Source organism: Saccostrea echinata, unplaced genomic scaffold (genome assembly GCF_033153115.1).
Source record: "Saccostrea echinata isolate AGI-Se365-2 ecotype Australia unplaced genomic scaffold, CSIRO_AGI_Sech_v1 ptg000058l, whole genome shotgun sequence".
NCBI classification, from domain to species: Eukaryota; Metazoa; Mollusca; class Bivalvia; order Ostreida; family Ostreidae; genus Saccostrea; species Saccostrea echinata.
In genome coordinates this window covers 3688894-3833072 of record NW_026889807.1, presented here as the reverse complement: position 1 = coordinate 3833072, position 144179 = coordinate 3688894, and the positions used below count along the sequence as shown (strand labels likewise).

Below are 144179 nucleotides of genomic sequence, written 5' to 3'. Positions count from 1 at the left end.
GGAGGAAATAAGCACCTCCTTCTAATTTACCTGGTCTGTGAACCCCTGTCAATCATCTGAAATTAAGTCTGGGATTGGATACTTGGATTTGATTGACATTTAGTTTTCTGCCATTGTGTATATCTTGTGTACATTGTCTGGAGATCGTACCAACCATCGAATTTGCATTCAGGCTTTTGATGCTTACCGCAAATAATAACGTGATAAAGAAGCAATGAAAACATTTTTTAATTTAATTCATAAGAATATGCCATAAATATAATAATTCTGTTAAATAATTTTAAAAAATGGTAAGAAAAATTATGCTTATATATTAAAATTGTAATTTAAAAGGGGGGATTTCATTTCACGATTACAATCGATAACTATAATTTGTCAAAACATAGTTTAACTGAGTGACGTACATTTATTCTACCTTAACAACATATACTGGCCCGCATTTGAAGTATCATGGAAGTAAATAAAATTATTTTTTTAAACAAGTATGACAACATTGTAATATTGCTCAAGTGAAATTTTATATAAGGCAATTGTGTTACGTGTCGCTTTTCATCGAGACAAGGTGGCGAAGTTACGATATAATAACCATGCAGTTTTAGAAGAGAAATCATTCGGATTATAACGTCTTGCTTTGCATATAATATTTGAAATTATGAATCCCGAAGGCAAAAAAAAGTACGATGCAGCACAGGAGTTCGCAATTTTAGGATTCGCTATGCTAACGCATAGCACATGGCTTGGTCAATCGAGTGATTTTTATTGACTTTATTGATAAAATTGCGAACTCCTGTGGATGCAGGTGATTCCATTCCCGTTTCACCGGGTAATAGCTACCTGTCGGGAAACCACCCCCGGTCCGAAGCCCTGGCCATTTTATACAGATCATGCGTCCTGGAAAAATCACGTAGGAATTATCTTCAAAAATATTGAATATTTAGTTTATTGTATTTCTACAAAATGTAGCCTCCAAACAGCGTTTCTAAGTTTTATTTTTACTGAGAGACTTATTTATGACCCACTTTCTGCTTTCGTTTTGCATACACGACGTGCAATTTGAATTACTTCCCTTTGTGTCGCCAGCTTACAACGACAGATTTTGGCCCTATATTCGTTATAACATTTGATATTAATAAACAAACACACAGTTTAATTGAAATTGTCAATTTTTTTTAAAAACATTAATTTCAAAAGAAAGAATTTAAGTAGGAATCTGTTCGCAACAAAAATATTTCGCATGCTTTATTTCAGAATTTTACGGTCAACATTTCTACACAAGAAAAACAATGACATTGTTTTACCATGTCGTAGGAAAACGTATACAGGTAATACAGGTAACATTCTGTGTATAAAGGTAGGTATACACAAGCCAGCGTCGTTCCCTCGGGGCTTCTCACCCACTTCGATTAAGCTCCACCCCACACCAAACTTACCTGAGGAAAACCGACCGGTTGAAAACCTCGGCCTTTAAAGTTCATGACTCAGCTGAGCGTCTTCGTTCACGTGCCCCGTCACGTCATTGGATTGAGACTGCCCCTCATTGGATTGATGTTGATATGTTTGTCTTTTCTTTGGAGGTTTATGTACGTTTGCAAATTGAGAGTCACAAAGACTTGTCAACTGACGCGAAATGTTAATTGAAAGAAATTTTGAACTTTGTTTGTCCATGACATGATGTATCAGACAGTTATATAATTGGCCTTTATATGCACTGAATTTTGAGTATTAAAAGGGATGAGAAGACAATATAATATGCCTCTAAAGAATAAAGGACACATCATCACCATTTAGAATGAATACTGTCGCAGTACTGTTAGGTACGTTGCTGTTTCCGTCGTCTGCTTTTGGACAAGTACGAAGCCCTGGAAAATGCCCCGATATTCCGACCGTGCGTCCATTTAAGCTCCACAAGGTAATTTTTTATGTATAGCCCAGATTATCACTGACAACTAGATTCTATATGGTTTAATATCTTTTTTTAAAATCTCTATATAATCAACTTAGGGATGAAATTGCAACATTATGTGGAATGCATGAAATCATAAATATGTAAAGTTAAATGTTCTTGGAATCTAATCCTCTCACCATTTAACCTTGCGTTTTTTTTTTATTTTAATTTTCTGTTAACATTTATATAATATGTTTGATACGTCTTTTGGGGGTCTTCTTTCCTTTTTCTATTAGTACACAGTCATCCGTAAATTAATTACGATTCCGTGTTCTAAATTGTCCTTTCTCTAACATAATTTCATTGTTTTTTTTAAAGCACACTTACATGTATTATGTTCAAAGTTTCTTCTGAAAAGTAAACTTATGGTGAACAAAATAAAAATAATAGGTTGTTGTCTTCTTAAATTCTCCAGAAAAAGATTTCAAGGTTCCTTAATTATGAATTTTAGGTATTACATTTATTTGATTCTTTAAAGGGATTGTCAGTTTCATTCAATGAGTTCGAGGGTATCTACTTAATATTTTGCTGATAATCTGCTACATGATGCTTTAAAAATTATCAGTGATATTTCCGCCCTCCGAGTAAAAATGTACCAATAATAATAATAATAATAATAATAATAATAATAATAATAATAATAATTCATTGATGTTCTTAACGAAAGTTTTTATTTCTGTCTACTTTTTTCTCCCTTTCTTAGCAGTGCTTCGACTATCTATTTTTTTTTATTTGATAAAGTCATTATTATATAAAATATTAAATATTAAACGTTTAAAGTTTCAGATCTGTATGTATTTTGTCCTTTATTGATTGCTCAAACATCGTTTAAAGGCCAGGAATATACTAATTAATAATGAATATATGTTTATTTTCTTCTTATTTAGGATTTCTTTCGATTAATTAATTCGTTTTACTGAAAAGTGATTGACTTATATGTACAGAAAATTAACTTTCGCTATTTCATTATAATTATACACATCTTTTAGATAACCTCAATTTATATTAATGTATTCTAGTTTCAACTGTTTTTTTTTTTAAGATCAAGGTGATTTGTAACTTGATAATTTATACAATTTTGTTAAATTATGAATATAATTTAGCAAAAGTGTGTCACAAGGTTAAAAAAAACCCTCTAAATGCATTTATCAAAAATTCTATTTTACACTATTATATTGATATTTATCAATAATAAAATACGGTTATTAACCTAATGCTTGATTAAAAATATGTAAATACAACTAAAATATTGAAACATATTGATGTGATTTGGTACAAAAATGTTTTCTCTTTGATTCAAGTTAAAAAAAAAAAAAAAAACATTCCAGCTATCACACCTGGATGTCGCATTGGCATGTTTTAAATTTCATAGATATATGAATATATTTCTGATTTCTGATAATTAAACTAGGGTCGTTCTTAACTATGTTTCTAACGATGTCGCCTTGTTAAATATTTCATTTAGTTTTGTACATTTCTTCGAAATATGAGATATTAACTAAAGTCGAATAATTATATGTGCAACATAAATGGAATAAATTTTTCCTATTCAAGAAGAAAAAAATATACCGGTAACATTTTTTTCTGTATCATTCACACCTTAAAAATGTTTACAAAAGAAAGCAATATTAAACCTTACATTACCTTTTCTTGTTTTTCCCGTTATGTATACAGTGAACCTCGCAAATAAAGTGGTCACTTGGATCTCGTATATTGCACCCTTATAACAGAGATTCTTTATATTCATATCAGAAAAAATTTATGAGATTTGTAAAAAAGATTCTTAATTATAACCGAGATTTCCTTATAAGCAATTACTTTATAACCGAGTTTTCCTGTATTTATGAATAATTTAATTTTGTTTGTGTTCTAGCCTCTGATTGGTTAATATCCAAAAAGGAACACAAATTATTTCTGTATAACCTGGTTTGGTATGGGGACACACCCCCCTGACAACCAGCTGAATCATCTGTATCCATACAAACCTCTCATTTCCAGTCCTCGGGATTCATGGAAAATTCCAGATTTAATGAATGTACGTTTAATTTCAAACAACAATTCGATCTTACCACATGTAAACAACCAACATGGCTGCTAGGCCTATGTATCAGTTTTTACCTCCCCTCGATTCCCATCACTTCCGTTACTACGGTTGTATTATTGAGCGGCAAATTTGAACTAATAAAAAGTAACGAAATTTTACACCCATAGTTATTTAATGATTTTAAAATTAAATTATAAGGACTGACTCTAATTCTTGGCCAAATTATTAGCGTATAACCTGGTTTGAGTCAGTTTACGCTGTTTTATAATCCGCTTCTTCCTAAAATAAATGGATTTTTAAAGTGTCTCGACTTTTGATTAGCAAAAAACTTGAAAGATATCTATGATGTAATGCTCTTCATTTTTGTTCATCTACTGACCGTAATGCCAGAAAATCCTTCATTTTAACAAATTATATGGATGCTTCAATACATTGAGGTATGTTATGGACAGGTATTTCGGAGTCTTGTTTTTTTTTTCCTGATATACGTATATTTCACTTTGCTTTTAGTATCTTGGCACTTGGTATGGATTTGAACGATTCTTTTCAAAAGGAGCGGCCGGAACCACGTGTTCGAGTCCCATATACACCTTGAACGACGATGGGTCAATCCATGTTCTCAACAGGGGAATAAGAAAAAGGTAATAAAAAGAAATGGTAAAAAAAGAACCACAAAAGATACAGTCTTAAGAACCCTCTCTACACAGCACACTAAAGAGTTCTGATTCTATGATATTTTTCTGCAATTAGAGTGATCTGCCCTTAGACCTCAATTCCAATAAATGGAAATTTACAGTATATTTCTCAATTTGTAATCAAAACAAGTATTCTCAACATTTTAAAAGGCCAAGATAAATTAATTTAACACGTTATTGACATGTATTTTCTTCATGGAAGTATTACTAAACAACTGTGATTTCTGTTCACTGATACTGTGTTGTGCCTAGGGGTAAATGCCACGTACCATATATTAGAAATTAAATAGATAAGCCCAATATTTACACCTTGACTCAATATAATTTTCTCGATGTCCCAAAAACATGTTGCACTGGTGTAGAGAGGGTCATTAAATATTATTTCGCCTAAGGAAACACTAAAATACCACTTATCTTATTCATATATGCATTGACAAAACGCCCATGAGCCTTGAGGGCGGAATGATAATTGCTATGTGACCAACAATGTCTTACCTAGGGTTGAATTGACCTGAGTTTTACAAGTTGTTGAGAACTCAACCAGTGTAAAATTTACGGTGTTTTCTTGTAGTTGTAAAGCGTAATCAATGTATAATTGACATAATTCTGGTCTTTGGCCTGTGTCTTAGGAACATTCAATTCAAATTTGGTAAATTGGTCATGTATTTTTGTCATAATGCTTGCAGTATACATGCTAAATGTTTTTGAATAATATGACATTCAAAGGGTCCACTGTTTAGCAAATATTTTATAAGATTAACTTTATCCAATCCCGGGATGTGAATCCTATGAAGCAGAAGCTTGGTAGACGTTATTCCGACGAAAAACATTAATGAAGACACACGACTGAGGCAGGGAGCAATGAATCTCACGAGTTACCTAAGTGACCTAAGTATTGTTTGGCATTGAAAATGAAAAGAAATCTTATATTCATGTATGACACACAACATATACTTTGACTTTTTAAAATATTGATCTTATAATTTTAATACCGTTTACAGTAGCTCAGTCGGTAGAGCGCTCGCTCTGTGATCGGGAGGTCTTGAGTTCGAATCTCAGCCGCGACTGATCCAAGTCGATAAAAAAATGGGTAGCAACTGTTCCTTCCCAATGCGCTCGGCATTTTGAAGAGAAAGTTGAGGGTTCTTCGGATGAGACCTTAAAAACCGAGGCCCCGTTGGTTCGATAAAGAGCCCTCACTGCTCAATGGCCCAGAGTGCCGAGTGAAGGTCAAAATTTGAAGCCCTTCACCGGTATATGGTGACGTCTCTATATGAGTGAAAAATTTTCGAATGGGATGTTAAACAACATACAATCAATCAATCAATCTTTTAATTCTTGATTCCATAAGTATAGACAGAGTGTATGTGTAACTTCTTCATTCTTTGTGACATTCTTAAGAACAGAGAATGTTGACCGTGATTTCTTCTTTGATGATCGCCATATTAATTTATATTTGCATTTGTGGTATCTCTGTATTATATAAACATACATAGAGTAAATATCTTCTTATCTGTATGAAGTTTCTCGAAGGTCATAGGTCATTATGTGACCTAATCACACAGCGCGGTAATATCTACATAAAAATACTTACTCTACTTAGCAATATAGCATGTTTTTCATGCATAGAAATGTACAAAATACGCAAGTAAAATAATAATCATTTTATTTACAATGTTAACGAGTATTTAATACAATTCTTGATCGATTTTAAATAGAGAATAGAAAACTACGTGTTATAAGCTTCATGTCTAAGCTGCATACCCATGGCAAAGTCTCAACGTTTACCCTTATTTTTCTTGCAGACGTCAGAATGCTATAGTATTTTTTTTTTCATTAAACTTTAATCACAATAAATTTGAAAATTTGTTGGAAAATATCAATGTAATGCAATCACGCCACAAAAAGCTGACAAACACTGCTGCACTTCGAAAGTTCGGTAGGCACCCCTCCATCATCGAGATCGTTGTCCTAACAATATAAGCTGTCGCCAGTGTCACCGTGTCAATATCATAATAAATATGCCTTACTGAAATCGTAGATTTTATGTTTCTGAACAAATTTTATACCTGATTTCAAATCAACTGGTCCGAACAAGTGTCTCTAGCCATCCCTTTCCGACCGAAATTACTCCAACTTTTTATTATCAGACATCGGGCGTGTTTCTTGTTTTTCTTTTTTAAACATCGAATACAACGGTTCCCAGGAATACAAATATTCCAAGACGCCAATGATCACTATAATTGATCGCAAGTAGCCTTTCACAGAATATTCTCTTCAAAACAGAATCCTTTGCTAGATGAATTTGAAGCGTAACCGCTTTTCAAGCCGATTCACACCTTGCGTAATTTCTCAAAATCTACGACGAACAGGTAGTGCAATATTTATGTTCAACTATATTCGATTGTCCATCTCAAATGTATACATAAGTAATGAATAACAATTTTAAAAACTTAACTGGGAAATGGAGTGGTCGGTACCTGATCAAATCTTCTGAGAAGGCCTTCGGCCTTCACAGGAATTTGATCACGTGACCGACCCACTTCATTTTCCAGAGAAGTTTTTAAGCCTGTTATTTATTTCTTTATTAAATTCCCTGCAGACTTCTAATAAATTCATATATGGTTATCCAATTGTGTGTTCATTGCAGAACGGGAGAACCTACAAGCATAGAGGGTGTTGGAGTAGCCCTAGATCCAAGTGATCCTGCAAGGCTCTCTGTGAGATTCAATAATAGTGAGCTCAACATTTTTCATTCGCCTAATTATAATGTGCTTTAGATCCTGTTTGTTGAATTATTATTAAATTCTAAGCAGGATAAAAATCCAAGTGAAAGTACAAAGTAAAGCCATTTTATTCTCTTTCATTTCCCTCACATTTGTGCATTTGTAAAATTATACATGTACGTGTATTTTTAGCGGTACCTTTTGACCCCGATGGAAATTACCTAATAGTTAAAACAGATTATGTCAACTTTGCTGTGGTGTATTCTTGTGATCAAAAAGGACCTTACAAGTCTGGTAAGTTGTCCACTCGGAAACACGCATAGCATCCTATGAACAAAATCGAACACTCTATAGATTCCCTCACTTTTGTGATATATAATCATTAAGTTTCTTCAATATGATTTTATCAGGTTATCATTTTTTTGAGAATTCAACATACAGTTTGTTAATAACCAGTAAGGAGGGCTTAAATGAAATAGTGTTGAAGCACCCGTTGCAAAAAAAAAAAATAAATAAATAAATAAATAAAAATAAATGTTATGAAATTTTATTTTACAGAAAGCGTCTTTATCATTCAAAGAAAACCAAGGAATCCCAGAAAAAGAAGACTACGACAAATATATAATTTTCTGAAGTGCTATGGCGTAAACCCAAAGAATTTCATACGAACAAACCTTCGACAATGTCGAGCGTCTTCCGCCTACAAGCGCTTGAAACTACTTACAATTTACTAATAGACTCACAATTAACTACTAAAATTCTACCCTAAATTTACTTTCATACGCCTATATTACAAAACTTTTTTTTTTCATTTCATTTTGCAGTAAATGTGCATCAATTTTGATAATTTTGAAACAATATCTCAGCTGCAACCTCTGTTTTAGGTAATTTGCAATTGATGGAATTTCCGGTTCCGGTTCTAGTGTTAATGACTATTCATGAAGAGTAGGTTTGATCTGTTTTAAAAAGAGTTGCACCTTATTTGTAGATGAGTAACTTGCCTTATATTTTCAATTTCCTGCGTATATTATACATTTTTTTCATATATTCTCTCTTCTAAATAAAATGTAAAATATACCTTACCTCAACTTCACCCTTTTTTTTCATTATATGATCATACTACAAACTATCAATTGATTTCACTTTAAAGGCGCCCTTTCGACAATTTCATTTGCAATCATATCGGCTGCAATTACGGAAATTTTAAGTTAACAGGGCAGACTCAGTTTGACCTGGAGAAAGGATCGAAGAATAACTTTTTTTGCGAAACATATGCCCGATTTTTATCACATGTTTACTCCTTCATAGAGTGGATATTGGTCGTATGATATTGTTTTCATTTCAACAATTGTGATGTCAAGTACATTTTTCTTTCTTTTCCTTTTGAAAGTTTTAGAGTCAAATAAAGTGGATTTATTTGTAGAAAAAAAAAACAGCATAAAACGCATTAGCTATGTAAAATATGTGATAATGAGGAACCTGTGATTTTTGCTGGATATACTGGGCCGGTAGAGAGCAAACAAATTAAGACTTTAAAGTGGCCTGATACACATTTCAAAATTGGTGAACAAACAGGTACCGCTGTTCCAAGAAAAGTGTTGAGAAATCGAGTCTTGCTATATTTTTGAGTGATTAATTTTACAATTTCCTCCTAGTAAAATTTTTGTTCGAGACTCATTGATTTGAACTACATGTATACATTTTAAGATTACATCCTGATTTTGAACAATTCTCGAGTCGAAAACACTCATATTTCCATAAAGGAATCCGTTGCCGATCATATAAACTTTTAGTCAAATTATTATCGATATAATTTTAGCAATTTTAAAATAGGCCAAACTCTGAGAAAAAAAGAAAGGGAAATCTGGCGTTTGTATGAGATTCCCCTTGGGGGGGGGGGGGGGGATTCTACTCTAGAGTACAGATCCGGGGGGAAATCGATAGAAGACATGCATTGCTTGTTCAATTCTCTTAAAATACTAGTTAAGTGTATAACTATTACTTCTAAAAAATGTATTTTAAAAAATATGAAATCTATATTTTTTTCCCTTAAAGATCACAAACACACCAGTTAAATGAACATTTCTTCATACAAATTGAATTCATCTGTTAGAAAATTATTTTTAAAGGTTAATGTGGTCTTGTTCTCACTAGATCAAGGGTATTTATGATGTGAAAGGTTATACATAAGTTTGGTGAATCACCAATATCACATGAAAATTATGTGTCAAGCTAGAACGTAACAAAAAAATGCAATTATCATAAAATATTTCACTTTGATAATAGCTTTATGATAAAAAAAAATTAAAAACTGCTTAATTATTGCATAATAAATTGTATAACATGAAAGTAATATCCTGTAAACTTATTGAGATGCGCTTTATTTTGAAACAAATATTACAATTGTCTTTGGTTTAAATGTGGAATATAATTGATGTTTGTTGAAAGAAGGTATTTCTGAAATACCTCAAAAAACTCACTCAGTATTTCGTTGGGTGTCAAAAGTATTCTAGAACATTCTTACCAAAATATTTCGAATAACAAACTCTGAACAGGCCCTACATGCTTTATTACGCTTTAAATGTCGAGATCGTAGGTTTAAAATGTTAGGGATACTAGAATATATTTCTGTAAATTATCCATAGCTGTACTCTATTACAAAGAATCAAATTTAGTGTTTTCGTATTAAACATATCATAAAACTTTTCAGTATATAATAATAAACGAGACAGTAGTATAATAGTTTTCCCCCAAAATATATACATGTATGTATAAACTATTATTATAAACTCCGATTATAAAGATTTGTAAGTGAACATCTGAACGATGTTTTTATAATCAATTATATTACTAAGTATACTGTGTATAAAATATGAGTAACCCTTGTTTCAGTAATTTATGGGAAAAAAAGCGAAGTTAACTCGTTCAAATAAAATACAAATCGGTGAACAGTTTATAAAACACGGACCTCTGAAAATTCCTGAAGTCTGCATATTTAGTGCCCATCAAAATTTCAATAGTTTTTTGGAAGACCTGGTCTCCAAAGATGACATATATGCTGTCAATGAGTAACTCCAGCATCCATTTAATGTCAATTTTGAAGCATCTCTGTGTAGAATGATGTGATTTCTGACAAAGTAAATTTGTTGACGACCAATCACAAGTTAAGAAAATTTTCGAGTTCAATTTTATTGAAGAAGCAGTTGTCTTTGATATCAAAAATCCTAATTTTTAATTTGTGATTTTGAGGAATGATTATTTAAATTAAAGAAAATCCATACGTTTTGATGTTGATAACTTAAAAAAATAATGAATTTAAATTTTCTAAACTTTAAGATTTTTTTTGGAAGCTAGAAAATCCACATCTGATTTACTCCACTTCTAGAATATGCTATAACACAGTAGGTCTGATGTTTCTCCTTTTCAGCAGTTAATATTTATATGAGGCGTAAAGAAAGAACTTTGTAGAACACTTGCTAGACATCGCAATATATATTTGATTGTAAGGATTTTATGAAGCTTAAGAATCCAGTATAGGTAAGATAGATCGAACTCGTCTTCGTTGGCTGGAATAATAAAAGTATTAACGACTGGAATGTAGGAACATAGACGATTTTGTTACAAGCCTTTTCTGCTGGAACCATAACAAATTGTTCCTGAAGTCATTCTTATTCTTTTATCTTTATTTATTTCTGTCTTTTTTGACTATTAGATTTATAATCTATTTTTATTGCATTAATTTGCGGCATTCATCAATACCGTATCTACATAAAGATAGCTATCGGTTCATGGAGAATCGTTATACTACCTTTTGTCAGGCATTATGTTTAATCAGAATCTTATTTTTGTATTTCCTCTTCATAGTAATTCTGTTTATTTTTATATCGAAATTCATGTGAAAAATACAATGATATTAAATAATCCTAGTCTAGTTAAAATTATAACTATTAATCTTCTGTTTTAAATAGATACACCGATTCCCTTATTTTGTGTGACATTACTCAGAACAAAGGATTCTGACACATATTTCTTGCATCCTAATCCTGAATGAACAATGTAATGAGTCAAAGCAATCTTTTTAATACATTCGCCTCATTTATTGATTTATTTTTTGTCGATAATGAAAAAGAATCCCTATATAATCCGTTCTTTAACAGAAAAATCTCTATAAATTGAAGGAGAGGGAGTGGCCTTAGATAAACGTGACCCTGCAAGGCTATCTGTCAGATTTAATAATAGAGTGAGTTCAACTTCTTTTTCATGCACCTAAAGTTCTCAAGTTCCTGTTTGTTTAAATAATTTGAAATTATAACGAGAAAAAAATGATGTTAAATCCAAGTTCAAGAGCATGGTACAGCTATTTTTCCCTTTTTCATTTCTCACACAATTGTGAATATTGTAAATTAATATATACATGTTCATATTTTTCTGTGAGTAAAACTCCTTAACATTGTGTTTATTGGATTTGGTTATCTCAAACAAAAAATTCATAATAAATAAATAATTGGAATTAACAGACGACTTTCACATTTACAATAGTTATTTCCCTTTGTGTTGTCCATCTGGGATTAACCGACGTAACCCACTGGGTTTTTTTCTATAATATTACTAAATTTATGGGGCAAGGTCTTGCAAATTAAATCTGTATGTATATGTTCATCATCATGTTTTCAATCATGCCCCATGCTATGGCAAGACAGGAACGTTACAAAATAGTCAGAAAGCGTTTGATAATTTAAAATATTTACAGGTATGCTGTAAAGAATGAGCAACAACTAGAGATGATGTGAAAGTCGTCTATTAGTTTAGAAAAGGGATGGATACTCGATCTTTATCTTCTACACCCATAAACCGAGGCCAATGTTTTGGGACAAGCATTGGAACGATAAATACGTCTCATTGCTCAAAGGCCCTGAGTGCAGAGTATAGGTCTAAATTGAAGCCCTTCCCTGGTGTATGGTGACATCTATATATGAGTGGGAAAAATATCGCATGGGGCGTAAAACAAGCAATCAATCAATCTTCAATCATACAGTCGCATTTTTCGTAATTTATAAGTAAATAATATTTGAACTACGCCCTAACCCTGAAACCCTAATATAGGGAAGCTTTAATATCAACAAAGTGGTGGTAGATATACATTAATGCATATATAACCATCTGTTGCAGTGATAAGCATGTACGTTTTTTAAATGATATATTGCAACTTTTTGACACCCTAAGGTATACCAGCCCTAGATATCTCTTCATGCTGTCCGGCAATGATCTGAATGAGTTAAGGTGGTTAAGAGAAACTATGGAGAATTTACCTGATATATGTCTTGTCTTTGCTTACAAATTTGAATGAAATCTTGTTATTAAAAAAAATAAGTTCTAATTCATTTAGTCTCATGTCATTATTTAAAAGGCCTAAAAGACCAAAGGACATATGAAAACCCCTGAAGCTCTTGCAGAGGAATAAACACAATACTCAGGGCTAAATGAAATCATAGTTGCTATTGAGAAAAAGGCTTTATGCAATGAATTGGGCCTATCTAAACTGAGGTATTTGTTTTTCATCTTATTTCCCTAGTGCGATGATTTCTTTTCTAGATCTTTTATGTTTAGTTTATTAAACACTATTTCTGTGGGGAAGGGGGGGGGGGACTCCATTTCGAAATCAACGATATATTTTTTTTTGCTAATAATTTAATCTTCAATAACAGTGTAAGTACATTTCATTTTTTTAAAATCATTTCTCCAAGTGTTCAAAAGATCTAAAAATTGCGTCATTGTCTCAATGAATATCATTAAAGTAAAAGTTTATTTTGTCTTTCCATTCTAACACCACGAAATGGCTACATTCCCCGAGGGCTTGTTGGTGAATATACAACAAAAGTTATCATGTTTCAGCAATGATTTAAGTTCTGCTTTTCCGCAATGATATTCAGTTTAATCTAGAAATTGTCAAATAATTGCATTTTTAAAACTTTAGGAGCTTGCCATGCTAGCCATTCATTCATGGTATCACAAAATTCAGCAAGGTTGTTCCTTGAAGAGGTTTGTATGATATTCAAATTTTCGAGGAAAATTGTGATCATGCAAATGACAGTATTTGAAAATAAGGAAAATATTATTTCTTATTCGCAATTTATTTACAACACATGCGTAGTTTACAGAATTCATACAATGTAGAATTTTACAACAAATATAATTTCTGTACTTTTTAAAAAGCAGAACCTTAACAAAAATAATTATTATAACAGTGCATCTTTTTATTTACAAGGCCGTAACGACCATTGAGGCAAGTGAGGTAAATGCCTTACTTAAATTTTAGAGTTTTCTGAAAAGCATAAAAGATTTACTTTGTATGTAATTATCTTTCAGCTAAGTTAATACTTCCAATTTTTTTTCAATTGATGTAAATCGATCATGGTATCAGATTCTTCATTATTGTTTATAGCGCATGAAAAAACATAATTCAGAACATGTGAAAGAATGTCTAACATAATTAAACCCAGGTGCCCCCTTCCCCCCTTTCCCATCAGGACACTTAACCCTAGACTAGCTTGGGATGGTGAACCCTTGGGACTCGGGTGACCCTCATAACCCTTGCCTCACTAAAACTTTGAGCCTAGTTACGGCCTTGATTTAAAAACTTCATACTAAAAGAATCTGTCACAGTAGCCTAATGTTAGGGAGCTCCCTTCAAGTTCGAGAGGCCGGGGTTCCAGTCTCTTACATTCTCAAACCTAAGAGGTAAATATTGGTAGTAACTGTTCCTTTGCCAAGCACCCGGTACTAGAAGCAAAAATCATGGGTCTTTTGGATGAGACCTTAAAACTGAGGTCCCGTGTCACGGCAAGCATTGGCACGATAAAGAACCTAACTGCTCAATGTCCCTCAGTGCCAAGTTTAGGTCTAAATTTAAAGTATTCACCGGCTTACGCACGTGAAAAAATCTTAAGTGGGACGATAAAAAACATACAATCAATCAATCAAATCTAAAACAATACAGATTAGAGTGTCTGCTTTATTAGAATGTTATCGTAAGTGTGACAAGTTCCAAAGCCTTCTATAGAGACGACAGTCCTTTTTTTCCCTAGTCAATTCTCATCTGTTAAGCATAAAAGACAAAAATATGCAGTTCAAAATAAGGAGTGAATTCCTTGTATCATTTTTTTTTTAATTTTTAAATGGGAAAAAATCAAGATGTTACGAATCAAAAGTTTGACAAGTCTGTTTACAGTTTATGGTGTTAGGGCCAGAACTTTCTGATATACTAGTATACTGTATCTTCAATATGAATGATGTATATGTACAGTGTGCTACCACTCAGCAGAGTGATGGAAACGTAGAGGGATGAGTCCTTTCTCCTTGTTAACTGATGAATAATGTCATTTCCTGATAAAATATTTTGATATCAATTTCTAAGTGTACTAAAGTACAATTATATCTAGATAGATAATTTACCTATTGGGAAGAAGGAAATTATTTTATAAATCTATAGACAATATTTGTAGCTCTGTTGATATTTCCATGAACTATTGTCATAATGGAAGATCTTCCAAGTATTGCCATTGCCTTTAATTTAATTTTTTTCTTTTCCCTACTTTTGTCCAGTTATCTTAATTTTCATTTCATCTTCATTTTGTTCAAATGTATTTTATTCATGTATATGAATTTAGTAACATACAGTAAACAATCAAATCGAGATAAATAGAATGCTTTACATATTACAGAGTCTTGAAATAAAATCTTTGATTCGCTTCCATATTTGACATGTCGTTAAGAATATAATTCCTAATAAGGAGCGGATCAAAGATATGATTTTCATCAATTTTATACATGTATTTACCGATCCAAAAATCCCCTCCAAAAGAACCGAAACCATTCTTATACTCTGTCCAATTTCTGTCAAAACTGAAGGATTCGTCCATGCGTTTTTTAATAACCTTTGAAAGATATACAAGCAGATTTCTCCAATGATAATTTGCATCCATGGAGCATCTGCACATGTATGATGTACATGTATGATTAGTTTGGAAAAGTATTGTTTTCTGCCTTTAACAACAAAATCACAAATTTTGAATTATATCATATGTTTGGAGAATGTTACCCGTTGAATAAAGCTAAGCTAGAGGCTTTACTTTTATTCTTTAACTACTTGAGACAGAGTCACAAGCTACAAATCTGGAAATATGAATGGTTTTTAAATTTAAACTTTAATTATTAAAGGTGCTTAGCTGCGACACGAATTAGAACAAATTTATGTAATTTATTTAATGTGTCTAATTTAATTTTCAAGTTCTTGATATCAATCTACAATGTTTTCACATCCTCCTATCTTTATTTGTAGTAAGACTCTAAAAGAATTTCAAAGTCAATAAAGAACGCACAAATACAAACAGATATTAGTCTAGAGTATTTTTAAAATTCTGACTCGAAATTACTGATTGAAATATCGAGAATGGTGAAATAGTGTATATTCGCACAATTTTTAAAGCGTTTCATTTTGTAGAAAGGAAATAAAATTATAATTCGTAAGCAAATCCTCGATATGGACATATAAAAAAATAAGACAATAAAGAATAGTAATAATAATCTACAGTTGACCTTCGGTGTCTTAAACAATATAGGTCCTAAAGAGTGTACAGTCCCAAACGTATTTTCTTTAACACCAAAATCTTTAATTCTCGGAAATCTGAACTGTTTTTCTTTAGTTCGAGATAACGAGATTTGACTGTATATACCGTCCATCCCCCGCCCATTGTTTCCATATCGCAGTACACTCAGGCAGGACAGGTCCCGTAGGGATAAATTTCATACACCCCTGAATTAGTCTGACTATCGTCCTGGAGTTCCTTACAATCTCTGGGAAGAACTGAGAAGAAATACAGAATTTTCGTTTTGGAACATATGAACAAAAATCTTTTTGCTGAAACGAAGACTCAGGCATGCGCAATTTACTAGTATATGTATATCAGTTTTAACATAAAGAAATATATGAACGATTCTATATAACAGGGTTTTTGCAACTAATATATACAACCAATGAATATTGTCTCCTTACTCCTTTATTTCTTATTAAATAAATACATAAAAATATATAAACCGCGTAATACATACAGTCATACGCGTAATATCTCCACCCGTCTTCCTCCGATATTTCAGATGTGCAGAACTTCTTGTGGGTACGGCATTTGTGCATCTTAGGGTGATTTTATCCGAAAAAGCTGCAGTTGTTTTGACAAATCGAGGAGCACAGGCACAGCAAGTGAGTGTCGTATTCTCCTAGAAAGTCGCTCGTAGTCTTTTTATTATCGAATTGCAATTTTGCGCTATATTTCATCGAAAACTCGCTAGCTTGAGATCCGGTAAAGAAGAAAATTATGAAACAGATAATACAGCGACTGTTCATATTGCTCCGTGTGTTGAAATAACAGACAACGTTCCTATATCTTTTAGCTGCCAAGTTTAAATATAAGAGTCTTGATCTATAAAGCGAAAGTGATTGGTTACATGTAGCTATTACGTATCTATTTTGTATATGACAACCATTGGACAACCCTCACACAGTGATGAAAGAAATTCAGTTTTTAGTACAAAGTGCGCGGAATTTTAATCCCCACTGCAACTGCCTTGGAAGCATATGCATGTAATGCCACTTGCTAGGACAACCATTCAGATTGATGAAAACTGTACAGAACCGGCGTTGTGGAACGAATCTTCTCCCATAGCAAAGAATTGTACTGGATGAATTCAATATAGCATATTTTCTCCAATGGAGACGTTCTGCTGAATGAAGCAAAGATTCTGCATAGCAGATCTTCCTACCTCCTGTAACCGATTCTAAATTGACATGAACAATTAAAGGGGATAGCCACGGTTGGTTTATCCCACAATTTAATGATATATTTTCTTAACTCTTTATTGATATTTTCATTGTTCACGATGCATGGTATTGGTATTTTCAACATTCAAAAATTTAAATGTTTCGTGTAGTTGTCAGTTAACATGTGTCTCAAAGATCTTGCAATTTTTTGCTATGCCACATTAAACTAGGTCTACTGCTTTTTTTTTGTTTACAAATTAAAAATGTAAGCATTAAATAGAAATAGCTTAGTAGAATTTGGTCGTAAATCACTATTTAGAACCTGAATAATTATCCGGGGACCATTATAATAAGAGGAAATATCTACTATATCGCAAATATTCGGGGGAAGAAATATTGTAAAGGGGGGATTTATAGTAATCATTCCTATTGGAAAAACTTGCAATACAGCATTTATCCATGGGGGGAAGCTTTGCTATGTTGCAAATTATCCGGGGAAAGTGTTGCTTTATTGAAAACCTCCCTGGGGAAATTTTGTAAGGGGAAAGCTTTGCTATAGAAAATCGGTTGTTATTTACCTGTAATCTATTTTATTAAACATTTCCTAAAGCTTTGTAAGATAAAAATAAGAAATTCGAAAATTAAGTAAGAATATTCCATATTAATATTGAGTAGAAGTATGTGTATCATTGGTTTTGTTTGGCAAGGCATATCGGTCACACAATCACAAAACATACGACGCAAATAAGACTAACAAGGAACACATCTCTTGGTATGTTTTTTGAATTGCAAAGAGCAATGTTGCAGTGGATACTATTTAAAATGGAAAATTGTGTGACGCCACTCTTATCCCCTACATAATTTTGTGTAAGGATTAAAGAGGGTTAAACTTAGTTTTATGTTCCTATTGCTATCACACAAAACTGCGGAATTTTTTTACTGGGCCTATTTATTAATTGGTGTTCCAGTTCTGAGAGCCAATTTACTCAGGGGTGTATTCAGACAATCAGATACATGAACGTGAATACTCCGAAGAAAATGTTACATTATATATTGAACTTTTTTATAGGACATTTTTAAAAAAAAAAAATGGGTTTGAAAGAAAAAAAAAAGGATTGTTTCACATTAATTCTAATTATTTTTGTTAAGCTTGTGTAAATGAGTCAAATAATTTGTTTTAGCTTAATAAAACCACATTTGGCTTTTTTCTTCTTTTTTTGTGAACTAGTCTTACCAATTCCAAAAGACATAAAGCCTGTACCTTTGTGTTAGAGACATTCATGGTTGATTGCTTGAAAAACCCAAAATAGGGCAATAAAAGGCAATAAAAGGCAACAAAAAGAAACCTGTGAAACCTGTGATTAGCTCACCATCTAGAACTCTGCATTATTTATCGCAGCCATTACATGCGCTCACCTAAAAGGCTAGCTGAAATTAACCTGCATGTGGATAAATATTCATTATCACCGTGACAGCAGAAGCAGATCGGTAATTATTTAACAGATATACTGTACATACATCAAGCATTTACAAATGTTCCTAAAGATATGGGGCCCGTTTTACAAAAAGTTTTACAAAAGTCGTTTTATGACTAATACCAAAATTTAATTCAGCTTATATCTGTTTAATTTACAATATATTGAAAATGGAGAAGGGAATGTAGTAAAATATTTTTACGTTTGTAATTTTAAAGAGAATCTTTAGTTTTGCAAAATTTTACAATCAACTAAGTTTTTGGTCTTAGTCGTAAGTTTGTTTTTAAAATGAGCCCATGGTTTTAGTCTAAATGAGATGTAAAAAACAAACAAACAAACAAACAAAAAAAAAAAACAACAAACAAACAAACAAAAACATACAAACAAACAAACAAAAACACACTAACAGATCGATGAAAAAAAAGACAAACCATTAATTACATTGACTTCTTATTGTTATAATTTTTATATTTGTATTTTCAATTATTTCAAAAATAATTATTTGAATGAACAAGTCGCTTAAAATTCCATTAACTGCAGAAACGATAGTTAGATTGTCTTTTTTCAATTTAATTATTTTTTTCCTATTATATGCCCTTATTTGCACATTCTCTTTCTCTTATCTTACTTCCAGAATGATGCACTTCGCTGTACAGTTTTTTTTAAAAATATATCTTCAAAAATTCCAACTGCACTCGTGAGCTTTTTCGTGTAAGATCTCGCAAATAATAATTTCATTCACATTTCAACCTTGTTAAAAATACCATGTTTGATTTAAACCTTACGGTTTCAAATTAACGTAAAAACTATCTAATGCGGAAACGATATGTTCCATAGAAATATACCAGATTAAGCAAAATTTTGAAAAAGGCAAAGTTTTCAGCAAGAAAATTTCTTTAAGTTTTCATTATTGTTTACGACTTTGAATTACACAGTATCCTAGTTAGCTAAGTGTAAGGGTTTAAGTTTTATTTAATTTTCAATTTTCGGTATTCCATTCTGAAGTAGAAAATGTTGTTTTTTTTTCTTTAATCATCAGTAATTATTCTATCGATAAACCATAGATTTTGTCTTTTGCACTTATATATATATATAATCAGAAGCATAATATTGTCACAACTAATTGGTGTGAGGTATGAAACAAATTATCTTTATCTTAAATCATAATTGTGTGTCTTATTTGCTATCCGGAAAGAGAATGAATACGCATCAAGTAAGCATACAACTCTCTTCGAGTATATTAGATGTCCTTGTGAGCAATTAGACATAATTAATATTAGATTTGAAAAGGCCACATAACCGTAACCATTTCTTTATGGAATAAAATAAGAAAAAATGTTACCTTAACAATGAGAATATTTCATAAAAGAAAACAAAAATACATTTTCAGCCTACGTTTCTTTAATGTGCATTAAGAAGTCATGTTTAAATAGAAGTATTTAATTATAAAAAAATGGATTTTTTTTCTTTTCAAATTGCTTCTTTTAGAAAACAAATAAAAAAAAAAAATAAAAAAAACAAAAAGACACAAAATTTCTTCCTTTCTTAGGACAAAACTTGCTGCAATTACAGGACGATTCTCTGTAAGGTCATTTACCGGCCTTCGATAAAATCATTTTAAAATTTTATATAATTTTGATCATTTTATTTTATGATTTTGATGATTGTTTTTCAACATCGATCACGTGTTTTAGAGAACACAAATGTCGGTCAAATAAAGAAAAATTGGGATAGATCTATTTACATCAGGTGTCTATGATTCCACCTAAATATAATTCATCAAATAATGTTTATTTATGTCGGAAACATATCAAACTTAATTAATACAAAGATTGTTTCATTTAAGGGTTGATATTTTTGTGGCCTGAATTTTGATGCATTCACATTTTGCATATTTTGAATGTAAATCTTTTAAAATTCTACACTGTATGATGTTGAAAAATGTTCAATTATAATTTAGTTAAGAGTAAATAATTCCTGTCATGGATTTGATAAAAGACCTATCCACATGCAGAATAAGTGTATTTTAGAAAGGACCTAAATAAACGTATCTCTCATTTAAATAATAATATATGTAACTTTAAGAACATGCAAAATCTACAGAATCTTTACAATGCATCAGTCTCTTTGTTAACACTGTTACATCATGAAGACATCTATATAAATTCTGTAACGCAGCATTCATTACATTGGATATCATTTATTGAAGGTCTTTACTTGTGTGTTAGTATTAATTTGTTACATGAAATAAAACAAAGAATTTCTTACATGGAGTAACAAGGAAATACATTTTTGAATTTAAACAAAAATCGCAAGTGAAAGTTCTGAGACTATTATTTGTGTTTTCAGCCAGTTTAATGGGATAAAAATTCTAGCGTTTCGATTTCAAACAAAAAAAAAGTACGACAATTATATTGTTTGTGTTATGTAAAATATTCATGATCACAACAAACAAAAATAGAGATGAGTGTTTACTTGTGTTATGAACCTTCGAAGAACATATACAAGATATTAATCTTAATTGATGTAACTACCTTAGCCATTTATAAGAATATCTGTTGATAGACACATAAAGACGCAATATTTAACAGTAGAATGTCATACATATCCATGAAGAAATGAGGGAAATTCCTTGATAGAGTTCAATTTAAACTGAATTTTACCTTATGAAATTATTAAAGAAACGTGAGCTAGCAGGAAAAAAACACGCTCGTTCTGTTACATTACTACTGCTGCTCCGTACCATTTACAAACTGTTGGTGCGTGGGGAATATTTTTATAAACAGTTAATAAATGTTACATTATTCACATTTTGAAACTGATCATAAAGATATTTGTTTATAAAGTCATTTTTTGGGACTTCAGTGACACATTCTTATCAATATTTTAATTTCTATTCTTTGACGAGTTATATCCATACATGTAACATTGTCGTGTGGATTCCTTGATTGGTCTTTTTGGTTGGTTTCTTCTATTTCAAGAAAAGGCACCGCTAATTGGACTGACTGTCCTCTGTTTATATTAACTTCGTTCCTCAGGATATATAGAACACTACGATTTTTAGTAATCATAAGCAACTGCATCTTCAATAAAAAAAGGAACTCAGTAATTTTCATTTCTTGTGATTGATCATATACGAAATTGATTTGTTGAAGATCAGTGGGATTCTATACACAAGTGTTATGATTTTAACATAAGGATGCTTTCCTTTTTGTCGACCAGTCCTTCCAAAAATCTGTTAGAATTTCGAATGGCACAATTGTGCTTCATTATGTATTAGTACTTCCAGGACTTTGATTATTTCTGTGATTTGAAATAGATGCTGTAATGGTTATGTCCGTGTCATAATTTTCATGCTTGAAAGAGAAATGCAATTTTAATTCCATTTTACACTTCAGCCCTATGAAATTGGATTTATCCGTTATTTCCCGATCATGACAAGGAGCATTCAGCGGGTAGGACAGGTCGGCAGGGGATGCTCACTCCTACAATGCACCTGATCCGACCTCTGATGTGTTTGAGGTCGGTGTTTGCTCTGCTCTTATTTTGTATTGTTTAATGGACTTCTGAGCTTGAATACTGTTCGTTATTTCCATATATTTCATTCACGACAAATATTTGGGTCTCTGAAGTAATATATCGGTTGTGGTCATCTTTTTAATTGAATTATCATTAAATTCTTTAAAATGCATTGATATAAACTAAACGCAGATGTTAATGGTTTGCTAAGTTCATTGAATTAATGCTGAAACTTAGAAAATTAAGATAAATGTATAAATTATTAAACAATCCTTTTCAATACTCTACTAATTTAATTTTCAAATAAAGCGTTATTTTTTGCATATTCTCTCCGTGAAATGTTCAGGTAATTGAATATTTTTTGTATTTTTGTAGTAAATTTCAAAATTAATTTAGAACTAACAAACTCAGAGTTATCTGTACGAAATTGTTATATGCTGTGTCAGGTGTGCTTAAATAAACAATAAAGTGAAATAGGAACCTGAAATTTAATCAAAGTGGACTGTTCTGATTGAAGGTCAAGGCGTCATCCACATTGAACTGCAACACCTAAATAGATATTTGTCCCATGTACTTTTAAAATCTAAGCAATTAATCCATCGAATCAAACACATTTTTCAATTTAACATTTTAGCCTTTGTATATTAAAAATCAACAAAAAGACAATTATATATAATGATCCAATTTATGCTACATCTTTTCGTCAAACTGGAGAAAGAAATATGCTGCATTAGCCGAAAAACAAAATTCATTTAACTGACGAGTCATTTCATATTTTTCAAATAGGGTTCGATTGCATGATACATGTATTAAAGCTCAATGAGCTCAGCATTTATTTGAATAAAAGAGAATGTTTGTCTGGTGCATGTACATGTATGTGTCTGAGATTTTTTTTCAATGATACCGAAACGATTCAGGGTAACGATATTTTCTACAGTTAATTTCTTCTATTGCTGTATAATTTCCGCTATTATTTTGTTCAGCCGCTTTTTCCATCGTTCAAATGAACAAAGGATGTATTCACAAGAAAATTACATAGCTTTTATTCCGCAAGTACTGTTAGTACTTGTCGGGGTTATTACGCTAAAACGTATACGTACTGCTTGTGTTATCTGAGCTCAAATATTTATATATGCATATCATATATGTACTGAATCAATGTTTTAATTCAGATCTCAAGTTTCAAACAGAGGGTTTACATATCAGTATCTGCTCTCCCTTTGATTTTATTGAATATAATTTGGATTCATTTATAGCATGTTTTTATCAAATCCCCGCATATGTTTTGTAATTTAAACACACATTGAGGAACAAAATAGAATAGGCTTTAGACATTACCTTTATTTACAATGAAAAGTTAAGATAAAATCTAATAACATTTAGAAAAAACTACCTTGACAATCACATGCATGCTTCATGGTTAATAGCTATAGAAAAATGCTACCCATCCCTACATTTTGAAATAAAATGATTTATGAAAAACGAATTAGTACATGCATGTAGCCTAAAGTCATAATCGACAAACTTATTGTGAAGACAAAAAACAATCCCGTCCCTACTGGTCCAAGTTCTATTTATGAAGAACTATTCCGTTGTCCCTTCCCTTCATAAAACTTTACTTATTTACAAGAAGAGAGAGAGAAATAGATCGAAGATAACTTTATTGACATTTACATGGAAAGCCATGCCACTCATTCTATTTCGATGCAAAATTCAACAAGAAGAACAACTCCAACAGCAGCATCCCATCAAAAAATATTTCCCATGATATATTTCGATAATGAACAAGGTACCAATCCAGAAATTATAGTAACAGACAATTTTATGCCTACAACTGTAATTGTCAAACTAAATCATGGAAAAACGGTAATATGTTTTGTTTTTTTAAATTAGTTTAGTTATTCAAACTGTTTCTGTAACGGAAAATCCGAAAGTACAGAAAGATTGTTTTTTACACCAATACATCAGTGGCAATGAGGGAAGGTAGAAAGCCACGATATAAGTTGAAAATGAACAAGGTACTTATCCAGAAATTATTGTAACAGACAATTTACGCCTACAACTTTAATTGTCAAACTATGTCATGGAAATACGGTAATATGTTGTATTTTTTTTTTTATTGTTTTAGTTATTCAAACTGTTTCTGTAACGGACAATTCGAAAGCACAGAAAGATTTTTTTTTCACACCAATACATCTGTGGCAATTGAGGGAAGGTAGAAAGCCACTATTGTCTCCAAACCTCATTCAGGAAAAAAATAGTTCTTGTTTTGATAGAATAAAGAGAAAAGTAAAAATAAATTAGGATTAATGAGTAACATGTGTAAAATAATATCAAATTAAACTTATTTTTTAATGAAAAATACATGTACATGTATATAGATTTTTTATGAATATCCACATTCCTTGCAAAAACACAGAACAGCTAAGGAATAGGAAAATGCAGGAAATACATATATCCTTAGGAATGCTAATTTTTCTAATTCTATTTTGAAAGAAAAGTTACATTCATGTATTCACTAGTAACCATTTAAAACCATTTAAAATTACTGACACCTTACATTGATAAAACTCTCGTATGTATTTAAAACTGTAGTTATTCAAGATTGTTATATGAAAACATTCGATGCGGAGTAGCTTATCAAATTGTCAGTTGTTAACTACTTTATATCATGCAGTTCAAAATGTTTGTAACCTAATATTCATGTATAGGTTATATATATGATACTAGTTGAATTGTATTTTTATTGTGAATAAAAGCTTTAAATTTCCTTTTAAGGTTTTTTTTTTTGGTAAAGTAAGTGACACACCATGTCCATTGCATTGCACAAGTTCATATATCAACAATCAGTGGCTTTATGTTAAATTTTTCAATGGAAAACAAGAGGCCCATGGCAAACTTGCATCTACACTATTTTACGATGCTTCCATATCAATATGACGAAACATGGTTTTTTGTTCTTGAGAGGAAAATTTTCGAGGATTTTCCTATATATTTCTATGTAAACATTTGATCTCCAACTGTGGCCCCTCGCAGCCCCTGGAGTTAAGATTTGAACAAATTTGAATCTACACTATCTGAGGATGCTCCATATCAATATGACTAAATATGACTTGACTGTTCTTGAGATAAATATTCACAAGATGAAACACTTCCTTTCAACTTGGCTTAATGGTGGCTTATAGGTCCTAAATGATGGCTTAATGGATGTCTTTAAGTCACCATTAAGCACCATTAAGCTATCTTTAAGTAATAAATACACCACCATTAAGTTACCATTAAGCCATTTCAAAGTCTTTTATGGGTGCTTAAAGGTAGCTTAAAGGTAGCTTAATGTTGGCTTAATGGTGGCTTATAGCTGCTTAATGGTAGCTTCTAGACAATCTTTAAGTCACCATTAAGCCAAACTCCAAACTTCATTAAGCTACCATTAAACCACCTTTAAGCCACCATTAAGTCACGCAGTCGATGAAACTGCTTTTATAGGTAAAATATTATGTTTGTAATGATTTACTCTCACAAATTATAAATGTCGAGTTTACACATTTATTAATTTGGCAAAAAATAATGTAAAAGAAAGAAAAGTTTAAAAAAAAAATTAAACCACCTTTAAGCCACCATTAAGTCACCATTACGCAGTCGATGAAACTGCTTTCATAGGTAAAATATTATGTTTATAATGATTTACTCTCACAAATTATAAATGTCGAGTTTACACATTTATTAATTTGGCAAAAAATAATGTAAAAGAAAGAAAAGTTTAAAAAAAAAATTTAAAAAAAATGAAAATAAAAAAAAAACGGTCTAGTCAGGATTCGATCCCGCGACCTTTGGATTATGGGGCGAACGCGTTAACCACTAGGTTATCGTGGCAGTTGAAATTTAACGGAAATTATAACACCTTTACCTTTAACAAAATTTGTATGGACTGGAACGTGTATATTTTAATGTTTTTACTTATATCTTTATAATCAATAATATAAATATTTATATTTATATATGTTTAAAAACAACTTTTATATTATGTTCATATGTCCTACCGTGGAGTTCGGTGTAAAGCAATTTCTTGATTTATGGTTATGATTTCTTCGCCCTGTTATTCGCAGTTTTATTAGCATGAAAAGATTGAAATTCAACAGATATAACACAATTTTGTTATTAAAAAAGGAATATATCCTAGAAAGCAAACGAAGGGAAAACCAGATTATAGTTCATACATGTATGCTGTGGATAATTACGGTTTTTTTTTTTTTTTGTATCTAAATAATTGACAATCTTTTCGTAACACTTACGCTTATAAAATATTTTTTTAACATACCAACTTCAGTTTTAATTCTATTTATTTCACAATGGGTATCAAAGTAATTCTCTTTTTGCCTAGAATCATAATGTTTAATTTGTTATATGCTTGCGTTTAATTTTAAGCTTTGTAAAAATAATTGATCATCAAAATCTGTCACTGTACGTTGTGTATAGTTTCCTGTTAGCAGACCGGGGACTGATGGGGACACCTAATTAAGGTCTACTGTTTAACCAGTCGATATACTGTACACTGTTTATTATATCCCGCTTCCCAATGTGTATAAATCTGGTCGGATTTCATGTTTAATCTGATCGACTGTTCTTCTGAAAATCGATTTTGAAATAACAATCATTGAAGATCGACTATATTTTGATAGATTCTTACTTCTGCATTATTTTAAATGGAAAAAAAAATAATGGCATTTAACCACGGATTAATTCAAATTATTCATGATAGAATTCCATGATTGGCAATGTAAACTATACCTATATATATTTTTTTATATCTTAAATATTTCCCTACCCACCTCCCTCCCCACCCCACCCCCACCCCCCAAAAACTAAGACACATAGAGATAATACATCTTTTTTTCCCAGAAGAAAATGACTCTATATTACAATATTTGCTATAAATTCGGCAGCGGTACGTGGCTCTCTAGAAACAAAAGAAAAATACAGCGTGATTTTTTTTTTTAAAAATTAATATTTATTGTGTGTATATGGATAAAAATAATTTTAAAACAAGCTTTAAACAAACTGATTTTTGGTAGCGAAAATTTCAAGGCATTTGCTGAAGCTGTTTTCAGTACCGAATTTATACGCATTGACAAAGATGTTAGAAATAGCGAGACAAAATTATGAATTGAATAAGATTTTGCGTAAATCATTTATTGAAACAACTTTAAACTTAGCAAGTTAGTTTAAAGACTTGATAAAGGATGTGTTAAGGTGGTTTAATGAAGTTTGGACATTAAGCCACCATTAAGCTGCAGCTTTAAGGTGGCTTAATGGTAGCTTAATGAAGTTTGGACATTAAGCACCTAGAAGCTGTAGCTTAATGGTGGTTTAATATTGGCTTAAAAGAATTAACTTTTATACGCCACCATTAAGCTATCATTAAGCCACCATTAAGCGATGTAGCAACCTCTAATGATAAAACGCCGCTTAATGATACAAATATCATTAAGCGTTGCAATTGCAACGCTTAATGCCATAAATTATTGCATTAATAGCTGACATTCTCAACCGCTAATGCTAAATCGCCGCTTAATGATAGAATTATATCATTAAGCGTCACAAATGCAGAGCAACACTGACGCTTAATGAAACAAACAAATATCGACATAATCGACGACTAATGATACACACTAGTGTATCATTAAGCGTTGCAGTTGCAACCTTTAATGATATAAAATTTAGAAATGGCTTGCAATATCTAAGAGGAACACAGGTCCACCTTTCCTGAACAATGAGATATCACGTGCCAAAACATTTATATATGCCCTTGTGCTATATAAATGGTAATTATTGGAGTTTTACTGTTTTCTAGCTAGTCAAGGGAACTTTTTTAAGCTCCGTATGTTTAAAAGACAGACAGTCAGATAGCTGAGAGAAAGAGATACAGACAAAGAGATAAATGAAATGATATTCAAATCCTTTTAAAAGAACCATTTCTTTTTTTATTGAAAATACAGAAACAAGCAAATTCCTTTTAATTTGATACAACGATTTGAATAGTCAACCTAAAATATATATAATAGATTTGAATATTTTTTATCGAAACTTTGTATTTTAGATTTGATACAGCCTTACACATGTCACTGTTAACATTTCAGATATACATATCGAGAGATGAATTTATAATTTTCACCATTGTATTTTTAATCCGCTCCATTTCTCCAAATTTCGAAAAAGAGAGACATCAATATTGACAACTTATGTTTAAGGATACATAACACAAAAAATACAATGTTATACATTGAATAATATATATTGCTTTGAGAAAAAAGGTTCATTTATGCTTTATTCGTTAATTAAATAGCACTATGAACAAGAGGCCCAAGGGCCTTAACGGTCACCCGAGTATTACACAACAATTTAGAGGATCCATAGAGTATAAAATGAACTGAAAGGTGAAGCTCTGTTGCCCGAAAGCAAGAAATATAGGGTGATCAGGATCAACAAAATAATTAATCTAGTATTCATTGACAGTTTATAAATTAGGTTCTAATCTAATCCCCATTTATCACTATCACTATACAGTATATTAAAAACCAATCAGTGCTTCTGTACTATTTTAATTTCTTGTTGAAATCTCTTACATTGGCCTCTCTTGGTCTATGATGAACATTTAAAAAGACAAGTTATTTTTGTTCCATTTTTATTTATCTATTACTTACAAGTTTACCTGATCATTAAAACTATGAAAATAGTTTTTTTTTTATTATTATTATATTATACAATTAAAATTCTTGCATAATTCTCTTATTCTATTAACCTTTCAAGTACATTGTTTACAGTGATTAATTATCAAAAGTAAATGGGAATAACTCCTCTCAGTAGAATACAAATTAATAGAGCCCTGGCCAGGACCAAAACACTTGACCAAATGGTCCAGATGTTAAAAAGTCTGGTAAAAATACCCTTCCTTATTAAAACTTTTAATCTTTTTGCCTCTGATATGCCCAAGTGCAGAGAAAATTTTTAAAGAAATAATGCATTTTTACTACAGATTCAATATATTATCAATAGAGCCCCCACCCTCTCCACCTAGCTAGTCTCTCACCCTGGGACCAGAAGTTTGCTCATCATAAGTAATCACTTTGCTTATCTGCTTAACACTAAGGAGCAGACAGGATTATTTAATAGAATTAATGCATTTTCAATATATTATCCAGAGCCCCAACCTTACACCAGCACATCTGACCCGGGGTCATGCAATTCACTACTCTGGAAAAAGCACTCTTGCTCATCATAACTATATACTTAGCATCTTTGCTTTTTAACCAGAAGCAGAAAAGCATATTTTGAAAGAAATTTTGCTTTTTCACTATATAATCAATAGAGCCCCCCCCCCCAACCTTTTCACTAGAACCCTTGACAATGTTTGTTTAAATAGTACCCAGGGGCAGAGAAGAAGATTTTCAAAGAAAGAATTCACTTTCACTATAGGATCTATATAGCCCAAACCCTAGAACCAGAACCCCTGCCCCTGGGGCCATGAATTTAAAATTTTGGAAGAGGCATCATTGCTTATCATAACAATGTATTTAGTTTGTTTCAAAAATACCCAGGAGCAGAGAAGAAGATTTTTAAAGCATTAATGCATTTTCACTATGTGATAAATAGAGCCCGGCCCTAACATCAGAACCCCTAATCCAGGGGTCATGAAAATCACTATTTTGGAAGAGTCACCCTTGCTTATCATAACTATGTATTTAATTTGTTTCAATAATAACCAGGAGTAGAGAAGAAGATTTTCAAAGAAATAATGCACATTCAATATATGATCTATATAGCCCCCACCCCCCACCCCCCAGCAACAGAACCCCTGACCCTGGGGCTATGAATTTCACAATTTTGGTAGAGTCACTCTTGCTTATCATAACTATGTATTTAATTTGTTTCAATAATACTCAGGAGTAGAGAAGATTTTCAAAGAAATAATGCACTTTCACTATATGATCTAAATAGCCCCGCCCTAACACCAGAACCCCTGACCCTGGGGCCATGAATTTCACAATTTTGGTAGAGTCACCCTTGCTTATCATAACAATGCTTTCAATTTGTTTCAATAATACCCAGGTGTAGAGAAGAAGATTTTCAAAGAAATGATGCACTTTCACTATATGATCTATTTAGCCCCCCCACCCACCCAGCACCACCAGAACCCCTGACCCTGGAGCTATGAATTTCACAATTTCGGTAGAGTCACTTTTACTTAACATAACTATGTAATTAATTTGTTTCAATAATACCCAGGAGTAGAGAAGAAGGTTTTCAAAGAAATAATGCACATTCACTATATGATCTATATAGCCCCGCCCTAGCACGGGAACCCCTGATCCTGGGGCCATGAATTTCACAATTTTGGTAGAGGGCTCAATGCTTATTACAATCATGCCAACAGTTTGACTGCTTGATGTCCAGGAGTAAAGAAGAAGATTTTTAAAGATTGCATTAATTTTGGTGGTTTTAGCCCCACCCCTCAGGCCCCAGGGGGGTGGGGGGGGGGCAGGGACCATGAAATTCACAATGTTTGTTCCCCTTTACCAATAGATGCTATATACCAAATTTGGTTGAAATTGGTTGAGCTGTTCTGGAGAAGAAGTTAAAAATGTTCGCACGACGGACGACAACGGACGAAAACGGATAGCAATAGGTCACCTGAGTGACTCAGGTGACCTAAAAATGCGGGAATAACTCATGTCATTTGGAATAATATACTTTGGTTGAAATCAATCTTAGAAGAAAATATTGTTTAAATCTCAAGATGAAAGAATTTCAGAACAGAAAGAAATTATTTAACCCCCTCCCCCCGGGCAAAAGCTTTAAAAAAAAGCATGTCCGCTATTTGACGTCAGTCGTAAAAAAAACTGTCTAAATTTCAGTTTGTCGTCCAATGTAAGATCACCGACTTTCTCAACAAAATTAAAAAAAAAAATAATGCCGATCAGACTACGCTGTAGTTTATTGGAAGCGTTCAATTTTAGGAGAAGTAATGAGACGAAGTATGTGTGTATGTGTCGGGATGGGGTGGGGGGTTATTATTTAAAATGTTATCTTCGAAATATTTTATATAGTGTTGGTTAAGTTAAATATTTCTTTAGGGTCTTGGGGAAGATTAGGGATTTTTTATTCTCCCTTTTTGGTGCCCCCCTTTACTTTGTAAATTTTGCCACAGACTTGCCTTATATGCAACCTAGGTAATTTTTTTTATCATCCAAATTTACATGTGCTACCCAGGGTCCTAAAGTAAGTATTTCCATGCGAGGTATTGTTTATTGATATCGATAAAAAAAAAAAATGAAAATTAAATAAATGTCATTGCGATAAGAACTCTAACTCGTGCTTATTTTTGCCAACTAGACAGTACACAGAAAATGTTCAAACACATCTGTGTTTCTTTCTTTACTTGCATTTGTGCTACTTTATATGTATTGAATCAGATGAGCTAGTGATCAAGGGGAATCGATCTAGGATCTAATTATGTAGCGCCGAGAATGGCACGCCTTATATACCGAAAGTCCAAGCATATCAAAGAATTGTACTATTCAAACGTGGTTAATTCTATTCGTAACTAGAAAGATTTCAGTCTGTCTCTACTGCAATTGTCAGTAAATAACGATCCATTGCGGTATACCATTTATACTCGCCTGTAAGTCGAATCCGCTTATAAGTCGGTTGTATTTTTTCAGGTAAATTCGGAAGAATTAGTCATTGACCCGCTTATAAGTCGGTGGTATTTTGCTAGAATCTGTAGCCAATTTCAGATAAACAATCTACTATATTTATGAGCGTTTCAAAGTATATTTTGGGGGCATTTTAACAAGTACAAGATCATTTAATTCTCTAAATACTAGTGTTTTAATTGTGGTAACCTTAGATCTTCATTTCCTGCATCAGATTAAGTTCCAACCTTTATAAACGAGTTGTTACAATACTAATAAATTTCTTCTTTAAGAAAAAAAATTAAAATTTTCTAGGACTCGCCTATAAGTCGGACCTAGACTTTTGTTCAAAATTCAACTCCCAAAAAGCCTACTTATAGGCGAGTATAATAAATTATGCATCATCTTAGCATATGTATTTAAATTTCAGTATTTGTGGTATCTGCAGAACTGTAGCGTTATGCTTTAATATTGTAGTCTTTAACCATGACGGTACAGATCCTTTTATGAAAATAATGCGCAATTTACGGCGCAAGATTTTCTGCGCACGGTTGTGGAGAATTTCGCCACTTTCCAGCATTGGTCTATCAAATACCTTACACTTCCTAATTCTAGACACATTTTTAACCAATCTGTATATTTTATCCACCTCCTTACCCTTTATAGTCGTCTCTACAGACCAGTAAACTCGCTTGTTTTGATTTTTACTGCCATCCGACAATATATATATATATATATATATATATATATATATATATATATATATATATATATATATATATATATATATATATATATACTAGTATATCATGCAAATCTAAGCATGCTACATTCGAAAAGAGTATGATTGTTCGATAGTTTTCTGAAAGGCGTTAAATTATTTCCCTTCCAATTTTATAATACAAAAGAAGACATTAAATGAAGGGTTTTTTTTTTTACTTATACAAAACAAATGTCTGAAAATCTTTTTTTAACTTGATTTGAATTGCAAAATTTGAAAAAAATTCTAAGGTTCAAGTTTGCACTAATCTCGAATGAAATTAACCCGATAAAATCAACTCAAAATCAGCAAGTTTGTCATTCTGATGCAGTCAACAAGGAGAAATCAACTTGCTTAATGAGTAAAAATTGTTTGTAAATATATTTCAACCAAACAGTCTTTTTTATTGTGAAATTGAAATTGTTGAATGTATTTCCAGTTGGGATCATTAATTTACATCGGGTTAGGCTCGATTACAGCGATTTCTTTCAATCGAATCTTCTCGGGTCTTTCCGTCAGAGGTCGGAAAAACAATCGAATCTTCTCGGGTCTTTCCGTTAGAGATCGGAAAAACAATCTCGAATGTATTAACATCACCGGATGTTAAAATTTTATACATTTTCCTGTTTATTCTGTGGTATATTTTAGGTAATATCTTTACATTCAATGAAGTTAAACTCCACCACAGATAAGAAATCTTCCAACATTTATTTCAAAGTTTGTGAAAATGGAGGTTGTCATGGCGTCTACATAATACATTCGAGATCGTTTTTTCCGCTAGTCGGAAAGGCCCGGGAAGTTGCTATCGCCATTTCTTTTTAAATCCTTTCTCTGACATGTTAATTTTAAATTTACCGTTTGGGAGTACATGTTTGTTTGTTTGTATGTTGTTTAACGTCCCTCTCGAGAATTTTTCACTCATATGGAGACGCCACCACTTGCCGGTGGAGAGCTACAAATTTTGACCCATACTCGGCACTTACGGCCATTGAGCAGTGAGGGATCTTTTTCGTGCCAACACCTCCTGCGACACGGGACCTCGGTTTATATGGTCTCACCCGAAGGACCGGTTTCCACGTCCCACAGTGGGATTCGAACCCCGCGATGTAAGGATCAACTCCTTCCTTCGCGACTCTAGAGCAGACGCTCTAACCACTGCGCCACGCGGGCGACTGGAAGTACATGTAAATATAAAATTTAGAACACGACAGCTGTTGTCAGGTTGTAATGTTGTATTTACTCCCACGTAGTAAATTCAAGATTTAGAACATGACATCTTTATAAAATATGATTGTAAACTATTTCTTTTATGTTTCTTGAACACTTTTTACACAGATTAAAAAAGTAAATATTATTAAATTATTGTTTTCATACTCATTCATTATTTTGCGATAAAGTAAAAAGTCTCTCATGGTACTGATTCTATGCATTTAAATTAATTCATTTATCTTGGGAAATTATCAGTGGAAAAGGTATAGTGTAAAGTATATGTCCATGTGCATTGCCTATGTTCTTTTAAATAAAAAAAAGTATTTTGCATATACTTTTTGTTCACCTGACCACTGCACCGTGACCTGTCACCACTGTAGGATCGATCCCGATGTTCATTCTTCTTAGCACATTAAACATACGTACCCTTGATGCAGAGTATTTGTTGATTCAGTGGTATATTTTTCATTTTACGATCTTGTCCTGAGAGTACATTTCTTAATTTAAACTCCTTTCTCAGCAGTAAATTATATTAATTATACAGGTAACTCTTGATGGCTCGAACTTCGATCTCTCGAAGTCCTTGATCGCTCGAAGTGAGTCTCCGGTCCCGAACTTTTCCCTATATAACTAAGCAAATTTACTCTTGATTTCTCGAACTCTTGATCTCTCGAAACCCTTGATCCCTCGAAGTCAAAATGCAGTCCCGCCATGTATTTTCTATTGAAATTTACCCTCGATACCTCGAAGTGGCTATGTGTACACAAGGTTACATAATTAACCCCTTTACCTGGACATTTAAATGGCTCTAGGCAGAAGACACGGTACTCAAGGAACGGGGTGTTTTTTCAGGTGACACTTATACTGCAAGGTGATAATTGATTATAAATAATTATATTTTGCCTATCTGCTATAAAAATAATTAACATCGACTGTCTTACGATAATTTAGAGACACAGCGAAAAGTGGAAATTGATTACAAAACAAGACACTAATTTTTATTACGAGTCAGTGAAGTTAGATGAAAAATGAAAGTAGGAAACTCTGCATAACAGCCTCAATCTCAATATTAGGACTATTGCTGGACAAAAACTTACAGGTCATGTTTGGTATCAACATATACAAAAAGTCAATGCTATGTACGACGCTGTAAAATGCGTAGTATAATGTTCGTATTACATAGAATAAATAATATACATGAAATGACGATATTCATTTTTTGCCTTACTTAGTTAAATAAAATATTCACCTAAAATACGAAAAAACATCGTTGTTTTATAAAAACCATGTGTAAAAGGTTAGCACTGCATGGATAATTTTCGGAAATGAAGGAAAATCATTACATCCGGTAAGACTAATTTTAAAACCTGTTAACCAACCCTGAAAATTCCGGACTCTTGAAAACTCGAACTCTTGATCTCTCGAAGTTTTTCCTCAGTCCCATCGACTTCTAGGTATCGAGAGTTACCTGTACTTTCCAAAACTGTACATTCCAAACATACTCGAAGTATTTAAACTGTAAATTTTATTTTGAAAATACATTAGATATGCCAAAGAGAGAGGAAAATTACAAGAAAATTCACTAGAATTGAAATGTATAAGATCCAAAGTATCCAGTTTTATCAGAAGGGGGAGGGGGTGCTGATAAAATATCTCACCAGTAAAGATCTGTTAGAAATGAAAAATATAGGGAAATATATAATAATTAAAAAAATCACATATTCACACAAAAAACAATGCATGACAAGATCCCGGATTGGGGGGTGGGGGTGATTTTTTTTCTATCATTAAAGGTTGCAACTGCAACGCTTAATGATACACTAGTGTGTATCATTAGTCGTCGATTATGTCGATATTTGCTTGTTTCATTAAGCGTCAGTGTTGCTCTGCATTTGTGACGCTTAGTGATATAATTCTATCATTAAGCGGCGATTTAGCATTAGCAGTTGAGAATGTCAGCTATTAATGCAATAATTTATGGAATTAAGCGTTGCATTGGCAACGCTTAATGATATTTGTATCATTAAGCGGCGTTTTATCATTAGAGGTTGCTACAAAGCGATTACTTAAAGACGGTCTTTCGTCCTGTGATTTTTAAAGATTTTTTTCCTATATATTCCTGGGTAAAACTTTGATCCCCCATTGTGGCCCCACCCTACTCCCAGGGGTCATGATTTAAACAAAATTGAATCTACACTACCTGAGGATGCTTTCATATCAATATGATTAATAATGGCTTTGCTTTTCTATGTAAAATTTTGATCCCCTATTGTGGCTCCACCCTACCCCCGGGGGTAATGATTTGAACAGATTTGAATCTAACACAATCCAAATCAAAAAGAGAAAATCAAAATTCCTTTTTTTTACCCAGTTTTTACAATCTGAAGTCATTTTGGTCTGAAAAACCTTATATGTGTCTAGACAAGTTCACTTTTTGGTGATTTTTTTTAGGTTTTTGAGGAACGTTCCTCTCTATACATTTCAAATTATTTGTTACAATAAGGCATTTGAGGAACGTTCCTCTCTCTTATAAACTCGTATTTTTAAATACCACGAATCTTACCACATCAGGCAGAGAGAGGAACGTTCCTCACTCTTATAAACTTGTATTTTTAAATACCTCATGAATCTTAACACATCCGGCATTTGAGGAACGTTCCTCTCTTAAGTTCACATATCTGTACACATCTAATGAATGATCAAACATAAGGCATTCAAGGAACGTTCCTCTCTGAAATTTACCTATATCTTTAAACATCTTATAGACATTCACATGCGAGGAACATTCCTCTCTCAGATTTCTATCTGTTGTTACCTTCTTCATAAAGTTTATTACAGCAGGCATTTGAGGAACGTTCCTCTCACAAATGGTTGCATTGCTGTTGAGTACTATATCTTGTGAAGCTTAAGACTTGCATTTGAGGAACGTTCCTCTCTCAAGTTCAAAAATCTGTAGACAACTCATGCATGATCAACATCAGGCATTTGAGGAACGTTCCTCTCTCAAATTTTCCTATATCTTTAAGCATCTTACACTGCATGTTTACGTATGACACATTGGAGGAACGTTCCTCTCTATGCATGCATAAAGCATTGAAGGAACGTTCCTCTTTAGTACATGAAATGCAGTTCATATTTGTAGAAACTTTTTTTTTAATCCGCAAACACTATAAAAATATATATATATGAAAAGTCATTTTGACATTTTAAAAAAGTATATTTTAATAAAGTTATGTTTAAGCAGTATATCAATCATGCACAAAGAAATATTTGACTTAAGTATAAGTATGTGCAATGTACAGTATACATGTATCAACACGAATTCAAGGGACTTGGATGACATATGATGCATTTAAGATTAGTTCTAGGAAAATTAATTGCAGAACAAATGAAAGGGCTTCCATATTTAATATATTCAAACTCCAAAATCCCCAAAATAATCTTCCTCTCTGAATAATTGTTCTGTCATTGCACACATTTTCAAGAACATTTAAAATTCAACATGATGTTAAAACTTATTACAAAAATTCCAATGTTTTGTTGTACTTGATTTTATTGTGTGTTTAAACTATTCAATGTTGTAACAAAAACTCTTGCCTAGTACATACTAGTATATTACGAAGTTTAAAGTGCCATAGTTACAAAATACAATTCAGGAATTTTAAAATTTTCATTACTACTTCTAGAAAGCATTTCAAACAATATACTACCCTTTTCACTGAATGGCATTCACATTACTTTCTACAATGTCTACCCGGGTTAACACCCATGGTTTTTTAATTTTAAACCACGAAACTAAACAATATCATTGAGGATCACCATGGTTCTTTCTCAGTCACATCTTCCTTTATATCGGTAATAGGGAGAAAACCTGTATCCAATTCCTTGGTCTCCAAAGGTTCATAACTGCTTTTTTCGTCAACAAATTCTTTAGTGTCATCATCTGTTGGAAAAATGTCACATTCAGTATCACATTTTAAAATTTAAATAAAGTACATGTAATAACTTAAGGGCCCTCCAGATTTTCAAAATTGTGATTTAAAGATAAAGTAGCAGAGATAGAATATTAGAAAATATTTGTATAGTGGTAATAAGATTATGTATGATGTCTCATCTAAAATGAGATTTAAAAAAAAACAGTGAAAAATGGAGAACTTGGATTAAAATTTTGAAATTTTATTTGCTATGAATTATGAAAATACGAGGGGTTATCAAAAAGTTCGTGGACTGACGCGATAAAATTAATAATATGTAGTCTTTGCTTACAAAATTTATGCGGAACATAAAACAACAAAAGTTTAAGAAATGTTGAAAATTTTAGCTTGATACGTTGATAATTTGCCAAATTATTCTAAAATTAAAAAGACTTTATGTGATCATCCGGCGCTGTCGCCGTTTAGTGTCATGACGTCCGTTTAACGTCATTGTTTCTTAATGTCCGCTCTCTCTACCTCATACACTTACATGTATCTTGATGAGATTACCTGGAGTTAAGTAAGGACTTAAACCCGTCTTATTTATATGAATTTACAATGTCATGAGCAGTTGTTTTCAATGCATATAATATTGTAAACGGATCTTTATGTGGGGAAAGATCCTCACTTGATTATGCCAGAATACTTAGCTTGTTGGAGTTCAATTTCTACCATACATGATCAACGTCACTTTTCGACGTGACTGACTTTTGACACCCTGACTACAAATCGACACTAACTGTGCATATTTCATCTCTCTGAATCTTTTTGGGCATTAAAAAACGTACTCTTAAAAAAAGTACTCTGGATGCATTTTATTTTTCTGTAGCCAGTTTAAACATTCCTTAGGTCAATACCAGTTTTTCCAGGAGCGAAACTCTATAGAGTGTTTGAAAAAGAAACCTCTCACCCTTTTTGACGTTATTTTCAAGCCCATAATTGTTTGAACACTCCATATAAAATTTACGATAAAATTTCATAGAAATTACAGAATGGGGTAAAAATTGTAAATTTTACTGAACAAATGTGTCGTACCACATGCCTGAATTAACGAGATTATTTGATGACAAATACTCATATCTAAAGAGTTTTTCTCAGTTACACTCAGGTAGAAAAAACGTCATATTAGAGGTTGCGCCGCCTGGACATACCTTTGCTTACAAAAACACTAACAATTTATTAAAAAATAAAAATTATGATTTATGGTTTATTCTATAGATAGAAAAGATGATGCTTACTAAATGTGTAAAAATTCATTGGTGTACCTAAAGCGGTTTTAATTTTATGACGCTAGTCCACGAACTTTTTGATAACCCCTCGTACATGTATAATCTTGAAAAACAAAAGGTAATGTTCTCAGAGAAGTGTTTATTTTGTGAGGTCTTAATTGAGACCCATACTCCTCACACAAATTATCTTTATTCATCCTTTCTTTGAAATAGATATTGTATCTTAGACATCACATTAGAATCTCTCTCACAAGTTTTAATTTGTTATCTGTTATATTTGATAATAATTATAAGGTCATAATTTGGAAAAGTTTCATTTATCCTTTTCCAAAGAAAAATGCAGCTGTCAAATTTGATTTCATGAGTTTTATACTAGTATATCTATTCTACTTTAATTTACTAGAACTTACTTTAATTCTGATTCTCATTTTTACTTTGCATTAGTAACCTTTCAGATAAACTTCAAAAACTGAAATCTGTGTCTTTATAAAAATGAAGTATTGACTCTATAGTGATTTGTCTATTAACACCCCCCCCCCCCCTCCAGATCATTCTTTATACAAATGATTTTGACATATTGCTCGTGCCCTGTTCACAGATTACTTGATATCAATCACTGCCAATCATACATGCTGGGGAAACATTATGAGATTTGCCTTAAACCGGCTCTTGCAACTATATCCCCTATCTATCCCCTGAGACTGCAGGGGGACAGGCTTCATGGACAGTGAAGACCAGTGCTGATAATATGATGATATCTGATTACTTGCTGAAAGTTTATATCAGTCAGGGTCTAATAATAGATAAAGATCTGCAGTTAGAAGATCGAAGCAGTTAATTAAGAGAATTTAACATTCTGTAATTGAACTGATTAGACAATTTCAATTCCAACTCCTTAAAAATTAGGATAATGTCAATATATTTAAAAAGACAAAAGGAATGTGGGTAATGTAGCTTACAATTGCAAGTCATTAAGGCAGAATTTAATTCTTTTTAATTAACTAAGAGTTGTTGGGTTTTTTTTGAAAATTATTTTTCCCACTTAAATTCTTAATCAGAAACTATATTTCCACACTGCTGTTTTAATTGTCCTTTGACACGAAGCAATCATAGTATACTATATTGTATCGCTAGTAAAACATTTTAAAAAATAACCTACTAAGCACAGATAATATATATTAAGGCCCATAGGTGGCAGTTATCCTACAACACAAAATCTAATTGCCAACTGGTGACAAAAATTAGAGCACTGCAGCTATTCTTAGCTATGCTTAGCACTTTAAAAAATTGAAGTATTCCTAGATAGCAAATCAAACAGCATTCTATGGTCAATGTATAGAAGTATATATTCCCAGTCCCTTAGGTTAATAATGCTCTTATTGGTAAAACATTACACAATTCAGAGCAATCTTTAAAAATAAGATAGATATAAAATTCATAGATAGCATAAAAATACTTAACATAGGACTCAAAAAAGTGTTTTACATTTTACATTATCTTAACATTGTAAGTGTGGTAGATGTAAATGTTAATGACTTGGTCTTGACCTCAAATCAAGTTGGCTGGATTGGGAGAGGGTATCAAGTTTTGACATTTATTGCTGAGTTTCAGAACAGGATAAATATCGGAATAAATTGACAATGTTCACTGCCAGTTATTAGAAGTCAGCAAGTTGGGCAGTTCCAATACTGAGTGCAGAATTTTATGTTCAATGAATAGTTTCTAAGTCACGTCCTTTATGTAAACTGTTACATGGTAATACAAAATTAAACTTTGTAAGAAACTTTGGACATCATTTTTGTGTCGCCTGCAGAGCAGAGCGGCACTTAGGGATCACTTTACCCGGCGTCTGTTTGTCTGTCCATCCGTCCGTCAGTCTGTCACACCTTATATCTCGAGAACTGTAAAAGGTATGTATTTCATATTTTGCACATGTATAGCTTTGAACAATGGCTTTTGTATTTTACAATGGTTACCAACCTCCTGACCTTTGAACTTGACCTTTGACCGACTTTTTAAAATAGTTCACAGTGCCAATATTCAACTTACTTTTGACATTTAAGAGCTAAGTCTAGGCTATATAGCATAAGCACTGTTTGTAATAAAATATTTTGAAAAAAGTCCACTTGACCTTGACCTTTGACTTTCTTTGCAAAATATACTGCAGACGGTTTAAATTAACTTATGTCTTTTGAATTTAGAGAGGCAGGGATTTGATAATTAGCATTTATACATGTTGACAGTGTACTTTGACACTGTATGATATACACTAACCATAAAAACTGAAATTTTTAAAGTACTATGAAAAACATTGGGATCGGTATTCCAAAATGGATGATGTAGACTGACAACTGCAGTAATGACAGACTGAAGTCTCTTTTGAAGGACACGGTGTTGTTTGAGATAACTAATGATAAATAATTATTTCTAATAATTTAAATTTTTCTAATGTTCATTTTAGCTTTGAGGGGTTGGAGATTTATATTTCTATTTGATTGTTGGACTCCATGGCAATCCGGCTTTCTATCCATGGATTTTTTTCCTTGCCACCAAAAATATGTGAACTATAATCGCGGCTATAGTAGCAAATAAAGAGCTGACCACTCTTGCATTTATTAACATCTTCAATGAAGCTAAAAGCAGGCGACACATGCCTTCCTTGGAACACTCTAGTTTAAAAAAAAAAAACAAAAACATGTATATCAGTCATTTGTATATGACTAAATAATGATTATTTAAAAAAAAAATAAGGGCCATTTAAGTAACTTTAGATGTTACATATATACTAACTATCATCACTAAAATCATCACAAAAAAATAGCAAGAGGAGAATGATATATGGTCTACATGTTTGTTCGTATTTTGTTTAACATTCCCTCTCAATAATTTTTCACTCATATAAGAATGCCTGTACTAAATACACATGCAAAGCAACATGAGAAATTAATATTTGTAAAACATGAAAACAACATCGCCTGATCCAGAGGGGGAAGAAAAAAAATCCATATTTCCACTGGAATACTTTAAAAAATATGTATTGATGTAGAAGAGTCTATAAAATTAACATTTAAAGGATATTTTGTACTGAGTAATACAATCATTCAGTTTTATTAACTTGATATCGATCTAGCCCCCCCCCCTCTCACCTATTTCCCCTTTTCCAAACTGCTAGATCCGATTCTGTCTCTTTGATTTATTGGCAAGTTTGCAGAAACAAACAAAATTAGAATTTCACAGTTACACTGTATCTAGGATTGCAGAGTGGGTCATTTGGGATTGATAATCTAGTGATCAGCTACAGCAAGATTAACAGCCCATGTTATCTGTAAAATTACAGGTCAATTTATATAGCCTTTGTCTTATCAGCTTTCATCTGGAGAAATAATATTGGAAGATATTCTTTAACTCTTTTAAATCATCAAGAAATCTCTTTATGGCTTGACAAGTGCTATAAGAATAAATTAAGATATTCAATCAATGGTCATAAGAACCTTTGTATGCATATCAAGCATGTGATGTAAGCATGAGCCTCTTCAATTATTTTTTTTTTTTTACTCCGTTTTTACATAATGAATAAATATATAAATACAGAATCGTGGTTAAGCATCGAATGATGTGAGTATCGATTAGTGAAACTGTTACTCAGAATTGAGTATTCAATTAGAAACAACATTATTGTTATTTTTATTACCCCGATACTGGTAACACGTTTTTAATTTTTTTTTTATTTTTCAATTGTGATTTTTTTAGCATTTATTATGTCTCTCAAACATATAATATACTTAGTTGAGAATTATGATGTTGTTAGTGTGAGTGATGAAAACAATTATTTTACACAATCTTGTGAAGTATCCCTTATGTATGCTACCTGCAGCAGACTTTTTTCAAAGAGTACATTATTGAAGATTTAATTGGATTTGTCTTTTTTCCAAAACATTTCAAGTAAACAGTTAGCAAAACTATCAAGAACAAGTTTCTATATGGCTGAGTAAGATCTTTGACAAGGTCACTGTTGCTGGTATTTAAAGAACAACACTTGATTCCAATCTAAGTACTAATTCATAAACAGATAAGCTTAATTAATTACAAAATTGCAGATTTATATGTAATGATATCTGGGGAAAGTATAAAATATTGACCAGTGAACACAATGTGAAGCCGTTTAGTATCGGGGATGTATAAACAAACTACAGGGCTCTGTTTAGTTTAAACACATTACTTCTGTGACATTATTCCCCTGAGCCTGGGTGAATTGGCATGCTCTGCTCTCTAACGCCATTGAAATTAACAGTACTGACCACCTAGCGAAGCACGGATGACATATGGATGGAACTGGGTGAATCAGAGCTTTAGCATTTTCTTTATCAAATCAATGTTTGATAAAAGAAAGCAAATACAGCTTTACTTTAAAAATACTGGGTCTTTCCAAATAATTCAAAATGCAAGAAAAAAAAAATTGAAAAATCTTTTGGAGATAATGTACCTCTTCAATATATACATGTACATGTCAAGTCATTCCATTTTACAAAAAATATTATACGAAGAAAAAACTCTACTATATATATGTTTATTATAAATATTATTAAAATGTTATATAGGAGTTCAGTGTTTTTAATGGGAGATGGGCAATTTTTTTAAGGAGAAAAAATATCAATAAGAATTATTATCAATTTTACTTTTGGAAAACAAATGTCAAAAGTGGTGTCCCAACACAAAAAACTCCTACTAATTTACATGAGTTAGGTATTTTGACTGCATAACAGTATCATGAACAACATGAACAAGGAATGTTATTTCCCAAAAACTTTTATTGTTTAGGCATCAGTTTTCTTATTAAAAATATTTGTGTGTTTGTGATGTCTTTTTTACGTGTATGTGTTTTTTAGGGCTGTATCAATATATCGAATAATCAATACGTATCAATATTTTAAGAATATATCGTATCGAAAAAAGAACTTCCAATACATATCGGACAGGAAGATTTTCTTTTAATTCTGTGAAAAAGTTGGGAATTTCAATCACCAAAGGTTATATTTTTCACTGTTTTGAATTAGAATTGATCAATAATGATATAATCATTCAGGAAATAGCACATCTTAGATAAATATATTACAAAATACATAGACAACTTTATTTTTTTTCACATTCATTTAATGTTTGAATTTGAAGTGTAATTTGTTATGACAGTGAGACAAGAACTTTGAAATGGGATATAAAGCAATTAGTTTATATAAAATTCATGCATTAAATGAATTATAAGACTTTTTGATAGACTTGTTAAAGAATCCAATATATCGGAAAGCGCATAATAAAATATCGTATGGTATCAATTTTTTTTTTTGCTCAATACTAGTGTTTTTCTTAAATCATGGACATGGACCCCCCTCCACCCCAACGAAATAAATAAATAAAATAAAAACAAGCAGTCTCATTGCTGCTATGCACAACATTTGAAAACATGCACTGGATGTCATAGATTTCTAATTCTCAATGATAATTATGACTACATACTTGATTTGTTTAGGATCCTTCTCTCAGTAATGAACTGCTGCTGCAACAGGTGTCATGACCGGATAGATTACACTGAAACCAAAGGCACATTAGCTAGTTTATTTATCAAAACAATAAATTTCTCATTCATAATTTAATGTTATTTAGAAGTGTCTAATCTAGCATTTCAATAGGCTACAATAACCTTTGACAAAGTTATTGTAATGATTAAATCTTATTTCCATTTTTTTATGCGAACAATACATGGTATACATAAAGATATATCATACATTTATATAAATAAATATTTGCATATGTACCTTGATACATCCTTAATAGTGAGGGACTGCAACATCCTGTTTTTATCCAGCAAAGTAGTTTTTCTGTTTCATGACTATACTCAAAGTTGACATCGAGAACATGGGTTTGCTATGTTTGAGAGATCCACATGCCCAAAGTCTGATAACACACCCACAATCATTTCAGTGTGGAGTGTCTTGATTGACATTTCTTCAAATAGTGGCACCGTGTTTCCATTCAGTAGGTCAATTGCACATGAAAAGCTTGCTTTTATTGACTAGCAGGAATAGTATTCATCAGAAGACAATTTACTGTAGTTTGATTGAATGGGGAATTAAGAAATGGAGAAATTGACAATGATATACCTGTGTATTATAATGTACGTGATACGGACAAATAATTATTCTTGTTCAAGCACTTGATGTATGCGATGAAGATTTGTATGAACAAACCGGGCCGGGATACGTATCAGTAGAGACACATCTTTGTAATATTATTTCATTTTCCATTAAATGAGTGGATGTTCAACCGAATAGAATTGATTGGTCATTTACATTTGAATCTCGGATGAAATAAACTAGAAAAGCTAAGGGTAAGGATACTTAGTTTCAATTTTTATCATTTCATATAGATAATAAATACAATTTTAAATATTTAAGAAAATTGCCATTGTTACATTTCTTTTTATAATTTCTACGTGTATGTTTTATACGGCAGCTTTATATCAAATCGGTGGTATTTATATGTGTTCAGGAGAATACAGTATAACTTTTTGATTGATTGATTGTTGTAGTTCTGTGTGTCTCTTGGAGGAAAATGTCACTTGTATGAGAGGTCACCTGATGCTGGTGAAGGCTTCAAATTTAGACCTTTACTTATTCGCATGATACTCAGGGCAATTGAGCAGTGAAGGTTTTCTGGCATGCAAACACCTCAGACATGGCGCGCCCGTTCGAGGTCTCACTGAATGACCTGCAACTTAAACTTCAAAGTACCAAACATTTTGTGAAGGAACAGTTTCTACCTATATTACTTTTACCGGTATCATTTTTGCAGCCAGGGCACAAACCCGAGATCACAGAGAGACTTATCGAGCTACATGACAGTACTTTACACACACTGTATTCTCCCCCAGTTCCCTTTACCATATGAAATTAAGGCTCATAAATCATGAACGCATTTTGTTTTACTCAAGTTGCAGGTTTGCATCTTTAAAATGATAAATGATATTTATATTTACAAGCAATATGTGCAAATCCAGGATTTTTTTTCAAGGGGGGGGGGGGTTTCCACACCTTTACACAAGAATGTACATGTAGGCCTAAACATAGCTTTTTTTCAGTGTTCCCTTTCCTACAAACATATCTATTAATTCATAAGTTAACGGGAATCTTTATTGATAGATGGAAACGAATCATATGATTGACACATCACTCAAATAATGATATACATTTAAAAATATTTCTCTATACTTAATCCAGAAGAATTACCAAATGAATGGTGAACCATGAATGAAACATGTCATGCTGTACAGGAAATGCAAATTGATTATGAATCTTTGCACTCTGTTGCTTTAAAATTATTGTGGTTGAAATGCATAAAAACCACCATATTTACAAAAAGGGTTACAAACAGGAGAGGAACGTTCCTCTTATGAAGCCAGTGTCAACAGTTAGGAGAGGAACGTTCCTCTTATGAAGCCAGTGTCAATAGGAGAGGAACGTTCCTCTTATGAAGCCAGTGTCAATAGGAGAGGAACGTTCCTCTTATGAATTAAGCCATTGCCAACAGTTAGGAGAGGAACGTTCCTCAGATTCATTGGATTCAGATTCATGTATATATTGTTAATATTTTAAAATGGGAAGAGGAACGTTCCTCAAATGTTCAGTGTATTTAGATTGATGTTTGTTGTACCACCGATTAGAATTGGTAGAGGAACGTTCCTCAAATATAATCTGTATTAGGGTTCATGGATATAGTATGTATTATCAGTTGAAATTGATAGAGGAACGTTCCTCGTATAGCATTGTATATACAAACACACATATTTATTATAAACAATCTGAACTATAAGAGGAACGTTCCTCAAATACAGTTTTTGTGCATAGAACTAAGGAGACAACGAGGAAGATTTCTGATGAAGAGGAACGTTCCTCTCTTAAATTGCACTTAAAGTGGTGAATTTCTCAAAAAGCTCCCCTCCCTTGTTGACTTTTAGACCATTTTCGACTTCAGATTTGAAAAATCAGGTTTAAAAAAGGAATTTTGATTTTCTCTTTTTGATTTGGATTGTGTTATCTACATTAAGCAAAGAAGGTTTCATATAAGTTTCAACTTTTTTGGCCCAGTGGTTCTTGAGGAGAAGATTTTTAAAAGATACAACCAAATTTCACTAATTCTTAATTATCTCCCCTTGCAAGAGGGTGTGGCTCAATTAAAATCCCCTCAACCCAAGGATACTTTGTGGCAAATTTGGTTGAAAATGGTCCAGTGGCTCTGGAGAAGAAGTTGAAAATGTGAAAGGTTTACAGACGGACAGTCAGCTAGACGGACTACAGACAAAATGTGATCAGAAGAGCTCACTTGAGCTTTCAGCTCAGGTGATCTACAAATCGTATGCTCTTTGTGCCTTGATATTCGAGATAGTATTTTATTCAGCAGTTAAAAATGACACTAACGATGTGCTTATTAATTTAACACTCATGTGTTTAGAGCTTAAACACTTGTGTTTAGGTGCTTATTCATGTTTAATTTCTAAGCACACAAGTATTTGCACACTTTCTCAAGTATATTTAGAAATTTTACGTTTTTAGGATATAAAGATATAAAAAAAAAAATAGAAGTGACAAGGAAAAGTATTCGGATTCTGAAGACTTAGTTTTACAGTGTACAAATTAAACTTTTTCCAGACTGTTGTATGAAAGTAATCGGCTGAGAATTATTCCCCTTACTCATGTAGATGTGCTAAATACACTAATATCCAACTATTCTTATGCAAATATTTCGATACAAAAATTTCACAATATATAAAATATATTAAATAAAAAGTTAAATCCATTACTTCTACAATTCTTCTCCGTATTTTCTGCTTTTTCTTTTCTCACAAGCCTTAAATAAAGAAATTAAAATTTTTAAAATTTTTGAAATATGAATATACATGCAGCTTCAATCAATATTTTTAAATTAAACATATCTCTGAGAGAAAAAAAAACTAACCTCTTTTATATGAAATATATCCTGATGAACAAAATCACATACAGTATTAGATTTTAAAATATTGTGACATCTCTTTGACTAAATTTAGTACAGTGAAAAAAAGTGAAGTAAAAGAACAGTGATTGATCCAATAAAAAACTACAAAAGATACAAATATGTGAACATGCAGGTCATAAACACGGGCCCCTAGAAATTGCAGAGATGGAATCAGGTGCCTAGGAGGAGTAAGCACCCCCTGTTGACCGGTTACAGAAGAGGAAACAAAACACTTACTTAATGACGTTTAATCATCATGATCGTCTCCTGAACATTTGTCCCATCCATAACCACTGGCCACCATGGATATGTCCAATCTTCAGATGACCAAGGTCCATTTAGGAAGGCGGTATGGCAGAAATTAAACCACCAGCTTCCGTTATACCTAGCAGACGACATTATAAACAATTGAATTCATCGAAAAGGACTTTAAGTTTACATTGTATTACATGTATATAGGCATGATTTCGGAATAAACAACAAGTTTAACTGTACTTAGCAGCACAGCTCCCCGTGGTCCAACCATCATTATCCATGTCAGGGGTACTGAACGCCATTCCAGCAGCATCATAGTAAGGAGGATAATATGAGTTTAACATACTGTTGCCTGTAGAGTAAAAACATGTGTATCAAAAGGTCAAAAGGGAATGCTTACTCCTCCTAGGCACCTGATCGCACCTCTGGAATTTTCAGACGTCTGTGTTTTATGCCCTCTTTACAGTTTTGTATCGTGTTATAGATTTTTTTTTAGATCGATAACTGTTCGTTATCGTCATCTTTTTTTCATTTGAGTAACATTGATGCCCCGTATGGGAGCTCATTGTGAAAATTTACCTTTCTCAAATGCAAGTCAAACTCAAAGGTCAAGCAGGTGAAAAGATAAAAAATGTATCCAAAAACGACTTTCACAAAGAATATATATGGATATATGAAAGCCCTAGCACCAACCAATCAACAGTTATAACCAAGGTTTAAGGATTCTTCTTCAAATGTAAATCAAACTTAAAGATCAAGGACAAATGATCAAAGCTGTTCGTACCTATGGTACGTTCTTTTCAAAACTAATGTACCTATGAATTTTAAAAGCCTTAGATCTAAAAATTCAAAAGATATGACCAAAATTCAGGTTTTTCAAAGAGGGGTCAAACTCAAAAGTCAATGCCAAAATGTCAAAATTGTTTGTAGCTGCAGAACTGTAGCTCTCTAGTTGAGAAACCTCGAACAGACATGACAAATCAAAGAGGTACAGACCCAAGCTTTGTGAAAGCCTTCGGCAACGATTTTTATCAAACGCGTCGGGTATTATTTCTTGTGTTATAAGTGTTCCTTTGCCAAAATGCATGGTATACATTTATTAACAATATATCTAATTCATTATCAACCTTGATACTTCATTTACGTTTCAACGGTCCCAAAAAGCATGCCCCCATCATCGATGTCGGAATGTGATTTTTTTGAAACTGATAATTCAAGGCAATATAGGGCTATCTCGTATTATTGAAAGGTAAATTAAGTAGCAAGATTAGGAGTAAAATATATTTTTAATTAACGGATACAATGCTTTTGGCGAAAGAACGCCTACCATACAATAAATGAATACTCTTACCCGAAGCGTGCGACAAAATAGCGTCACCATAAATCGAAGGTTTTTATAAGGCTTAGATCTAAAGCTCTCTGTCTGTTTCTCCAAATTTCCTCAAACAGAGAGCTACAGTTCTGCAGCTAAATACTGTTCGTTATCTCCACATTTCATACAATACCTATGATGATGATTTACACTATTTTAATGCATGACTTTTTTTCCTACATATATGATGATTGTGTATATCACTATCAGGTTAATTCATATACTGATGATGTACACAACTTTAACCAAATGTTCATGTGACAAATAGACTACACTACTACATTGTATTACATATAATCCATGATTATAGTGGACACTACAAATATAGAAGTCGTCCGCGTGGCGCAGTGGTTAGAGCGTCTGCTCTAGAGTTGCGGACTTAGGAGCTGATCCTTACTTTGCGGGTTCGAATCCACTGCGGGACATGGAGACCGGTCCTTTGGATGAGACCGTATAAGCTGGGGTCCCGTGTCGCAGTAGGTGTTGGCTCGAAAAAGATCCCTCACTGCCCAATGGCCCTGAGTGCCGAGTATATGTATAAATTTGCAACCCTCAACCGGCAAGTGGCGGCGTCTCCATATGAGTAAAGAATTCCCGAGTAGGGACGTTAAACAACAAACAAACAAAACCAATACAAAAAAATTACCAATTGTTCCTATGTCAAATGGACTACAAAATTTTACCTAAAGTTCCGCTGATGGGTCCGGCTAGATTCAGTCGATACTTTGCTGTCTCGTCTGAGATCGAGAATTGGTGGTAGTATTTATATAACGTTGTACCATTTGTCAATGTTATGGAAAGATACAATGAATGGTTTTCGTCCATCGTCAAGTAGTGGATCAACTCATTACCTATTTTTTTTATTAATTAGTTATTAATTATTATATTCTAATTTATTTTTTAATTAGAGAGCTTAATTTTCTATACAGTAAAAATAGGCCTAATTAATAAAGTTGATTTTTAACCTTTTTTCATTGGGTATACTCCTAAAATTATCCATATTTAAAATCATTATTTATTTCTTGTCATCTCTCGAGAGAGATAACACATTATGTTTGAAACCCGGATGTGAAGTCCCAGTGTAAACTGGCATTGATCAATCGGCGATCATCAGCTGACTCCGGTACGCTCCATACAGAAAGTGCAGAGGCACGAGCCACCCGAGGAGCTCCGAATAGCCATTGATAAGGTGGTGGTTCTGGCAAATGTAATTTGATGATGACGCGATTTCTAAATATAGAGATGTAAACAAAACTGCTAAAAGAATGAGCAAGCAGTCTTTTCATGAAACAGAAAAGGCCATTTTAAAGAAAATCTTCACAGGAATCATAAAGGGGGGTCAGACAGACAGGATAGATTGAGTGGTGGTGGGTCTTCAGTTTAAATACACGTAGTCATCTACACTTCTGCGTATGGTCAGCGCGTATGCATCAACATGTACTAGACATGGCATTAAATAGATTAGCCAAGGTTTGTATTCAAGAATGTACAGAGAAACGACATCAAAGTGAAAACATTTACAGAAATACTCGCATGGAATTCCTAAATACAAGTGGTCGCCCGCGTGGCGCAGTGGTTAGAGCGTCTGCTCTAGAGTCGCGAAGTAAGGAGTTGATCCTTACTTCGCGGGTTCGAATCCCACCGTGGGACGTGGAGACCAGTCCTTCGGATGAGACCGTATAAACCGAGGTTCCGTGTCGCAGTAGGTGCTGGCACGAAAAAGATCCCTCACTGCTCAATGGCCGTAAGTGCCGAGTATAGGACAAAATTTGCAGCTCTCCATATGGCGTCTCCATATGAGTGAAAAATTCTCGAGAGGGACGTTAAACAACATACAAACAAACAAACAAAATACAAGTGATATTAATTGATGGCACAAACTTCACTTTTATGTGTAATCAAGTCATTTAATAACTTGCTGCCATTTTTGAATTAAAACAAATCTTAATCAACGAATGTATTTTGAGGCAAGACATTTCTAAAATTAAAAGCACTATAGTTAAACAGAGACATAAATGTCTCTGACTTAAGAAACTACAGTAACAGGCATTGGAAGAAAGGTCATAAACAATCATTGTGAGTATTTTGACGCATGTCTGCACTATTCTTTTGTTTTCTTCAAAAAATAAATATCGAAAATACAATTGTTACCCTTGCATAAAAGACAACATATCCTAAAATGTATACCTGGCTTACATTTCAAGGATTCATAATTAAAGCATTGCAATTATTTTTTGATGTAATTTTAAATTGCATTGTTGCATAGTTAATGGCAAAAATAGTCATCAAACCACTTCTCCTATTCTTGAAATAGAGCCAAATTTATTACAAAATGATTGTTTTCTAGAACAGCCTTAACATAAGGGTTGGTAAATTAGGACTCTTTTTCATGTAATTTGTAAATGCTTAATTCTAGCTGATATTAACGTTGAAATTTTATTACTTACGGTAAATACCTCTATTTCTTTGGATAAGCCATGTGTATAAATGTAATAAGCCCTATGTGCACTACAAGTTACATTGATGACATTTTTTGACCCTTCTATGCTATATTTTTCAGTAGCGTGTGCATGTACATAATAAAGCGTTAAAAATGGAACCTGGACAGTAGAAGGTTCTGGTGTAAGAGTACTTCATTTTCCCCTATATTTCCCAAGGGGCTCGATTGCTAGGTCACCTAGGAGAATAAGATTAAGGAAAATCTTTGAAAATCAATGGAGGGCCGGACTAATTTGAGTTAGCGCTTTAAAACTTCTCTGCTGCTGTCAGAGTAGCGGCCGCTGTGAAATAAAGTCAAAGTCAAAGTTTTACCCATCTTCTTGAATAATTTTTTATTTTACAAATTTTACCAATACTGCTAAGTGGCTACAATTTTTAATACACTGTACAAAAATATTTGAAATTAATGAACATAGATCAAATATTACAAACACATGTCACCAGGAGAACCAGCCTCATCCAATTATTTAAACACAACCTTCTACTGACGCAAATTTTCAATAAAAGACTGCTTATTTTCCGCCTTTCCCAATACTTTTGTTGCAGTAAAGTCATATCCTCCTCAAGTAAATGTGTGTTTCGAAAAAAAAAAAATCAAAGTTTAAATCTTAAATTCCATCTCCATCCACAAAATATGATTTTTTGAGTTTGGTAACTTCCCTTTTTTCTAAGTTAAAGATTGATCGGGTAAATTGCTAGTTTTTTTAACCCCCTTCCTTTTAAATACGATTCTTCTACCTGTAATAGCAGAGAGAAAAATGTTTCATTCGACTGTTTTTCTGTCACATTAATGAAGCCAAAGAGATGACATTTCAGGCTTTCTGGAAAGCCAAACTTATTTTAATTCAGATTGTTTTATCATCCATTTAACTTTTAAAGGAAGATTTGATGTATAGAATCAAAGAATAAATAAATAAAATAGGAACATAAACTATAAGTTGTAATTAAATAACCAATTCTTACTTACATGATGAAATAAAAGGCATAGAATGAAAAGGGCACGCACCGCAACGCGAAAGATCTCCTTGCAAAAGAGCATATCTATTAATCAAGGCAGCCCCTCGATCCTGATGTAAATTACTGGCCGCACACAGGGACACACTTCCGTTACGTATACAAGGACAAACTTCCCCCCCCCACACACACACACACACAAACACACTGGCGCGCTACTTTATCCCCCAAACTTAAAGTTTACGTACATAAAAAAAGTTTAAAATATAAGTGTAAAATAAAAGAGTAAATCTTACCAATCCAGTGGGACCCTTTAGGATTCCCAAAACCTTCCTTGTATACCGCCCACGTTCCGTTAAAATTCACAGATCCGTCCACCCGCCTTTGAATCGCCTTGGAAAGATTTCAGATTTGTCAAAGATGAATGAATGGAAATCTTTGCAGTCCGTGTTTCAATTTACAAATGTGTCTTGTTTACAAATAAAAATTGCTGAATAGTGTTCAGAAATCAGAGATCTCAGAAATATAGACGTTCCATTACCTTGATCAAAATTTCAATTTAGTTTTCGTTATAGTATAAGCATAGCCTTTCCAATGATATATTGTCTTCTACATTACAATCTTTTCTGTTCCTTAGTGATACAATGTAGTTTCACCTGAAGATATTTCCTTTGGCATCACAACAGCCTTATTTAGGAGTAAATTGTATATTTAAATTATATATATTACTTATGTTTATTTGATAAAAGTATAACTTAAATTATTTCAAATACAAATGATTGGTATAATTTAAAATAAGGTATGTCTTATTAAGAGAGAGAGAGAGAGAGACTGAGAGTCCTATTTTTACCGTCCATCCCCCGCCGTTTGTCCTCATATCACAATACACATCAACACTCCTTGGGCTGGAACTCTCAGATGGATAAATTTGATACACACCAGATCGAATATAACCATTTTTATAAAGGTTTTTACAGTCCACGTGAGGAAGAGGCTCTGAAACAGATTGTATTAGATCATTAAACTCATGAGGCTTTATCTTAATGAACAACACAACAACACAAAGTGTAAACAGCGAAACACAATTCTTACCGTCCATAAAGTAATGTCTCCATCCATGATCATTAACTGTTATATCTGAACGGACGCAGGGTATGTGAATTTGGCACTTCTTTACTTTTGAGTTGAATCCAAAGCACAGACAATTTACGCCACACAAAGCTAAACAAAATGGCAGCGACGCTGCATTGTACTCCGATAATTCATTATTTGACTTCCTATTATCAAACCCGAAATGTGCAAGAAAATGACGATACACGGCATTTGTTATTTGAAGTATAACCAAAATAAGGAAAAGATTTCCTAGAAGGCGCCCTCTACTTTTAGACATATCTCTGTGCTAATCGAACTCACTTTCAAAGACTTCAGAAGATTCCATTTGCGTATTAAACTAAATATCTTTTTTAAAATCATCATGATCAAATCGATTGGTTTGTTTTCCTGAATTCTACATATGATTGGTTCGTCAACTTGACAGAGAAATAACAGGGGGTTTATACCTTTTCATGAAGAGGTGAAAATGTTCAATATTGCATATATTTGCTTTAAATTTTACTTAAAAGAGAACATGAATGCTTTTGATATACACAGGCATTCTGAGGGTAATTAATAAGCAATACTTGTCCCTTAAAGGCCAATTGAATTTGGTTCCCCTAGATATAAAAAATCTCAAAATTCAGTCAAAATATTATAAGGAGGAGCACATAAAAAACAGTTATATGCAAACAAATAAATAAAAAAAGGAAACTTTTAAGTAGGATAGATTAACACAAAGTTAGAGGGACAAACGGGAAGGGAACGTTTGGTCCCCACTTGTTTCGTCGGTAGAAACTTATTAATTTGCACCTCCGAACCTATGACGTCATAGATGACTGCATTGCGAAGAGATGAGAAAATACATATTCATAAATATCAATCTCATAAATTAAGACCTGAGAAAACCTAATTGGGAACAAGTGCCCAGAAGGAATAAACATCCCCTCTCGACGGGTCACACACACATTTACCATTTGTATCAATTAAGAAAACAGAGTAATCAATGGGTAAATTGGTCAGTCATAATATATCGAAAGATACATGTTGTCATGGTTATTATATCGACAATAGAATTTGCAAAATGCTGATTTTAAACGAAATAGCTGAAAACATTGTAACATCAATCTATTAACCCAATATGCAAGTGATTTTAGAATTAGAACTATATATAAATAGGGAAAAAACTAATGTCATCATGTCTGTCTTATAGTTTAGCTGTTCTATGGTCGTTATAATGACCTTGTTAGCAAATATAACCTTACTTCGAGTCGTATTGTTTTATACCAATTGTTAGGACTTTGTTTTTATTCTGAATTTGATTACGGAATGTTCTGTCTACCTGATCAACACATATGCTTATAGGACTCACGGCGGGTGTGACCAGTCGACAGGGGATGCTTACTCATCCTAGACACCTGATACAACCTCTGGAATTTCAAAGGGTCCGTATTAATGTCCTCTTTACAGCTTTGTTTTGTTTATAGATTTTTTTTGAGATCAATCTCTCTTCGAATCTTCATCCTTTTCATATTAGTTGGCCATTAAAGTGTTCAGTAAATAAAACATCCAAACATCAATCAGTTGTGTCAGACTCTATAATATCTTGTATTTAGCGTTCACTTTATCAACATTAGATAACTTTTATGTCGAATTAGAATAATTTTGTAGATGACCAATCACAAGATATGAGAAAGTAAAAGTTCCATTAAGTTTGAAGAAGCAGCTGTCTATGATGTCAAAAGCCTAGTAATGATGTTGGGAATGGTTGGGAATGGTTTTATTGATTTGAGGTTTCTTGATATGAAACAGATTATGGAAAATGTTAAGAGTTAATCTGGATTTTTTTCTACCTGACGCATTTTAAGTCGGTTTATATATTTGAATTAAAAAAAATCAAAACGATTAGCATATATATTAGTAGGATAAAAATAAAAAAAATTGTTTACGAAATTATTTCAAATAGAAGGATCTGTTGAAATGACAAGAGCACATACAGAGAGGGGAAGGTTTTTGTAATAAAATAGATATAATGTAAATCTCATACGGTACCGAGTTTGATGCACCAGATGTGCATTTCGACAAATTATATCACTTCATTGGTGCCCTTGCCGAAAGACGGATGTCGAAGACTGGAGCCAAAGGATCAGAGCTATGCATGAGGGAGATAATCCTTGATTTGGTATTATTTTTTTTAAATTTAACCCCAGCAATTAAATATATATCCGTATTTTCAAGCTAATATAGAAGTTCTTAGCTACTGGGTTCTGAAGACCCTCGGGAACTAACAGTCCACCTGCAGAGGCCTCGACCCAGGGATCATAATGTAAATTATATACGGTGGCTATTTTGATGCACCAGATGTGCATGTCGACAAATTATGTCTCTTCTGTGATCTTCATTAGAAAACGTTGGGAATCTGAAATTCTGAGATATTTAAATAAAAAAAAATTTGAAGAGCTGAAAATGGAGAGGGGGGGGGGGGGTTCTCGTAAAGAGCAAATCTATAAATCAAAGCAACATTCGACATCGATCCCGGTGCAAATTACTCTACTTCCGTTTCGCACAAGAACAAACTAACACACACACAAACTAACACACCCACACACAAGCGCATTACCATATCCCCTCCAACAATAACAATAACAATCTCAAGTAAATTTGATTTAGGACTATTATATTCATAACTTAACGAAGGCTGATTTGGCTCATTCTCTATCAAAGTTGTCGTTCCCGCTACGCTCCCACATACACCTCTGTCAACGCTTGTTATACAAAATTCTTGGAAAATTTGTAAAAAGATGACAATTTGTATTAATTGGCGTTTTTAGTTATATTTCTTATCGGTTAACAGGATTCACATAAATTTTTTACCCCTTAAAAGGATTTTTTATATTCAATTTTAAATATTTACTCCGCAAAATAGTTTCCTAAAAACTATGAAAATAAATCGTTTTGAGGGATGATAAATTTAAAATAATTGATAAATTATCACCTGTATCAATAATTACAAAGGTTAATTACAATTTTAATTTCAAATTTTCACCGATTAATACCTGTACAAAAATCTTGTACGATGAGCGTTGACAGAGGTATTGGTAGCTTAGCAGCAGATAACTCTGGTTAGAGAATGGACTTAGCTTAGAAGAAACGAAATTTTAATAGCGATTCTCTGTAACCACTTAAACTTCTTTGCCATGCATGGTCACCGATTTTGATGAAACTTTGCCCATTATTACAACTTGACACCAGATACGTAAATCAAATAAAATTTCGTTGCTATGTGTCTTGGTTGCCATGGTAACAGCCAGAAAAGTTGGAAAAATTGAGATTTTCAGCTATTTTGAATCTTTCTTAAGTCTTAATAAAGACTAAGAAAAACAAACAAACCATTCTCAGAAAAACATGACACCTTGTTGCCGTTTATGCTATAAAGAAACTATTTAGGATTTATCTCGAAGTAAGTGGTAACCATGGGTACATTTGGAATACATTTTCGATGCTGAAAAATGATGAAAAAAGCTCAATATTCACTAATGATAGGTGTTACATGATCAAACTCCATCAAAAACCTAAGAAAAACAATAAAAGTATATGACCATAAGTAAAGAGGAATTGACAATATTATTCTATAAATAACTTTCATGGTTGCGATGGCAATACAGTGTAACCATGCAAAATCTGTTGCTGAGATTGGGTTAATGCTACTATCTTGAGGAAAAAAAATAAAATTCATGACTGGCACATATACATCCTTAGTACCTTGCAACACCAACAACATAAGAAAAATTGGGATTTATTGTTACTTTGCAGTGTAACCATGGAAACAACGTACCAATTGTTTAAAGTGATATATTTTGCTGCCTTAGGAATTTACTTACCTTTTAATCAAGAAACATTACTTGACTCACTTTGAATAGCACCTATCTGGTAGAACTAAAGATGAATATCATATATTGATCAAGTTAAATGAAAAATACAACACTGTTGCTATGGTTACCAAGGAGAAAAATGTTCGATTTTGTTAATTTTTTATCAATATTAAACCCTATGTGCCAGCTATTTGCATCCAGTAAGAGACTGGGTGGTAGCCAAAATTAAAAATCAGGTTAGTTGTCCATAAATATCAATCATAAAAAATTTGGGAATCTACACAAAAGGGTACGTATCCAAGGAAACAGAATATTTTCCAATTTTTATGCATACTTTATCGGCTAATTTCCATAGCAACGCTCTATTTAAAGAATTGAATTTGAATTTTTTGAAATGTGAAAATTATGGTCACACCAATGCCTTTAAAAAATGATCATCAGTTATATAGAAATATGCTTTTTCAAAAGATAGGATAAGATTAAAACTCTAAAAGAGTAAATTTAAAATCCCTTCGTGGTATTAAAACCATGGCAACCATTGCCAACATATAAGAAATATCATATCTCGGCCTTGGTATATGAAACAAGGATCATTTGTCTATTATTTACTTGCATTTCAACCTATAATTGTTTTTTTTCTAAAGTGTATGACTTTATAAAATTAAATGAACAAATTTACTACTTTTGAATACTTTGTTTCCATAGTAACGTATGCAATAGTTGATTTACCAAACATGTTTATTATGCAATTAAGACATCAGGCCTTCAAATTTCAGAAACAGTCACTGCCACTTGTTTGCTTTGCTGCAAACGTTAACTCTGGGACTCTGAACATGTTGAAAAGTGCCATTTTTCAAACTTTAGGACACGTTGCTATGGTAACCATGACACGTAGCAATCAATTTTTGCCTGATTTGAGTTTACGGCATCAAAGGTTTTTATCATAAAGAGTTTGGAGAAATTCTGAGACTATGCGTGCCACAGCTCCAATATAAAAATTCAAGTCATTACAGAGAATGGCTCTAAATATCTATTAAGGACACAGGCGACCTATTTGTGAACTTTATTTTTTTTTATTTTCTGTATTTAAATGTTCAAATAATTTATGGACCGTTAAGCAATTTTTGATACATGTACATGGTTATGTTTTACACCTCCTATGAATCACTTTAACGTTTCTGGGTTCGAGGAGTCGGTTGCTCTGCCTGAACAATTAAAGGAATAAATCATATAATTATAAAACTTCTCAATTAAGGATTTTAATAAGCAATGTTTACAACATCCAATTCTGTCCTGGAACGCGTTCGCTTCCTATCTAAGCAAACAAAAACATTTACCAACTTGCAGAAAAACTCAATCTCAAAAGCCTTATTCAGGCACCTAAGACCTGTTACATGTAAGCAACTTTATGTTTCTCTCCTTATATGGAAACAAACTGACCTATGTCGACTTCAGTCTGGAACTGACTCAGAGCCCTGATGTCTAGACGTATATACCCTTAAGTATCATGGGATTTTTGAGGATCGAAAAGGTGAAATTAACAGGAAGTACCTATCACTAAGCTTCCAAAGAAAAGAATGGGAATATTGACTTTGATTTCGAATTTCTTTTCATCACCTTTGGAGACAATATCAATTGAAATGTTATTTTTGTTATCTTTTCTTAAAATATACAAGAGATTTCATCATTTAATACTCTTCGAAACTTTATGATATATATGATGATTTTTCTTTTGTTTTGGTCAAAGAAAACTGTAGGTAATGTATGACATTAAAATAAAACAGTGCTTTTACATAGAACAGTTTGATTTTATGCCCACGGATCGAAAGATCCCGGGGGTATATTGTTTTTGTCCTGTCTGTATGTTTGTCTGTCTGTCTGTCTGTCTGTTGTCAACTTTAACCTAGCCCATAACTATTGCGCTGTCAAGGGTAAGGCTTTAATATTTGACATGAGTGTTCATTATGACAAGACCTTTTCATTGGTACAGACATTTTTGATCATGTGACCTCAGCTGTGACCTTTGACCTACATTTGAAAAACTTTAACATTGGCCATAACTATTGCACTGTAGTCTACGTCCCACTCCAGAATTGTGTTACCATCGGGGGCATAGTGTTTCACAAACACATCTTGTTTATTTTTAACTTGAGAGTGATTGATTGTATGTTGTTTTAAGTCCCGTTCGAGATTTTTTCACTTATATAGAGACGTCACCATATATCGGTGAAGGGCTTCAAATACAGACCTTTACTCTGCACTCAGGGCCATTGAGCAGTGAGGGATCTTTATCGTACCAACGCCTACCGTGACACGGGGCGTCGGTTTTTAAAGTCTCATCCAAAGGACCTTCATCTTTCACTTCAAAGTGCCAAGCGCTTGGCGAAGGAACAGTTGCTAACTCTTTTTTTATCGACTTCGGTCAGTTGCAGCCGTGATTCGAACACACAACCTTCCGATGACGGAGAGAGCGTTCCATCGACTGCGCTACCGTGACGGTGAATCTACGTTTAGAAAGGCTTGAATATATATGACCTGCTGCGCTATATATTTGTAATGCGTCGTGTGGGAAATATCATTGTGACGTCATTAATGTTTGACAAGTGAGAAAAATTAATTTAACCCTATGATAATACGAAATTTATAACTTATTTTACATTTTTAAAGTGAACGATTTATTGTCCAATTTTTCGGGGATTTGAACTCGGCACCTCTAGCATCAACAGCGAGAATTATACCCCAAGACCAACGAGGCGCTTTATTGATACAATTCAAATGCAAACAGCAGGTCATATATACATGTATATATATCAACTTCGATATTGTCAAAATTTTACACAACACATTGTGTCTAATTTAGCTTCTAAAAAACAGTTCCAAAAGATGTAATTAGAATCTAAAGTCCGCCAAGACTTGTATATGTAACAACGCTACACATGCTCCAATGCAAACAATAGTGCCATTTATTTTTTTAATACAAACGGGGAGTTACTCAAAAACTTTGAGCCTGATTGATGCCAACAGATTTCCAACTGACTTTTGGGAAAAAAATGACCAAAAATGGGCAGGGCAAATTGAGAGGGTCGGGCGGGTAATGGCATTAAATTTGATTGCAAATGCTCAGAAGCTTCTAGAGATATCGCCCGGAAACGAAAGAGTTATACACAGACAGAATGTATGAATTTACGACCTTGACCTTTGACTTCAATATCAACAGGGATCTCCCAAAGGCCTTGTTAGGGTTTGTTATGGAAAACTTTAATGGCTACCCGAGATATCGTGTGGAAACGAAAGTGTTTAAACAGAGAGAATTAATGAATTAATGACCTTGACCTTTGACTTTTTCATGTGAAGATCAATCGGAATCTCCCTTAGCCCATAGGATTTGCTATGTAAAATTTCATTGCGAAAGTTCAAAGGCTTCTCGAGATATCGTGCAGAACCGATAGTGTTACTGTCCGACAGACATACAGACGGAGGAATGGATGGACAGACGGACAGACAGACATACAGACGGAGGGATGAATGGACAGACGGACAGACAGACATACATTCGATATTAATTGGACTATTCATTTTTCTGTAGGATTTTAACATAGAAGATTATTTTCAGATTTCTGCAATTCAGCAATTTTAATTATCAATAATAAAATCAGAGAATGTCCTCTAATTTTAGACTGCAAGTACAGCTGTAATATCTCTTAAAAATACTGTATATTAAAGTTATTGAAAAAAATGTGTACTTTTAATTGTTTTTCATCTCTTTCATACGAAGTCTAAGCCTACCATTTTTTTTTTTATTATTCTATGGCCAAGTTACCAATATAAAAATTTTAAACACGTGCACCATGCACATTAAATATACAGAATTTAATCCGATTATAAATTTTGTTAGAATCACAGTACAAATACACTTATTTTGATGAAATATCATTTTCCACATTAGTGGATACATTGTATTGGATGCTCTCTATGACTACTCTCAGATGACCCCTAATATGAATTATATCTTTTTGCCACCCGCTTTCACTGAAAGTGGGGGATATTAATTTGGGTCTGTTTGTCCGTCCGTCCGACTAGCTGTCCGTACGTCCGTCCGTCTGTATTTCTATCTGTCTGTAACACTTTCCTTTCCTCGCGATATCCCGAGAACCCTTTGAGCTTTCGCAATGAAATTTTGCATAGCAACTCCCTGTCGTCTATAGAAGAAACCTATTGATTTTAAAAGGTCAAAGGTCAAGGTCATAAATTCATAAATTCTGTCTGTTTTAACACTTTCGTTTCCGCGCGATATCTGGAGAATCCTTTGAGCTTTTGCAAAGAAATTTTACATAACAACTCCCTGTGGCCTAAGGAAGACCCCTATTGATTTAGAGGTCAAAAGGTGAAAGTTCAAGGTCGTAAATTCATAAATTCCGCCTGTGTGTAACACCTTCGTTTCCGGGCTATATCTCAAGAAGCTTTTGAGCTTTTGCGGTGAAATTTTATACCATAACTTCTTATGGCCTCTCTTGCTCCTCTCAAAGTGTCCCGCCCCGTTTTTTTTTTTTTTTTTATTATTATTATTATTTATTTATTTTTTATTTATTGTATTAAAAGTCGCTAGGCACTATTTTTAGCACGTGGAGAGTTATTACGTATAAAAGAAGTTGTCGGCGGACTTTATATTCTAATTACATCTATTAGAACTGTTTATTAAAGGCTAAATTAGACACCATGTATTGTGCAAAATTTTGAGAATATCGAACTTGAATATAAACATCATATGTTACGTAAAGTTTGCAATTAATTTGCTGTATAATCAAGTTCCTCCGTGGTCTAGGGGTATGATTCTTTCTTAGCAAGTGAGAGGTACTGGGTTCATATCCCGTAGGATACTTTTTCTGAATTTACTAAATGATAATATTCAACATGTGAAATGAAAAAGTTATGACGTCTGGCGTGTACAAATTCATAAAATCATTATTACAGTGTGATAAATATTCTATATATAAATGAATCTTCTATACAACTATTAAAGAATAAGCAATCAATCATTATATCCATATTGGCATTTTTATTTCCTTCAATATACATGTATACATTTAATAATTCTACAAATCCAGGGGGACACAAATTATCTGAATTAGCTCGTTATCCATTCTAACTGAACGTTTTAAAAATTGCGGTGTAACTCCATATTTATGAAACAACTCCTTAGTCATTTTGCATCGTAGATCAATTAAGAATGATTTGTGTATTTATATAACACAGTGCGACATTTAACTCCGGACACAACATAGTCCGGACTTTTGACTACCATTTCTAATTGAGATATCAAAGAAACATTAACATGAAAAAATTTTATAAAAGAAACATACTAGATTTTCAGTCTATTTGAGGGGTGCTTATAATTCTACACTTGAAGTCGTATTTTAATGAAACTGCTTCTAAGAAACTGAAATTTTTCCTTTCAAAATGTATCTTTCAGCAAAAGAGACTCCAAAATCATTTACTTTCAATATACAGTGTAATTTATTTTAGTCACATTTTCCTTTTCTTTATCAGAAAAAAATAAATGTAGAAATATTGTATTTTTTTCTAGAACAGATCCATAAACAATGATTACATCTCAATGAGATGAAATGAAGATCATTGCCGGTCTTTTTTTCCAAAAAAACAAAAAACAAAAAACAAAACAAAAAACAAACAAACAAACAAAAAAAAAAAAAACCTTAACCATCTTCCTTGAGATTTTTCAATAAAACTTAAGAAAAATTGAGCCTGCTCATCCTGCAGGCGAATGGAAAACTATCTCTAGCTGAAAAAGTTTGTAGTAATATAGTGTTTGTTTGTAAGTCTTATTATTACAGCTGTAGTTCAGAAGAACTTGGTTTTAATTCCACATCTGCTAATTCTACTAATACTCACCGTTCCCTTTCAAAGCATAAAATTCTTCAAAATCATATTTCGTTTGAAATACGTTTAACATCCCAGTGGGTGGAAGTCAGTTGTACTGTACCTATACTGGAATTCAAAACTTGATAAAATCCTTAAAATAAAGATTTATTGCAGGGTCCAGTAAATACTCAACCAAGCCCTTTTCCTTACTGTTTACAAAAATATTAACTGCAGTAAATGAGAAACATCAGACGTATTGTTCTAATGCCCTGTTCACACGGAGAGTTTAATTCGCAGTAAATTAATGCGAAGTAAAATGATGCGAATTAAAATAATGCGAATTAAATTGCGTTCACACGACAGATAATGCGAAGTAAACTAATGCGAATTAAAATTTTATTTCTACAGTAAGGCTTTTCAGTAAGGCTATTATGACGTCATTTTCAAATCACGTCACCTTATGCAGAGCAAATCCATTTGACATAATGTCATAGTGTCTATACACATTTCAGTGATTAACGTAATTTTCCTTTGTTTTGCACTAAAAATGGCATAGGTACCTATAACTGACCACCGTCATGTGCCAGGTGACTTAATTTTGCTCTTGCGCATGCGTAAAATTTAATTCGAATTAGCTTCGCTTAGCGTTCACACGGAGCTAATGCAAAGTAATTTAATGCGCAGTAAACTAATTCGAATTAAACTAATTCGCATTAAATTCTCCGTGTGAACGCGGATCAAATTTAATTCGCAGTAACTTACGTTTAATTCGAATTAAACTCTCCGTGTGAACAGGGCATAAGACAAATTTAAGAAGTAGTGTAAATCAAATGTGGAATCTAAAAAAAAAAAAAACCTCTAAAGAACTTGTGGAAAATTTAAAATCTCAACTTTTTTTAAACGTCAGCACCAAAACATATTATTATCACTTTTCAATAAAAATGAATTATAATATCTTGTAATTGGTAATCTACATACTTACTTTATTAATAATTATTCCGATTCTACATTTAAGTACTCTGAAATTTATATAAAGGGATTGCTGGATTTCTTCATAAACAATGTCTATCTAGTCTTTTGAGACCAGGTTTTTCAACAATCTGTTGAAATTCCGATGGACATTACATTGTGTTTCTCTGTTAGCCGACCCGTTTTTTTTAAATATTTCTACCAACCAGGGGTCCATGTTCTGCCCTTTTCCCTTCGTTTTGTTTACTGGATATATGAGATTGTTCACTGTTCGTTATCTTCATCTTTTACATTTAAGATAAACCTATTACTTCTAGCTTCATCACTATTTGCACAAATTCACTTTTTTCATTATGTTTATGAAAATCATTAATTTTATAGCTCTATACTTGTACTTGTTCATTAGACTAAACTTGTTGCACGGAGTTAAAAGAAAAAAAAAGAATGTTAATAAAAATCACAATTTAAAATTCTTCAAGCATATAAATTGTATTTCAACTAATACAATCGGATTCTACCTTTTCAATTTCGAAGGAAAATAAAGTATGACGATTATGTATGTTCATTAAATATTTATGATCTCAATGGATAAAAATAAAGATGAATGCTTAATTGTGTTATAAATCTAATAAGAACATATATAAGATAATAATCCTGAATGATGCAACTACCTTAGCCATTTATGATGATATCTGTTAAATGACAATAATTTAATTTTGGTTGTAACGCGTCATTTGATTGGATAAGAAAATTAGATTATATCGTATAACCTGGGTTGCCTACGTCACAATGACTTACGTCAAAAACGTGTCAATCCGCTTGACGTTACATTTAAAATACGTACAATTTGAAGGCATTTTTGAAGGAGAAATTGTCTTATTTTTTACACTTAATGATGGAAAATTAAATTATAAGGAATGAATTTAATAGCTACTCAAGTTATACTGGTATAACCTGGGCTGGAACACTTTACGCTTTTTTTATAAACCGCTTCGCGGTTGTACAATTACTTCTATAGTGACATGGATAGGAAAAAAATTCACATGTAGTTAGCAAATAATTTGTGCTTTTTTACACTTGTCATGTACCCACTGTTCCAGTGTCGACATGCCATTCTTATCAGAAACTAATAATCAAAACCTGCTTCACACTTCTGACCTTGAAATGATTTTATTATTTAAAATTCCTTAATAGTTTTTCCTGTAATCCAGTGAATTATTAAGATTACGAACAATAAGCATGCTCAAAAAAACATTGAAACAATACAGATTATGAGCAGAGACAACACGGATTTCTCAAAACATCAGAGGTGAGATCAGGTGCCATGAGAGAGAGGTAATTTCGACATATTTCAGGTATGTAAAATATATTTTTATTTTTTTCCTGCAGATTTGTTGCTACCGTATAATTTTGCCAGAGAATTCATGTCCAACATTTTATTCATACTTTACAAGTTATACCCACAGCTTTGCCCTCTTCCTTACAAGATTGATCCATTTTAGTTGTCACTTTTTTGGGAAAAGGGCGATAAGAAAACGAATTTCCGATGTTCCTTTTATATCATTTTTAAAATATATGCGTTGCCATTTGTACTGCTTGTCTTCTGTATACAGCTGTATATTAACTAATAATTAGTTAATAGAATATTCAAGTCTGAACCTGCTTATTTCATGTTAAGTGTACCTTATAATAAAACATTCTCGGTTTTATAACATATGAATCACTGACATTCAAGAAATTAATCGAGGAATCAGCGTAAATTGTTGTTTTCTTTTTCTTATATCTACATTGACGTAGCCAATAAGTGTTATTATATTAACCATTTCGAAGATACGTAATTATATTTTCTCCCCAAAGAAATGCTTAATAATTCCTCATTAAAGTATCAAATGTATAATTTATTAATGTTTAAAATAACTTAACGCAAGTTCAACTATCATGAAGAACAACAAAATGACGACACCCAAGTCTTTTCAATTAAAAAACAGAATTTGCAATACCAAATGAAACTCATATACTTTGAGACATGTCTCATGTAATTTACTGTTAATTTGCCTAATTTGTCAGATGGCACAACATGGCACAGATATTATGAAACAGTTAATATTTGTGGGGGGAGTAAAGTTATGGGCTTAGACCATCACTTACTGTCCCTTGCAATGTATCTTATTTAAAAGGACATTTATTGTGAAGTCCCTAATTTTGTTAAGGTTTTATTTATTTATTTATTTATTTATTTATTTATTTATTTTTGTTCTTTTCATGGTATGAAGATACAAAATAAATCCATGTCTTCCACGAAAATGTAAAATTTCAAATATTTAAAGAGAAAACATGGAATGAAATGAACACGAAAAAAATTCCTCAATCCTCAAAAAATTCCTCAAAATTTATACTAACACAAATAATCGATCTTACAATATACATTGTATAATGTTTCCAGTAGGGTCCGATAATTCAATTTCATTTCCGTCGACTGGCATATGATAAGTACTTAATATACATGAAACGCGATGCCGTAGAATTTTACCCTTAAGGGAAGTGTGCACGTAGGTTGGATTACCAGATGTTGTAAATTCATCGATGCCGGTATTAAACACCCTAAAGATTTATAATAGACAAGCATATATGTCAACTCTACCGCTTAACGCGGAAGCCTACATCTTTTTTTACTCCACCTCCCGCCTTTCGGTTTCATTAAAAAGATATCGCTTTTCTGGAAGACCCATTTTTAGTTCCCTTGGGAATGAATTTTTAAAACCACTCGGTCACAAAATCTCTTTGATTTTTTAGATACCACACAAAAACGCTTTTTGTTTGTTCAGATGTTTACATGGGTTTCAAGAACATTTTTGATAACGATTTCGACCCACCTGCTGCAAACTCTCTTGATATCCTGCACCTTAATATTAGAAGCATCAGAAATAAGATTGATTCCCTAATGTACATGTATTTAGTTCAAGATTATGATATACTATGTTTTAGTGAGATTCATTTAGACACACATGTTACAAATGAAAGTTTGTTCATAGAAGGTTTTAAGAATATTTTCAGAAAAGATCGCAATTCTTATGGTGGAGGTTTAATGATTTATGTTTCAAATTTAATTAATTCTAGTCGAAGAGAAGATTTAGAACCCATTGACACTGAACTCATTTCGATAGAAATACCACAAGTAAAGGGAAATCTACTTATATGCTGTATTTATCGTCCACCACACACTAATAGTGTCTTTTGGCAAAAACTATCTTGGTCCTTTGAAAAAGCTTGTGATATCTCCAGCAATATTGTAGTACTTGGTGACCTTAACACTGATTTCTTAAAAGTTAACAACTCACATGAGATTCTTACAATTATGAACAGCTGTAGATTAACAAATATCATACATGAACATACAAGAATTACTTACAATACAGAAACCCTTATAGATCCTATCATTATTAGTGACAATATACATGTACATGATTCTGGAACATTAAAAGTTAGTTATACAGTTAGTGATCATAAAGCAACTTATATATATATTCACCAGAATACCAATGTTAATGCGGCATATAAACGTATTTGGAACTATAAGCATGCAGATTTAGAACTTCTTAATGATTTAATCCTACAATGTGACTGGAATAGCCTTATTGATGCAACAGAAAACATTAATACTGCAACAACAGCAAACTTCACGGAAAAATTTAATTCTATTATTCACCAATGCGTACCCGAAAAAACTGTAACCATAAGGCCAAATGATAAACCATGGATGGATTCTCTTCTAAAGAAAACTTTGCGTATTCGCAATAGGCTAAGAAAAATAGCACAAAAAACAAAAAGAGAATCTGATTTGGAAACTTTTCGGAAGGTAAGGAATAAGTTTAATAACATGAAAAAATATGCTATCAAAAACTATTATGACAATATAGATTCTCATCTTAAGGATGCTAGTCTGAACAATCAAAAACTATACTGGAAGTTACTGAAAGACACTTTTCACATTAAACCAACAAATGAAATTCCACCTATTCAGTTTACAGCCAACAATGGCACTGAAAGTTTTGCATTTTCAGACATAGATAAAATTGAACTATTGAACAAATATTTCACATCAATTACAGTCATAGATGACAGTAATCAGGAGCTCCCAAATATAGTGTCTAGATGTAAGGATAATTTTCCGGATATAAAAATACAAGAACAGGAAATTATTGATATAATTTCTATTATTCCTGTTAATAAAGCAGTTGGCCTGATTGCATCAGCCATAAAATGTTAAAATCTTGCAAAGACACTATCTCAAAACCTCTTTGTATACTATTCAACAAATCCCTAACATTAAAAACTTTTCCAGACTGCTGGAAACTAGCACATGTTCTTCCACTATTTAAGAAAGATTACCCTTCCATCATTACAAATTATAGACCAGTTTCCTTGCTGAGCTGCATAAGCAAAATTTTTGAAAGAATCATTTTTAAACATGTATACAATTTTTTGTATTCACATAATATATTTTATAAATATCAAGCAGGTTTTTTACCAGGTCATTCCACAGTATATCAACTTTTAGAAACATACCATTCTATAGTAAAAGATATTGATGAAGGTAAATTCTGTTGTATGGTGTTTTGTGATTTATCCAAGGTATTTGATAGAGTCTGGCATAAAGGCTTAATTTACAAACTAAAAATGTATGGAATCAATGGTGATATGCTAGATTGGTTTGATAGTTATTTAAGCAATAGAACACAACAAGTCATGCATAGAAATCACTTTTTCTCTGTAGGACATGTAAAAGCTGGAGTTCCTCAGGGCTCAGTACTCGGTCCCTTGTTATTTTTATTGTATGTAAATGATGTGGCTGAAAATATGATATCTGTTTGTAGATTATATGCTGATGATAATTCCTTACAACAATGTTCAGATAATATTAATCATATTGAACAAAATCTTAACCATGATCTTAGAATACTAGATGAATGGTAAAAGAAATGGTTATTGAAATTTAAACCACAGAAAACTAAAGCTGTATTTTTTAATTCAAAAAATGTGCAGCAGTTTCCTAAATTATTTTTTGACAATTGCCAATTGGAATATGTTACAGAACACAAACATCTTGGGATACTTCTGTCGTCCAATTTAGGATGGTCTGGTCATATTGATATCATTATAAAGAAATCATACAAAAAACTGGGGCTTCTTAAAAAACTAAAATTTACTGTGTCAAGAGATATTCTATCCCAGATGTATATATCTTTTATTAGACCACAACTTGAATATGCTGTTGAAGTTTGGTCTGGATGCACAAAACAGACATTGAGAATCTTGAAAAAGTACAATTACTTGCTGCAAGAATAGTTACTGGGCTTACAATTATTACTTCAAGAAATTCATTATATTTGGAAACAGGTTGGGAACCGTTGGAATACAGAAGAAACAGAGCAAAACTAATAACAATGTATAAAATGCACAATAATTTAGTAGTTCCTAATTATTTACAAAATTTAGTACCTGATACAAGAGGCAATATTTCAGGATACACTACTAGGAATTCCTTAAATTATTCTTTGCCAAAATACAGATTAGAACTATATAATAAATCATTTATTCCTTATACTGTTAGAAAGTGGAATTCCCTTAGTCTTAAAATAAGGGAGGCAACTTCTATCAAAATCTTTAAAAACTATCTGCACAACAGTATTGTAAAACCTCAGAAATATTTTTCATATGGAAAAAGGTTTTTGAACATAATTCATACAAGATTAAGACATAATTGTATTTTAAATTCAGACTTATATCGCTGTAACCTAATAACCAGTCCTAATTGTTCTTGTGGACTACTAGAAGATGCATATCATTTGTTTTTTGCTTGTAAATATTATGTAAAAGCAAGGAATTCCTTAATGAATAAGCTATTGTCATTTAATTATTTATATGTTATAGATGTACATTTAATGCTATGGGGCGATGATTCTCTTACTATTGAACAAAATGCTGAACTTTTCAAAATTATTCAAACTTTCGTAAATGAATGTGGCCGTTTTTTAAAATAAGCTTACTTTTTTCTTTTTTTTTTCTCTTCTTACCAATTCAAATTATACATGTACACTTAAAGAACTTATTTTTGTTCTTTCTATTACTACGATGTATATGTAGTAGACCATATGTATATATGTTTTTATTTTGGCAATTTTACAAAATGTTGTACCAGGAGAAGACTATCTAAGTTTCTGAACTCGTGTCCGATCCTTTTGACTTTGTCAATAAAATATGTTCAATTCAAAATTCATTCAACGATTTCGACGCATCAATAAAACCAAAAAGCGTCTTGTAAGCTCTTCTTCAGAATGCAAATTTTTGTGTTTTCTGCAGAGATAAATTGACAATTTTAACCACTATATGATCTCAAAAACTATGACAATTTGTCATGTTTAGGATGTCAAATGAACATTCATCATTATCCATTAATTGTTGCCAACTTTATAACTTCCTGAAAAATGTTAATGATTAATTCGGAGATGTTACCGAATTCTAGGGAGTTTCATAAGGATTGTAACCTAAAAATGTAACCAGAATAAATATTAACTATATGATGTCGTAGGTTTCATTTTCTCAAGAAACATTTTCATGGTTTATGAAAGTAAATTAAATTCGGAACTTTTACATTGATTATTCTTAATGGATATAAGAGAGCTATATTATTGACTGTTAGTTTCGTTCATTATGTAAATTTTATTATTATGAAATTTTGTTTTTTATCTGCTAATTATTTTTTTAATTATTTTTGTAATTAAACTTTCTTCTGTTGTATAAATTGAATAGACAATTTAAAACAATTTATACTATCAATGCATAGAAAAAAAACACTAACTCTTGATTGTAAAGTAATAGTAGTAGGGAGGCTTTTTTTAATATGGAAAAAAAGCTGTATTGCGTACTAAAATCCGTACATGTACTGTTCATTAATGTTAAGGATTTAAGCATTGATCATGATATCATCTTGGTTCATATATCAAAGTTTACTTTTCAAAAATAAAATAAGGAAATGTCTTTTAATTTTCAACTTCAGGCAAGAAAATGGCTTACATGCTATTTCTTACATAAATATTACTTATCAAAATTGTTGAAATATGGCGTGCTTTGCCACAGTTAAAATGTCTTTCATCTCTTCAGTTAAATTACCGAAGTCTACATACATGTATATACCTGATAGGCATTGTTGGCGTGGAGATGAAGCGTATGTCTAAGATTTTGAACACCTACATCATTAACTAAATTACGGAATGTAATAAGATTATCAATTCAATTAAAATACAGTTTAAATGCACTTATTTTGATTTTCATTTTGATTTTTATAAGGTCAAGATCTAGTGAATTAGTTTAGATTGTCTTTTTGGTGCTAGATCCATTATGACGTCATAATTAATATAAGATAAATTTTTCCCGTACTTTACGGCTATAATAGAATTTTATAAAAAATGAAGAATTTTCATGGAATTCAATTTGAAATCTTGTCAAAAGTAATCCCGATGCCTACATTCAATTGAATATCATTTTAGAGTAAGGTCAAGAAGATCCGGAAACCCGTTTTTTTTCTTTTTTTTTAATAGAGAGAGAGAGAGAGAGAGAGAGAGAGAGAGAGAGAGAGAGAGAGAGAGAGAGACTGGACAATTCTGATACGTTTCCTTTGTCTGAGATGGATAAAACTCTGAAGTTTATAACTATTTTTCTTCATTCTTCATTGAAAGACAACAGCTTAAAATATGTTTTATCGTTGAGTTAATTACCTAACTAAAATTTCTGTCCCGATACACCTTATTTTACCAACCTGTATTTGTAAAGGATCATTAAGAGAACTCGTTTCTCAAATTTGAGAAATACGTAGGCACCTTTATTTACTAGATCTTGACCCAAATGGACGTATTTTTATGAAATATTGTTTTCGATTTTTCGACAAATGGACGCCTTGTATGATAGAAATGTTCACTATGACATTACTTTCGGATGAACTTTTATATGAATTAGATCTTTTATCTATTTTAAATGAATGATTAAAAAAAATGCGGTGTAGCTTCAGAGTTATGAAACAAGCCATCAGTCACCTTGCATCGTAGATCAATTCAAAATGCCTTATTTAATTATACAACGCCCCTTGTTCTTTCTCTTAAGGTTAATAATTAAATGAAAACATAATTACTCTTTTCATGCCTTTGCACAATGTGTTAAAGGTGGATGAAACGAAACGTAATTAACCTCATAAAAGTTATCATAGTGCACAGGCTGCAAATATTCTTACATTGTATAAATCATGCTTGGACACTTTATTTTTCACTTTAAAGTGGAGTATACACTATTAACTTATTTGTTGTAAAACATAAATAGAGTCCTTATATAGCTATAGTTTAGAAATGTTAATCATTAACCAATGATGTTAACTATAGTTTAAACCCCGTAGACTAGCGTTAAGGATTAATTATCCTAGTTTATTAAACGAAGGTCTCTGTTTCGCTCAATTTTTAGAATGTGATGGCCGAGTCCTCCTTAATTTTGACTTGTGAAAACGGTGGTGGTGGTGGGGGGGGGGGGGGGGGGGAGTGTTACTTTTTAACAGATTCATATTCCTTTCCAGAATATACAAATATTTATCTGTAATCTTCTTGTGGGAGATAGTCTAACCCTCACTCTAAACTTTTAAAGATTTCAAAAGCTATATATTTTATGATAAACTTATATTAATAATAAAATACAATTGTACACTACTGTATAGGTTTCCAAAGGATAAAAAGCCACAAAACTTGATAATCATTGTTTTACGTGTGAGAAACTTACTAGTAGTTAGATAACAATAAATTTGATTTTATATCAGTTACATTTTGGACAGTAATTATATCTACGATGCGAATAGAAATACTTTTTTTTAAAAATCGGTATGCTTGTATTAAAAAGTTTTAAATTTGTATTAATTAGAAAAGAGATGTTCCAAAGTACAGTGTATCACCACAAAATCTTTGGTTTAACTGAATCGCAGAGTCTATTTTGGACCAATCCTAGCATGGAAGCCAGAAATATTCCAGCAAACTATATTAGGCCATGTACTTAGGCGGGAATTAAATTCATCCCTTCGCAACGAAGTGAGAGGGAATATCGTAACGCCCTTGCGTATGTTTGGGTCGGGAACAATATGCTCTTTTGTGAGGCAATTCTCCGCTTTAATGTACCCTTGTTCCTTTTCTGTTTCTGCCTTAAGTCGTATATTATGTACAAATTAATAAATCAAAGAAATCTCCTAATAATTTTCAAAATTTGTATTTTTTTTTTCAATAACCAGACGCCTTGCATTCAAATATTGATTTGGTGCTAAAAAGAGAAACTTCTTTCTAGATGCAATACTTGACTGCGGTATACATCTACACTGACAGGATTTGGCTTTTATTGTTCAAGCTAACAATATACCGTGGTGGGCAGCAGGTTCTAAAAGTTTAAGATACATGTTTGTATTTCATAAGCATACAATAACTCTATAAAGTTTGTTATTGGTATCAAAGTCGGGATTTTAGAGCCAACTTGTATGAAAACTTTATACACCCTGTCTCACCATGTGACTATCTAAAAAATAAAAATGGCAGATTTTCCTTTAACCCTTTTAGAATGAACACAAGGCGGTAAACTGAAACCTTGCAAACTATTTATTCATTCCCTTATTTGTTTATTTATTTGTTTATTTATTTATTTATTTATTTTATTTATTTATTTTATTGCCTTACGAAACCATAGTATTGTATTTGAAAATGATGATTTCCAATTGTAACCTATTGATCAAAGATTCAATGTCAGCTTTTGCCATACATGTATAAATCAAAAGGATTCTGAAAGAGAAGTGACAGAAACAAATCATCTGCTTAAAATAACTGAAAAGGTGAATATTTTGTTCTCAATTGACAATGCAATATGCTTCCTTTGTGCATAAAAATGCTTTAATCACTATTGACAATTGCTTCGGAAGTTAGACCTATTTTTATGTAAAATGCTAATTTATTATATTTTAATGACAAAGTAATTTTTTTTTAGTTTCAAAGAAAGATATTCGCATGTTCAAACATGAATTGATATAAATGATAGGAAATCTTTTTATTGCTCTATTGTTGTATTAAAAAGTTAATGTATTTTTATTTTAAAAAAATAAATGGATTTTGTATAAACACCTGTCTGGGCCCCAACAGGAGAAGTATAAATATAGATCAAAGAGATTCTGGAAAGAAGTGATATTTTCAAATAGTAGACATGAACATAGTACTGGTTCTCTTCGGAATAACTCTGTGTTTTCCTCCAGTTTATGGACAAGTAACAAGCAGGGGGTTTTGTCCCCAAATTCCTACAGTGCGTCCATTTGATATAAGACGCGTAAGTTTAATTATTTTAATTTAATTCAAATTTTAATTTGATGGTTATTTGTTTTCAATTTTTCTCACATTGCAAAGGTCTGGAAAAAAATACATGCTTAAGGTTACGCGACCTACCCTGATTTAATAAGCCGAACCATTGCTTTTTTTTTAATCTGAAAATTGCACTATATGTTTACTTTTAAATGTAACGGTTTATAGATCATAAGGTCGCTTTTTAGTAGACATTTTTAAAGCTATCGAGTAGACTGTAAGGAAAAATAAAGAAAAAAATATATTATAATTTGACAACTTACCTGCAAAAACTTTGACAAGCCAAAAAAGGAGAATTTTCCAGTCGAAAAATCTTATTTTGGGGGGTGGGGGGATCCAACTGTATTTGTGTAGGTCCAAATTAACTTTATTCCACAAACAGTTTCATTAATATATTATTATCATGGGAGGATTTAACTCTACTGCAACAAAGAGTGTGGAAGACCGTGACGATCTTTCAATGAACATTTTCAAGGATAAAAGGTATTGTTTGGGAAAAAAATTGGGGGTGAGGGGAGGGGCTACTCATCCCATTGATAATACGTGCCTGGGCTACTTTTCACATATTCTCTTTTACCCGTTGATCAACTTTTTCGAGGGATTCTGAAATCGGTGTAATATTTATCAGCTATAATGATTTGATTATTATAAATTTATTCTAATTGAATGTATTTTAAGATCAATATTGTATGCTTTGATCGATTTAAAGATGTTTAATGCATCTCATTTGCAAAGGCAATCATCAAAAGGGTTCTGGAAGTTATGCATGTATTTTTTTACGATACTCACGATATTGATTTATATCATCGAACGATGCTGCATCATCACACGATTAATTTATTACATTGTACTCATCAAAAAAATTTTCAGCGCAGGAAAAATAATCTGCGGAGGACCAGCTTCGAAATAAATGATCTGTCCTTCATTGGCATGAAAATAAATAGTCTCACTCTCAGAAAATTGCCAGCCTCCACCCCCCACCCCCCACCCCGTTGAATAAAATTATCGTTCTTTTATACATTTCCTTTTAATTTTAGTATACCGGCACATGGTATGGATTTGAACGTTTCTTTTTAAGAGGAGCGGCTGGAACTACATGTACAAGCCCTGTATACTCACTGAACAGAGACGGATCTGTCCATGTTCTCAACAGGGGTATTGTTATAAGGTAACTAAAAAAAAAAAAGAATGGTAGAAACTCAAATAATGATATAAGGCAAACTTTAAAAATTTGTTTGGTTGCCCTCTCCCGACCGACTGGCTCAAAATGGCCCGACTCAAAACTATTTTTTCCCGTTTTATTCCTGAATTTTTCCATTCGTCAACATATATGTTGAAATTTTCTGAGAAAAAAAGATTTTCCCATCTATCTACCGATCCAATTTTTTACCCTGTGTCGGGAGAGGGCAAGCAAACATTATTTTAAGGATGGCCTAATCTTAAATATTATATGACCTTGACAAACTCTGAGATGCCCCTGACCACCGGATCATGAAACGGACTTAGACTTAAGTCGGATTTTCAGTCATCTCTAAATTTGAAGAAAACAGCATTTTGGTGCAATTTTGATAAATGTATTTGGACTGTTTGATTTTTAAAACCTTTTAAAACCTTTCAATACAAAATTAATACTTTGACTTATGCTTAAGAAGTTTCATGACACCGGGGCCTGATCTTCTTCCTAAATTGGAAAAGAGGCCAACCGGTCTTAATAAGCAAAATGAATCTTATTCTTAGGCCAAGACAAACTCAGTTCAACATAGGACTGGAATTTTGTGGTGCCAAGTGACATTCAATTCACAGTGTTACAGGGGTTACGTTCATAGTCACATTATATAAAGTTTGCCTCTTAAAAACAAAGATTTTTTTTTAATTGAACTATATATAAAATTCTCAATACTAGATTAACCTAACCCAAGCCTGTATCATGATTCAGGACACTTGGATGTATTTATTTTGATAGAAGGTTCACTGTTCAAAATAATCATCTATCAGTTTGCATTTTAAAATTATTAACATTTTTTTCATGACTATCACGCAGTCAATGTGCTTGATAGATTTTTAGCATGAGGAAAGAAGGATCGAGACCTTAAGAGATATATTCACCGCATGACCGTAGATACCGGGGGGGGGGGGGGGTCATGTCCCCCTAATAATTTTGCCGATATATAGAATACTATAGAAAACATAGCTATTATATGCTTGTGTCCCCTCAATCAAAACGTCTGATGACCTCTTTTTTTTTCTTTTTTTTTTTGGTACTTGATAGTGCCCCCCCCCCCCCCCAACTGAAAATGCATGGTTGTGCTCCCCTTAAAGTGAAATTGCTTCCTACGGGCCTGCTCCGTCACGGTAGCTCAGTCGGTAGAACGCTCGCTCCGTGATTGGAAGGTCGTGGGTTCAAACCCCGGCCAAGATTGACAAAAATAGGTAGCAACTGTTCTTTAGCAAGCGCTGTGCACATTGAAATGAAAGTTGCGGGACCTAACAAACAAGGCCCCGTGTAACGGCAGGTATTTGTGCGATAAAGATCCCTCACTACTCAATGGCCCAGTGTGCCGAGTAAAGAACTAAATTTGAAGTCCATCACCGGTATATGTTGACGTCTCTCTATGAGTGAAAAATTCTCGAATGTGACGTAAAACAAGATACAATCAATCAAACAGAGATATGTTGTATTTTCAATATGTCACTTGTATATCCAAAACTAATGTCCGAATCTTGCATCCGGTGCTAGGGTCTGAATCTTTTCATGACATTTGACGTGTACATGAGTTTTATATCTTTGGAGGATGGTATAATTGTGCCCCCTTCATTATTTTCTTGAATTAGTTTGTCTGCTTCTGCGCCTTGCATTGAGTAAATATATCGATATGAAAACAGCATTTAACATAATGATATAGTTTCTCATTTTTGTATCATTTGTGTATGCTCCACCAACACCAGCAAAATTAAAGGCACAAGGTGGAAGTCATATTTCGTAAAATACTAAAAGATACAACGTATATATATTTTCCCTATTCCAAATGACACTGGTTTCGACATAAATTTTTATATCTTGCATCCTGATACTAAATAATGAAAATTTGTAATGAATCCAAGCAATCTTAACTTACAGCCGATGTGTTAATTATTTCATCCTCTTTTCAATGAATTTAGATTCTATATACAGGAAAATTTTCGCTCTCGTTTTCTTTTCGTCACCCTCGTCCTACAAATGTAGGTGAGGACAGGGCTATTTTATGCATAAAGTGAACCTAGTTCTTCGTTTGCAAGTGTGAAAGGGCGCAAATAACATAACCCTGTATACAGTATTATCACTAGTATAATAATTGCATTTGCTCCTTCATTGCAGAACAGGAGAACCTACAAGTATAGAGGGTGTAGGCGTGGCCTTAAATCCACGTGACCCTGCAAAGCTGTCTGTCAGATTCAATGATAGTGAGTACAATTTTTTTCTGTTTGTTTAAGCTGTGTTTGTTAGATTACGTCAATATTTTGGGACACGTTTATTTTGAATATACAGTGTATATCCAAATTATGATTCTTCCTTTTCTTCATCATATTTCCAGTAATTATGCATTTCTTTTTTATGCAAATCTTTAGATGAACCATTTGACATAGATGGAAACTACCTGGTTGTTAAAACAGATTACGTCAATTTCGCTGTGGTGTATTCTTGTGATCAAATTGGAACTTCCAAGTCTGGTAAGGAATCTAGACGCAACTTTGCATTTAATCGCACTTTTTGTTATACAGAATGTTACTCCTAAAAAAAATTAAGTTACGAAATTCAAGAACTCGTTGGTTGAATTAAAAAAGTGTTCATGTACATTATCATTTCTGCTCCCATTAGAGTTGCCTGTATTATCTTTCAAACAGTTATATATTTAAAAAAATAAAACACAACTCTAAAATAAAAAAGAAAATTTGTAAAGATTGTAAAAATTGAAAAAAGATGAAAAAATGTAAAGATTTTGCATCTTAATTAATAATAAATAATTGGAATTTTTGTAACTTTATGATGTCATATAGGGGGACAAATATGATGAAACACCCTGTCCAACAACTTAATGAATTTATTTTCTTTGATAGAAACTGCCTTCATCCTTCGAAGACGGCCCATAAACCCCAGTAGAAGATTACTCCGAGACATATATAACTTTCTCAGGTTCTATGGCGTAAACCCAAGGAATTTCATACGGACGAACTTTCAACGATGTCTCGAGACTTCTGCATACGAGCGATTGGCACAACCAAATTAACTAATAAAAATCCTATAAAAAATTTAATTGATCGAAGTTTCCTTATTTGTTAACATAACATTAAAGGAATATTCCTAGAATGTAATTACACAGTATCTGAGAAGTTAAGAATGAACTCTTCTTTTTCTTATTCCTGTAACCGTCACGGTGCCTCAGTCAGTAGAGCGCTCGCTTCGTGATCGGGAGGTCGTGAGTTCGAATCTCGGCCGCCACTGACCTAAGTCTTAAAAAAAAAAAAATAGGTAGCAACTGCTCCTTCGTCAAGCGCTCGGCACTTCCAAGTGAAAGTTGCGGGTCCTTCGGATGAGACCTTAAAAACTGAGGTCCCGTGTCACGGCAGGCGTTGGCAGGATAAAGATCCCTCATTGCTCAATGGCCCTGAGTGCCGAGAAAAAGGTCTAAATTTGAAGTCCTTCACCGGTATATGGTGACGTCTCTACATAAGTGAAAAATTCTCGAACGGGACGTAAACAACATACAATCAATCAATCAATCTTATTCCAGTAGAAGTCTTGCATCTTAATTGATGGGAAAAAAAATGTTACAAATCACAATTTTGAAAATATGTTGAAAGATAAAATCATTGGAGATATTGTCAGTAAAAATATGAATACACATATACAGTAATGAGATGAATGTATATTGTTAGACATTATTATAGTAATTTTATTTACAATATACCCGAAACATTCTTTTTCGGGGCTATATACCGTATTTGAAATACTTTATAGCAATTCAATTTAGAAAAGGTTAGCTTATTATCATTTTTTGGCGAGGTAGCTAGAGCGTCTGCTCTCCAGTCGCGGAGTAAGGAGTTGATCCTTACCTAGCGGGTTCGAATCCAATGCGGGTCGTGGAGACCAGTCTTCGGATGAGACTGTATAAACCGAGGTCCTGTGTCACAGTAGGTGTTTGCAGGAAAAAGATCCATCACTGCTCAATGGCCCTGAGTGCCGAGCATAGGTTAAAATTTGCAGCCCTCCACCTGCAAGTGGTGATGTCTCCATATGAATGAAAAATTTTCCAGAGGGACGTTAAACAACATAAAAACAAACAAACAATAGATCTCGTATATATCGCCTCTTTTCCATCTAAAGGAGGTTAAAACAAATTTAATTCTTAGTGCGCTACTTATGGTGTATATATACACAGTAATGGAAACGTTGTTTAAGTCTCTAACTTTAAATTCACAATTCCTTTCCTTGTACTATGTATTAGAAATTGCTGTTGCAACAGCTATGAACATGAAAAATATACATGTATGAAGCACTGAGAATTTTAAGGAAACATTGCTTAATGATCAATGATTTTTTTTATATAATTTTCTTCCATTTGAATAATATATTGAGTTTCATTTACCGTAGTTATATTATGAAATTTGAATGCAAAGCAACACCTACTTAATGTAAATGCTTTTGTCACCGTTCCATTTGTCATAAACCCATTTCAAAAAGTTACAACGATCCGTACATTCCTTGACATGTTTCCTTTTTTGTCCCAAAAATTTGCTGAGGCATCATGTCTTTTTATTACGTATTTCATTTGTTTTATAGTGTTTCATGCCCTTACATGCATATCATTATGCTGATGGTATAGAACAAAATATCTATCTCCAGATGGAAAAAGAAAAAAAAAATCACATCCAAATGAGCTAATGGATCACAATTCTGGTATGATTGATTACAGACAAAACTTGTTTCAAAATTATGATCTTAATACGATTTATTAGAGTAAAAGCTCGCATCAAAATCATAATCTTAACATGATTAACAATTTTTATCAACTCATATAGAAATCTAGACTTTGAAAAATTTCACATGCAAATGAGGTAGTGGATCAGATTCTTGTTCGATTCTTGACTTCAAACAAGTCATGGGTCTTTCAGATGAGCCTTAAAAAATCGAGGCCCCGTGTCACGGTAGACGTTGGTACGATAAAGAACCCTCACTGTTCAATGGCCCTCAGTGCCGAGTAAAGGCATAAATTTGAAGTCTCTGTATGAGTGAAAAATTTTCGAATGAGACAAAAACAGCATATAATCAATCAATCTAACAACTCATCTAAAAGTCATGATCCTAATATGGTCCATTTAAAAAAAAAAACGAATCATAAAGAAATCGTGGTCCTGATGTAAACAGCGTAATATCTTTTTCATCTGTTAAAAATCATGCATTGTGTAACACTGCTATGATAATGAATTTGTGACTTTTGAATTTAATGTAGCATCTTATACTCTGGATTAATAATTGAGCAACTGATTTTGTCGTTCAAGTAGTAATATGCATAGATCATATTATGAATATGAACAACTTTCAATTTGGAGATATGATACAAAGATAATGTGAATACGGTATCAAACAATATCAAACTTCACGGTTGAATACGATGAATATGAACAAATTCCAAACTGAAGAAGATTTTTTTTTTTTTCAAATGGTACTGCCATGTTGAAATGAAGGGGGTGGGGGCTAAAATCAATAAAATAATTTTGTTTCTTAGGTACAATGATTGATTTCATCTAGATAGAGACAGCTGCTTATCAACATGATCAATTTAATTAAAAAGAAGGTAAAGATTTTTGTTAAAAAATAGTTCATTCTCCAAAGTAGACTCAAATAATCATTTCTTTTAAAATTCAAAATATTTTATCTGGCTGGCATATAGGTTGAATTATCTATGTTATTCATCTAAGACCAATTCTTTGTTTTACACCTTGGTAGATAATTCTGATTTGAATTTTATTACATAGGTAATTATGATAAAAGAATCACCAGGCTTGAAAAATAATTTCAGACCATAGTTCTTAGTAGGATTATAAGTTAGGATAACATACAAAATTGACATTTATTCTTGAAGTTAACAGACCATACTTAACTCATATATAGTTACTTCAGGAAATAAGTTAAGAAATCACATTAGGATCATATAAACCAAATTTAAAAGTTAACAACTCATATTGAACTCATATATTGTGGTCGTTGAAGTTACATGTAATACATGTAGTACATATCACAATCGCCACAAACTCAGAGCAAAATCGTAGCTGATTAACAACCTGCATCAGAATCACATTTTCTTATTATTTATCCAACATGATTTCCATGCGAGTCATTTAATGGATGAAATTTAAATCACCTCCAAGGATTGTGAATTTACGAGTTTGATACATTTGGACAAGGGTTTGGCATGATTTATTATTTTGTGTGTGTGTGTGTGGTTTATTATATCCATACGCTGTTACAATGTGAAATAATCCGATTGTACGGATATTTGTTTCTTCCAACATCATTTATATTATGCGTACTAAGCCTATTATAGATGGCAATCAGATTTTGGAACGCAGTTCGCAATTCGCAATTCAAAAGTGAACTGCATTCTAGAACGCAGTTCGCAATTCAAAATTTTCACATAAGTCATGGGGTCTGAAATCTTGAGGGGAGGCTACTAGTGGTCAGTTACCACTTCTATGAAAAAATGGTGATGGTACCATCTCTAGTTTCCGAGATATAGCTCTCCAGTTTTTAGGCCTACTATATAATACTATATGAATAAACATCGGGCTCGGGGACATCGAAGTCCCCTGTCCCGGGGTCTGAAATTTTGAGGGGAGGCTACTTCTATGAAGAAATGGTGATGGTACCATCTCTAGTTTCCGAGATATAGAACTCCAGTTTTTAGGCCTTTTTATGTAGACCTCCTATAAATAGCAGGAAAATCCCTTCCCATTATTCTTCTCTCTGGGAAAACCCCTGGATTTTATACGAAACTGTGTTTAGCTACCACATATAATACTAAGTGAATAAACATCGGGCTTGGAGACATTTTAATTAATATACACAAGAACATTTTAAAACACTAGTCTCATAGCTAATAATCTGTCAACTAGAATAAACTGAATACATGTACATGTGCGTGGTAAGTAATTCGGGTTGATAGGTTGTTCACCATTTTTTAGACGAATCCGGCAATTTCAAAAAAGGGAGAGGGGCGGGGGATTTTAAAAAAGTGGAAGATGATATCCAATATATAGAAGATATCAATATATATAATTTAAAAACGAAATGTTCTTCTAATTTTAGAATTCATCCTCCATAAATATGTAGAAATAATATCTATATTTAATAAAGGAAAATCCAAAACCTTTTTTCAAAGTAGAATTTTTTTTTAACTTTTGTTTGATATTATAAAATACATAGGCAACATTTTTTCTTAAAGATGTCAGACATAAATTAAAATATAAGCATATATTTCAAAATGTAAATATGGAACATTTCGGTAAACAACCTTAATAAAGAAGTTTAAAATCCAAAACTTAAGTCCTATTGTTCATAGTAGAAAAAAAAAAACTTTAATTCAACTTTTGTTTGATATTATAAAATATAGAGGTTACATTTTTTCTAAAGATGTCAGACATAAATGAAAACATAAGCATATGTCAAAATGTAAACATGGCACCTTTCGGTATACAACCTTAATAAAGATGCTTAAAAACGGCTTGAATTTACGAAATAATCATTATTTTAAAATTTTAACTATTATTTTATAAATATATTTAAATTCTTAATACTAGTATCAGGGAAATTTTCAATTAGAAGTATAACTATGAACATGTATGAGAAAAAAAAAAGCAATTTTTTTTTTAATGAGAATCATTCTTATTATCCACGAAGCTCAAAACCTATGAAGTCACATGGGGTTGAAGATACCTTAAATATAAATAATAACTATAGACTCATGAAAGAAGTGTATATCCTTTCTAATCGTGCTTTGAGTTTGTAATAGAGAGAGAGAGAAAGAGAGAGAGAGAGATTCCCCGAGATTCCAAAATCTAAAAAAAAAAAAAATCCGATAAAGTTAGTGTTCCTATGTGGATGCTTGTTCGGTTGGGGGGGGGGGTCATTTATAACGAGTTTACTTAATGTGTTTGTTTGTTTGTTCTTTGATTAACGTCCCTTTCTAGAATTTTTCATTCATATGGAGACGCCACCAAATTTTGACGTATACTCGGCACTTAGGGCCATTGAGCAGTGACGGATCTTTTTCGTGCCAGCACCTTCTACGACACGGGACCTCGGTTTATACGGTCTCAGCCAAAGGACCGGTCTCGAAGTACTCAATGTTGTATTAAGTTCATTTAATTTATTGCTATTTGTTTTGTCCGTCGCAAACATTCCATTATTTTCAGTTTCCTCTTTGAGGTGCCGTTTCGGTATTTACTGCCATAAAGTGATACTAATTGAATAAGTGATATCACCTATTCAATTGGTGACACCAGTATCACCTATTCGAATAAGTGATATCACCTACTCAGCTTCTGAATTGGTGATATCACCTATTCGAATAGGTCATATCACCTTATCATATTGAAATGGTGATATCACTTAATCGAAAAGGTGATATCACCTATTCAAATTATTTATGAAATAAAACTCCTCTCAAGACTAGAGACTCTGAAAGCCTCGTTTACTTTCACTTTAGTTTATAATTTGTTAATGTTATCGAAAAATCTCGTGAGTCAGGTGACAAGATTTATACAATTCATTCTTTTTGAACACGAATAATCATAACTGAGAAAACTCAGAAACTATCAATAAATTTTGCAAAACTAATCTGCGAGTGCAATTTATATATCTTTACAGGGATCGATAACATAAAGTCTTTAAAATGTTTTGGATTAACTGGGCAGCCCAAATTTTCTTGGGGCCAATGGAAAACTAGATAGTCTTGAGGAGGGGAGCATTCATTATTTTATAATGTAAGAATTACAATTAGGTGATATCACCTATTCCAGTTTGTGATATCACTCATTCCAATTGAATAGGTGATATCACCTATTCGAATGGGTTATATCAATTATTCGAATAGGTGATATCAGCTATTCATCTCGAAAAGGTGATATCACCTATTCGAATAAGTGATATCACTTCAATTCAAGGGTGAATTGAAATTCAAGGGTGCCTCTTACAAAATTGTGAAATTTGAAACCCCCCTCCCCCCGGGCGAGGGGTACTGCGGGAGGGGGTTCTATTGAGTTAAAAGTGATTTTATAGTGAAAATGCATTATTTCTGTGAAAATCTTCTTTGCTCCAGTGTATTAAGCAAACAAACTAAGTATATAGTTATGATGAGCATGGACGCCTTTTCCAAAATTGTGAATGTCATGGCCCCTTGTTCAGGGGTTCTGGGGCCCGTTTTACAAAAGACCAGAATTTAACTATGCTTATTACTTTCTATATTACAAATGTTAAAAAATGGTTTTAATCGTATTAAAACGAATTTAACAAGACAATTTTAAGCTAGGAATTTCAAACAGAATTGTCAATTCTGTAAAATTTTACAATCAACTTAAACCTTTGATCTTAGGCGTAATTTTTTTTTTTTTTTTTTTTTTTTTTTTTTTTTTTTTTTTTTGGTAAAACGTGCCCAACGAGAGGGGCTCTAATTTTTATATTGTTAAAATGCATCAATTCTTTGAAAATCTTCTCTATCCCTGGGAATTTAGCAGACAAACTAACTACATGGTTATGATAAGTAATTTGCCTTTTCCAAAATTGTGGAATATATAGCCCCACTAAGGGGTTCTGTGGAAAGGGGGGACTGTTGATAATAGAGTGAAAGTGCATGAATTCTTCGAAAATCTTCTCTGCTACTGAGTACTTAGCAGATGAACTAAATACATGGTTATGATAAGCAAGGATGCTACTTTCAAAATTGTGAAAATTGTCACCAAGGATTAGAGTGTTAAGGTCGGGGCATGTCTGTGGAATACATGTATACTATGAACATGAAATTTAGTGATAATGCAATATTTCTTTGAAAATCTTCTTCCCTGTCCCTGGAAAGTTAGCAGACAAACGAACTGCAGGATAAGGATTCTCAAGGATGCCTCTTCAAAAAATTGAAATTAATAACCCCAGGGTCAGGGGTGTGTTTGTTTGTTTATTGTTTAACGTCCATCTCGAGAATTTTTCATTCATATGGAGACGCCACCACTTGACGGTGGAGAGCTGCAAATTTTGACCTATACTCGGCACTCAGGGCCATTGAGCAGTGAGGGATCTTTTTTTCGGCCAGCACCTACTGCGACACGGGACCTCGGTTTATACGGTCTCATCCGAAGGACCGGTCTTCACGTCCCACAGTGGGATTCGAACCCGCGACGTAAGGATCAACTCCTTACTCTGCAACTTTAATTTATAGCCAACGCTCTAACCACTTCGCCACGTGGGTCAGGGGTTTGGCTCTGTTGACTGTATACTAAAAATGCAGTATTTCTTTGAAAATCTTCCCCTCTGCCCATGGGTATTTAGTAAACAAACTAAATGCATGGCTATGATAAGCAAAGGCGTCTCTTCCAAAATTGTAAATTTTATGGCCTCTGGTGCTAGGATGGAGCTATGTTGAATCTGTGGTGAAAATGCATTATTTCATTGAAACCCTTCATCTCTGCTCCTGGACATTTAGGAGGGAAAAAGAATATATATAAAACTGAAATAAATAAGATTATTTTTACAAGGTTTTTGAAATTCTGCACCATTTGGTCAATTTATCATTTTGTATTCTACTGACAGAAGTTATTCCACTTTGTTATTCACCTATGATAGTTAAACACTGTAAATGTTATTGAAGGGTCAACAGAATAACAGAATTTACAATTTTGAAAAGAAGTATGTTCTTAATTAATGTCAGGTAGACATTCAAATACTAGTAATAGCTGAATAAAACAGAGGCCAATGTGAGAGAGAATGAGATAGGTTTACTAACAGTGCTCAAGAACTATTGTGTTGTTTAGTCTGCATGAGAATAGTGACAAACTGGGCAAGTACAGGCAAGAAAATAAATCAATTTTTATATTTGCTCTTGAACAATAAACTAATTTTGTTGCTGATCCCTGTTCACTATGTTCATGTTTCTCTTGTTTTGGGGCAACATAGCTTTATTTATCGGCGTCTTTGTTTTACTTCTTATTCAATCTCCTGATCCTTTATATTGTAACATTATACTCAGGTGACCTAGGACCCTTGAGCCTCTGTTCCAGAAATATTTCGGGAAGTGGTTAGTTTAATTTGACGACTAGATCCCCACTAAAAATTTCAATCCTCTATGTTACGGGTTTTTCAATATTTCTGAGCATGATGTTTAAAAAAATGCGGGACCTATCGAAAGGATCAAGATTCTAGGTCGGATCTTAAATCGTAAAACACGACGGCATCACCATGTTTTTCATAAAGGTTTTTTGACAATAATACCCAATGCGTCTCGAATATGTTTCATAGTGTCCAGCACTTAAATTTATCCCTATTGTACAAGTTCTAAGTCGGAAGTCAATTGGTTTCATAAAATTCCTAATGAATAACACAGGTGGACCTGGGCCAAAATGCAAACCTGAGAAACTTTAGCCCCGCTTTTATTTAAAAGAAATTTCTCTCTTGTGCTCAATCTGCAATGGACCAATAATTCTTGAAAAGATTTGATAAATCCAATATATCTTTCAGTTTAAAACGAGTACTTAAAATTTCAGACCCTGGGGCATGGGACTTCGATGTCCCCGAGCGCGATGTTTATTCACTTATTTTTTTAAAGTAGCCATAACAAGGAGTGGATCTCGGAAACTAGAGATGGTACCATCACCATATTTTCACAGAAGTGGTAGCTGACCCCAAGTACCCCACTCCCAAAATTTCAGACCCCAGGACAGGGGACCTCGATGTCCCCGAGACCGATGTTTATTCACTTAGTATTATATAGTATCCATAAAAAGTGGAGGGCTATATCTCGGAAACTAGAGATGGTACCATCATCATATTTTCACAGAAGTGGTAACCTACCCCTAGTACCCCACCCAAGATTTCAGACCCCAGGACAGGGGACTTCGATGTCCCCGGGCCCGATGTTTATTCACTTAGCATTATATAGTAGCCATAAAAAGTGGAGGGGTGGATCTTGTAAACCAGAGAGGGAACCATCACCATATTTTAACAGAAGTGGTAGCTGATCCCTAGTACCCTACCCTAAAAATTTCAGATCCCAGGACAGGGGACTTCGATTTCCCCGAGCCCGATGTTTATTCACTAAGTATTATATAGTAGCCATAAAAAGTGGAGGGGTGAATCTCGGAAACTAGAGATGGTACCATCACCATATTTTCACAGAAGTGGTAGCTGACCCCAAGTACCCCACTCCCAAAATTTCAGACCCCAGGACAGGGGACCTCGATGTCCCCGAGACCGATGTTTATTCACTTAGTATTATATAGTATCCATAAAAAGTGGAGGGCTATATCTCGGAAACTAGAGATGGTACCATCATCATATTTTCACAGAAGTGGTAACTGACCCCTAGTTACCCACTCCCAAAATCTCAGACCCCAGGACAGGGGACTTCGATGTCCCCGAGACCGATGTTTATTCACTTAGTTTTATAGAGTACCATAAAAAGTGGAGGGGTGGATCTCGGAAACTAGAAATGGTAAAATCAGCATTTTTTCGTAGAAGTGGTAACTAACCACTAGTACCCTACCCTGAAAATTTCAGACCTCGGGACAGGGGACTTCGATGTCCCCGAGCCCGATGTTTATTCATATAGTATTATATAGTAGGCCTAAAAACTGGAGAGCTATATCTCGGAAACTAGAGAGGGTACCATCACCAATTTTTCATAGAAGTGGTAACTGACCACTAGTAGCCTCCCCTCAAACTTTCAGACCTCGGGACAGGGGACTTCGATGTCCCCGAGCCCGATGTTTATACATATAGTGTTATATAGTAGGCCTAAAAACTGGAGAGCTATATCTCGGAAACTAGAGATGGTACCATCACCATTTTTTCATACAAGTGGTAACTGACCACTAGTAGCCTCCCCTCAAAATTTCAGGCCCCGGTACAGGGGACTTCAATGTCCCTGAGCCCGATGTTTATTCATATAGTATTATATAGTAGGCCTAAAAACTGGAGAGCTATATCTCGGAAACTAGAGATGGTACCATCACCATTTTTTCATAGAAGTGGTAACTGACCACTAGTAGCCTCCCCTCAAAATTTCAGACCCCATGACTTATGTGAAAATTTTGAATTGCGAACTGCGTTCTAGAATGCAGTTCACTTTTGAATTGCGAATTGCGAAGTGCGAACTGCGTTCCAAAATCTGATTGCCTTACAGATTTCATTCTGAGTGCTTACTGTAAAAACTAACACTTCTAATTGGTCGTTAGGATATACATTTATTAAAATATTAGAAAAAAATGCTTGTGTTTCCATATATTTTTTTTTCTTTCCTACAAAAACTAATTGCTGACGAAAGGAAGAAAAGGTGCGTTTAAGTCTTGTTTCAAACGAAAAACGAGTTAAGGTTTGCCTACGCTGATAAAGTGTTAAATTCGGATTAAAAGAGAAAATGGAAAAGAAATACATGATCATGAATTTACGAAAATATCACACAGCTAAATAATTCATGCATTATATACATGTTTCGTTATCCTTTTCATAAAAATAACAGGGAAAGGTGTGCCTGAATATATTGATATGTGTATACTTCTTATGTGGGGATGGCATTCTTTATCCTAGGAAAATATCAAAATTCAAAGAGAATTAATTACTGATATTATCAATTAAGATTACTAGTGTTAATGAGAGAGAGAGAGAGAGAGAGAGAGAGAGAGAGAGAACTAGTCTTTATTCTCCAAACATGGGCTCTGAATCATGAAAGATAGCAAATTGCTACATTCAAGACTACATGTATTAGATGAGAGTAAACGAGAGAGAGAGAGAGAGAGAGAGAGAGAGAGAGTTTCCTCATTGAGATTGACGGTTTAAAATTATTTCACTTTTGTTTCATTGCAAGCTGAATTATTTTCATCTACTATATATAATAATAAAAAATGGCATTTTCCTATTGGTGATTCAATATATCGCAAATCACATAGCCTGCAATAATTTTGTAATTTGCTTTCACGGTAAAGGTACATGTATAGATGATATGCAAACATCCGTATATTACAAATCCGACTAGGTGAAGGGAAGAAAGGTAAAAATATATAGAAATAATGTGAAAGATCAAATTGGTTTTATATACCTTTACTTTATAACAACGGAAAAAATAGCTGATAAATATCACTACATTCTAAAATGTTCAACTTTTTTCCAGAAATAAGGAAAATAAAATAATTATTTAGATTTTTGATACTACGTAGACCATTGAAAAGTTCTATAAACTTATCTCAAATTCAAATTAAAAAAAAAAAAAAAAAGAGCCTGTACATTTATTTCAAATATCTTTGAGGCTGTTTGTTCCACTTAATTGTTCTCTTGGGTGTTAAATAATTCTTCCATTCATATATTACATGTTTATTAGTTATCTGGGTTTAATATTAATCATGGGTGTACGGGGATTTTAATTTACCACGGATTTCATTCCATACACCCTGACGCTGAAGGCTTAAGCCGGGTGTAAGGAAATTTACAAAATAATAAAAAAATATATATTTATTATTATATTATTTTGTTTTATGTGTTTGCCCTTTCTCTTACATGTACATGTACCCCTTTAGAAATACAGTTGTAGACTGTATATGTAACATATTTTTATTTTTCTGGATTTCGTCTTTGTTATCATAATCAAAACCCATTCTCTAGTTTTAGTGTGAAAATGACGCACGCACTTTTTTCAATTACCTGTTCCATACTGAAGACAGTTATAAAATGAAAGAAAATAAGAATTCGCAAATATGGAATATGACGCATTTTTCTAATTCTTTATACATTAATCTGAATTACATGTAATACGGACATGAACATCGCTACTTTTCAATCTATAGATCCAAATCTGTAATAAACTTTTTGTTTCATTCATTCTGTAAATGCGTTACAGTCGACGTTAGAAGAAAAATACATGTAGATAATTCACGTTGATTTAAATAAATATAGTTTCGTATTGGAAAAAATGCGGGCGCTTTACTATAGTCATGTAACTTTATTGATACCATACCTATAGTATCACCTATACATTAAATATACTTTTTAAAGCATAAAAGAATAACACATATTTTTCTAGTAATGTCAATGCGAAAAAATTACTTTTGAGAATTTCATGTACATGTAGCTAATGGTATTTCAGCTTGAGTTTTAAAAAAATTGGAATTGATGTTTATAATCATAATTTTAAGGTCATGCTCTCTCTCTCTCTCTCTCTCTCTCTCTCTCTCTCTCTCTCTCTCGTCCGCTTGGCGCAGAGGTTAGAGCGTTTGCTCTAGAGTCGCGGAGTGAGGAATTGATCCTTACGTCGCGGGTTCGAATCCCACTGTGGGACGTGGAGACCGATTCTTTCGATGAGACCGTATAAACCGAGGTCCGGTGTCGCAGTAAGTGCTGGCACAAAAAAGATCATCACTACTCAATGGCCCTGAGTGCCGAGTATAAGTCAAAATTTGCAGCTCCACACCGGCAAGTGTTGGCGTCTCTATATGAGTGAAAAATTCTCGAGAGGGACGTTAAACTATAAACAAAAAAATTCTCTCTCTCTCTCATTCACATAATCGTGATATTATGTGAACGAGAGAGAGAGAGTATTTTTTTTTTTACATGTATTGTAAAATGCCTTCTCTCACGGTTCCAAATCATATCCCGAGAAGAAATGAAACGAACCTCCTCCACGAATATACCAAATTAGTTAAGTCACCTCAATCATAAATACACCAAATTAGTTAAGTCACCTCAATCACAAATATATATACCAAATTACTTAGGTCACTGCAACCACGAATATACTCAAGTCACCTCAATCAAAAAATATACCAAATTACTTAAGTCAACTCAACCACAATATACTGAATTACTTAAGTCACCTCAATCGCAAATATACCAAATTACTTAGATCAACTCAATCACAAATATACCAAATTAAGTCACCTCAACCATGCACAAATAAGTTACGTCAATCACAAATCTACCAAGTTCAAGTCGTTAATTCATTCAAAACCATCTATTAAATATGTAGTAAATGAGGACAATGTAAAATATTTACAGTATACAATTCAGGTCAGAGGTACAAGTATTATAATAACGATATACTTATTCAGGAATGAAAGTGGAGGACAAAAAAAAAAAAGAAAGATAAATACCTACATGTACATGTATAATACATATATTAATTGTAAATGAGGAAAACATCATGGAGGCCAGACTAATTAAATCGTATATTCTTAATATAAACAGAGTTACCAAACATACCAAACTAGTTAAGTCACCTGAACTACAAATATACCAAATTACTAATTTAAAAGTCACCTCAGTCACAAATGTACCAACATACTAAGTCATTTTTAAATTAAATACATTTTCAGGATCAGTTTTCTTACATGTATACAGGTATTTTAAAAGCTTAAATTGATAGATACTTCAAAATTTTTGATCTTAGACACGATCGTTTTATCACAGTCAAGACGTTATTGTCCATTTATCATTGTTTTAATCTAAATTTTACAGACAATTTTAGCTTTTATACGCGTTATCATGATCAAACCCCATTATCTAGCTTCACCTGAAAAGTTAGCACGCACCTATATCGATTTTCTCTTCCATATTAAAAGTTATTAAATAAAAACGAAATATGAAATCGCAACAAAAAAAAAAAAAAAAAAAAAAAAAAAAAGAAAGATGACATATTTTTCTAATATTTTAAGAACACGTATTAATTAATCTGAATTTATACCGGACTTGAACCAAAATATTTTTTTCACACTATATTCTCCTTTATCAAAGTCTGTATTTCCTGTTTGCTATGAAGTACACGAACATTTTATGAATGCGTTACAGTCGATGTTTGATTCACTTAGTTTTAAATCATTTAGTTAAGTACACAGGTACTTGTGGACAGGACCCCTCCCCCCCCCCCCCCCGAATATACCCCACGGGTCAAAAAATATTTTTATGTATTTTTTTCATAAATTATTCTTCTAGTACACATTTACAATGTATTCCATAAGAAAAATAAAAAAAATAACGCAGAATTAACGTTTTACTAAAAAAATCATACCCGCGGTATTATAAAATAGAGAAGGTAAGTCACTTCCATTGTTTACTCTTGACCCCTCTTGGATATCAGGCCCAAAATATCATTTACCTAATACATGTCACCAAAATGTGTCATGATATCTTGTTTCGGTAGATATTTTTGTCTTTAATCGTTCTATTTAATTGCCCAGGCATTCCATAATAATCCGAGTATTCATCGTCAAACGTGAAAAATGCTACAAGATTTGGAAATGTCAAGGTAGAAATTACGGAAGTGATACAAAAACGACATCTAGCGTGTAACTCTCGAGTTCCGAGTGTTATAGAATTAAGGGAAAAGTCAGAGGTCTACGAAAAAGTTCGGGAAAATTTTGATAAAGAGGTCGAAATTGATTTATTAGCAATAAATTCTGCTTAAGATTTTCGAGATGAGCGAGGGTAGTCGTCAATATTCCCTTTAAAGGATGTTATCACTGATACCAAATAGCGGTTTAAAAATCGCTTAAACATTATAATCTTGACATGTAACCTCCACCCCCCCCCCCCCCCCCCACTCCACCTCGGCCGCCTTCCCCTTATCATGTTGTAAATTTTGAATTTACACATGACCGTGTGTTCCTAACACATTTTTGCACTATTCCCACATCAAAACATTTCCTATAACCGTTGTTAATAGCCCTCCTGGGCCTGAAATTAAGAGCATCCAAAATTTCGCTTGTTAATACTGCCATTTTGGGTGGCTAGACAATTCGGCCAAATGCGCTTCGTAAAGATGTCAACTACAAGAGTAGTTGATAGACGTCTAAGGATTTTTTTGAAATCGAGCTTTTGTGCAGTTGAGGTAAGAATTTGGAGAAATAAATCCAGAACCGAGCGCAACTTTTTGTGCGCAATAAATATACAGTTTTTTTTCTATGGGTGGCACTGTAGCTCTCCGTTTTTCTTTTTTTTTTCGGAGAGCTACAGTTCTGCAGCTAGAAAATTTCCACACTGAATATGCAGCAAAAAAAAAAAAAAAAAAAAAAAAAAAAAAAAATGTACCTCCCACTGGCTCCCAGTTCCCCTGGTACTACGGGCCTGTAGAATTGAGAATCATATTTCTAAATATGATGGTGCAATAAAGCTATCAAAAGGCTTGATCCACGAAAGAAAATATTAAGAGATTAAGAAAACACATTGATAAGTATATCAATTCGTTTCTTTTCTTTTCAAACGGAAATCTCCTCCAAGTTCGATTTCGAGCAGGGACATTCTCAAAATACTTGAAGAAATTTAGGTCAACTAAAACATATTCGGATGCCTGTTGCGTGTAAATTTTTATCAGCGTTGCTAATTGACAAACAATAATATCGAATCCAATTAACATCTAAATTTAGCAATCTTACAATGTTTAAAGAGGAACTGCAATCGATTTTTCATGGAAGGTTATAGCTTTTCCGATAAAACTTGGACAAAAACATCTAAAAAATCTATATACGGAGCTTCATGAATGAACAGCGTAATTTCATTCACAAATTTGGATATCTAATGTATGTGACAAATAGCAGAGCTATCAACCAATTGTTGCGTGCGTAACCATGGAAACTAGAGGTGAGGATGACGTATGCAGATATAATGAACGCTGGACCTGACACATCAAGCAGTTTACGAAAGGATTTGCTGTTGAAAGGCTATCGATCAGAAGACGATTCTTACGCACAATACATTAGAAGAAACCAATCTTGAAATTCAAAGACATTTTAAGGGGGCACCTGTCCAACACCTGCACGTAAATATAAATCGCCAAAAGGATATCGGCGAAAATGAGGGGAATTGTTATTCTAGCGTGTATTTGTGTGGCATGGGGTGCCCCGACCGGCGGCAAAGGTAGGCGGCATATTTTTCTTCTTTTTTTAACAAAAAAATTTGAATGTAGGAATTGGAAATTAATGTTTATTTCCGTTTGCTGCAACATTTGTTTAAAAAAAAAAATAACATGTGTATACGTGATTTTAATTTTCAAATTAAAAAAAAAAAATAATAACATTTGAAAATCCTCCTTGAATTTCAAAAAAGTAAATGAAATGAACTGCTGTCCAATTAAAATGCAGATAAATAACAGTATTTTTGCTGCTGTTCATAAATTTATTGATGAAACATGTAGATTTTCTTAGTTGATATGTTAAATTTATTTGTATCATTTGTATTATTCTTCTTTAATTTGCATGACATATTGTATTATATAAGGAGAGGAACTAGTAAGTTATTTTAGAACTTGTTTCCAGTCCTATTGATTTAATCAATATAATATGTTCAAAACAATTAAAATGCAAATATTTCTAATCAGGATACCTAACAAGCTACATGTATTATATACAGACAATTTAAAGTATCGCTATTGTTTTCACAGTGTGGAAAGAATGTTTGCATTTCTAAAGTGTTAAACAAACAGCACCTAATTCGTTATTCTTGTTCCTGTATACACAAAACTTGATCATCAGCTGCAAATAACAGGAAAAACAGCCTACTGTACAAACTGATATAAAAGGCAAATGATGATGTCTGAGATACAAATCCTTCAATTTCTATGCTTGTTATACAACATGTACAAGTTCGAAGGAAGCAATTTCAGTTGGGGGCGAAGAAGGGCGAATTAAAATAACTTTGCAAGCAGAAAAAAAAGGGGAATCCGACGTTATTTTTTGAAGGGTCACAACCGTTGGGGGTTTTGTCTTCTATTGTCAAGTATATATTCTCCCTTTCATCTTCCCCTCTCAATAGTCCTTTAAATAAAGATATAGATTATTTTAATATGCTTCCTAATACTTGTTTCGTTTCAAATGCAAGTATTCCTTGAAAACATTTTTTTTTTTCAGGCATACATTTTTCTTCACATGTTTGTGTAACTTGCGACATTTAATTTGTTTGGTAGTTTACACCCTATTTATATCTTTAAGCGTTTATCATTAATCCCTTTGTATGATATTTAACACGTATTATACTTCGCATGATTTTTTTTTAAATACCTGCGTTACAGTCCTAGTGAACTTGATCTTGATTTCAGCCAAATATTTTTAAAAAAAAAAAATCCTCTAACAGTGTATCTTATATTCTTATTCTGACAAAATATACAATCTTGATATTAATTAGCAGGTTTATTGAATTGCAAACTGTAATTAGCCTTCAAATGGTTCAGAGTTCACATAGTTTGTGGCCTTGTATTTTACCTTTGACCTTACTAAAAGAAAAAAAAAAGTCTGCCCTATATATCTTTTTGGTCAATATTGAGTTTTTATATCAAGCTGGAATTTTCTTAGTTTTTCCAGAAAGAAATCATTTTTAATGACCTCAGATATACTTACATGTAACAGTTAATAAATGTCACATTTGTACCAAAAAGTCAATCTTTGATACCTGGCATGCTCGTAAACTTTTCAGTGAAAAAGAAAATAGACTTTAACCATGAGACCATTTTTTTTTTAGGTTAGTGTATAAGGGTAATTTTTAGTGATCATCTTCAATATTTTTGGCATGATTAGCCATAATCTTAGATGCGCTAAAAATACGTCGCTAATAACTTATAACTAAGACTGTCCCCGACAATGAGCAGAGTTATCCCTAAAATGAATTATAAATGAACACTTTTATGATAAAATCTCTAAAATTGCCGGTCGCGAAAATAACGTCTTATACAAGTACGTCAGCGTGTTGTGTTAAGGAAGACGGTATATACAGAGTTATAGTATTTTGCAGTCTTATAAACCTTTCGAACTTTTCTGCTCCGCTCCTAACCAATTACTAGTAGTGAATTAGGGTGCCCCTACTTAAGGGAGACCATGTCCGCAAAGTCTTTGTGTAACGTTTTTGAAAACATTACAGAATAATATAAATTCATATAAACAGTAAAGCAATAACTGCTACAGGACCTTTGGAAATTCATGTCCAATGTAGTTGAACCTTGGATAAAATCAAGATTCGAAATCAATTCATCGCGACACGTGCGTTCTATTGAACACTATAGCTATCAAAGTAGGTACGTGCATTTTATAAAACATTTATTTCCCATGACGATTTTTATTCAAATATGGTATTCTTTGAAGAATTCTTGGGTAATAACAATTAACGACCATGACATTTAAATATGGGATTTCCTGAAGATTTCGTGGATAGTAATATTTTTATAGGGCAATGACATTTAAATAACAGGCTTAATATTGACGCGTTATCAAACTGAAATATTCTGACGTCATTTGAATACACCAGATGCAAAGAACAGATGAAAACAAAAGCAATTGTATCAAAGGAAAAGTACTGTATTTCATAACGTACACAGGTATAATGTTTCTCACAAGATTAAAAATAGGATTTGTATGCAATTGTAGCAGTTAAATGTAGTATACCGGTAATTCTAATATCAACTATTTCATCACATGGGATTAATTTAATTTATTTATATTTATTTGTGTCTTACAGATTAAAATAAATTTTAATTTTTTTTTAATTGTGTCTAATTACAGTAAGAATTGAAATTTCTCAATAATGTTCACATTTTCAAATCCCCGTATCTCGCAATGATAAAGAAGGATAGGGATAACCATTTTATCAAACATATCAATTTGACAATCGATACACAGTTTCAGTTCTCTTGATTTTTTAATTATGGCGTACATAAATCTGGTTGCTTTTTGCGTAGTATATTTTTCGTACTGTAAAAAGAACCAGTTCTTGAGAAAAACACTCCTACGTATTTATTTCAATAATATTATTATTAAAGGTAAATGCTACATTAAAAATGCAGTGTATATTAACACGGTGAGCAAGAAATAAACTGACCAAATAAGCCGCTCTTAGATCAGAAATATAGTTTCATGGGTGTTTTCTATATAATTTTTCAAAAATAGTTTGCACTAGTACTAAAGAATTGATGATAAAAAAAATTGAAAATTAAACATTTAATAACATTAAGTTGATAAAATGAATTTTAGAAAAATGGTTAAAGCTTCTTATTTTACCACACAAACACTTTACGGGCAGCAACCCTTATCCAGACCACTGAAGTAGTTTTTTTCGTAAGTCCTAACATTTTCCTTCTGGAAGATGGAGATTAAAAGAGAAAGAATCAAGAAAAATTAAGTATAAGACCTGGATTTAATTTTGAGTCAAGTACAGTTGAACCTCATTATCTCAAACTTCGATATCTAGCTTGAATACAATTCATATATCTCGGTGAGATAAAAAAAAAAAAAAAAAAACAACAACAACAACAACTTTTTCTCCTAGTTATCTCGAATCGTCGGATATCTCTTTTTCTTTTAATCTTTTCCATCGGGTTCGATTTAACGAGGGTTGACTGCAATTATTCAAAAAGAAAAAAAAAATACATGAAGACAACAGTTCGTGTGTTTATGGTAACACAATCACATGTAACGAGGAGTTACTGCAATTATTGAAAATAAAAAAAGAAAATAGAGATATGAAGACAAGAGGTAACACAATGTCATGCCGAACTGAACACTTGAAATTTTTGTAAAAGGGATCAAAACTACGTTCTTTTGACAGATAGTGACGACATTTTATTTCCCTTTAAATTTTATTTCCAATAATTTTATAAATACAAGTCGTTAAGCTGCCAGAAACATCAATTCCCCTTCACATTTATGATTCACATTTTCTTCCATTCACGTTACTAAACACGGGTTCAATGTGCAAGAACTCAGCGGGGTACCATATACAATTTAGTGTAATGTACGAAGATAATAAAACTCTATTCCAGAGAAGTGTTGTGACCTGAAAAATAAACCTACATTAGTAGGTGAAAAGTATATAATGTTAGACGCAAAAATTTACCTGATCCGTTGAAAGCTAGGGAATTAAAAAATAAATAAATAAATTATTAAAATATAAAGAGGCTTTAGGTATAGGGAGTGGTATATAATTCGCGTTCACAAGTCCTGAAAAGAGATGTAAACGAATTCATAAACAAGAAAACAAGATACCTACCCCCTAAAAAGGATACAACGAATTCCGTATCGACGATAGAAAATCATGGTGAAGCTTTGATATTGTGCATTCCGCACTGAGGACTGGAATTTCGAGTGAAGCTTTAAAGATGGAAGAGTGTATTGTAATCCACATCCCAGCATATGGATTGCAATCGAACATACTTTCTTTCTCAAACAATAGATGGCACGCGTGGATCTAGGGGGGGGGGGTGTATCTTGACCCCCCCTCGGAATTTGTAGAGTTATTAAAAGTATATACTTATTCAATTCAAAGATGACTTTGGAACACCCCCCGCCCCTAGAAAACGTGGTTCCCTCCATCACCACCACGAAATAGGTTTTTTTTTTTTTTTTTTGAAAATAGATTTTAGTTTTTGTTTGTTTGTTTTTGTGTGGGGGGGCTTGTAAAGAAATTTCTGGGTTGGAAATTATTTGACTGTGTGGACCCCCCCCCCCCCTCGCAAAAAATTCTTGGATCCGCGCCTGGATGGTACCATCTTCTAATAAACAAATGAAATCTTGTCTCCTTTAATTCATTTTGCAGATAATTTAATAAAGCACTGTACTGTATTAAACACTGTAAGTGATTAATTGTATACTGTACATGTACATGTACACAGAAGCTATCTTGAAATTTCGGGCATAAGAAATCGAACTTCGCTAAGTAGATATACATATAACTAATTCTATAGGAGTGTTAATGTGATAATTAATACACGTTGGATTTGTTTTATTGTAAGCAATATAGCGTAGGTTTTCTCGCGAGAACTGATCCTTAAGAAAAGCCATAAGAAAATGTTTAGGAATAATTTAACGATTCTGTTTAAATGTCAATTATCTAATATAATTACAGAAGTTTGTAGAAGATCCTGATGGATATACATGTGTGTTCATACACAATACCAAATTTGAATTACAACTTGCTGAAACAGACCAGAAAGTACTCGATCACCATTAGAAGAACACTCTAAACATTTTTTGTCCCTATTTTCACAAATTACAACATATGACACATTATAATAATGAATTAAAATGTATATTAGGACATGCTTCTAATTATCTTGAAATCGCACACGGCCAGTAACTGTTTGTTATACTGTGACAAGTTGAATCCTAACTAGTGAGCATAATTTTTGCAATTTACCTGCGTGAAGAGATGTCTTGTACCTATAATGATCTTTTTTTTTGAATTGATTCACCAATATATGAGTCGTGCTATATCATGTATATATCATCAAGGCACAGGTGTTGAGCAAAATTGCATTCTATTTGATGTAGTTGATAGGTTTGATATTTTTGGCATTTTTCATTGATATGTGGGACTTATTCAGAGAGAGAGAGAGAGAGAGAGGGAGTGATAATCAGTATTTTCGGGGCAGTGTATTATTTAGTATTTGATATTTTGTTTGTCCCGATATTAATGCAAACCACAATGCACACCCAGCTAACTGAACCCACCCCCACCCACCCAGAAAAAAATTCTGTATCTGCGCCTGAGAAATCTTTGATAAATTATCAAGCAGTTAAAAGCCAAGTCCTATACATTTTGATTTACGTAAGTATATAAGACATATGCTGTTTATTTGCACAATAAACCAAGACAGTTTGAAAAATAAATTGTAAATAAGGAAACTTTTTCTAATGATTATGATATGTCGATCTTACATGTTATAAAAGGCAGTTTCAACGAATTCGCTGCATGTATTCTAATACAGAACTATTGTTTTTCTAATCATAAAAAAATCGTGAAGCAAGTTATTATTTTATTTCATTACGATTTTTTTTTTTTTTATGTTTTTTTTTTTTTTTTTTTTTTTTTTTTTTTTTTTTTTTTTTTTTGTACCGTGATCACGTGCCGGTGTTTTTTCTTTTCTACTGATGAGCAATCTGAAAACAGATCCGATGTTTTTCTTCTTCCTCACGATTTACCAATAACTTAAAACCGCTGAGACAGGACGGAGAATTAATGATAACCATAGCAACAGTATTTTGTCAAGTGTCTAATAAAGAGCTTCTTTTCTTCCTAGTTTGTCTTGCCGTGTAAATGAAGACATTCGCGGATTTGATTTATTGATCCTCTACTAAGTCCAAATCACATGTGGATGTGGTCAGAGAGGATCCGTTAGTCATTCGGACATCCTCCTAGCGTTTCTTTAAAATCCTCTTTATTATTATATCTGATCAATTTCTAAGGAAACAGTAAAAACATAAAACATTATGTAATTCACATGCAAACACACGGGGAAGGGGTAGAAATCCCCTAAATCCCTTGTGCATCATTCAACAAATCTGTTCACCTCACAATTGGCATGCGTTGTATAAATACAATTGAACTTCGGTATCTCAAACACGAATATTTCGAATACCATAGATATGTCAATGTGATTGGGAAAATGTTTGACTGTATTGTATCAGATGCAATGAGTTGACAATAGCAAATTTAGTGATCCCTATGTTTTTAAATCGGAAATAAGATCAGATTATTTATATACACAATGATATAATCATCATGTATTTTTTTCAAATATAAAAGCAAGAAACCATTTTTTTTAAAAACGTCCTGATTAATGATAGAGAAACATTATATCATTTCCGTGAAAAAGAAATGTCACAGGGAGTTTTACCGTGGGCGATATAGGACTAGTTAAAATGATCTTCGTTTTCCTCTCGGGAGTAATGGAAATAAGTCCCTATAGTTATAAAGCCTGTATGTAACATTTTCTGAGCTGGTTAATTCATCCGCTGTGAAATAAAAATTGTCTTCCCGGAAATAAAAGGAGAATCAGGAAATTTTTGATATTAGCTAAAGTCTTGATCATCAAGACGCTTCGACTATTTCACCGAAGTCTGATGAAGACAAGCGTATTTGTGAGTCTTGATTTAGATAGAAGAATTATTGCCTGACGCCACGTGCGTCAGGCAGTATAAGGATTAATTTTTTCAAGATCCGAAACTAAGCGATCATTCTTAATGAACTAGATTTTGTGCAAGCTGATTTACAACGGAATTTGTTACCTGCATTTAAAGAAAAACAGTTTACAGAAGAAAGAATCATATTACTGATGCAAATTATTGATGTGTTTAATTCCTTCAGTTTTTTGCATGCACATGCTTATTCTTTGCAATTCTTTGTATGGACATGTCCGTGTAACATTTTTTCTGCGTTTCTAAACTACTGGATCAGTCCATTTGCCTTCTACGAAAGGGGTGTCACAGTCATTTTGCGACAATTATCTTCGCGCCTTTTTCTTGGATTGTTCTATTGAATGGGTGTGATAACTTCTATGGAAATAAATAAAGTTTATTCTTTTAACCTGATTCTTAAGCTTTAGATTTTTTTATTAACAGTAAATTTTATCTCATTTTTTTAAAGAACACATTGTATATGGGCAGGTAACACTAAAGCAATGGATTCGCTGATTATTCTTACTATTTATCCTATACGTGGACTAGTCCAATCTTCTCCCTTCACCTAGTAAATGGGACATCCCTTCTTGATTCACTGTTTTCCATCTTTCCTTTCAATATTACATTTATTTATTAAGTACTTAACAAGGTTAGGCTTTTAAAAAAGCTTAGAAAGTCTGCCAGTAGCATATTACAGTGACAACAGTGTAGGTCAGTACCCGTAGAGGAATGGGCTTCACTCCCATAAGATTCTAAGCAAAGAATCGGCAAAATGAAGAAGACATCATGATCTACACTGGTTTTCATTTCATAAAAAAGCACGTAATTATAAATTATGAGAAAGGTCCTGAAAACGATTGAAAAGAAAAACTGAACAATTTTAAAAGTGTACAAAAAGATGTATTTTAAACTCATTTATAATACATGTACATGTATATGGTAAGACCATCATCGCGTGAGTTTTTTTCCGGAGGGGGAGGGGGTGTGTGTTATTAGTATCCTGTTTTGCTCTAGCTATAAACTGTACAGGCCATTTACTTTGAGTTCTAGAGCAGCATTGAAGCATTTTTGTCTCAAACACTTCAAGACAACTTTCCCAGTTAAAAGTGTTCATAATTTATACTTCGTCGTCGAGAACGGCGGAAAAGAGACCAGTCTATAAATAGGGGCAGTCTCATCAATCTATCACTGACGAGAGTGTGCATATGACGAAGGGCGCCCTCTGGTAAGAGAGTACATGTAATATGAATTTCTTTAAAATGAATCATCTAACTATTTTCCCCAGAATTATAATCTACGCTAGGGCACTTGCAGTTTCATCCCAACGGAACTAGTCAGCTCGTGGGCTAACTAGTAAATGACCAAATAGTGGCATGTCTTAGATATTCGTTAATCTGTAGTATTTGTTTATGACATTTGAGAAAGTCAATTCAGGCCAGTGGGAATTTCACTCTGAGGAGGCACAACCATACATTTTCAGTTGGTGGGGGGCACTATGAACTACCAAAATTCCTTGACAAGCAAAAAAAAAAAAGTCATCAGACATTATTATTGAGGGGACACAAGCATATAGCAGCTATATTTTCTATTGTATTCTATATATCGGCAAAATTATTGGGGGGGGGGGGTGCCCCCTCCCCCGGTTCCTACGGCGATGCAATTGTACATCAAGATTGTGTAATGAAGTATCGCAACTATGTCCCTCCTTGATGAAACGCGTGTTTGATGAAATATAAACGCAATTTGTCGTGTACATTAATGAGATTTATGAGTCTAGGGAAATAATGTCTTGTGTACCGGTAATTGCTTAGATAAAGCGGGGGCCGAGATTTTATGGGCATATTGTCAGGAAAAATTATTAGGTTTAATTTTTTTCTAAGTCAATCAACAATATGTTTTACAAATTTATTTGAGTAGGAAGACATAATCACTGTTCTCAGAAAATAAATAAAGGGTTTCTGTTGGAAAATTGTCTGTTATTAGTCATGAAAAGGAAGATACTCCTCAAGAACATGTCATTAAAGTTGCAGAGTTTAACAAATTATGAGGTGAACAGTTAATTTCAAGAATGTTTTCTCAAAGTGTTTTCTTATTATAGTTATTTAAAATCTTCCCGATCAATTTTCAGCGATTCTACAATGATTCAGCAATTTTCAGCATTTCTAAAGATGGTTTTTCATGTTTCAAGTTTTTTAAGGAGACAAAACGCTTAAAATATGAGAACTGAGATTATATTGGTATAGAATTACTATTTTACCAAACAAAATTTTGCACGTGCAATATAGAAAAAAAACAATGATAAAGAAATGAATTTCAAAATATGAGGAAGAAAACTGCAAACTTTATGGAGATCTCTGTATTCAATGATCTTTGATATATGGTTGCGTTGTGTTATTCATTCTCTGTATAAATTTTGATACCAAGCTAATAAAATATATTTTGGAAGTTTTAATACGTTAATCAATAGGCAAACTTAAGATTAGATTAAATTTTGGGCAGATTTTGTCCTTTAAATATCAGTTTAAAAAGGACCCCCTATTTTTAAAGATGAAGTTAATGTAATGATACACGTTCAAATGTTTTACTGATAGTAAGTTTCCAAAGCTTTTAATTAATTTTAAGCCAAGCACAAGTAGATCTATCAATGAAGCAACGCTACCGTAGAGCAGAGAAACTGTACTATTTCTGTATTTAGCTTAAAATGTAAATAAGACACTAAAAAATACCGAATTCTTTCTGCCAATGAATACAAAAGTGGGGCCATTTCTCTGAAGTAATTATGCACTGTCTCACACATCACGCTATACATTCTCACCTATATATGTATTAAGGCTTTTCGTCTCTCCATTAACCCACTCCTGTAGCATCATAGTCACACTGTATATCTTTAATACGTTCGCAAAAATCTTTCCGCAAGGAATCGCGAAATTGATCTGTTTTGAATGTCAAGTTTTCTGTTTTTGTCTACATTAGCGAGAATACGGTAGATTTTCTGACGCCTCCGAACCAATTTGACCTGTCACATGAGATCTTGTACACTGCAGGAAGCTTAAGAATTAATTAAAGCGTAGGCAAGACCAAGATCCGACCAGCTGCTCTTTTGCAAAGCGTTAGAATGTACAGACTAAATAGAGGGCAATAAATTAATTCAAAATAACGAACAAACTGCTTGCAAGGAAAGCAAACAATATATAAGACAGCCGTGGGCCTATAATAATTAGTAAATGTGAAGTCAATTGATAATTATAATATCTGCATTCCAAACCAAGTTATTTATGTACTAGAAGTATAAAAAAAAATTAAATGCCTCTTAAATTTTTTCTCTGTTTCTTTCTTTCTCTCCATGTTGGTGGGCGTCTATTGATTTTCAATAATACAAATGTACTTTATCCGTCTATCACCAAACAACATTTACTGCGTGTTCAATCATAACCCGACTACTTTATGGAGCAATATATCAATAATGTTTTTATATTACTTTTATGTATGGACAATCCTTTTGCAATCCTCTTTACAGATTTACAGATGTTCTTCATGGATTGTACATTTCATACTAACTTCAAGATGGCGTGTATTTAATAACCAAAAAAAAAAAAAAAAAAAAAAAAAAAAAAAAAAAAAAATATATATATATATATATATATATATATATATATATATATATATATATATATATATATATATATATATATATAATAATTAAGTTTTAAACAATAATCAAAGTAATACCCTGGGTCTTTCTGTTTAACTCTTAACCCCCCCCCCCCCCGCCAAAAAAAAAATGCAAATGCACAAACAGTATCTAGCATGTTACAATTTAATTGTGAAATAATAATGATTTACACAAACATAACCATCTGTGTACCCTATGTTCACTCATTTACATAAATCTAAAACAAATTAAGCTTATATCTTTTGGGGAAAAAAATTAATAACACATTTTAATTTAAGTGCAATAGTTTTATGTCTATAAATGATAATAAGCTTATCTTTGCAGATAAAGAAACACGGGAATTAGAGGCAGTGAGTACTTAAAACTTGTTACTGGTTGAATTTAATTAATTAATTAATTAGTCGTTGTTCAGTCTATGATGAATGTAAAGATTTCTTATAAACCAATGCAATGTTTTTCATTTATACACGATGCCGATGAGATTCATATTTTCGCTCTTATTCCCAGATAAAGAACACAGAGCAAGAAATCGAAGAATTGGCGGATCTTGCGGGTATGTAACATATTGACCACAAGCAAATGCATAAATAATTTAAAATTGAGTAATTTCCATTATCATTATGGTGCGTAATGCCTATTCCACATACTAGAGTATAATTTGATATTGATTGTTTGCTATTCATCTCTGTCTATCTCTCTCTTTAACTCGAAGTCAAGTAATAGGCACCCCCTTTTTTTTCTTTACAAAAAAATCGTACAGTGTCCCTTTGAAACAATCATATAATGAATGCACTGTAATGTTTGCTAACTGGTATTTTGGGCTAGAGGTTTTAAATCACATTTTATGATAGTAAAAAAAAAAAAAAAAAAAAACACCTTTTCGCCCTTCACCTAGACCCCCTCCCCGCTACGCACCAAACATCGAAAAAAAGGTGTTAAGAGAGAAAGAGTTTGTATCAATTCTGCAGATTTGTTAAAAATATTTGCGGTATTATCTCAGTCGACCATCCTTAATGAAAAGGAATTCCAGAAATACACAAGTCCTTAACCCTTATTCTATCGTGACCATATGTGGTAATTTTGATTGTATAAGGAAAGCTGACGTATAAAAAGGTCGTTAGTATAGTATGTCAGTTCAGTTCGGTCAAATGTCATTCGATGCTGCATCTACCACCCTGGTCTCCCGTTGATAATCAGCAATTAACAAATCGATAATAAGAAAAAAGTAATGGCCAAAGGACAAAGTCATCTTATAACAGACGTGAAAATAGCTCACAATTCTAAGGACAGTGTGAAATAAGTAAAAAAAAAATATGTTGTTCAGATTGGTTTGAAAAATTACCAATTTATACACTCACATGTATATATTTTAGTATACAGTATAAACTTACGTTTGTTTTGGTTTTTTTTTTTTTTTTTACTATAAGTACTTCGGAAATTAAGTACATAGTAATCAAGCAGTGATGTATTCTGCAAACGAATCAAAACGAATTTGTTACTAGATGTTAACATCTAAAAGGAAATATAACTTTCAAAGTCTTTGTCGATTTTTACGAAATCTTCTTCAATAAATAGAAAAACCAGATAGAAATAAATTCTGTCTGAAGTATAAAATAACATGTTTGCATATCTATAATATTGTCCCTATAAAATTGTTTATAAATTATGTCTGCATATCCATAGTAATTTCCCTATAAAGTTGATATCTCTGCAATTGCATCTCAATTTCTGTGAATGTAACTGTTTCTCCTTATGACCGCATTTGCTTGTTTGCATTTGACTTATGAATTACATCTCAATAGCGTAGGTTCTTCAATCTTATGTATGGAATGCTGTCTAATAGTTATTATAATGTGATATTTTAATGCACTAAAAAAATGATTTGTTAATCAGGTTAATTACTCTTATGGCGTTATTTGTTGTTTTATCTGGGGAAATAAAGTTTGAAAATAAAGTGTACAGCTGTAAACCGAATGCATTGCCGAATTTAATGAAGTCACAGATGTAGAAAATCGGACAACAGAAGGGAAAAGGAAATATCTGTAATGGTATTCGTTACAATTTCTTCTACTTTCTTAAATTTATTGTATTTCAGTTAAATTACTTTTTAATCTAATATGGAGATAACGAACAGTAATCAAGCTCAAAAGGTCTACGGAAAAATACAAATCAGGTGCACAGCAAACACGGACCTCTAAAAACATCAAAGGTGGGATCAGGTGCCGTGAAGGAGTTAGCATCCGGTGCCGACCGGTCACACCCGCCGCTTGCTCTTTGTCATGATGGGAAAATAAAAAAGGATTGACGTATGTGAGTTGAATGTCAGTGTCAGTAAAATTACATACTATCGGTAAAATGTCGTACGAGCATACAGTCCATATCTATTTATTTTGATTGATCCAGATTGTCCAAATATGACTCCATGTCGGCAAATTATTGAAAAGTGATTTTAGACCATACACACTTTTTTCCCCTTTCTTATTCGCTTAAGTTGTGATGTTTCGGAAAATTTCAACATATAAAGCCTAAGAAATCACGTCAAAATAAGGAAAACAATAATGTGTACGTGAAACACCAATGACAACTCATGGCCAATGTAGAATTTTTTCAAAAGCAGGTCAAATTCAAAGATCAATGTCAAGAGGTAAAAATTGCTGGTTCAGAAAAAAGGAATACACCAGTGAAAATATGAAAGTCGTACTAACAACCTTTCATTAGTTGTGACAAAGTATGAAATTTATCAAAAGTAGGTCAAACTCCAAGGTCATGAGGTCAAAATTGATAGTACCCCAAAAAGGTCTGTCAAAAAGAAAATACATGTGAAATATGAAAGTCGTAGCACCAACTTTTCAACAATTATGGCCAGGATTAAGTTTTTCAAAAGTAAACAAAGCCCAAAATTCAACCCGTGGATCTCTTCAAAGGGCACCAAGAAATCATGTCATGAACTCATGATTAAATATAATCAGACTAATACAAAAAAAAAAATGTATCTAGTAATCATACATCTAATCAAAGCGAATGCATGAACCAGCTCACCGGCGTTTAATTAATTAGGGGAAAGCAATTAGTCTAGATCATTATGAGATACTGGAGGATGTGTTTATCTGAATAAACACACCCTGCTAAACAATATCCGATTATATAGTTTTATTCTTTTATTTTTTTATAAAAAAAAAAGAACAATATCCGATTATATAGTGCACCAGATAAATGTATGAATATTGATGAAAACTTCGCGTAATTAAGTTATACGTAGTTTAAAAGGAGGTTTGATTTCCTTTTATACGTGTTTAAAAATAAAAACTAAAAGATCGTAAGCTGAGGTTTGTATTTAAGGATTCAGCCATTTCCAGCCTAGCGGGTGATTTTGAACTTTCTTCACAATATAGTTTCATATGCCGATGTTTCTGGGTATACGTGTACGTTTTTGACAACTCTGTTAAAAAAAATTGCAAAAGCAATCTAATATCATTGTGTCTTTTTATACAATCCCTTTAAAATTTTTTATTATTTGCTATACAGTTTACGAAAAAAAAGCTATTCACATTTTCTTCTTATTATCCCTCCTTTCTGGGGAGAAAAAAAAAACATGATCCGCCCGTGGATAGAATTAATCAGATTTTCGACTGACTAAGGTAGTCGGTTCAAATGACTTCTGCAAATTCTGTTTTTATCTCCTTTGTTCCCTGGGCTCATAAATTGAAAGATTTCTGTCAGAACTTTAGTTCTTTTATTGCTTTAACACCATGAAGAATTGTGGTCACAAAATTGTCATTTAGAATCGTCACGAAAACGTTAAGCCCGATGTGCTAGCAATTAGCACATTGTTACATCGTTAACATTTTCTAACCAAAAAACCGATTTACGTTCTAAACTAGGCTACACATAAAAGATGTAAGAATATGAAAAAGTGTCTCTTATTTGCGGCAATTTAAAATGTTTCGTGACAGGAAAGAAACATTTATTTCCTTTTGGTATGTAGTGGAAAGATCACTTAAAGATACACAGACAGGGTTGTCTAATTTGATCTCACGTCAGTCAAAAGAAATGTGTCATAAAAAATTTTCCTTTAAGAATAAGTACTTTAAGCTAACGTGATTTTTTTTTCCTGAAATATAAACGAAAATAATTCAGGTCAACTTTAGAATAATGTTTGCTTGCCTTCTGCCGACTCAGGATGAAAAAAAAATGAGTCGGTAGGTAGGTGAGAATTTTTTTAAAGAAAATTTCAAAATCAGTGCTGAATTTTCAAAACCTTTTTTCCTGAATGCATAAAAAATATAATTGCTTCTTGGAGGTTAAAAACAAGTTTTGAGTCAGGCCATTTTTAGCAGTCGTTCGGGAGAGGACAACCAATCATTTTTTTTAAAGATGGCCTCATAAAATTGTAATTTACCTGTGGATCACATGGCTTTGCAGGGTACCTTAAAAATCGCTTAAGGTTCACTGACCCTCTGATAAGAAAGATAACTCTTTCTGGGATTAATGACAATCATTTCCTCGTAAAAGTGTCAAGTTATTGGGCAATTTTTTGTTAATTTTGCCCTGCAAAGTATGCTGCAATTGTGTTCATAATATAATATCAACATCCACTGTATATTGTTTCCTTTATTTCTTATGAAAACCATTGCTGTTCATCAGTCAGTAAACGACACTAAGCTAGCCACCTTCATAGATTTCTTGAGCAAAGGCTGTTCCATGAATTATGCATACAATGATATACATATCTATAATACAATATTTAACATATTTGATTTTACTTTAAATGTTTTTATATACAGATATAAAAATGAACAATAAAATGTCTTTCTTTGTTTGTTAGTACGTCGCAGCTATTGCAGAAAAAAAATTACATAACCCGCTTACGCGGGTTTTGTATTTTTTCTGCAACAGCTGCGATAATCATTCCCATACTTACAAACAAAGAAAACCTTTTATTGTTTAAATTCATGATATTACTACTTCGTTATATTCAGTAATACCGGTACGTGTAATATATATGTAAATGTATCTAATCAATAATTATAGACATGCACATTTGACACTTATTGAATTAATTAAAATATTACTAATATTTCTTTTGCAGCAAAATCTGGCTCACAAAATGTCGGAATACAGAAACAAAAGTCATTTTCCTTCCATAATTCAAACGGTCACGTGAAAAGTAAAGCGAAGACGGAAAACAAAGGTAGGTTATAAATTAGGTCACGTCATATACTGCGGTGAAATCACTTGTTTTCGTGGGGTCAGATTTTCGTGGTTCGAGGGAAAAACATTGGTTTGTAGAGATTTTGATTTCGGGGTTAAAAGAGTGCTGAGTTAATCTTTATTTGAAATTTTGCTTTTCGTGGTGGACATGAATTCATGTGTCTCTTCATACAACGAAAATTAAACCCCCACGAAAATAACTGATTTCAAAGTAATACATTGTATATAATCCTCGGCTTCGTGAAATAATTTTAGACTTACTGTAGGCCACCGATAAATTATTATCAGGTTGAATTATTTAACGTTTATTTCTTTATCTAAAAGAGTAATCCAAACTTATCAAAGAAATTTATTAAAAGTTTAAATAGATTTCTTACTTTATTACTAAATTTGAGATTTATGTACATCTAGAAGTATGTAGAATTGTCGTGTCTCCATATTGCCGAACACACCTATGTAGCTTGCAGCAAAAATTTAATTTTGCCCATCCCTACCTTTGACCGATTAATTTTCAGTTCATATAGGTAATGTAAAGCGTACTTTCTTCAGCAATAACAACGACAAAAGAATAAAAAAAAAAGATTTCTGATGCTTTTATTCCAATTAACATTTTTTTCTCCCAAAACTGACACCTACGTATACGTATCTCAATGTACATATTATTATTTAAAAAAACAACAGAAAATGAAAGTCTCTATGACAATAAACAATGAAATATGATGTTCTGGAATCGATCCTTCATGACTTTCAATGAAACCAGACAAGACTAAGCATTATCTTACATTTCAGTACTCGATAAAGTTTTAATGCGCTAATACATGTATACACAGAATATATGTTTTCCAGACAGCATCCATTTTAACCTTTCGTTAATTGTTATAGTGTAATGTTTAATAACAGAGCTTTTAAAGTACGGTTAAACTTTTTTTATCATGGCCAATGAAATGATAATTATAGAGAGTAAATTGCTTAAATAGGTTTCAAAACAAGGCCTATTGTAGATTTTTTGCAAACTTCCTGTGCAAATTGATTTCTTGTCTGCGTAAACACACGTTACAGACACAAAAAGTTATTTTTCAAATCAAATAAAAAAGATGAACTTTAAACATAAATACATACACTAAGTAAACAGTAGAAGCGTACTTAATATTTCTTGTTACTGATTTATACCGGTCACGGTAGCCTTGTGGTAGGGAGTTGGCTTTGTGATCGGGATCGATACCCGAGTTCGATTCTCGTAAGACGTTAAAGCTGGACACGATTCGTAAAAAGGAATTTGTCCGCCATATTCGATTATTCGCTCGCTATATCTGAGGGCCTCTATATAAGCCACTCACTTAGTCACTGTTCAGTATAATCAGTTGTCACCGGTGTAGACGGACGCATGCTACACCGCACTCGATAGCGAAAAAAAATAACCGTGTATTTCTTCTACGACAGGAGAGAAAGACACCAAAGAAACTTACAACAGTTGCACAAGTCAGTGTCGTATACAAACAAAAACAAATACACGTAAACGCAATATAATAAATAAACAAAGGCAATGCAAGATAACCAGCACGAACACGTGTTGCCATTCCACGCTGATACCCGTGACAATAAAGCAGTCAGGTGTAACAAATGCGAAGGGTATATCCCGGTGCTGATATCGTAGATAGTTTAATCGAATATGGCGTATGCCTATTTACGAATCGTGTTCAGCTTTAACTGTTCAATAGCAATGCGCACGGCATCAGAAGTGAAAGCCAAGGGTAGGTCCTGTTTCACGGTAGGCTCTGACACGATAAAGAACCCTACTGCTTAATTACCCTGAATGCCGAGTATAGGTATAAATTTGATATATGGTGACGCATTGAAAGATTCTTGACCGGGAGATAAGACAAAATCAATCAATATTACTACCTTACTGAAGATCTGCAAACTATTCCTTCCCCCACACCTTGAAGTTATACCAACAAAATCATGCAGATTAAATATATAATAAGCATGTACACAAATATTGTGAATATGACACGTTATAAACGTCTAAAGCCATTTTGATTAAAATCTTTTTCTAACTCTTTTTTCAGTATTCGACTCTCAAACGGGTGAAATGATATCCGACTTGCAGCAGGAAACTATAGGGGACGATGGCAGCAAAGTGAAAACAAAAATAGACATTCCCGCAGCAAATGTTCATCAAAAAGTGATTAGTGAAAATAAACCAGAGCAGCCAATGTCAAAAACGGTAATAATTTATAAAGTTGATGAATACGAGATCTACATGTACTAATTAAAAGCTTAGCTCTAAATAAATTGCATTTAAAGTAGTGTCTAATCGAGGCTAAACAGAAAGATACATGCATGCTTGCTTGTCTGCGCATGGTTGTATATTCAAATTGACCTCTGATTGGGACTAATCAAAGACTGCAAAATAGGAGGTTACAATAGGTTTTAATGCGACTATCTAGAGTAACTTCCCTTGAGTGCGCACATTTTTGCAGAAGTTTGATTTATTCCAATTCTAGCGAGATTTGGGTACATATTGAGTAAAGAAATAATCTTAACCCCACACAGCACTCGCAATTTGTCTTTATTTTTGTGAGATTGCTACGATTGATGCCTAGCTCATCGCTATATGTAACAATAGCGATAAACTCAAGCCTTATTTAAAATGGAATTTCATTATTCCGAGATCTTGAGCTCAATATAATGCAAGTATTTCTCAATCCGTGTGCCAAATGTGTCTCCAATTCTAGAGTTCCTTTGAATTTGGCAATCACGTTAACAAACATGTTCAGTGTTAGACAGTATGAGATACAGATTTTTTGATTGAGACTGTAAAAACCGAAGCCCCAATAACCATTGAACACCTGCTTTGGTGTATGTTCCTAGGATTTGTTAAAATTGTTATTTATTACTATATAGATTGTGATGCTTCAAGCGAATAAAAAATATCCATGTGACAATAAAGGTATGTGGAAGCTCTCTGAGGAAGTGTATCTTCTAATTTGTTCAAATCATGACCTCAAGGCTACGGTGGGGCCACAAGAGAGTATGAAATTCTTACATTGAAGAAAAATCTTTAAAAATCTTTCTCAAAGACCACTGGCCCAGAAAATATGAAATTCATGTGGAACCTTCCCGAGGAAGGGAGAAGGGAAGGGTTCAAATCATGACCCCTGGGAGTACAGTTGAGCAACAAAAGGGGCTGAACGTTTTACATTGAAATATATATAAAGAAAAATCTTTAAAAATCTCTTGCTTAAGAACAACTGCACCAGAAAAGATGAAACTTTTGTGGAAGCTTTCTGATGAAGGGTAGATTCTAAATTGATCAAATCATGGAACCCGGGGGTAGAGGGGGAGCACAGTAAGGGATCAAAATATCACATTGAAATATATAAACTTAAGAAAACCTTTAAAATCTTTTTCTCGGGAACACTGGACTATAAAAGATGAAATTATGTGAAAGACGTACAGTAGATTCTTAAATTTTCAAATCATGGGCCCTAGGGGTAGGAGGTCCAAAATAAACGATCAATTTTTACATTGAAATATATATCAAAAATCTTTAAAAATCATCTTCTCAAGAACCCCTTAATCAGAAAAAAATGTAACTTATGCGAAAACTTCATGAGGTAGGATGGATTCTAAACTGTTCAACTCATGGTCCCAGGAAGAAAGGTCAAGCCAAAAAGGGGGAGCAAAGTGTATAAGATTTTTTTTGAATATTCTTCTAAAGAAACACAATAGAACCTTTAATTTGCAAACATTCCCAAGATGTGTGGATTTATTTTTTTCCTTCAAATTATGGAGCTCTGGTTAGAGGTGGTTAAAATCAGGAATTAATTTTATTTGATAATGCAAGTATGCAGGAAAAGAATTTTCTTCTCAAAAACTGCAAGGCCGTCATGTTATAATCAACAAGAGATGCTTACTCCTCCAAGGCACCTGATCCCACCACTGGAATTTCCAGGGTCCTTGTTTTATGCCCTCTTCACAGATTTGTATTGTTTCTAGATTTTTTTTTAATCCATCACTGTTCATTATCTTCACCTTTTTCATATTGATATCGAAGTATCCCAACGGTGTGTGGATTAAGTTTCTTAGAGTATGGAGGGGGGGGGGGGGGCAAAATACGAGGTCATAATTTTTCATTGAAATATATCAATCTTTTGAAGAATGTTAGGGTTAAAGTAACTCAGGTGAGTGAGCGTTGTGGCCCCTTAGTCTTTTGTTTCTTTGTAATATAGTAAGACATTTAGAAATATTAATAAGTTTTCTAAAGTCCTTCTCTTCTAGAACCCGATCTATAATAAACGGAGGAGTAAGTCAGTATCCATTGATTTCATTGTATACCTCCGCCTGTTCTGATCCCGTGTGATAAATTATGGAAAAGCCCTCGACCTTGCTAATTACCGCGATGTGACATTTAGCTCCCGAAGTAAATATTTGATCGGCACAGCAGCTGACAAGAAAATAAGGTATCCGCATTAACCCCAGTCACAAGTATCCGCATTAACCCCTTTCATAAATCAATTGAAATAGTTGTCGACACCCACGATTTTTCTGTTATCTAGTTTCTTTAACTTCATTTCTTGGCTCAGTTTTCTTTGCACATTTTCTAGATGTGTTTCATGTTAAATAAGTCATGAATTCTGTTTTTGCCGCCGTTGTTTATTTGATACAAGTTTAATGGTGTTGAAGGGAATAGGTTTTTCGATTCCGTTTTGACCTTTTTAACAACAGAAGAGATACAATGTGTGTAATTATGATTTTTATACAAATTTAACATTTTCATTAATACAATGCATTTTCCATACCTTTCCCGATTTTAATGATGTTAAGATTCCATTTTTTCTTAAATTCACAAACAAGTTCAAAGAAAGATCTTTTTTCTTTTTAAAAAGTACTCTTTTTTCGAAAAAGATAAAGAGCACACATTCGACATATATAAGAACCAATTACCATGAAGTGTTCTGTGGCTGTCAAATACAAGCTTTTGTTGTACATGTACATTTGATAAGCATATTTTCTTCATGACTTTTTTTTAAAGTAAATGAACGGTTCAGCAGTGTAAAAATGATTCACGTCCCTTTAAAAGGCTACAAGAATAAAGTTTAAAGGTTTAATGGATGATTTATGCTAGTTCTGAAATCATCAAGAATCTCTCAATTTCAATTTACAAATGTAAATCATATGTTTCTGACAACTTTAACATTAGATATAAAAAAATATTCAGTAAATCTTTCTAGATTATTGAAGTGGGTTTTTTCCGCATTCCTAAGCTAAGAAAAAAAGACTTTCTCATCACTCTATATAGGACACTCAACTGTCCTAAAGAAATATTACTTTAAATTTTATAATAGCATAAATATGTGACGAGTCAAGCTAGAACGGTGTTTGATATTGAAAGTATATTGCTTTTAACAAACCATAGGAAACTATTTTTCTGCAAAGATGCGGTTTTAAGGCAAAATTTTAAAACCACTCGGCGCCTTTTTTAATGATCAGATTAAACTCGGGACATCGTCCAACTTTAGACAGACTTTATCCAGTTTCTTTTGCCAGGAGAAAATCCTCTAAATCCAGTAAAAATACACTTTCCACGTGCTCCGTCATCTCATAATTAAGTTTTATGGTCAGATGGAGGCTCTACATTAAGACCCGTGTATCTCGAGCCCGAGGCATGACATGTGTCGTGGAGGGCTTTCAGTCGATGATACGCTGTCAGAAACTTGCGTTCTCGTAATTATTCCACATAATTATCGGTGAAAGTAATGTAAGAGATCACTTTAATGCTTCCCCTAGCGGATTATTGCATTTTTTTGTGTCGGGAAAGATCTAAATCACAGCTCAGCTCCATATTGAGAAAGAGTAAATGGCGTCAGTTATAAGTTGTCACTTTAAACGTTGTTTGAAATAATGGTGCCCTAACCTAACACATGGTAAACTGATATCAGTATTAATGGTGTTATTATTTTATTAAATAAAAATAAATAATTTTGATTAGGGATTTGATAAGTCGAACACTATGTGTTTGATTTTTAAATAATGAGTGAAGTGCATGGGCGCAATATTTTCCAATACATAAATCAGTGTTAGAAAATTTGGATTTTTAATCAATAGCGTTTAAATCAACCTCAACAAGCATCAATCATCGAACAAACAGCATTAACAGAAAGCATAAAGAAAAAAACAAGCTTATGCTCAGCTTTACCATTTATTTAATCAATATACAGGTAGTATTTTATAAATATAATAAGCATAACCAGCATGTGTGTGTACGCGGATTTAGAGACGAAAGGAGGGTGCTTGCTCTTTTTATTGACGACGACGTTTGTTCTTTCTTTTCTTTAAAATCGCATAAGTGTGGGAAAACATTTTGAATGATTACAAAATGGTTCTCCCGAATTTATCTTTTTTTTAAGTAATACTACCTTGATCATTACATGTAACAGCTTTCAAACCAACATACGTCATATCTTGACGTCATTCTGTTCTTACAGAATTAAATGCTTATTTTCATATAACTAAATGCTCAAATTGATCATGAAAATGGTTGCTTGTGCTTGTTTCAGGGTATCAGTACAAAGCATGTCAGTTATCTTGGTCCTATTCTGATTTAATTAGGTCAATGCTGCCGGTAGTAGTTGTGATACTAATAATGCTAGAGTAAGAAGATAATATATTGAAATTCAGAGTTGCAAGTTTGGCATTCAAAGTCTGAATATTAACAGCTGCCTTTGTAATTTGCAATTAAAATAAAATTTCCTGAAAATTGAAAGGTTCTTCGTTGGTAAAAAGTTATTGTCAGCAGTCGTAAACTTAGCAACAGTGCCATTTTTGTAACTTTATAGTAGTCGGGATCTTTGGGGAATTAATGCTTCTCCCTGTTTAGTATAATAACAATTGCTTCTGGGGAAGAGTTAATTCAGCTTTAACAGGCATTTACAGTTTGGGGTATCCTTATCCCATGTGATGAGAATATAACAAAAAATATAAACAAATACCGTGCTTTCCAAAGTATATATCCGGCCAAATAATTTTTTTTTCTATCGAGGTGAAAGATCACAAAAAGGACAGAAAAATTGCCATTGTTACTTGTTCAATTAGCACATTCCACATACGCATTGAATTTCATAAATATAAATTTCTTTTTTTTTCCGTTTTTTAGGACTATGACTACTCTGATGTTTTCAAGTTCACGCCTGCTGCAGTCGCAGAGTACTTATTCCAGTCCGGGGAATTTGAAGAACTCGAGGAAGCGTTGGCGGATCTCGTTAATTCATCGATTGTAAGTTCTTTGTTAATTGCATTGGTGGATCTCCTTAATTTACATATTGTAAGTTCTATGTAATATTTAGCGGAAGTATTGTTTTGGTTTTTTTTTTTAAATTCTATATGTTTTTTTTTTAAGGGAGTATTTCAGTCGATATATTTTGGTCGATATATGTATGTCTTGTATGTAGAATTACTTTGGTGTGTGATATATAAAGCTCTACAGATACTGGTCCGTATAGTGGTACATGTAAGAGTGTTACTGTATAGTGTGATTTGCTTTTGATTTCTGATGACACTTGCAAATATATTTATTTTTTTTATGCATTTAACTTCAAAATCTTCAATCCTCGGAGATATATCCAAGTTTTTTTCTTGGTCCCATTAAGTTCGATATAACATAGTTTGACTGTAATACATGTACATGTAAGTGTATTGCAAATTAATGTGTTAAGGTGAGTTGTCAGACTTTATGTATTTTAGCCTCAGCAATTCTAATCCTCGTCTATCTCGATGTTTTTTTCTCGTTTCAATCGACTGTCCCTTCTACAAGCACCCGGCACTAGAAGTGAAAGTCATGGGTCTTTCGGGTGATAAGTTAAAACCCAAGGTCCCGCGTCAGGGTAGGCGTTTGTACGATAATGAACCGTCACTGCTTAATGGCCCTGAGTGCCGAGTATACATGTAGGTCTAAATTTGAAACCCTTCACGGGCATACGGTGAAGTCTCTATATGAGTGAAAAATTCTCGAATGGGACGTTAAACAACATACAATCAATCAATCGTTTCCATCGAGTTCGCGATAGCGAGGTTTGACTTTTATAAGTGCATCGCATGTAAGTTTGAAAAATTGCCAAACCGTTTCTAATTTCTAACTCAAAATTAGAACCGTTATCTCCGACTTTTAATTGGTGCTCAACATAAAAGGCTTCGCGGAGACAGAAACAAATTATTATTACGTTTTCACAAGAGGGAATTTCCGTACTTTATGAATAAAATGTCTTTCAGTATTGATTCCTGAAGTCTTAACTTTGCCTCAATTTCCGACATCATATCGCGCCATTCATTGTCACACAATGCGTATTCTCTACTTTTTCAATTTGATCAAAGTATCGGTGCTTTTTTTATTAATATAGAGAATACATGCTGTTCTTTAAGTATTGAAAGACCATTATTTTAAGTTAATGAGAGGGAGTGCTTGACGACGTAATTTCCGAAGCTTTCTTGTATTAAAGAGTAATTTAATTTAATTTTTTTTTTTTTTTGGGGGGGGGGGGGAGCTATATGGACGATTTGGCCGAATATTTTGCCTATTAGATATTGCATTATTAAACAGCGAGATAGCATAAGCATTGGTTGTACTTAACAAACTGAATAAAATTTACGAGATGTTTTCCAATGCTAACAATGTCTAATCATGACTCAAATATTCAATTAGCATCACAATCTGAAGATTTATTTTCCTGCAGGAAAAACTTTTATTACTTATCACTGAAGAGCTAGCAAAGTTTTACTGCTGTTGCGTGACAGAGAAAAGAAAGTGAAAAATCTCGAGAGATTTCAGGAAAATACAGTCTTGTACATGACCGAGCGTATTCAGATGGTTGCCAGAAACCATATTACTAGTGACTGTATATCAGATAGAAGGAAAGGCTTATTAAGCATTCATTTTTCTTTTTATGAAACACCTAAAGTAGATAATGTCCGCAAAAAGTATGGAAGTCTAATAAGATGTGACTTATTAAATATGCATATTAAACAAGAAGCCTTGCAGTCACCTTCTGTTTGGTTATTTCAATGCTTCATCCCCTTATATGGATCAAAAGTTCTTTTTTTTTCTTTCTTTCTTATTTTTTCTTTTTTTTGGGGGGGGGGGGTGTTTTGTTTTTTCTTTTTTTGTTTTTGTTTTTTGTTTATTTTTTATTTTTTTTGAGCAAGGACTAACTTAAGATTCTACCAAACGTAGAACACTGCAAGTCTTGGTATTTTTTGTTTGTCGCCATCACGACATTTCTCATATTGAAACAGCATCAAGACAAAACGCGCCTTTAATTTGAAGAGTTCCATAAATGGAACAGGAAGTGTCATTAGACTTGACAGCTTACGCATATAGAGAAAAAAAAAAATCTATAAGAAATATGATAACATGGTGTCCAATCAGTGCGAAGTTGTTAATCATAGAGATTAACTAACACTGGTTCTGAAAATCATGCTATGTGCACCTGGTAATAATCAAGCAAGGTTACTCGATACATTATTCATGCACTTGTATAAATATAATCTGAGTCTTTATAGAAGGAATACCTATATATATATATATATATATATATATATATATATATATATATATATATATATATATATATATATATATATATATATATATATATATATATATATATATATATATATATATATATATATATATATATATATAAAATAGAAAAAATGTAGGTTACGGAAAGTGCAGCTGTAAAAACATATTAAGATGAGGCTAACTTTAAAATAATGTTTGCTTGCCCACTCCCGACTCAGAATGAGAAAATCGAGTCGGTAGGTAGGTGAGAAATTTTTTTCAAAGAAAATTTCAAAATCAATGCTGAATTTTCAAAACCTATTTTCCGGAATACATACAAAAAATAATTGCTTCCCGGAGGTTAAAAAAAAGTTTTGAGTCGGGCCATTTTTAGCCAATCGGTAGGGAGAGGACAACCAAACAGTTTTTTTTTTTTTTGATTTTTTTTTTTTTTGTTTGTTGTTTTTGTTTTTTTTTTTTTTTTTGAAGATGGCCTGATATATGCATTTTCCTTGATTTAGAATATTTACATATAACTTGAATAATAAAACAAATGTTAGGTCTCACGTATTTATCGACACGATATTAGTGTCATTTTCAATAATGCAATTAAACCCGATTTTAGCGACAGTAACTAAATCAGGGTTTGTGGGTGGACTTTATGAAAATAACATTAATAACACAGTGTTTCAGAAAATAGCAATATATTTTAAAAACAAGTAACCTATATTTTACTTTCAAGATTTACTGCTACTTTCGAGAAAATTTTTCGTCGAGAAAAATGGACAAATCTTAAGAAGGGGAAAAAATTATAATAATAATTATATTTTTCAGATTTTTGAAATAAATATCTTGTTATAATTTCAAAAAACAAGCCAAGAAATATGTTGATAAAATCCTATCTGTTTCAGTGTCTTCCCCCAAATAGAATTTAATTCGACATTTAATGAACAGTTGGAATGAATGTATAAAAAAGCGAAAACAAATAAATGAAAAATGGGTTTTACTGACATCAGGGAACCCATGTATTGAACTGATTTTTCAAATTTTCATAAAAAAATTCTTTGCATAGATCTGTATAATTCCATAGGCAAAACCAACTGATAAAACAATCAAGGTTTTTTTTTTTCTAGTGTCGTATGTCAAATCTTTGATAAAATTTTGTCAAGTGGATGTTGTTTTTCTTTCTTTCTCATTTCTCTCCCTTTTCCCTCCTTTTTTCCTTTCACACAAACACTTCGCATCCTTCACACTTTTAAAGCATTACCTTGGCATTACTGTCATTTCTGCTTTCGAAATACCTGTTTTATATGTCTTGAATTCCGTCTGAAACGTGAAATACAATGAAACGTTGTAGTATTATTTTTTTGCAAGTTTTACTTTTTCTGCTCTCCCATATTTTTAATTTCTGACAGGTTTCTATTGTATAATTAACAACATTTTAGTTTAAATCATACGCGAATTTATTAACCTGTGTATAAATTCACGAAATGAAAAAGATTTAGCCACTGAATAAGATCATAAACACCAGGCAAGATATAAACGCAAAGCAATCTAATTGTCTTTGGTAGGTTCCCAAGGAACTTTTAGATTGTTATATTGGGAAATCATCTAACATAATATCCACCACTAAACGTTTATAACTCCGACCGTGCCATTCATAAAATCCGATGAAAAATGTAAAGCCATGTTTAGCTTTCTTTTATAGCGTGGAATTGCTAACGTTTATGGTTTTCGGTTATCCTTGATCAATATTTCGTGTCTTGCGTCAATCTGTGGCCATGATCGTCCAGATGAACAAATTCATGCAGTCTAATTTGCCTGAAAAATGAATAAGCACGGACAGTTCATTCAATTATGTGACAGATTGGACTTAACCTGAAACTAATTGCAAATAAAGAAAGAATTTTCTTTGTCAAAGTTTAAAAAAAAAATCTGATTCTTTGTTTTTATTCATCCTTTCTTTGGTGAAAAAAAAAGTCCTCAAATTAATGGAGATCGGGCTTAACCTGAAACGGAAAAAAAAAAAAATCTTTTTCAAAGTTCAGAAAAACATATCTTTGTTTTTATTCATCCTTTCTTCCGTGATAAAAAAATACGTCCTCAAATTAATGGAAAGTGGCCATCCCCCATCACTGTAATTTACCCCTTGTTAGAACCTGGAAAGTCTAAACCTTTACCAGTTATATGTTTGCAAACACTACCTATCGCTTGGTCGTAACTTGACTGATGCATGTTTCATACCGATTTTAAGGCCATCTTCTTTCACTTATTACTCCCTTTACTTGATCAGTAACTGGGCTTACGGGCGAGTGTGAGCGGTCGTTGTTGGTGCTTACTTCTACTTTAGGCACTTATCCCATCTCTAGTGTTTCCGGTAGTCCGTGTTTTTGCTCTCTTCACTTTATCTATTCGTATTGTTTACATTAATTGTAAGATGGATCACTGTTCGTTATTTTTCATTTTCTTCACATTGAAATTTTGTGAACTAGGTTAAAAAAATAGATTTTTTATATTCACTGAATTAGAAGTACATGTATACTCTAGTTTACGGATGAAGTTGGATAGAGACTATTGAGGTCATTGAAAATTTGCTTGAGTTCGATCCCGATTATTAAAGTACAACAGATGTACTTCAGCAGAATCGTAGATTCCGATTCCGTTTACTTGAGTACATAGACACCTCAGAAACAATCAAACCTTCTTGTGAAATGTCAAACTCATAAAAAAATATTCAATCACAACACAATATCGTCTAGTTGACGTCAGCCATATACAAGAAAGGCAAATAGAAAACTCTTACAATATGGATTCGCATATTAAGTTGTTTTGTGCGAATGTTTCTAACGCAATTGTTCATAAAAATAACAATTTGCTTAATTTCTTCATTATAAATATGGCGGAACATTAACGTAAATTCAATGTATCATTTGTTAAAAGAACAAAGAACAACAGTACAGGAAAACACGGAAGGACGCTAAACAACTCAAATCTTAAGATTTCATACCCATCCCCCTTTGATACTTAATTCTTACATCAGTCGAGAGAGAGAGAGAGAGAGAGAGAGAGAGAGAGAGAGAGAGCTTTCCTTTAGTTAAGCTAATGAATGCCTTTTTTTTTTTTTTTTTTTTTTTTTTTTTTGGGCCCTCGGGGATTTTGGAAGCATTAAATTAACATATTAAAAACGAAGAATATCATTATTGGTAAAAGAAATCTAATTTTTTATAATGCGATTTAGATGATTAATGATTGGATTGTCAATAATTACTCAACATAGTTTTAAAAAAAAAAGATACATTGTTGGCCCATAATACATCTGAATATGATAGTATAAACATACCTAACGATCGGTGTTCTTTCTCTGTGTGTGGGAGTGCTGAAACTCAAAATAGCGCTTTGAACTAGGTTCAAATACAGACATTATTGATTTTTGCTTCACTGAGAATGAATCGTAACTATCAGTGAACAAATACTCTACATTAAATCAAAAAACTACGGTACCCGATCTTCGCTTGATAAATCACTGTCATCCGCACGCTTTGTGTTTGTCAATTATCGCTTCTACCAACATCGCTCCAAATAGATAAATCACTCAAAAGATCCTGATTGGTATCATTTCAGCGCTTTAAAATATTTTGTATAAATATTAACCTGAAGTCGGCCGGATGCTGTTATTATAACGCAATTATCTCTGTTAGTAGGTTTGACAGCGATGTCATGATCGAAGATCAATAGATTGTGGACATGAAGGCAACGAAAGACAAATTTTAATGACGTCAGCCATTACTTCATATGAACTTAGCATGCCCTATCAATTAAGACAAAATTTCATATGGAATTTTATATCCTCGTCAGCTAATTTTTAATATTGTACATTTTAGGCGGTGTTCTTCTTACTCGGTCTTAACAGGATTGTGAATATTTAGTATTTAGCCTTTATTGTATTATACTTTCATGTAAATTAGTTGATTGTGATTCGTCGAGAAACATTTGTTAAAAACACTATTACTCGCTGAATACTGAAGCCACGCCCTCCAGCATAGCAACAGTCGGAAATGCTTGACGACGGGTGATATTCTAAAAAAATAGTGACTGCGCAGAATTTATGCGCGCAAGATTCACTGTTATATGTATTTGTATAGAACATTCATTATAATATAATAAATATTGCATGTAGTTGAGTGTAACATTGAAAATGTTCACCCCTCGAAAACCATTGTCAACCTCGGCTGCGCCTCGGTTGACAATGGTTTTCTTGGGGTGAAAATTTTCAATGTTACACTCAACTACAATGTACATGCAATATTTATATAATATGTCCCCTTATACCTGTCTCTTACTCTTAAAGAAGAATGTTTATTGCCCCAGAAAGAAAATGCACAGTCGATCAAAGGACAATGACAGTGTCATTGTAATAGAAAATTATTTGCAGAAGCAATGAATATGCGATACTAACTCTTTTATTTTTACGGTTGAGAACGACTTTTTTTCAAATCACATACCACCAGGTCGTCACAAACACTTAGTCTGATGAGCGCCCTCTATTTGATCAAAAGGTCGTGGGTTCAAGCCCTGATCACGACAAATTTAAGCCAATAAAATAAGATAGGTGATTACTGTTTCTTAGCCAAGCGATCGGCACTTTGAAATGAACGTTGCGAGTCTTAAAACCCAAGGACCTGTGCGGTGTGAGGCCGGTTTTGGAACGATTTGAAACCCTTCACCGGTATCTGGTGACGTCTCGTATGAGTTAAATAAACTTGTTGGGGACGTAAAACAACAAATAATCAACCAGATTATTTAGTGTTGGGATGGTTATTAAAATAATTTCATCATGCATTATATTGCTGAAGAGCTCTTTTGCGTTATTTGCGTCCCGGAGTCAAAAGTTCTGTTTCCAAATATTACAAAGGTTTCCTGTGCTAAAAGCAGAGATAAAAGAAAGTTGTGCAGTAACTGGAGACATGGTTGATTTCTGAGGTTTGTATTTATTCCAGGAATTGCTGTGATTGTCTGATAAAGAGATCAGCTGGAATTGCGTTTAGGATTAGGACAGCCTCAATAGCTTGAAGTAGATTAGTGTTCTCTGAATAACTATCTGCCATTCATTGAGAAATTGAGAAAAGTTAAAAAGTCACCCAAACTAGATATTATCTGGCACAGAAAAGAAATGTACATGAAGCAGATATGAAATCTACTCAAACATATCAGTTTTTTTTTTTTTTCATTGACGAGAACCCTTCCATATACGCGCTTTATTTTACTACATGTATCTACTCTACAAACCATACATACAGTCATTATTGCATTTTCAACTTGATTAAACGTTTTCCCTATATTTGAGTAATGTCTTAATGCACAAAGCAGAAAAGAAAAAAAAATCCCTGCTTCATGCAACTCCGGAAACAAAAAAGGAATTAACAAGTTAATTAACCATAATGGAAAGCGAGATAAACAGACGGGCGAAGCCTTTTTCACAAGAAACAAAAGAAGCATTAATCTACATGCTAAAGTACATGTCGAAAAATATTAATGGACAACTCTTGGAGGAGCTGGAAATTGAATCCGATCTAATTAAGTCAATTATGACGTCATTTACCATCCGTAATGGCTTTACTGGTCAGAAAATCGTGACTTGTCACTTCCGGTGTGGTTATGGTTAACCATTAATTGTTCCATTCAGAAGATTTTCCGATATAAGGCTGTTCTTTTTATGTTGATAAATAAATCTATGATTGAAGGACATTCATTTACATAATGAAAGGTGGTGAATTCCAATTGCCTGTCCTGTGATAATCACCTTATATATGTAAATATGTAATGAGGTCACGATAATGCAGAAAATAAGCGTCAGGATAATGTATAAATCCATGAACTATTTATATATGTACCGAATAATATCACCAAACATCAAATATGATATGAAGAGGAGATAATATTTATATAATAACCTATTCCGACTTAAAAATTTTCCAAGCCACTTGAAGATTTTTTTTAACATAGGTAAATATAATACAGGAGAATTAAGAATCATTTTCAGAGGGAAATTACATGGCTGAAACGCAGAGTGCTTTGATATTTAAGTATTTTTGGAGCGGAGAAGCAGACAAAATTACAAACGATATATTTTCACGTCTTTCAAGAGTTACAGAAAAAAAAAACTTCAAACGAAGCGCGATTTTGTAACGTTCTCTAATGAAAAAAAAGCTGGAAATTCTAGCAGGTTTGACGATTTAATTTCTCAAAAGAAATCAAATGGAAATGTCACTTGCCTGGCGCGCCCATATCTAATCGATTTTGTCAGGGAATATTTAGTATACTTTCAGCGAAGAAAGTTACACAAATATAAGGACGTCTTTGTCTCATAACATTTTAACGATTAATTACTTTTTTTTTCTTTAATAACGAAACATGTTAATATCTTGTTTAGCAATGAAATTACAGGGTTTTTTTAATATAAATCTGTCAGCAAACCTCAATCAGGAATATTTAGGAAATAATTATGTTGTTATATGAAAACAAACAATGAAATATATATATATAATTATATATTATATTTCAAAGAATCCTTTAAAATATTTCCTGCAAGTCTCATATTCCTTGAGCTGCTTGCATGAAATAAGTTTAAAGTTATTTTTTTTATTATAAATGGCTGTCTTCTGGGGTACGTCTTTTGATCTGTTTAGAGTTGTTGGGACTTCCAACTCTTCTTCGACATACCAGTTTCTGATATCCGAGATATTGATGTTTCAGATACTGGGTTATTTTCTCTCTGGCACATCTGCAAATAATTTTTCTCCGTCTTTAATTAGCCCAGAAATAGTTTTGTTGACGAGATAATGCTGTCCTTCTTAAAAATTTCGCCTACTCGCGATAAGGGCAAAACGGGTGAAAATAAAATGGGGACGAAAATTCTCCTTTATAGTACATGTATCAATGTTTAACTGTATAATACCTGATTTTTTTTTTTCAGATGACCCAACAGCAGGCGGATACGTACAGAGAGGACGTGAGGAAAGAATACAACCTTCTTGTTCAACAAGCGTCCAGCGCCAATATGGTAACCGGAACTGACTTTCCGTCTTCTGTTTTTGGAGGCTACTTGGGATGGGGGGGGGGCTAAATACTCTGGCATTTCTGACAGATCCAGAGCACCGAAACTTAGTTAATTGAGTCAATTATTATTATTATTATTTTGAGAATTGCCCACTGTGTATCCCTTTTGCTTTTATATTCATTAATCCGTTGAATGGCTTTACATGTATCCCAATTGCCTCATGCTTTTGCCTATACTAGTGTTCTGGCACTTTCAATAACTTCTATCAAAAATTCTCTTAATATGAAAACAAAAGTCTCGGGCAATGATACAATCGGTCAAAATAACATAAAAAAATATAAGTTTTCCATTTATCTTGATATTTCAATTCGGAGTTGAACTGTACTGTGTGTTGAGACAAGTTTAGGGACTGGTAACTCAGTTTGAGGTATCTCTGTATTACTTGTGAAAAGGAAGAAATTAATTTGCACGAACTTTAATACAATCGTGAACTAGTATGGACCTACTGATGCAACAGACTCTTGCATTAATATCTTTTCTCTTTCACCGAAATAGCCATTCATTAAAATGAATGATTGTTTTCCGTGAAGGTCATCTGTTTTTAAAATATGGATTTTTTCCCTTATAATTAATAATACATCTATTATTCTATTCGAAATAAGTTCAAAACATAATGTAAATTTCTGTTATTTATCATAATTATGAAATAAAGTTAATTGTCCTCCTTATCTAAAATTAAATAAAAAATACAATATTTATCACGTGCATAAATCAAAGGGGATGAATTTCAGAATTTTTTTTCCATATATTTATCAGAACATGCTCAGAGGTGAACCAAACGAAAGATTCCTGAGTGATTACTCCACTTTAAATGACATCTACCGGATGTTCGGCTACAGTGACGTCATCCCTCACTTAGGCATTGACGAGTTACAGAGCAAAGATATCATGAGAGTTGCCTTGTCACGTGCTTCCTCTTTGATCGAAGTCATTAGAACGCTTATGGATGAATGGCTGGCTAAAGCCACCATGACAGGTAGTGATAAAACGACTTACCAAATGGTGAATCATCAGGCCGTTTTTCAAGACTTGTATGTACAGTAATCTCGAACAAGATGGGAACAAGAAAATAATCTATAGAGATCCACATATTCGAGATACTGAAGTTAACATAAAGAAAACGTAGTTAGGGCTTCCAACTAAGTTCTGGTATCCATGGTATTTGAGACACAAGTGTTCGAGATATAGAAGTTCAACTGTATTGAAAACAAGATTTAACCCGGTATTTTATTTAAAGCCATGGCTCCAGACATATTAAAAAGTTCACGTGATTTACTCATGACATTGCTGTATCCTATCTGTTCCTGACTTCTTAGTGAATTGCAGAGTTAAACGATAGAGCATTGTGAATGTTTTCTGCGAATAGCCTGAACTGATCTCAGTCACTTTCACTGTATATTAATCTTTGATTGCTGAGACATTTGCACATAATCCGCCGCCACCCAATCTTAATATATGGTCTAGAAATGGAGATAAAATCTTGAAAATGTATGCACTATATAATAAACCTTTTATTATCCCCCAGAAAATAAAAGAGGAAAATCGTTTCATGAATACTCATGATATCAACTAATGTTTGACAAATTGATTGGTTGTTGAGAGACTGTGTGATAATTTTGACACTCTGAGAACCCATGCATGTAAATCTTTATGGCTGATCTCGAAAAATTCTTCAAACTGTACCTGTCGAACTTCTATTAACAATACATGTCATTGTTCCTGTAAATATCCACATTATCAAATCACAGATCATTATTGACCATTTTTACATATGGTAAACGTATCTATTTATTCTTATCAGTGAAGGACATTGAACTTATTTATTTAGGTGATCCGGAAGCAGCCGCCCTGTTGAGCGATATTCTCCGCCATGTTTCCCAGGACAGTAACCCGGATGATCTGTCTCAAATGAGAGAAATACTTTGTAAGTGGTGATTTATAAGATTACTTGCATGCAATTACAAAACAAGAGGATTAATTTGTTCTGTTTTCATTTTTGAAAAGTAATGAAATATTTTTTTTTAGTAAAATGTACATAACAACAATATCTGTAGGGGATATGATTATTTCGTCAATGCAATGGATGGGGGGAAAAGAAAATAACAAAACAAAACAAAACTAACTTACAAATAAAATGCAAAGAAGAAAAACAAAACTCCTTTGTATTGGGTTTTCTTTTCAATATCCAATTTTATGGTATGATACCCGACAATTTCATGATTTATCCATATGCTCTGAAAATAAAAGTTGTGAATCAATGAAAATTTTATCAAGCTTACACAACATTTTAAAAAAAATGACAGGCAAAAAACTGGCATATATGATATCAGTATTTTTTATTTTTTTTTTTTCAATTTTCATTCACAGATGATATTTTTGCCAATGAGGTTCTGAACAGTCTTGAAAAACGACCTCTGGGGGATTATGAGGACACCCTGCTGCAAGACTCCTCATTTCAGAGGTCCTCAGACAGAGGTGACCATGAAAACAAGGGTCAAGTCCTGAAAACAGAGGAGAAAGAAACAATAAATGAAAAAGTAAAGTCTAAAGAGAAGACAGAGAAAGGTACCTTACTCTTAAATAGTATTTTTATAAGGATTTTTAAAAAGAGGGCATTTTAAATGAGGGAATAAGTGTTACCCATAATTTCAAGGTATAGAATCAAAGCATAATGACCCCCCCCCCCCCCATTCCCCCTCCCCCAGTTGCGTTTGTCCCCTTGTATATTTGCATATTAATCGTCTTCAAGATGATTATTCTCCTTAACTAGTCTGCATTGATTTTATTTTACGTATCCTCTGTAAAAATATATACTGTTTTATATATTGTAATTTTATTCCAATACATTGGGACTAAAAGAAATAATTACAAGTGTCTCTTTATGTGTAGAATCCAATTTGGAGAGCCAATAAATACCTTACCTTGCATAATGCAAATCGAGATTAAAAGAGCAACAGTTCATACAGGAACCCTAATTAAGTCATAATGAATACTGTTTGAACAATATGAAGATAACATTAATTTTCTCTTTGCAGAAAACCAAACAACAGAACAAAGGGCATCAAAAGAAAAACAGATAAAGATGTAAAAGAAGTTAAATGTGTGAGGAATTATCATTCCAAAGTGTACAACATATTGGTCAAAAATTGATTTTTTTTCGTTTAAGTCATGCTTAATTGTGTAAAAAAAGATCAAAAATTTGATTTTCACTGTATATAGCCACCAATAGATACATTACATTATTTTAATCGTTAAACATCTTAATATGCGTAACATTGTATCTCTATTGTATTTTGTGAATGGAACTTCGAATTATGAAAAACATTTTTTCATTCCCTTTACAGTGTTATTCTATCGTTTACAAAAAAAGCAATTCTCTGATCAATGAAATGAATTTTTCTTCACTTAGGCAATTTTCTAACAGAAAAGTGGATAAAATTGCAATAAAAGAATATGAATCATACTATCGGAGCAAAATGGGAGACGGACAATGTTTAAAGTTGAAAGATTCAAAACGAAATATACAAAATTTAGATTTTCGAGTTACCTCTCTTGGTGATATATCAATGTTAGATTTATCTCTCTTGTCGATATACAGATTTCAGAAATATTCCTCTTTGCGATACATATGAATTGTTGAGTTATCTCAATTAGTATTATATCAGTTGTTATCTCAATAAGTGATATATCAATGAGAGAGTTATCTCTTAATGATATATCAAATTTTGAGTTATCTCTCCTAGCAGAGTTTCACGCCTCCTAAACTCAGTTCAATATGAAAAATTCCGATGAAATGAACGAAAATGGAAAGAACGTGCTAGGGGATTAACCCACAAAGACATGTTAAGTTTTAAAAAGTTCCCGGTATGGCATTATTTATTACAGATAAAGGATCCGCATTTTTAGTTAATATATATTATGAGAAGACCGTTCATTATTAACCCACCGCTTCTTATTGAATAACATAATGTTCAGATCAGCATTTCATACGTCATAAAGACCAGCGCAAAAATATTCCGAGAAAAGAAATCCTAACGCAATATTAATCACAATAGGTACGTTGCATATTTGTATTATTCTACATTGTGATATTCTTAGTTATATGAAACAACACTGTAATACTTCATGATAATTCGTTTGGTGAAAAATTAGTTTGTACCATTGTATGTGTTCTTATTTTAGCGCATAAACAATTTCCACAGAAATATGTCAGTGATCAATTCACGCAATTGTCAATAAACGCTTTTAGGAATTCTTAGAATACCGAAATCACATATTTGTGATCAAATTATCGTTGTTTGACGGAGTGAAAATTACACTGTAGGTAGAGTTTTTAACATTTTGTGGAGGGCTTGAACTCATGGGTTTCTTCTAACCAAGAAATAACGAAATATAAGACACCAACATGAGAATTTGTGAATTCTATTTGAGAGCGTGTATATTAGGAATCCTATCCGTCATACAGGTTGTCACTGATTTGCCCTAAAGGTTTGGAAAATTTTGATTTCGCTAAAATAAGCACACATACGTGGTATGTATTTGTTGTTGAGTTACATGGTTCTTGTTGATTATTGAACATGTATGCGATATAGATATATAAAACGCCAAACAGTGGGTAAATATGACTTTCGGGCAGGTTCTTTGTAATTCACTATTGGTTGGATATTATTTAAATCTTGTTTTATTCTCTTCTTGCATCCTTTTATGCCTTATTCAAGAGGGTATAAAAAGCAAACTTGCACAAAGATTATATTTTCTAATTTAATTTGATAAATTAATTTGAGAATGAATTTACACGCGCAAAATAGAAAAAAAAAAAGGAAAACAAAATTAAAAAGAAAAGAAACAAAATTGCACCATATATGTGAAGTGTATTTTGTCAAGCATACAACCTATTAAAACACCATATAGATATTGCATAGATCCACTTTTTGACGATAATGTTTGTAAAGTTAAAACAAAATGTGTAAAATTCTATGAAATATTGCAGACATTTTCTTTACTAAAATAACTTGAAGTACTGTTAATTAAATCTTAGTATATTTATCCAATCTGAAATTTTGTTGTTTACTACATACAAAACATGAAAGAAAATATGTTATTAAAAAGCAGGGTTTCATAAGTTATTTGTTGACATATATAAATGGAACGAAATCGATTTCTGTATTTTTATACTAAAAAACAAAGCTATGTTCTATCATTATTGTTATTACAAAAATAATTAAATTTTGTGCCTTTGTTGTTACTTGTCTTTAATTTATATGTTTGATAAATTTAAAGGAAATGCTTTAATTCGTGAATAAAACGGGAGGAGTCAAGGGGGGTTACATGTAACTCTTTATGTACAAAATAGCGTTCCAAAAAACTAGACTACCTGCAGGAACTGCAGTGGAGATATGATGGAAGTTTTGAAACAATTACTTCAATGGTTAATTTTATAATTAAATGAATCGATTATCGATGTAGCTAATTTTGTATATATGTAAGAAAAAACCCTAATTATTCCAATATTTCTCCCCTCCCCCTTTCAAAAACACACAAGCACACACACAAACAAAACATAGTTTTTGTCAAATACATCTGTAAACAGGACATAAAATAGGAACCCCTGAAAAATCCAGAGGTTGGATCAGGTGCCTAGGAGGAGTAAGGATCCCCTGTCAAGCGGTCCCACTTTATATATATATATATATATATATATATATATATATATATATATATATATATATATATATATATATATATATATAAGGTATACGGAATTATCCTCAGTTTAATTTATGATGTCTCATAAGTGTGCATTAAAGGTAAACTAAAATGCAATAGATATTGACTTAGCATACGTTCATGGGCGGTATAGATTGCCATTACTGCAGAAACCCTGGACAGTCAGAGAGGATCTATGCTTAGCTTTGGAAAGAAAGCGAGGGTTGATTGTATCAAACTGCTCCCTAGTGCCGTAGCTTTTCTGATGTCATATTAAGAGGCTGTGACACAGAGAAACCCTTGGATGGGTGGCTCTTACTGTTACATTTTTGTTCCTTACCAATCACGTTTCAGAGGCGCAAGACAAATTGAACTTTTGGAAACTAGGACATCCATTAAGTTTAAGATCACGATTCAACCACCTTGATGAAATATGAACTGATTTTACATATTTCCTAACACTAAATGTGTGACTGGTAGGTGGGTAGGCAATTAAATATTGATCTGAAAGCGCCATACTGAGAAAGAAATACAATCCTAAAGTACCCATTATCACGTGTTGATTTCTAAAAGTTTGATTTGACATCTCGTTGACAGTACATTCTTGTGGTGTAGAAGTGTTTTTTTAATATTCGTATCTTTTTACTTGGTTAAAAAAAAAATAGTAAACAAAAACAATTTCAGATTATGTATCGCACCAAATAGTTTACGAGAAAAAAAATCACACACCTCAAGATATTTTAGCGTAGACTACGAGAATTTTTGATAAATTTTATACATTTTAATTAGAATTTTATAATTTTTAAAGTGCAATACACTATATGCATGAGTTAACTTTCTGTTTTGGTTGTTGTAGTTGCAAAAAGCAGACTTTCTGTATCCTTCATCAATTACTAGCCCCAATCAATGAATGAACTTATTGTCATGACATTGACCTTTAAAATGAGATTGAGGCAAAATCATGAAACATTATTTCAACATAAGCAGCCGCGTATTGATGTTTGAATTTATTCAGATCCTAAATTCAAAAAAAAAAAAAAAAAAACGTAACCCAGAAATGATCAGATTTGTTTCAAAAACATTAATCTGGCAGAGTCAAAGTTATGAATTAATTTAAAATATAGCATACTAGATTCAATTTTTTTTTTGTATAAAACCCATTTGACTATCTCATATAATATTTTTTGTACATGGAAATACCACTCTTTTTAAAGCTGCTAATTCGAGCCATTTTCGATTTTTATTGTAATCAATATATTTTGACACACATAGAAAAACAAACAACATACAAAATACACTATTCTGAAACCGATTCCCTTGTGAAGATCTTTGAATTGCGACGGATTTTTCCGTTATTTCCCGATCATGACAATGATCAAACAGTTGGTGTGAACGGTCTTCAGGGGATGCTCACTCCTCCATGGCACCAGATCCCACGCCTGATGTTTTAGAGGTCCGTGTTTGCTCTGCTCCAAAATTTGTATTGTTTATTGCCCTTTTGAGCTTGAATACTGTTCGTTATCTCCGTATATTTCATTGAAGAAATGGATAGCACACAACGCAGGTATGTTAAGACTACACCCAGTTAACCTACATGCCTATATAATATGAAGTCATAGTAAGCTGTATGATGTGAACTTTAGAGATAATGATTTCTTCATATCTGTATTTAAAGTATAATTTCAGGTCCAAGAAATTATTGAATTCATTCAAAAACATAATATAAACTAAATCTTGTCATTTTTGGGTGGTATAAATAGCTAAGTATTTATCGCAGGTGTTAAATACCAAACCCATGACGTCATAACTATTGATCAAATATTTGTCGAGTGAAACTTAACGTGACGAGAATGCATGTAAACAAATACATGAAATGGGTGTTTTAAAGAATATACAGTGAATGTCATATGTGATTCATAAGGAATTAAAGATAAGAATCAGGTACGCTAATTTATTCTTATTATGTTTTCTTAAAATGAACACAGACAGTGTTTTGAAAACCCGATCAGCCTGTCTTCTGTCGTTCTATAACAACAAAACTGCAAAAGTTCAACACTACGCCGCATACTTTGAAATATAATTTTTGTTTGTATTGAAAGCTTGTATTCTATAATACTTAGGAAGTGTTACTAGAATCGTGTGGTTAACATGAATTGATGACAATTCATTGATCTTATGTGCAAAATGTAAAAAAAATTAGTAAGGTTTCATGCGAAACTTTTAAATAATTTTTTCCGTTTCAGGAGAGTTGGATTCTAGCAGCACATTTCACGACCCAGTGATGTTTTCACATAATTATTTTCTCAAAAAGAAATGAATAATCCCCGGGGTAGTGTTGAACTTTTCACTTTTTCGTTAAGGCATTTTTTCTATTTATAGATGTCACGTGAAGTCGTCGTAGTGGAGTGCTTCTTTTAGCCTAGGACTCAATGACGTCTATACAATGGATAATAATAGGAAATGTTTTATCTATGGCTTTTCCGATTTATCAATGTTACATTTTACGAAAAAAGTCTAAATTCGTCGAAAAATGATCTGGGTACTGCCTTAACATCTTTCAATATCAGATTTGTACGCAATATCTGCAAGCGCGGATCCAGGAAATGTTTTCCGTTTAGCGTTTTAGCAAGATCCATTTTTTTACTGACCCTGAGGAGTCTCCCTCCCTTTTAGTTATGATAAGCTGTAGATAACCTAAAGAGCCCCAGGATCTGTGACCTCTTAAGGTTACATTTTCATTCCTTACAAATCACGTTTCAAAGACGCAAGACAAATTGAACTTAGAGAAAATAGGTTATCAATAAAGTTTATTATATCACGATTCGAAAAACCTGGTGAAATATGTATTGCATTTCACATAATACCTAACACTAAATGTGTGACTTGTTGGTTGGTAAACAAAAAAATATTAGTCTCTAAGCGTTATTACAGTATGAGGAAGTAAAGCAAACATAAAGTACTCTGGATAATCAGGTGTTGATTTCTTTAAATTTGAGATGACATCTCCTTGACAGAACATACAGGTGTTGTAGAACTTTTTATATTATCTACTCACTTTTTATATAACATATCTACTCACTTTTTATATAACATATCTACTCACTTTTTATATAACATATCTACTCACTTTTTATATTATCTACTCACTTTTTCTATAACATATCTACTCACTTTTTCTATAACATATCTACTCACTTTTTCTTTAACATATCTACTCACTTTTTATATAACATATCTACTCACTTTGGTAGAAAAAAGAGTAAACAAAAACAATTTCATATTAAGTGAATCATATAAGTTATTATACTTTCATGTTAAATACTAAAATCTGATTGGTTTAGACGCATTTTACAATCCGTAATGTTACCCTCAGCGTTAGCAACACACTTGACAATGGGTAAATAACCTTTCCTTTTCAAAAGTGCTAACTTCAGCGATTTTCGATTTTTATTTTAATCAGTATGTTTAGACAGGCATAGAAAAATACAAAATGCACCATTCTGATACCGAGTTAAACGGTTTATTCTCTGATGAAGATCCTGGAACGTATATGTATAATGCATATCACAGGGTAGGGAATACGGAACAAGTAAGATATGTACGGTTGGAATAACTTCATTAAAGTCTATTCTGAGCGTGATATAAGCGAACACAATATAATTTTTAATGAAGGTTCAACAGACATACATGTGGATTTTTTATTTCAAAAGCACGGGCAATTTCTGCAGGCCCGGATCCAGAAGATGATTTCCGTTCCCCATTTTAGTTAGAACCGCATTTCCTCTAAACCTTAAGAGTCCTTTGTTGGGTGACCACTTTACGTTACCTTTTAATTCCTTATCAATCACGTTTCAAGGACGCAATACAAATTGAACTTTGAAAAAGTACGCCATCAATAACGTTTAAGATCACGATTCAAACAACCCTGCTGAAATATGTATTGCCTATTACACAATACCTAAACTAAATATGTGACTACTTGGTAAGTAAACAAAAAAAAAAAAAAAAAAAAAAAAAAAAAAAAAAAAAAAAAATCGATTTCTAAGTGTTACACGTAGGAAACAGTAATAAAGTACCTTTGGGTTGTCAGGTGTTGATTTCTAAAAGTGTTAGACGACATGACCTTGTAGAATTTTTTACGAATTAAATCTACGCACTTTGGTAGAAGAAAGAGTAATAAAAATCAATTACAGATTAAGTGAATCTTGTCAAAAAAACATACCTCTATTTGTTTACAAGGTAAAAAAGAAAATATACACCTTAAGAAATTTCACTCTAGAGTAGAGGTATTTAAAAAAAAATATTTTATACATTTTATTTATAATTACGGTAATTATGGTTCGGCTGCAATACTGAAAAATACAATACACTTTAATCATGAATTAATCTTCTATCTTTGCAGTTGGTGTTTACAGAAGCAGATATTCTGCACCCTTTCTCATTAGCTCGTAATAACCTTCACTCTATGACCCTGACATCATAATATTGACCTTTAAAATGAGATTGAGTTAAAAATCAGGTAATACCATTTCAATTTAGACAGCAAAGTATAAATGTATATGAATTCATTCTGATCCTGGGTTCAAAATTTGTAATTCAAAAATGATTTATCTATCTCGTTGCCAATCAGACTTGAGGCGAAAACATCAATTTCACCGAGTCAAAATTATAACACAATTCAAAAATATAGCTCACAGCATTCAATCGTTTTATACAAATTTATATCACTATCTCATGTAGAAATTTTTATGTACATTGAAATACCATTCCTTTTAAAAATCTGCTAGTTTCATCGATTTTCCATTTTTATTTGGATCAGTAAATTTCGGCTGACATAGAAAAACACATAATACACAAAATACGTCATTCTGATACCGAGCTCCTACGATTTATTCTCTTAAAGATCCCTGAACATAGGGTACGGAATACGGAACAATTAAAATATGTACAGGTGGAAAAGCTTCATTATAATCTATTGTGATCAGTACCAATGACAAGCAATTGATACCTATATAAACCATGATATAAGCGAACACAATATAAATTTCATTGAATATTCAACAGACGTACATATGCACGTTTTCTTTCAAAATCAAATTTGGACGCAATACCTACAAGCGCGGATCCAGGAAATTGTTTCTGTTCAGCGATTTAGCAAGAACCGCTTTTCTACGGAAGCTGAAGTCTCCCTCCATTTCAGTTATGTTAAGCTGCTATGAACCTGAAAGGCCCTTGAATGGACGAACGCTTTACGTTCAATTTCATTCCTTACCAATCACGTTTCAGAGACGCAATGCAAACTGGAATATCGGCCATCAACTCAAGTTTAAGATCACGATTCAGACACCCCTGCTATCTGAATTGTCTTTTACATAATTCCTAACTCTTAATTTGAGACAGGTGGGCAAGTAAGCAATATAACATATTAATTTCTGAGTGTCAAAACGAAGAATTAGCACAGTTATAAAGTACTAATGATTTATCAAGAGCATATTTCTAAAAGCTTCAAATGACCTATCCTTGACAGAACGTACACGTGTTGTAGAACTATTCTTTTTTAATATTTGCATCTTTTCACTTTGGTAGGGGAAAAAAAACAAGTAAGCAAAAACAATTTCAGATTAGATGTATCGCACCGAATAGTATGCAACTACTTGTTAACGAGAAAAAAAATTACACACCACAAGAAATTTTACCCTAGAGTACATGAATTTTAAATATATTTTATAAGTTTAATTTTAAATTCAGATAAATATAGTATGGCTGCAGTAATGAAAGGTTCACTACACTATAAGCATGAGTAAAGTTTCTATTTTCGTCGTCGTTGTTTCAAAACGCAGAGGCCTGGACCATTCCTCGCTAATTTGTAACCGTCACTGTATGACTTTCACATCATGAAGTTGACCTTTAAAAGGAGATTGAGTCAAAATCATGAAACATCATTTCAACATAGACAGAAACGTATAGAGTTTTGAATTTATTCAGTATATACCAAGGTTAAAAAATCGCAGGATCTTTCAAAAATCGTAAGTTTATGAAAATGTTATCTATAACCTTGTTTATTAAAATATTGATTACAATAAACGTTGTTGAGAGCATATTTTAAGAGATATTGAGAGTTGAAATTCGAATACGGCAATATGCATATTTCAGAGGGATTTCGGCGAAATACTGCTCTGACGTCATAGGCGACAATTCAGTGATAGAGAGATGAGAATATGCACACTATTTACGGAGTTATCAACGACGAATGCAGCTTAATTACAAAAAATGCTGAAAAAATTAATTCCTAACGTGCTTTTCAATTACTATAGGAACATTAACTAGTTTTAAAGTATAAGGATCTTGAGATATTTTCTTTTTTATTCCAAACACTTAGAATATGTAATTCTGATTACGGCGATGTTTCGTGATCGGAAAATTATTTTTCAAAACCGCCATCCTTTACAAAACATATGAAGGCATACTTGCATAAATTAATATTATGTTAAAAAACGAAGAATAACAAAGTTAAGTATTAAATTTGTGAATCAAATAAGTTAATACATGTGATAAGATGACAAATCAAATTGTATTGTGATGGCGAGTTTTTTCGTCTTGGCCGCGTCTCCCTCGCTATCGTCGCTGCTATTTTTACAATGTTAACAGATTTTTCAGATTTTTTCTTTCTGACATTTCTAAAATATAAGGCTGGATATTCAATTTCGTATCGATAAAATCAGTGTTTTTGTCGTCCACAACGCAGAAAATAAGGTTGTATTGCGTATATTTTAGTAAGATTAATGTGAAGAGCTGATCAGCCATTGTTGCCTTTGACGTCACAGGGTCACGTGATCGCTATCTAATTAACTTAGATGTTTAATTCGGGGGTTTTCATTTAAGTCAATAATTGGTTAATTACCGTGGTTTATCCTGCTGTTTATCCGCAGTAAAAACACAAAATTTATCAACTGTGGTCATAAGAAACGTTTTACGCTTTTAATTTCAAATAATTTAGAAACATGCGATAAGTCCTTTAAGGTGTGCATACGGAGAAATGGTGTATAGTGCATTTATACATGCATTAACTCAATATTCCATTTTTTAAAAAGGCGAGCCCGGTTCGTGTTGTTTTTATTCTAGCCCCGGTCAAAGTTATATGGGTAGATTATAATGTGATTAACAGTTGACAACTCATGAGACCGGATTTTAGAAATAATAAGTAGACCAACCATATGATATCACTTAGTGTAGCAATTATGAAGAATCGTAATATATCATATAAATTTCTTAGCATTCAAGATATTTTTCAGAAATCTCTTCGAGCCATATCTTAAAACATATCAGGAATATCTTATGATCTCGTAACATATCCTGTATATTTCGTAACATACATTGTATTATAAAGACCTCACTGCATATTAACAGAAACTTTTTTCTAATTTGCCATAAACGTTTCAGAATCTATAACTTAAATTCCTAAAACGTATCTCAAAGATTTCAAAACAATTCATTAACATCTTATAATTTTTCATGAAAATGTCCTATACATTCATGATGAGCTTCTATCATATAAAGGAAGTTCTCAAAAATATCACAAAGATATAAAAATCATGATAATCTCATAAAATGTTCTGAAAATATTATAACATGTCATAAAAATATCTTAACAAACAAAAGCATTTTAGAAGAATTCTTAAAAATATAATAGATTATCATGAAAACCTCAAAACCAAAACCTATCATAAAGATCCCATAACATATCATGAAGACCTCATTAATACCATGAAGGTCTCCGAAAGTCTCATGAGAATACCATTACACGTCATAAAGATCTCATAACATATCATAAATATCTTGTGATGTATGATAAAGATTACATAACATATCATGGTGATTTCATAACCTCAAGAGAATCCTTTAACATCTCATATCACGAATTTCTCATGATATATCATGAAGACCTCAAATCATTTCATCCAAATCTGAAACATGTCAAAAAAATCTCATGTGCATTTCATGAAAATCTGATACAGTTACATATCCTGAAGCTGTTTTAATATATGAAGAAAATGTCATAATATATCATGACGACACAATTACATACCATTAAGATTTTAAATAAATCATGATTTGACATAATATTAAAAAGATCTCATAACAATAAAACTTCATAATATGTAAATGTCATTTTCAGATCGAAGACTATATCATTTAGATCTCAAGCCGTACCTGATATTATTTGGAATTCGTTACATCTAATTCAGATTTCATATAATACCGAGCTGATAACATAAATCATACTCACATGCCAAAATTTTCTGACCCCTAACCATGGATGATAACATTCAGATCTTAAAGCATCCTCTTTAGATTTCAAAGACTCATCTTTAAATCTCATGCCTGTGGAATCTTTTTTTTTCAGATCCCATAGCATTCATCATTGTAGCTACGTACAAAAATGGATTTTACTAACTTCATAAAGGACAAACAATTTAATTTGATTTTCATCATTTAAGTGAAATTTTTATTTAATTTTGACAATTTTATGACAGAAAATGAAAATAAAACTACATAAAGAATTATACTAATAAAGTATACCCTACGGTTGAAATAAGACTAGAAAGAAAGAAGAATTGGGGCAAAGTAACTTTATCAACTTCTGACTTATCTCTCTTTCATAATAAAGTCAACCCCCCTTAAGGTATCTCCATCCTCACACATTTATAAAATAATATTTACATTTCTAACCGCTTTCTCTGTGAAAACCCTGAAAATTAAGAGTGTTGATTTCTCGATAATTACAGCTGAATGTAAATTTCGCCGGGTGAAAGGTCAAGTGCCTTTGCATGTCAGTATCTCACGGCTCTTTTTGTCTGACGGCAGTGGGCGGGGACTATGGAAATTAACAGGATGCCTCGTGCAGTGTATTCTAAATCTATTAGACAGAATTTGTAATTTGAATTTATTTTTTATTTCACATAGAAATCTAAATATAAGGAATCACTGTCTAGTTTGTTGGGTATGCCAGGGACATCAACGATAGTTGGAAACGTTGGATAATTTTTGCATAACGGACTTCGCCTGTTAATTAAAAATGGACATTTTTTATCATACCTATTGGGAGGCATTCTTAAAAAAAAAAATAAATTATATATCCAATCTTAAGGTCAAGATCTAGTAAATGAAAGGAGCCTACAGATTTCTCAAATTTGAGAAATAAATTCCTTTAATGATGCTTAATAAGTACAGCTTGGTCAAATAACGTGTATCGGGGCATATTCTATAGGTGAAAAAGATGAAAAATCATATTTTAAACTGTCTTTTTCAATGAAAAATTTGGAAAATCAGTCATGAATTTGGAAGTTTTTTCCTTATCGAGCAAAGGAAATGTATCTAGAGTGCCTACAGTTTCTCAGAAAACGGTAATTTGAATGTTCTTAGTCTCTTCTTTAATTTAATATTAATTTGAATATAGGTATCGGAATTAATTTTCACATGATTTCAAATTGAATTCCATGAAAATACTTTTTTCTACATATTTCTAGTAGAGCGGTAAAGTACGGGAAAAAGAAAGTTTAAATTGATTATGACGTCATAGTGGATCTAGCACCAAAATGACAGTCTAAAATCATTTACTAGATCTTGACCTAAAGTTAGATTCATGGATATTTTGCAAAGACATATGACGCCACATGAGAACGCTAAACCTGAAATAAGTCTCGTAGATTTACATTCATTGAAGTTTCACACAGAAGCATAATGTGGTGAAAAAACTAAAGGTCAAATTTAATTTTAATCCCGTACGCGTGTTGCTGTGAAACAAAAAAAAAAAAAAATTATAAAGTTAGTTCATTACATAAGACGCCTTTAATCTTCATATGATTATTTTGTCCTAATCTCTTGAAATTCTATTACTTAATCTATTTTTCTGTAAATTGACCATTTTTTTTAAATCAAAATACATGTATAAGCCTGGGAGATTCAAAAACTGAATTATAAGTAGATAAAAATCAATTTTTATCAATTTTGTTAGGAGTTATACAGATTTGGGGAAGGTTTTTATACCAAATATACGGAGCATTATATCCCATATAGCTGAGAATCCGCCTTTTGAATGTGTATTTTCTTCTTTTATAATAATATTGTTATAAGTCATCATTTCTTGGAAGTGTTAATCTTTGAATGTTATTAAATACGCAATTTGTTATCAGTTTCATAAGACAAGATTATCTTTTTCGATCATTCTTTATAATCTGATTTTTTTTCCATCCCATGTCCGTACTTTATAAATTGTCTGAGTACATTAGGGAATACTATAATTGATGTTATTTTTT

At 32.7% G+C, this 144179-nt stretch overlaps 2 protein-coding genes and 1 long non-coding RNA gene across 3 annotated transcripts; all 3 read left to right on the top strand.

Annotated features, from left to right (window-relative positions):
- The first annotated feature begins 7334 nt into the window (after positions 1 to 7334).
- On the top strand, positions 7335 to 8424 carry LOC133174693 (uncharacterized). The gene is made up of 3 exons (XR_009719175.1): positions 7335 to 7420; positions 7603 to 7704; positions 7969 to 8424. It is a non-coding gene; the product is annotated as an uncharacterized LOC133174693 (long non-coding RNA).
- Positions 8425 to 75286: 66862 nt separating this feature from the next.
- Positions 75287 to 79703, top strand: LOC133174558 (apolipoprotein D-like). The gene is made up of 5 exons (XM_061309667.1): positions 75287 to 75406; positions 76476 to 76606; positions 78794 to 78879; positions 79045 to 79146; positions 79534 to 79703. The coding sequence occupies exons 1-5, from the start codon at positions 75287 to 75289 to the stop codon at positions 79701 to 79703; spliced, it is 609 nt and encodes a 202-aa protein (XP_061165651.1).
- Positions 79704 to 95380: 15677 nt separating this feature from the next.
- LOC133174469 (uncharacterized) lies at positions 95381 to 131307 on the top strand. Its single transcript, XM_061309592.1, has 11 exons — positions 95381 to 95575; positions 106595 to 106620; positions 106778 to 106823; positions 111360 to 111461; positions 113551 to 113708; positions 118641 to 118760; positions 128014 to 128100; positions 128914 to 129133; positions 129986 to 130081; positions 130525 to 130722; positions 131193 to 131307. Exons 1-11 carry the CDS (start codon positions 95512 to 95514, stop codon positions 131243 to 131245), a joined length of 1170 nt encoding a protein of 389 aa, XP_061165576.1. The 5' UTR covers positions 95381 to 95511; the 3' UTR covers positions 131246 to 131307.
- Positions 131308 to 144179: the final 12872 nt, after the last annotated feature.

Coding starts and splice junctions, on each gene's coding strand:
- LOC133174469 (XM_061309592.1), top strand. CDS start 95,512: ATGAGGGGAATTGTTATTCTAGCGTGTATTTGTGTGGCATGGGGTGCC. Junction 118,761..128,013: donor ATCTCGTTAATTCATCGATT/GTAAGTTCTTTG, acceptor TTTTTTTTTCAG/ATGACCCAACAGCAGGCGGA. Junction 130,082..130,524: donor TCAAATGAGAGAAATACTTT/GTAAGTGGTGAT, acceptor TTTCATTCACAG/ATGATATTTTTGCCAATGAG.
- LOC133174558 (XM_061309667.1), top strand. CDS start 75,287: ATGAACATAGTACTGGTTCTCTTCGGAATAACTCTGTGTTTTCCTCCA. Junction 75,407..76,475: donor GTCCATTTGATATAAGACGC/GTAAGTTTAATT, acceptor TTTTAATTTTAG/TATACCGGCACATGGTATGG. Junction 79,147..79,533: donor AATTGGAACTTCCAAGTCTG/GTAAGGAATCTA, acceptor TTTCTTTGATAG/AAACTGCCTTCATCCTTCGA.